The sequence below is a fragment of the Euphorbia lathyris genome, chromosome 2, assembly GCF_963576675.1.
Source record: "Euphorbia lathyris chromosome 2, ddEupLath1.1, whole genome shotgun sequence".
NCBI classification, from domain to species: Eukaryota; Viridiplantae; Streptophyta; class Magnoliopsida; order Malpighiales; family Euphorbiaceae; genus Euphorbia; species Euphorbia lathyris.
Genome location: NC_088911.1, coordinates 79,842,705 through 79,986,883, shown reverse-complemented (window position 1 = coordinate 79,986,883; position 144,179 = coordinate 79,842,705). Strand labels below are relative to the sequence as shown.

At 38.4% G+C, this 144,179-nt stretch overlaps 1 protein-coding gene, 4 long non-coding RNA genes and 1 pseudogene across 14 annotated transcripts; 3 read left to right on the top strand and 3 right to left on the bottom strand.

Annotated features, from left to right (window-relative positions):
- Positions 1-11,806: 11,806 nt before the first annotated feature.
- LOC136220604 (uncharacterized) lies at positions 11,807-13,029 on the bottom strand. The gene is made up of 3 exons (XR_010684592.1): positions 12,822-13,029; positions 12,615-12,729; positions 11,807-12,008 (listed from the first exon to the last, which is right to left on the bottom strand). It is a non-coding gene; the product is annotated as an uncharacterized lncRNA (long non-coding RNA).
- A 3,174-nt stretch (positions 13,030-16,203) lies between these two features.
- Positions 16,204-21,098, top strand: LOC136218709 (uncharacterized). 3 transcript variants are annotated; one of them, XR_010683895.1, is made up of 6 exons: positions 16,204-16,717; positions 16,807-16,865; positions 16,951-17,008; positions 18,024-18,119; positions 18,770-18,845; positions 19,072-21,098. It is a non-coding gene; the product is annotated as an uncharacterized lncRNA (long non-coding RNA). The 3 variants fall into 3 exon arrangements; XR_010683894.1 differs by having other exon boundaries at positions 18,024-18,845; XR_010683893.1 differs by having other exon boundaries at positions 18,024-21,098.
- Positions 21,099-23,231: 2,133 nt separating this feature from the next.
- Positions 23,232-24,582, bottom strand: LOC136218708 (uncharacterized). Its single transcript, XR_010683892.1, has 2 exons — positions 24,102-24,582; positions 23,232-23,495 (listed from the first exon to the last, which is right to left on the bottom strand). It is a non-coding gene; the product is annotated as an uncharacterized lncRNA (long non-coding RNA).
- A 60,606-nt stretch (positions 24,583-85,188) lies between these two features.
- On the bottom strand, positions 85,189-86,067 carry LOC136218707 (uncharacterized). The gene is made up of 2 exons (XR_010683891.1): positions 85,671-86,067; positions 85,189-85,579 (listed from the first exon to the last, which is right to left on the bottom strand). It is a non-coding gene; the product is annotated as an uncharacterized lncRNA (long non-coding RNA).
- Positions 86,068-93,240: 7,173 nt separating this feature from the next.
- Positions 93,241-134,295, top strand: LOC136217166 (uncharacterized; annotated as a pseudogene).
- A 2,733-nt stretch (positions 134,296-137,028) lies between these two features.
- LOC136220603 (uncharacterized) lies at positions 137,029-140,009 on the top strand. 8 transcript variants are annotated; one of them, XR_010684588.1, is made up of 5 exons: positions 137,029-137,370; positions 138,631-138,772; positions 139,291-139,436; positions 139,554-139,748; positions 139,841-140,009. XR_010684588.1 is itself a non-coding variant. In XM_066008414.1 (4 exons), the coding sequence occupies exons 1-4, from the start codon at positions 137,182-137,184 to the stop codon at positions 139,865-139,867; spliced, it is 435 nt and encodes a 144-aa protein (XP_065864486.1). In that variant the 5' UTR covers positions 137,029-137,181; the 3' UTR covers positions 139,868-140,009. The 8 variants fall into 8 exon arrangements, 2 of the variants coding, with proteins under 2 accessions (XP_065864486.1, XP_065864485.1); XR_010684591.1 differs by having other exon boundaries at positions 138,488-138,772; positions 139,347-139,436; XR_010684587.1 differs by having other exon boundaries at positions 138,488-138,772.
- The last annotated feature ends 4,170 nt before the right edge of the window (positions 140,010-144,179 follow it).

Below are 144,179 nucleotides of genomic sequence, written 5' to 3'. Positions count from 1 at the left end.
AATTCGCAACCTGCAAGTACACAGCCTGTGGTGCCTAGCTCATCGGGTCCTTCGGGACAATTGAGTCCCTTATTGGAAGTCCAAGTGCAAACTGAGATGGAAATGTCCAATAGTGATTTCGTGCAGATGGCAGGACAAGTCTTGGCTTCGAACATGAGCCAGGCGGCTGGAGATCGAATGATTAATTTACTAACTGCCCTCGCCGAACACAATACCGCCGTGGCGGCTGCTCCTCAAGAACCTGTGGTTATCTCAACACAATCACCGACTATCCCTGTCATATCGGCCCTTCCGCAGCCATCTCAGGCGCCAAATCAAGTGGGCCAGAGTAGTCGCACAAACCCACACAGCCACCCGAGCAACTACTCGCACCCAGATCTCATTACGACGATACATCCGACCTGGCAGCCATCCCAACCGTTGCCAGGAGTGCAAGGCACTCTTCCACTACAGCAAGTGGAACCTTTTCCTCATAGACATTCGGAGTTGATGACTCCTGGGCGAGAGCACACATGGAACTTTGATCCTATAATGGGACAGCGGTTAGTCCCCCAACAGGCACACGTCTCAACACCGATGGGCGAATGGATGCCACCCAGAATTCACCAGCAGCGGATGGAAGAAGTCCGGCGAATACCTGATATTGACTTAGAAGATCAATTACGAAGCATGATGGAGCGAATGGGGTACTCGCCTAGGCCGAGAGCAGAGGTCCAGAGCGATTCACCTTTTGCCCCTTCGTTGCGGGAATTCATTCCAGATCACAGAATCAAAGCGCCCGCGATACCTAAATACTATGGGGATCCAAATTCTGATCCTGAGGCTCATGTCAGGAACTACAGAGAACTAATGGATGTTGCAGGAGCGAGTGAAAATATCATTTGCAGGTTATTCTCGACAACTTTGGGCGGAGCCGCATCTGATTGGTTTCGATCTTTACCCGCAGAATCTATTCACAATTGGCATCAATATAGTCGGGATTTCTGTGCGAAATTTGTGGGCTGTAAATCAGCGGATGTGACGGATAGGCAGCTGAAGGAGATCAAACAGAGGAACTATAATTCCCTAAGGGAATTTGTTGTCGCATTCAACGATATTCTGGTGCGATTGCAAAACCCGGATATCGTGAGCATCCGCAACATCATGGCAGATGGAACCACAGATTGGAGTATGCGGGAGGAAATCATCCGCAACAAGCCGTGCACAGTGGCCGAACTCATGAAAATAGCAAAGGAATTCATGGAAGTGGATGATGTCAACAGGGAACATAGGGCTCAAACCCGGCGAGAAAGAGATGCCGCTAGATCCACTTCGGACAATCGGCGCCAGACCCAGTCCAAAAGTAATTTTGTTCGAAGAGGCGATCGCCCCTTTCAAAGTGGCGGATATCAGACACCATTAAACACGACTCGCCAGGAGGTGTTACTTTGGATCGAAAAGAGCCCCCTGAAGAAGGATGTGCGGTTCCCCGAGGTAAAAGGTCGAACCAGTTTGGGGCGACATCCTAACAAATATTGCAGGTTCCACAGACTGAACGGCCACGACACGAACGATTGCTATGAATTGAAGAAGGAGATTGAAAGGCTGATCGAAAGGGGCAAGCTGAATCAATTTGTGCGAAAGGAGACTAGTGACGAGAAAGCAACGTTACCACATCAAGAAGAGGCAAGGCCCGAAAAGAAGCAGAAAAAAGGAGTGATAAACGTGATAGCCGGCGGGATCTATGAGCCTCCAACAAAAAGAGCTCGCCGTGAACAGCGAAAAAGCAACACTCATAGGGGGGATGCCCTCAATTACTCATTCGCGCGAATCACGGAGCCGCATGCGGATGCTTTGGTGATTACAATGGCTGTAGAAGGATGGGACGTCAAGCGGGTCCTTATTGATACTGGCAGTTCTTGTAATGTTATTACTCGGACTGCATTCAACAAGTTGGGAATTAATGACGAGCGAGTGGAACATACATTCATGGATGTAACAGGTTTTGGGGGTCAATCCTCTCAAACAAGTGGACAGGTGGTGTTGGAGGCAGAAATGGGCGATAAAAAGCTAAAATGGCGAGGTGATTTAGAATTCGCAATTGTTGATCTCCCATTGGCCTACAACATAATTCTGGGACGCCCATTCTTGTCAGAAACGGAGTCGCTCATCTCAATGAAGCATTTAACATTACATTTACCAACACACCAAGGGCGAGTCATAGTTGAAGGTGATCAACTTGTATCTCAACAGGCCTATACATTGTCACTTGAACCAAAGCCAGACGAGGAAGATAGGGTAGAGGAGAAGTTGCCAGCGGAAGCATTGGGAGAAACGGAACTATTCGCCATCTCAAGCGACAAAAATGTGCGAATAGCGACGGGCCTCCCCGAAGAAACGAAGAAAGCCATTGCCGAGGTGCTGATCCAATGTGAGTCGGCATTTGCCGCCCCAAATGAAATACTGAAAGGAATAAGTCCAGACGTAGCAACCCATCGTTTGAATGTAGACAAAGGTGCAACCCCAGTGCGACAGAAAAAGAGAGGACATGCTCCTGAGCGGCAAAAGGCGATTGAAAAAGCAGTGGCGGATTTGCTAAAGTCAGATGCAATTCGAGAAGTCACCTATCCGGAGTGGTTAGCCAATGTGGTGCTAGTCAAAAAGCCAAATGGAACGTACAGAATGTGCGTCGACTTCAAAGATCTGAACAAGGCATGTCCGAAGGATATGTATCCGCTTCCTAACATTGATATATTGGTAGATGGAACTGCAGGATATGAAGCTTTATCATTCACCGACGTGAAATCCAGTTACCATCAGATACCCATGGAGAAGGCGGATGAAATCAAAACATCGTTCATAACTCACCAGGCGACTTATTGCTTCAAGGTGATGCCCTTTGGATTGAAAAACGCGGGAGCAACATACCAGAGGATGATGAACAAGATATTTTCAGACAAATCCGGCGAGAACTTCTCGATCTACGTTGATGACATGATCATCAAAAGCAAGAAAATGCAAGACCACCCGCAGGATATCAAAGAAATCCTGGAAGTGCTAATCAAATATGGCCTCAAATTGAACCCAGAGAAATGCACATTCGGAGCAAGAGCGGGAAAGTTCCTGGGTTTCATTGTTAGCGGCAAGGGAGTTAAGGCGAATCCCGAGAAGGTTAAAGCAGTAATGGAGATGAAAACGCCGAGGAGCATAAGAGAAGTACAGAGACTAAATGGGCGGTTGGTGGCATTAGGGCGATTCATATCATGCTCAGCTAGGAGATGTCTACCTTTCTACAATGCCATCAAAAAATCCAAGTCCTTTGAATGGACGCCGGATTGTCAAGAAGCATTCGAGGGGATAAAGCGATTACTGTGTTATCCGCCCTTAATGAGTAGGCCGGAGGATGGAGAAGATTTATTTCTCTACGTATCTGTCACCAATATGGCGATATGCACTGTGATGGTGCGAGAAGAAGAAGGGCAACAATATCCAGTGTACTACGTGAGCAAAGTCCTGAAGGATGCAGAACTCCGGTATTCGAAGTTGGACAAAATGGCCCTCGCAGTGATAACCACGGCGGCTAGATTGAAACCATACTTTCAGGCGCATACTATCATTGTGAGAACTGGCATCCCAATGCGAAAGGTATTACAGAAACCTGACGCATCCGGCCGGTTGATGGAATGGTCAATTCGCCTGGGAGAATTCGATATTTGCTATGAAGGGAGACCAGCGCTAAAGAGCCAAGTACTCGCCGATTTCGTGAACGAATTCACCTGGGATGACGATGAATGTCCGAAGGCACAAAAAGAAGAGTGGAGCATGTACACAGATGGGGCATTATCTACAGATGGAGCTGGGCTGGGAGTCGTCATCAAGGGCCCGGAGGTTATTCGCCTGTGCTATGCAGCAAAATTAACTTTCAAAACTACCAATAATGCCGCAGAGTATGAAGCAATGATATGCGGATTGAAGTTGCTCAATGAACTCACCCCAGAAAGAGTGGTAATCTACAGCGATTCCAAACTCATGATAAACCAGATCACAAAAAATTATCTGGTGAAACAGGAGGAGCTAGTAAAATACAATCAGGTAGTCGGCAGATTGACACAAGAGTTAACGCACAAGGGAGTCGTTTGGGAGATGGTGCATGTTCCGCGAGGCCAAAATGCAAAGGCTGATGAATTGGCAAAAGCAGCGGCAAGTAGAGAACCATGGAGTCAAAAGGCATGCAATTTGGAAATAAAATCGGCACCAGCATTCGAGGTCGATCAGATTATGGTCATCGAAGAACTGGAAGACGATGAAGATTCGCGGATGCCCATTCGCCAATATCTGGAGCAGGGATATTTACCGGTTGATAAGAGCTTAGCCAGAAAGCTAATTGGGCAGTCAGCTCGATACTCAATTCGGGATGGAACTTTGTATCGAAAATCGTACACATGTCCATGGTTGAAATGCATTAGTCGCAACGAAGGAGACTACGTGCTGTGAGAATTACATGAAGGAATTTGTGGCGCGCACGAAGCTTCGGCGGCGTTGGCAAGAAAGGTCAAACTGATGGGATACTACTGGCCCAAGGTGGTGGAAGATTCCCAGAAGATGGTTGCGGAATGTCACAATTGTCAAATACATGCGAATGAAAAAGCATGTTCCCGGAGCCGAACAAATCGCTATAATGACGGCGTGGCCATTCGCAACATGGGGAATCGATATAGTGGGTCCATTCCCAGAAACGACAAAGAAAAGGAAGTACTTGATAGTCGCAGTTGACCACTTCAGCAAATGGGTAGAAGCGGAGGCAGTAACCGCATAAACACCTGAGCGAATGATCAAGTTCTTACGAGAGAACATTATCATGCGATTTGGAATCCCGCAAAAGCTTATAACCGACAATGGCACCCAGTTCAACTGTGCCAAGTTCAAAGCATACTGCGAAAGCATGGGGATCAAAAATCATTTTTCTTCCGTAAACCATCCCCAATCGAATGGTATGACGGAGGTTACCAACAGGGCCATGATTCAAGGCATCAAGAAGCGGCTAGGAGATAAAAAACAGGTTGGGCGGATGAGATACCCCATATGTTGTGGGCATACAGAACCTCTGTAAAGGCAGCAACAGGAGAAACACCTTTCTCGCTAGTTTATGAAGCCGAAGCAGTCCTACCTGTTGAAATCAAGTCGCCCACAGATCGGATAATTTATTATTGCGACACACAAAATCCTATCAACATTAGAGATGCTTTGGATTCTGTGGAGGAACGAAGAGAAAAAGCTTACATGCGAATGGAAGTATACCGCAATAGAATCAAGAAATATCATGACAGAAGAATGCGAAAAGTAATAATCAACGAGAACGACTTGGTCTTGAAAAAAGCGGATAAAATACAATCCAGAGATGGCAAAGGCAAGCTGGGCGTCAACTGGATCGGACCATACAAAGTATCCAAGAAGCTGGGACCAGCCACTTTTGAAATAGAAGAAATGAGCGGAAAGAAGCTCCCGCGCACCTGGAATCTAGAGAATCTACGCCTATATAAAAAGGCCGAGTAGTTCGAGGAAATGACGAGTACTCTTTTTCCTTTTATGAGTTTTTCCCATTGGGTTTTCTGATAAAAGGTTTTAATGAGGCTTTGATCCCACACAGTTGGTGTACCTATGTAATAAACCTTTTCTCTTTATCAATAAAGGTATTCAATTATTACATTTATTCAATATGTTACGCCCGAATGCGGATTGTTCTTAAAAACACATAAATGTGTTGCCTATTAAAGAAAGGCGGATGCATGGTTACGCATCACTCGCAAAACCCTTAGGGTTAAACTCAAAAAACACATAAATGTGTTGCCTATTAAAGAAAGGTGGATGCATGATTACGCATCACTCGCAAAACCCTTAGGGTTAAACTCAAAAAACACATAAATGTGTTGCCTATTAAAGAAAGGCGGATGCATGATTACGCATCACTCGCAAAACCTTATGATTAACCTTATGATTATATTATTTTCGAAAGAAAAATAATAGAGTAAGGCATAAAATTAAGCGAATAAACGAGTACTCAAAAATTGCAAAAAGGGTTTGGCCACCCTAGCGAAAGCAAAAATTACTATGAAGAATTACAAGTATGAAGTCGGCAAAAGGCAAGGATCATACATGAAAATAAAGTGACAATAATCGCACGTATAGGCAAGGCAAAGCGGCAAGTGAAAGAAAATTAATATATACGGGCAGTTTGTTACACACAAAAAGTCCAAATATAAATTAAACTATGCTACGGCTTCCTCTCCTTCACCCCTATTGCTTTCCTCGCCTCCAGCGACTCCCTCATCTCCTCCAGTGGGCGGATCTACTTCAAGCGAATCCTCAACCCTCGAATCAATAACTGCTTCAGAGGGCGGTACCTCTTGCTCAGGCTGAGAGATGTCCTGCGGTGCCCCTTCTTCCGCATTCTGGGTAGGGATCTCGCCGATAATTGGAGATTCCTGAAAACTCTTCCAATCTAAGAGGAGTACCTCATCCATATCAGCATCCTCGGCTTCCAGCTTGTCCCACTTCTCAGTTAAATCCTTTTCAGGGATGGGAACCTTGGGGCGGTTAAGTACGAGACCCTGATGTCCATGCTCATAAGCGGCATGAATCCGCTCCCCATACCAGTAGATGCGGGCACCGTCTTCAGCCAGAATTTCCTCAGCCCTCTTCTTTTGTGTCTCCTTGGAATCAGCTAGCTCATCGAGGGCCTTTCGCAGCTCATCGGACTTAGCCTGAAGAGATTTAAGAGCCTCCTCCTTCTCGCTCACAGCCTTCTGAAGGGCGCCTTCTAGGACCTTCACCTTCCCTTGGACATCATCATAAAGCGACTTCTAAGTCGCCAATTCAGTACCAAGACCTTCCAACTCCTTGGCTCGCTCGGCATCCCTTCGGAGAATGCCCTCAGCGAAATTGATAATCTGCATATAAGACGGCTCACGAATATAAAAGGGCGAATAGAAATAAGCGGTTACAATGGACGCAAGATCCTTGAAAGAGAATGACAAGCAACAATATACCTCTACAGAACGCTTCTCGATCCCCTCCACAGCGGTAGGGAGCGGTATTTGTTCGCGCACACGGGAAGCAGAGGGAAGCCGCCCGAGGACATTGCATATGGAAGAGACAATGTCCTTGCAAGAAAAACTCACGGCCATGCCAAAGGTCCTAGTCCACCATCCGCTGATGTCGGGAATTGGCTGCAAAGGCGTAAAGAAAAATATCAAGAGAATAGCAGATAGCTCATGAGGAAAAAAGTAGCAATATAGAAAGAGGGAATAGATTAGGATACCTCATGAATTGGGGTACTGCTCTTTCCTTTGGATGAGGCGGATACGGGTGTACCACCAACAGTAAGGGACACGGAGGTGTTCTTCTTTTTGGGACGAGAAGACTCTGTATCCGCACTTATCTTCCGCTTCCTCGTCAAAGGAAGATCCTCGGAGGCAGAAGCGGGACCTTGTGAAACGGAGGCCCTTACAGGAGAAGCCGCCTCAATGGAAGGAATCGTTCCTCCAGAAGAATCCGCCCCTACAACGGAGGCGGTTCCCACCATCCGCTTCTTCCTTCTCGCTAAGGCTTTAGCCTCCCGATCTGCAGCGATTTGAGATAAAGGATCACCCCTGCAAAGGGTTAAAAGAAATCATCAACTTGGAAATAAAAAGTACCTTGTACGAAAACGCGATAAGGGATATAGACCACGCGATCCCCCTCGCGGTAGGCAATCGCTACTCGGCTCCTTAGCATATGGAAGGCCTGATCATATGTCCATACAAAAGGAGGGGTACTCTTCAGGAACTTGATGACGGCGGATTCTTCCTCGCTGGGATAACCGAAGTTCAAACTCTTCACATTGTGCCGGCCCCAATGGCGAAGGAAGTTCGGATTTCCCTCATTAAACTTGATAAAAAAGTAAGAGCGATCCCACTCGCGGATCTTGTTCAGTTTCTCGTCAAAACCATAGTATCCGCTCTGGCGGATGAAAGTGAAATACCCCGCCGAACTCTTGAAATGATGAAGCTTGGAGAAAATTTTAAGCGAGAAAGGAACCTCCAAACAATCCGCCAGAAATTTATCCAGGGTCAAGTCGGCCCATCCATTTGGATGTAACTGCCCGGGTGCGATTCTGTAACCGCCGAGGATGGAAGCAATCTCATTCGCCAGCGGATAAGTGAAGCCGCAGATAATCTGGGCGACGAAAATGGTGAAATACCCCTTTGGGTAATCGCCCGGTCCTCTATCCTCCCCGGGAATGATGGTCTCGAGACCTTGGAGCCAAGGATATTGCACCCGCAAATCCTCAATGGTCTCGCGACAAACTAGGCTTCCCGACCTATCCCTCTTTGGTAACAAACGGGGGGTTGGGACAGGTGGCGGAATCAACTTCTTAGGGTCAAAACCTAGACCCTCGTCGGTTGTATTCGCCAGGTGGAGGAAGTCAGCGGGGTGGGAATCAGACCCATGAGAACTGGTTGAAACTTCATCAACCATCTCATCAACTTCATGAGAAACCTCACGGACGTAGCTCTCATCGAACGGTGCGAAGTCAAGGTCGGGGTTCGACATGTTGAGGAAAAGAAATAAAATGAAGTAAAAAGCCGAACGAGGTACAAATTATGAAGAGGAAAACTTACATGGGAAAGACAACACAGAGAAATGACGGAAATAAGAGGTCAACGCCGGAAAAGATGACGCCGGAAAAGAAATAACGAAAGAGGAAAAGTTCACAAGTTTTTGAATTTTGAATAGACAAGCGAAAACGAAGCGTCCCCTATGAACATACCCTAAAGGGCTCTTGTATCAAACTAAAGGGGAGGCATGTGATGACCCGCGAGGCTAAACCGGGTCATACTCATTTCGCAGGCCCAGCCCATACTTAGACCTATGGTCTAAGATCGGATGAGACCCGAATAAAGGAAGCGGGCGCAGCGAGTAACCGCCCCGAATGGGACCCGAATAAGCGGAAACGGGTGAAGCGAGTAACCGTCCCGAATTCCTAAACGGAGCATCAAGACTCCCACTCAGAACCACGTTCGTTGCCATGAAAGCCACGAAAGGGACATGGCCTAAAAAGGGGGAACCGCCCTCAGAACGTGGCCCACTAAGGGGTAACCGCCCTCGGCGGTTACCTAAAAAACACCTATAAAAGGCCTTAAGAACGAGGGAAAAAGGTACGCTCACAATTTTCCCCGCAATACTATTGTCAAATTACCAACCTTCTTACAAAAACTGACTTGATCGTCGGAGAGTTTTTCCGGAGATCCTGTCTCCGGTTCTGTTTTGCAGGTAACTCTGGCAGAGAATATCAAATCGGATCCGGCAAGTTATCATAAACGCAATTGAAATTTTAGGCCAATACCTTGTTTGATAACTCATCTAATCATTTAAATTAAAAATTAAGCACTTATTTAATTTAAATGTGATTTTTTTAAGGTAATTCACGTGTGTTTGTATTATCAACTAATTGTTTATATTCGGTATTTAAAATTCAGTATTTAATTTTATATTTTTTCAGCACTTAATTTTTATTTCTATCAAACAACATATAAGTACAGATTATATAAATCATGAAATCTATATTACATATAATAACAGAAACAGAAAGAAGATTAGAAGAGAATTTTAGATGCCATTTTGATGATGTTGCATGCTCTTACAAACAGAACATTTTTTTTAAATGTAAAAATTGTTAGTGATATTATAGAACAAAAGGTATGAATTGGAAGAGTTTAATCGTAAGAAAAAAAAAGGTAATTGGATTTGATGGGATTTTGATGATGTGGCATGCTCTTAGAAAAATGATAATTCTTTTTTGGGTTAAGGTGCAAAAATATCCCTAACGTTTTGTGCTAGGAGCAATTTTACCCCTAACGTCTAAAATGGTGCAATTTTACCCCTAACGTTGATAAATTGGATCAATTTCAGACACTATTATAAAATACAGATATTTTTGTTCATTATTCTGCACCAATTGCATAATAATTCGTCTAAAAAAAGGATTTCATATTTTTTATAATTTAATAGTAGAATTTGAGATTAATATTTATAAATTCGGTGGATTTTTAGAATTTTTTTTTATCTAATCCGTACAAAAAAGACAGTATATTTTTTTATTTTTTTCACATTCCAATGAATATTTGTGATTTGTTACTGATAAAATAACACACATATGAAGTGTAGATAACAAGATTCATGAGCGAGAAGACAGTTTGATGAATTATTTCTCAAATCGACCCAATTTATTAACGTTAGGGGTAAAATTGCTCCTGACTTCCAACGTTAGGGGTAAAATTGCTCTTGACTTCCAACGTTAGGGGTAAAATTGCACCATTTTAGACGTCAGGGATAAAATGGCTCCTGGCCCAAAACGTTAGGGGTATTTTTGCATCTTAACCCTTCTTTTTTTTTATAAATTGTTAGTTATTATTTTTTTAAATGTAAAAATTGTTAGTGATATTATAGAACAAAAGACAAGATTTGGAAGGGTTTTTTTTAAGAAAAGAATTAGAAGAGTTAATAGTAAGAAAAAAATTGGAAAAATCAATTTGTTTAAGAGTGAATTGAATGTGGTTAATGACATTTTTATAAGGGAAAATTACCCAGAAAATTCATATTTTAAAAACTATTTACAACTATGACAAGTTATAATTTTGGATTATATCAAACTAGTAAAATCAGTACTTTTAATATATTTTAAGGATTAGAGTTTATAAATTAGAAGTCTAGAATATATTTTCTAAGGTTTATAATTTCTGAATTTGAGTCTATAATTTTTAAATTATGGTATAAAATCATAATATATAGAGAGAATAATGACATATTAAGAATTAAATTTAGTGATATGACTTAGTTGTAATTTTGTACTTAATTATGATATTCATATATTTGACCCTTTTTATAAAGGCAAATGACATTAGAGTTTTTTTTTTTTTTTGAAATGGTTTGGTATTAATATCACAATGAAATACTTTTTTCATCTTCTAACATTTAAGCATAACTCATAGTTTTTTTTTTCTATTTAATACGTTTATATCGAGTCATGATTACTCATCGTTTGACCATATATAATGACAAAAAGCATGACTAGATTTATAGTTATTATGTAGTCTTTGTATCAAGTTATGATTGCCCCCCGTTTGACCATATATAATGATCCTATATTAGGTGGAGAATTTATAGGAAGGTCCTGGTCCTCCAACTCACTAAAAGAACCTTCCATATACTAATTGACACATGTCCTTCACTTATAACAGCTCATCAAATAAAAAATCTCTTTCACGGCAAAACACGTTCTCCATCTCCCTCCTCCATTTTCCGTCACTCCGATTGCCTCACTCAGATTGCCGCTGCTGATGAAGTCTTGTTGCCGATCTCCACCGTTCTCTTTCAGCCTGTTTATCAGTGTAGTGAGACCTGTCACTAATTGATTTTCCCTTCGTCAAATTCTCTTCTCCGTTTGCTTCTTAACCATTCCACCTCTCTCTCTCTCTCTCTCTCTCTCTCTCTTGATATGCATATGAAGGTTAAATTGGTTAAATTCTTTTTGCAGAATCTGCTTTAACTATGTGTTTGCAGAAACATTCTTCTGCAAGGACTTCTTCTTCCCTTCTTTGGTACATCTTCAATGGCTATGGAGATAAACTACTGAGATTTCCTTGATAAAACCTTGATAATCCATAGAAAGTGTAACCAAATTAAAGGGAGACAAGAAAGGGAAAATGGGTTAAGAGACAGAAGGAGAAGAGAAATTGAAATGAAATAACATATTTTTGAAAACGATGGATGGAATGGAAGAGGGTAAGGAACTAGAAAATCTGAATCAAAACAAGACCGCATAATTTCTCTAAACATCAAATATCCAATTCAAAACAGGCTGAAAGACAACTGTGGAGATCCGCCGCAAAGACACTCCATCGGCAGTGGCAATCGGAGTGAACAGAGAGCGGAGGAGGGAGATGGAGAACGTGTTTTTGCTGTGGAAGATATTTTTTTTATTTCATGACCTTTTATAAAATAAAACAGATGTCAATTAGTGAATGGAAGGTTTTTTAATGAGTTGGAGAACCCGACTCCTCTTATAAAATCCCATATTAGGCGAGGACTTTAAACATTGAATTCGGGCAAAATGCATATTAAATTAAAAGTTTGAATAAATGAAAATAATAATGAAGCGTATAATATAATAGGGATATAACGAGATAATTGAATACATAACCGTATAGATGACTATAACATAGCCTATATACGAGTCATTATCCAATATCGAATATGATGATATTTTGTTCTATTTGTAAAGATTTATATTCGTGAATCATCAATTATTGTGTAAATGTTCAATTGTCACATTTATAACATGAACTTAACGATTTGAATCAATAATAGATGAATTGTAATTACAACATTTTCATTACATATATGCAATAATTGACTTATAAGGATTTTAATAAGATTAATGGAGGTATTAATTTGTGTCTAAAATGCATGAGAAATAATCTAATACGCCTAATATCTTTTACCTTAAAATTAGAAAATATAGGTAAACTCAAGAAAAGTTAAGAAACTGTAAAAGAATAAATGCAAGCAGGAAAAACCCAATAAACGTTATTTACCCCAGAAAAACCGCATGCAGAAGGCGGACGACGGCCGTCTGCTCTCTAGGGGGCATAAAGTCGCCTGAAAACCCCATAAACATGACGGATCGGGAGTGGTTCGGCTCCGTTTCACCTTAAAAAAAACAGAGAAAAACGGTCATTAGAACGTCGCGCTGGAAACCGGAAAGAGAAGAAAGGGAATAGGGGGAAAAGGCGAGGACTTACCATGGATTCGCCGCGGACGGACAGATCGCCAGTGGATCTGCACAAACGCGAGGGAGGAGGGAGATCCGGCGCTCCGGCTTCGAAACAGAAAACGAAGAGGAAGAGGAGAGCGCTCCGGCGCCGCTGTGACGACGATGACGTCGTGATCGGCGGAGCAAAGGGACGTCGACGGCCATGGCAGAGAGTTGCGTTCTCTCTGTGGAAAAGAGAAGAATTGCACCATTTTAGACGTTAATAGTAAGAAAAAAATTGGAAAAATCGACCCAATTTATTAACGTTAGGGGTAAAATTGCTCCTGACTTCCAACGTTAGGGGTAAAATTGCACCATTTTAGACGTCAGGGATAAAATGGCTCCTGGCCCAAAACCTTAGGGGTATTTTTGCATATTAACCCTTCTTTTTTTTTTTTATAAATTGTTAGTTATTATTTTTTTAAATGTAAAAATTGTTAGTGATATTATAGAACAAAAGACAAGATTTGGAAGGGTTTTTTTAAGAAAAGAATTGGAAGAGTTAATAGTAAGAAAAAAATTGGAAAAATCAATTTGTTTAAGAGTGAATTGAATGTGGTTAATGACATTTTTATAAGGGAAAATTACCCAGAAAATTCATATTTTAAAAACTATTTACAACTATGACAAGTTATAATTTTGGATTATATCAAACTAGTAAAATCAGTACTTTTAATATATCTTAAGGATTAGAATTTATAAATTAGAAGTCTAGAATATATTTTCTAAGGTTTATAATTTCTGAATTTGAGTCTATAATTTTTAAATTATGGTATAAAATCATAATATATAGAGAGAATAATGACATATTAAGAATTAAATTTAGTGATATGACTTAGTTGTAATTTTGTACTTAATTATGATATTCATATATTTGACCCTTTTTATAAAGGCAAATGACATTAGAGTTTTTTTTGAAGTGGTTTGGTATTAATACCACAATGAAATACTTTTTTCATCTTCTAACATTTAAGCATAACTCATAGTTTTTTTTTCTATTTAATACGTTTATATCGAGTCATGATTACCCATCGTTTGACCATATATAATGACAAAAAGCATGGCTAGATTTATAGTTATTATGTAGTCTCTGTATCAAGTTATGATTGCCCCCCGTTTGATCATATATAATGATCCTATATTAGGTGGGGAATTTATAGGAAGGTCATGGTCCTCCAACTCACTAAAAGAACCTTCCATATACTAATTGACACATGTCCTTCACTTATAACAGCTCATCAAATAAAAACTCTCTTTCACGGCAAAACACGTTCTCCATCTCCCTCCTCCATTTTCCGTCACTCCGATTGCCTCACTCAGATTGTCGATGCTGATGAAGTCTTGTTGCCGATCTCCACCATTCTCTTTCAGCCTGTTTATCAGTGTAGTGAGGCCTATCACTAATTGATTTTCCCTTCGTCAAATTCTCTTCTCCGTTTGCTTCTTAACCATTCCACCTCTCTCTCTCTCTCTTTTTTGTCAAAGTGTCTAAAATGTTTACTATGTTACTAATATAGTTAGAAATAATAACCACAAAAATGTGCAAAACTACTTCAGTTTATCGACAAATTAATATGTTTGGAAATGTCTGATATGACAGTTTAATAATTGTCAAGTTAGTTCATTCAAATTTTCTATTATATAGCAGTAGTGGCAGAACCAGGACATTAGATGAGCCGAGGTTCAACTTAATGAAACAATCGTTGTTCATCGACGAGTCATTTAAAAAAAAATTAAAACTTCATAGTTAAACCTTATTTCTATCTTTTATTCCTATATATCTTACCAATAACAACCTAGGAATGATAAATTTATACGCGATCGATTACTCGATATGTAATTATAGTGTTTGAATTTAGTTTAGCAGGTAAGGAGTAATTTTTTAGTTGAGAGAAAAGTGATACATAAATTTTAGGGTTGAATTGGTGTTGACCTGCTAACTTGAAAATGTCATGAATATTTAAAATTATTATCATATTCTCTAATGTGTTTATATTTCATTTAATTAGTAAACGTAATAAAATTACAATTACTAATTGCAAAAATGGCTTGAACCTGCCATATTTTTGCATGCGACTTATAAACACATTACACGAACTAAAATGATATATTAGCGGATTTTTGGATGGTCATAGTTAAGCTTCTAATCCAAAAACGACATAAATTATTTAGAACTATTACTATATCCTACTATATTTTTAAATGACATCATTAACATATGTACATAGTAAAATTACATATGATCCGAAAGCACAATACAAAATTACTAACCCAATTTGGTTAATATATAGTTATAACACAAATTTTTTTGAGTTGAGTTACAGTTGACTCATTTCATATCAACTCGATAATTGATATGACACGAACACGACACTAACTCAATAATAAGAAAAAAATTTAGAATACTCTAGGAGTAATACACCTAACAAATCAATTAATGTCACATGTACATTTTTTTCCTTACATAAATCATCTCCCATGAAGTGGTATGTACAATTATTTTGACTGATTGGTGTATTACTCCTGGAATACAGTAAAAAAAAATTCAATAATTGTCACATCTACAACAACCCCTCTTCATGTCTTTCACGCTTTGACAAAGTGGGCTTGAAAATTATTTTGAAACAAATTTCAAGGACTATCCCCCTATGGAGTTCTGCCCCTGGACAAGTAACATTGATTTTGCTTAAAATAGTTAGGAGTAAATATATACCATTTCATATGTTAGAGTCGAATCTATATTTTTCTGAAAATGCGCATAACAAATTTCGCTTTTATCCCAATAAATTAAATTACTTCACTAGGTAGATTTTTGAAAGAAAAAAAAAATTAAAATTGATTTTGCTTGAAAAGGTTACTAATAAATTTATACAATTTCATATGTTAGAGTCAAATATGTACTTTTCAGAAAATATTAGAGAGGAATTTAGCCTTTATGTCAATAAATTAAATTACTTCACTAGGTAGCTTTTTGAAAAAAAAAAGAAAAAAAAGGATTAAAATTGATTTTACTTGAAAAGGTTATGAGTAAATTTATAAAATTTATATACTTTTCATAAAATATTAAAGTGAAATTTAGCCTTTATATCAATAAATTAAATTACTTCATTAGGTAGATTTTTGAAAAAAAAAAAAGATTTAATTTGATAATCAAATGACAAAAATTGGTAATTAAAGGAGACAAAATAGATTGAATTCATAGCATACAAAACTGTGAACTCAGAAAGGAAAAAAAAGCAATGTTTTAAAAAAGGCTTACATATATTTTCTTTTTCTGATTATAATATTTATTGTTTCATTGAAATACACTACAAGAAAATAGTTGATCAGCAGCGGAAATCATCGGCGGAATAGTTTCCGCTGCTGATCACCAGCGGAAAAGCAGCGGAATTGAAATTCTGCTAGTGATTTGGTGTACTTGCAGCCAAACCGTTGGTATAAATATCCGCTAGTAAATTCACCGGCGGATATTATAACATACCGACGGAATTCGGTCGGTAATTAAAAAAATAATAATAAAATCTTTAACTTTTTTCTAATTAGCTGGAATCCCTAATTTTACAAAGGCGGGAATTGCCTTCTTTTCTCCCCCCTTTTTTTCTGATTTGCGCCCAAATTTCACTCTTTTTCTCTCTGGATCTGCACACAACCCACCCCTTTCTCTTTTTCACTCTATCTATCACCCCTCTCTATCCGGTCGAACTCCACCATGGCAGACAAAATCAACCTCAGTTCACCTCTTCTCATCTATCGGCATCTCTCTCTATTTCTTCTTTTAGTTATTTGGCTCTTTCTCTTCGTTTCTTCCATTTCCGGTGATATCTCACTGAATCTCACGGCCGCTCTCTAGAATATGAATTATGAAGATCGATTTCTCCCTCCACGGTTTGTATCTCACCCCCCTGACTTCTCTTTGCTTTTTTTAAGACTCTGTCCTATTATATTTTAGGTTGTTTTCATTTGCTGGATTTTAGGGTTAATAGATTCAAAGAGAGACAATAAAAGAGAAGCAAAGGTAGAAGGAGAAGCAAAGGTATGAAGATCGATTTCCCCCTCCACTGTTTGTATCTCATTGGATTTTAGGGTTTGTATCTCACCCTCCGACTTTCTCTTTGCAGTAATTGAAGTTTTTATTTGATATATTCTTCTACAGCACCAGATTTAGGTTCAATATCGGTGAGTTAACTTCTTAATTTTGAACGAGATTTTGCTTTGATTTTGAATGGGTTTACTTTGATTTGAATGAGTTTGTTTTACTTTTGAATGGTTTAAGGATTTTTTTCCTTAATTTGTGCTTTAGGAAATATTCACAGATTATATGTAGACTAACTAACAAGTGCAAGCGCATTAGGATTTTTTTCTCTTAATGGCATTTTGATGCATCATCTTAATCCTTGGCTTGAAGGAGTGCAACTCCATCTTGAAAACATATTGGAATTATTAGGACTGAAGTACCTTGACTTTGATGTGGTAGGAGATGATTGACTGATGCTAGTTATGTGGTATTGATGGTTTATTTATTGGCATTGTCATATGGCTCCCATAAGGAATGGAAAAGTTCACTTTTGTTTGATATTTGTACAAACATGCTTTCATACTCAAAATCCTAGTATTATCCTGCATGTTCTGTTATGCCATGTAACAAGCTCTTCCTTGATATTCGAGTTGCAATAAACTGATAAGTGGTAGGAAGACAAACCGTGTCTCTCTAAAACATGAAAACGAGTATTGGATGCCATAAAACTAGTCAATATTGAAGCTATTTTATTTCATGGACTGGTTCAAATGCTTATGGATAATCCTCAAATGTAGATGCATATTTGTTTGTTGATAATTCATGTACACGGGTTACAAAAGCAAGGAAGATTCACTCAGCAGAAAGGGCTCCTTTCTACCTTCAGAAACTGATGCTACATTAAACTAAAACATGGCTTAGAAAGATCTGTAAGTTAGGTCTCAACTTTCTGTTGTTTATGGTTGTTTTGTTGCTCATGTTGAGCAGTTGGAAATTCCCATTTCATAAGTTTACAGTACTAGTAAAATAATCGAATTTAGCAATGCAGTTGTAAGAATTAATGGTTTTCCTGCATCATTTATAAATATAAGAAAGTCAGACAACAATCACATTGAGTCAGAAAGTAGAAAAACTAATTTATTTTGAATGGTTAATTACATAATATTGTGTTTGCAGAATAAACTGAATAGAAGGAAGGGAGATCTAACAAAACCTGCTCAAGCCACACATTGGAGTATAGCAATCGTTATTTTATGTGCCATACCCATATAGGTAGGTCTTATATAGTTATAATGATGTTCTTATGTGTTAATTTATTGATTTACATGGTTTCCTGTGAAATTGGCACTGATTTACTTATATGTTAGTTATATATGTTTAAATTGGGAGAGTTTGTTTTTGGTTGACAACAAACTGCTATAGCATAAACTTAGGCGGTAGTGAAGAACCATAACGGTGGCAGAGCTAGTGTACGAGCCTTTTGATAATCTCGTTATTTGCCTTAGTTTCACAGTACAGAGACTTGGTAATAATTGGGCAATAAGTAATACTTTTGTTCGAATTGCATCTCTTTTTCCTTAAAACCTGAGGCAGCAATAATGTTCTTGCCAAACCAGCAAGTGCCTGAATGAGCCCTTTGTCTTTCTTACCAAACAACTGTTGATCAGTGTAGTTAAAGGCACACAAGGAGCAAACACCTCCAGCGCGCCTCTGCACTAGCAAGGGAGGGCTGCTTCAGAGAGGTGGTGGCCTATTGCACTTAGTGCCTTTTAGAGAAGGTGTGAGGCAGAAAAGGCTGTTTTAGCATGAGTTTTTTTGTTATGTTCAGTAATTTATAGTATTGTAAGAAGTTTAAAGGATTTTAGTAATTTATAGTATTATTCACTACATATGGATTACATTATCTATCTTTCTTATTGCAGTTTTATCAACCATGAAACTATTGCAGCTTTATCAACCATGAAATCATTAATGTGAAACATCTTCATCTATATCTCTGTAAGTTTCAGCTTTTGATCATTTGATCTTCTTAATAATCTTTTTTTTTTTTTTTTGAAAATTCTTAATAAAGTTTAATTAGCTATGCTTGCTCTAAAATTTGTACACCTATTTCCAATTCCAGAAGTCAATCTGATCTATAACATCAAGTTGAGACATATTCAACCTATTGAGTTGGTGAAGCAATTATGCCAATTGATTCTGATCCTCTTCCATTTTTGTACAGACAACACTCATTGGTCGTGTACTGACTGCACAAATTATTTGCATTCACCCGAAGCGGCACGACGACACTTCCTGGTCTGATCCTCGTGTATTTGCACTCATGTCCGCACCCAGCTTTATCTAGGTCGAATAGAAGATATAGTTTTATATATACTTTATCTTGGATCCAACGGGATATTATATGATTTAATCTTATGGTTTGTCTAGATAGGATAATTGGTATATGTAGTTTTATACTAATTACTTCTGAATATTATTTAATAATAATATATTTTTTTGTTTAAGAGGTTTATTGTTCATGAAAAATAATATTAATATTAATTTAGAATTTAAGCTAGCTTAGATTATAAAACATGTACGACCCATATTTAATCTGTAATAAAATTTTGATAAAATACAAAAATATAAGATTTCCGACGGAATGCGCTGGTGAATATCCGTCGGAAAGTATTTTCACCGGCAAAATTCCGCTAGAAATAATCGGTCGTGTGTAATTCACCAGCGGAATTCTCCGTCCCCATATGGGTCGGAATAAATTTTCCGACGGACAAGAAATCTGGTCGGTATGCCGGAGCAGCGGCCCTTTTACCAGCGGATTTAGTCCGCTGATAATCCGTCGGAAATATGCTTTTCCGACGGATTTCTGTCAATTACCGACGGATATTTCCGCTGGTAATTCATGATTTTCTTGTAGTGATAAAAATACATCGAACCTAACCATAGCCATAGCTAGGGTTAGGTATTGTCCTGAACAAAACCCTAATCTTTATGCTGTTCTACAGCTTCAAGTTCAAGTCTAGCACTTCAAACTCAGAATCAGAATCAGAAATAGGGATCAAGGGTTTCTCCAGCTGCTGAAGAAATGGCTGGGTGAATTTCCTCGGAGCCTGAAAAGGGATAGGGAAACTTTGTGACCCAAACCCGTAGTTGTTCCTCACAGTTGGAAAAGGAGAGTACATGTCTGGGGCTGCCCGGGGATGAATAAACTGATTAGGATTCGGATTAAACATAGTACTGTAAACATTTGGAATGGGAAAACTGAAGTTGTTTCTTTGACCGGAGAGACGGCTCAAGCCACCACCGGAAGCATTAAGAGACGGTGGTGGCTGCTGCATCCTTCTGGAGGCAGAAACAGAAGAAACATCATGATCCGTAGACATGTGAATTTCGATGTGATGAAGAAAAGCTTCAGTGCTCACAAAAACCTGGTTACAAATTCGACAGGCGATTTGTGGAGCGCCGGTGTACGTGCTTGTAGGAAGATTGTTGGAATTCCACCCATATCCAGCCATAGATTCAGGGTTTGAAAATTGAATTTGTGTCTTTTTTTGATAATTTGAAGAGAGGGCAAGAGAGAAGATGGGTGTAATTTATAGCTAATTTGGTTACCATACACAGGTCATGTGCTAAGTTGTATAAAATGGCAAATATAGTATCTTAATTATTATGTGCAGAGGATATGACTCATCAAATAAAAAGTTCAGAGTGGAGGGAAAGTTTTGGAGTATAGGGGCAACATCTGAATTTCTAAAAGTTACAAATGATCCCACGTATTGTATCTAATAACCTCATAATTCTTAATAAAATTTGTTGCATGCTGAAAATGGAAGACACGCTCCGTCATGTCTCAAAATGCTCGTCACGTATCAAAAGAATGTGATAAATAGACAACAAATTAGGAAATTTTGAAAGTTCACGGGACAGTTGAATTTTTGGGTTATCCAATGCAATTAGACGAGACTATGGAGATATTGAATGTAACTGGACAGGTTATTGAATCAATTAGATAAGAACATAGGGTTATTAAACGCAATTGAAATTTTAGGCCAATACCTTGTTTGATAACTCATCTAATCATTTAAATTAAAAATTAAGCACTTATTTAATTTAAATGTGATTTTTTTAAGGTAATTCACGTGTGTTTGTATTATCAACTAATTGTTTATATTCGGTATTTAAAATTCAGTATTTAATTTTATATTTTTTCAGCACTTAATTTTTATTTCTATCAAACAACATATAAGTACAGATTATATAAATCATGAAATCTATATTACATATAATAACAGAAACAGAAAGAAGATTAGAAGAGAATTTTAGATGCCATTTTGATGATGTTGCATGCTCTTACAAACAGAACATTTTTTTTAAATGTAAAAATTGTTAGTGATATTATAGAACAAAAGGTATGAATTGGAAGAGTTTAATCGTAAGAAAAAAAAAGGTAATTGGATTTGATGGGATTTTGATGATGTGGCATGCTCTTAGAAAAATGATAATTCTTTTTTGGGTTAAGGTGCAAAAATATCCCTAACGTTTTGGGCTAGCAGCAATTTTACCCCTAACGTCTAAAATGGTGCAATTTTACCCCTAACATTGATAAATTGGGTCAATTTCAGACTCTATTATAAAATACAGATATTTTTATTCATTATTCTGCACCAATTGCATAATAATTCGTCTAAAAAAAGGATTTCATATTTTTTTATTATTTAATAATAGAATTTGAGATTAATATTTATAAATTCGGTGGATTTTTAGAATTTTTTTTTATCTAATCCGTACAAAAAAGACAGTATAACACACATATGAATTGTAGATAACAAGATTCATGAGCGAGAAGACAGTTTGATGAATTATTTCTCAAATCGACCCAATTTATTAACGTTAGAGATAAAATTGCTCCTGACTTCCAACGTTAGGGATAAAATTGCTCTTGACTTCCAACGTTAGGGGTAAAATTGCACCATTTTAGACGTCAGGGATAAAATTGCTCCTGGCCCAAAACGTTAGGGGTATTTTAGCATCTTAACTCTTCTTTTTTTGTAAATTGTTAATTATTATTTTTTTAAATATAAAAATTGTTAGTGATATTATAGAACAAAAGACAATATTTGGAAGGGTTTTTTTTTTAAGAAAAGAATTGGAAGAGTTAATAGTAAGAAAAAAATTGGAAAAATCAATTTGTTTAAGAGTGAATTGAATGTGGTTAATAACATTTTTATAAGGGAAAATTACCCAAAAAATTCATATTTTAAAAACTATTTACAACTATGACAAGTTATAATTTTGGATTATATCAAACTAGTAAAATCAGTACTTTTAATATATCTTAAGGATTAGAGTTTATAAATTAGAAGTCTAGAATATATTTTCTAAGGTTTATAATTTCTGAATTTGAGTCTATAATTTTTAAATTATGGTATAAAATCATAATATATAGAGAGAATAATGACATATTAAGAATTAAATTTAGTGATATGACTTAGTTGTAATTTTGTACTTAATTATGATATTCATATATTTGACCCTTTTTATAAAGGCAAATGACATTAGAGTTTTTTTTTTGAAGTGGTTTGCTAATACCACAATGAAATACTTTTTTCATCTTCTAACATTTAAGCATAACTCATAGTTTTTTTTTCTATTTAATACGTTTATATCGAGTCATGATTACCCATCGTTTGACCATATATAATGACAAAAGGCATGGCTAGATTTATAGTTATTATGTAGTCTCTGTATCAAGTTATGATTGCCCCCCGTTTGATCATATATAATGATCCTATATTAGGTGGGGAATTTATAGGAAGGTCCTGGTCCTCCAACTCACTAAAAGAACCTTCCATATACTAATTGACACCTGTACTTCACTTATAACAGCTCATCAAATAAAAAATCTCTTTCACGGCAAAACACGTTCTCCATCTCCCTCCTCCATTTTCCGTCACTCCGATTGCCTCACTCAGATTGCCGCTGCTGATGAAGTCTTGTTGCCGATCTCCACCGTTCGCTTTCAGCCTGTTTATCAGTGTAGTGAGACCTATCACTAATTGATTTTCCCTTCGTCAAATTCTCTTCTCCGTTTGCTTCTTAACCATTCCACCTCTCTCTCTCTCTCTCTCTCTTGATATGCATATGAAGGTTAAATTGGTTAAATTCTTTTTGCAGAATCTACTTTAACTATGTGTTTGCAGAAACATTCTTCTGCAAGGACTTCTTCCCTTCTTTGGTACATCTTCAATGGCTATGGAGATAAACGACTGAGATTTCCTTGATAAAACCTTGATAATCCATAGAAAGTGTAACCAAATTATCAGAGACGAGAGAGAGAGGGATAAAGGGAGACAAGAAAGGGAAAATGGGTTAAGAGACAGAGGGAGAAGAGAAATTGAAATGAAATAACATATTTTTGAAAACGATGGATGAAATGGAAGAGGGTATGGAACTAGAAAATCTGAATCAAAACAAGACCGCATAATTTCTCTAAACATCAAATATCCAATTCAAAACAGGCTGAAAGACAACTGTGGAGATCCGCCGCAAAGACACTCCATCGGCAGTGGCAATCGGAGTGAACGGAGAGCGGAGGAGGGAGATGGAGAACGTGTTTTTGCTGTGGAAGATATTTTTTTATTTCATGACCTGTTATAAAATAAAACAGATGTCAATTAGTGAATGGAAGGTTTTTTAATGAGTTGGAGAACCCGACTCCTCTTATAAAATCCCATATTAGGCGAGGACTTTAAACATTGAATTCGGGCAAAATGCATATTAAATTAAAAGTTTGAATAAATGAAAATAATAATGAAGCGTGTAATATAATAGGGATATAACGAGATAATTGAATACATAACCGTATAGATGACTATAACATAGCCTATATACGAGTCATTATCCAATATCGAATATGATGATATTTTGTTCTATTTGTAAAGATTTATATTTGTGAATCATCAATTATTGCGTAAACGTTCAATTGTCACATTTATAACATGAACTTAACGATTTGAATCAATAATAGATGAATTGTAATTACAACATTTTCATTACATATATGCAATAATTGACTTATAAGGATTTTAATAAGATTAATAGAGGTATTAATTTGTGTCTAAAATGCATGAGAAATAATCTAATACGCCTAATATCTTTTACCTTAAAATTAGAAAATATAGGTAAACGCAAGAAAAGTTAAGAAACTGTAAAAGAATAAATGCAAGCAGGAAAAACCCAATAAACGTTATTTACCCCAGAAAAACCGCATGCAGAAGCCGGACGATGGCCGTCTGCTCTCTAGGGGGCGTAAAGTCGCCTGAAAACCCCATAAACCCATGGATTCGCCGCGGACGGACAGATCGCCAGTGGATCTGCACAAACGCGAGGGAGGAGGGAGATCCGGCGCTCCGGCTTCGAAACAGAAAACGAAGAGGAAGAGGAGAGCGCTCCGGCGCCGCTGTGACGATGATGACGTCGTGATCGGCGGAGCAAAGGGACGCCGACGGCCATGGCAGAGTGTTGCGTTCTCTCTGTGGAAAAGAGAAGAAAAGGAGAAAGGGGGAGAGGTGCCGCACGATAAGGATGAAAAAAAACCCTAAGATGCCGAATATATACCCCTCATTTAAGATTCCCAAATTAACCCCCGTGAAATCTCACTTTGCTCCTTTCTCTTTTTTATAATTTGTGAGTTCGGCCCCCATTATTCTAATTGTTCAGAGCGGGTCCCTTCATATTTCAATTCGACCCCTCCTAATTACATTTCGCCCCCTCCCTGTTTATTTAGTTCACCAATTTGACTCTTTTCATTCTGTTTGTTTCAATTCGACCCCTCCTAATTACATTTCGCCCCTCCCTGTTTATTTAGTTCACCAATTTGACTCTTTTTATTTTTATTTTTCAATTTAACCCCCCCCCCATATTACCTTTAATTTCCTTTATTAATCCAAATTCTAATTAAATCCCTCATGTTTTAATTAAGTCCATGATTATTTGAGTTAAGCTAGATTAGGCCCTCTTTTAATTGTCTAAAATTATAATTTGACCCTCAAATCCCTTTTAATTCATTTCTAATTTGGGCCCTTCATTACTTAATTTCATATTACTTACATAGTTCAACCAATTTATTTTCACGTAACATATGTGTTATATCATTAGTAAAAATCATTTGTTTTCATATGGTTAAATTTAATCTACATTTTTCTTTTATAAAAAATTAAACGACTTGATTTATAGCCCTATGTCATAGGGATATAAACCAAACGTGTACACTATAAAGTGAAGATGAATCGATTTATATCTTTATGTCATAGAGGTATGAAAACGATAATTAAAAAATAAAGCTTAATTAACGCGGAATGTTTCAATTTATATGTATGTGCTACAAGGGTATAAAAAATGAAAAAAAGAGTAATAAGATAGTTCGTAGTTCTACGTTATAGAAATACGAATTAAACGTTACTAAATAAACAAAAACTGAACGAGTTAATTCACAGTTCTATGTTATAGGAATATGAATTAATCGTTACCAAATTATATAAAATTAAACGTTTTAATTCGTAGTTATATGTTATAGAAATGCGAATTAAATGTTATCCAAATTATTAAAATTAAAAGGATACGATTAATGATCACGCGTTATATAAAATACTAAATACCTACGACATTAATCATGTAATTAAATTATATGTCTTTATTATATTATGAAAGTACAAATAAAATTGAGATAAATCAAGTAAATTTAACACAAAAACCACATCTTTTAGTACCAATATTTGGGCGGGGTAGGGTGATTAATCAAGTTTTTCTTCCCTACACGTAACCGACAAACGAACCTAAAATCTCAATTTCGCAGACCTCCTTACCCATTAAAATTCAATCATTTTCGGCGTCCAATCGCGCCTTAATTCTGATTGGTGGCGACTCTAAAAAATAGTTTTAATTGGGGAAAACTATTGACCGGTTTAGCGTCCGGCGTTCGTGACCGAAAAATCCGGGTAGCGACAGCTGGCGACTCTGCTAGGGACCTGTCAAGCTAATTTAATATGTGATTTGTGTTAATTTGCTTGTTTGTTTTATATGTTTTATTTGTTTTATTAATATATGTGATGTATTTTCATTATTATTATTATTATGTCATTTTTTTTTATTTCATCACATTGTTCAATACATATCATAATCCTCACTATCACACGAACACTCAAAGGCCAGGTTCTGGTCTTACCCTTTTTAGGATTTTAGGTGAGAACAAAGTAGGGGTGCCGCCATGGGAAACCTGGTTAGGCCCGTGAAACGTTCTCAACTCAAACCGCTTTCTCCCCAAGTTTTGGTGAGAAAGATTTTACTAAACCCGGTTCGGGAGTTAGTATCAAAAAGTGGTTTGAGAACCCACCCGTTAGAATTAGACCAAAGCTACCAATAGCAATTACCCTCTCAGAAAAACGTTTAGGTACTCACTCATGCATATATATTAATAGAAATGTGGTACAATAGAGTCTTGCATGATGTTTTGCCACCCATATGCCATCTTATATGTACATACATATGCATGACCCCTTATTAAAATTAAAGATATAACAAACACATTTCACCAGGAAAATGGATCACCCGATAAGGAACATTCCTATGGACAATGAGCTACCCCCTGACGTTATGATAAACATTACCCGAGCTGTTTTAGAGGATAGGGCCAGCGAGATGGTCGGGACTCATCAAGACATCCTACTTCATCATTATGGGATACACAATGCCCCGGTCAAGTTTACGGACTGGCACCCTACTTTCCCACACTTGAACTGCTTTTACACGGCAGCAGAAGATGTACTTGGCTTTCCACATGAAGCCTATTCACTGTTATGGTACCTCTCTCGAGCAGGGAAAATGGGGTTCATTTTAGACAAGGCATGGATGATACATTGTATTCACTACTGGATTGAGAACCCATGGGCTGTCTCTTACTTTAATGATTGGCTGTTGAAGTATGGGGACTACGAGGAATGGCTCGAGATCCTCCATGTTGCCCCGAATCTCCCATACGGGCTCTTTGTATTTGACATCAGGGAGGAGCTAGAAATGCGGGAGGATGGGATTCACATCCTAAACCGATACGTGGTCCATTTGGAAAGCAGCTATGCCATCAACCCCATGCAAGACCCGATTAGGAACAGGCATTCTTGGCTGGAGGTCAAGCAAAAGTTGATGATGTATAACAATTACCACATTGACGATGTGCCTCTAGCCTTGATGAATCCCATAAACTACCACTTTGATGGTAGAGTCAAACTTCTCCCCTCAGTCATCCCATTGGGGGCGATAAATACGCAAAGGCATGCAGCAACTCATTACTACACTGCCCTGCTAGCTATGGCCGGCTTAGACCTAATCCAAGATGGGAACATACCCCAACATGACCAGCCAATGAACGCAGGGGAGCCGATCCCATTTGATTATGGTAGTGGGGAAGATGATGAGGAAGGGGGGTCCCAATCAGAAGAGGATAGTGAAGAGGGGGAAGATGATGAGGAAGGAGGATCCCAGCCAGAAGAGGATAGCGAAGAAGAGGACGAAGATAGGGATATGAGAGAGCAAGAGGTGGCATCTTCAGAGTCCACTAATCAGGAGCCCATGGAAGTGGGTAACGGCAGCCAACCTTTGGGAGTTGAAATCAATCAGAATTTTGAGCCTTTGATGGCTCTGATAGGCCAAGCAGCACCAGGACAAGTCATGTAAGACCTCGACGTGGAGCGTCACGAGCAGCTACCCGACGATATTTTCGAATTCCTCAATGATGATATGGTAATCGGAGGGCTTCAAGAGGCCCTTGAGGCAGATTGGTAGTGTCCTCCCAGCATGGTGAAGATGACAAAAGGGGAATACAGCCTTGAACAATAAAAACGAGCCTTCATCCTTCTTTTTTGTTATATATATAAATTAGGAGCCTTGTAAAGTGAGATGATAGTGGATTGATCTTCATAGAGAAAATGGTGAAGATAGCTATCTATCATTTCATTCTAGTAGATGCATATATTAGTAGATATTTTGTAAAGGAAAGGTTGAAACAAGCCGATTACTTCTTAGGACCATTTCATTCTTTTGTATTTACGTTTAAGTCCCTTTCGGAGTGTAGGATTTTGTAAAAAATGAAACAATGGGTGATGAGTTCGAAAAAAAAAGGACCAATCACCCCTGTTTCATTCAGATAGACGCACATGATAGGGCAAATATTTTGTAAAAGTAACTTTTGACGGAGGCTGACACGTCTTAGTACCAGTTCTGCTCAAACGTTATCAATTAGGGCCCACTACCACAGAGGTAAAGTGTAAAAAGGATTAGTCTAGACGAAGGAGCAGTTGTCCTTCGCGTGTTTCTTCAAAAAAAATGTGATACCTTATCGTTATGAATGATATCTTTTTCCCGGGAGATCTGTTTGTTATATCTTAATCGTAATAAGGGACGCATATCATTCAACCATGCATAATCATCGCTTATACATTTTTTTTTTCATTTTTTCATATAACCCTTTATCTGAAATATGCATAACACAGGATATTCAATAAAATCCCAATGGAATTACCTGCCTATGAAATATTCGAAGAAAGGGCAGTGGAGGCATGGTCAGCAGAGAGCCAACAAAGGCTAGGAGACGTCGTGGCTGTGCAGGTGACCCCCGACCGAGTAAAAACGGATTTCAACCAAAATGATTTGGAAGAGTTAAAAAATATATTTGGGATGTTGCCAGCTGCAGTAGTGAGGGCTTTCTCCCATGAGTATGGGTGGATACGACACTTGATATACGTACCAACTCACCCCACTATGCTTAAGGCACTGGTCCAGTTCTGGAATCCTAGCCTCAGATGTTTCACGTTCGGCACGAACGATCTGACTCCTACCCTAGAAGAGTACCACTGTTTAACCCATATCTCGCTGACCAAGGAAATCAGACTCTTTTCTTATAATAACAATGAAAAGGCAAGGAAACAGCTAGCCAGATTGATAGGGCTTCAAGCCAAGGATATAGAAGGATGGGAAACAGATCGAGAATTTAGTATGCCTAAAATGATGGCATTTGTAGTAGATAACCTTTGCAATGACAATGGAACTCGGATGTTGGCCTTATTAATTTACGGTCTAGTGTTGTTTCCAAGACGTTTAGGAAGAATAGACTCAGCGGTTGTTGTCTACTTCTCAAAGGTGGTTCAGGGTGCTAAAGGTGTAAACCCTGTAATAGGGATATTGGCAGAAACCTTCCGTTCTTTAGATTATTGCAGAATTAATGGAGGTGGTAGGTTTGTGGGGTGCGCGCCACTGTTATGCATATGGGCTCTAAGTCATCTTCACTGCCTGGAGCACTTTGGCTTTCCAAAAATAAAATACAATAAGAGTTACAACCAGTACAAGAACTATGTCACAAATTTCGGGGAAGCTATATGGCCAAAGAAACGTCCATCGAAGAAAGAATGGTCTAGATTCCTTCAGAAAATAGAACCGTCCGACATCGTGTGGTTACTGGCTTGGAAGGAAAAGCTTAACACCATATACCGCTGTGGCGAATTCCTGTGGGTACCTTTGTTAGGTCCATGGGGAGGAACTGGATACGCCCCTTGCTTAGTAAGAAGACAGGCCGGATCTCGTCAGTTTGTTCCAGCTACATATGGTCTGAATCAAGCCCACTTCACTTATGACGAAGCAAACACTAGGGACAAAGTCAATGCCGTAATAAAGGCTTGGGAAAATTTGAAAGTTATCACGAATCGGGACCAAACCGGGGGCATTAGCGGAGAGTATATTTCCTGGCACCAAAGGTTTGCGACGGAACTCACTCTATGTTTGCAAGATGATGAAGTCCTTGAATCTAACGAGCTGCCTCGATCCACCAACCTAGATGAGGTTGCTGAAGCTCAGCCTATGGCAATTGATGAGTTTGAAGTGCTTGAGGAACGAGTAATGAGAATGAGGATAGAGGAGTTAGAAAGGATAATAGCTTATGTAGAGCATGAAAGAGACTCGACAATTCATGAGAGGAACTTGGTAATCCACGAGAGGAATGAAACGATTTATGAAAGGGATTTAGTGATCCATGAACGAGATGAGGCAGCTCTTAAACACCAAATTTATGTTGAGGAAGCAACCGGAAAACTTCGAGAGAATGAAGACCAGATCCGGGAACTCAGAGCTTTATATCAGTCTAGCCAGCAACAAGTAAGTAGCATGTGGGACGATGTGCAGCGGCTGTATGATCAGGATCAACTCCATCAAGAACAAGGAGACTTGACGAAAGAACAAATTAAGAGGGCCATGACCATTCTCAGGGAAACTGCGGCACGAGCTCGATGCATAGCACAGGAGTTAGCACAACTCAAAGACCAGCTAGTGATATCTGATGCTAGTGGAGTTAACTTATCATGTTATCTCGACGGACTCATCAGAGAACTAGAGTTCTATGGCAATCACGAATGAAGATTCCGATCGAGATTTTATTGAATATTATCTGTTATTTCATATTTTGGATATTGTGTGGGAAAACTTGTTTTGATGTATTGTAATCTTCATATAAGTATTTTTCTGCATGTCATTGGTTTTTCTTTCTTCTCTCCTTGCTATACATAAATCATGAAAATAAAGATTTTTATTAACAATTCCTTTTAACGCCAGAAGTTCACCAAGGACGATATAGTCACCCCTGGCTCATTCTTACGAAACCCGAGCAAGGGTAAGAATGATGAATGAAGAGGCATATGAAGAAATGAGGAAAGAAATGGAAGAGTTAAAGGAACAAATGGCTAAGTTGGCTGGGCTCGCAGATCTAAAGGATCAAATGACTCAACTAATGGATATTGTGAAAGGAAAATCAACAACCGAGACTCAAAGAATGCCTGAATCACACGGCGCTGGAACCTCTTCTTCCTCTCACGGGAAAAAGAAAGATACCATTTTTATTGAAATACCGAGGAATGAGGAAGTTCATCAAGAAACACCCGTCGTCCCGGATCTTGACGACGTAAAAATAAGGGATGAACTGAGGAAGTTTGTTACAGAAAGGAGTCTACTGGAAGAAAGGTGATGCAGACATCCTAACTGGGATCAATAATAACACGTGCCTTGGTGGATCTCCTCTCGGCGTTCCCACAAAGGTTGTAGCTAAGAGGGCGGATCCCCTGGACACACGAGCGGGGCGGATCTAGGCGTACGCCATGAGGCGTACCAACAACTACACTGGGCGGATCTCAAGTTTACTTCCTGCCGAAGGAATTCACCAACAACCTCTGACGCTCCGTACCTGCACCTCTGTACCTGTTGTCTAGGCGCATCACTTATCTTACCCTTTTATTGTTAACCATATTGTAACCCTAATAGGGGTAGTCCCTGTCCTTTACTGATCAATTAGAGGTTGTATTTAAACCCTCATTTTGTAAGGATAAGAAAACTTTTATCAATCAAATATCATTTCTCATTGAGATTAAGGTTTATACCTTTGTTTATCGGGATTCACTCCTTCTAGTCTAGCTAGAGAAGAAGATATTTGTTGGTTTACGATTAAAACCTCCATTTATCGCTTTCTATCTGTATCAGTTGGTATCAGAGCCAATCGTTTCCTGACCCGAAACTTCTTTTGGCAATGGTTCAACCCCGACAACCGCAAGATTCTATGGAAACCAGTGACCGAAGATATGAGGAGCTGAGAGAGCACCTCGCGGAACAAATCCAGGCCAGCCTTGAGCGGCAGAAACAAAACGACCAACGGTTCCAGGAGCTAACCGCTTCCCTGGAAAACCTCAGATTGGAGATCCGTGCAGTGGTCAGACCAGCCGCCAGGGAGTCCGACCAGAGGAGGGAAGGAGTCCTTGAACCACGACCCCAAAGGCAACCCACGCCACCTCGACTACCATTGGCAAATGTCCAACTTCCACGAATGGGTCTTAGGGATCCTGAGGTAAGAAGACCCAACTTTGTCCTTGTACATAACGCTGATAGTGATAGTGATGATTTTGAGGATATTGGGGATAATGGTGCCTTTAGAACTGTGAGGAATGGTGGTCCGATTGATGACAGACATGTGGGTATTGCTAGGGCAGAACCAGATCTAGGGAACTTTGATAGAGATGATGCCTTTAAGCTAAAAATAGACTTACCGTCTTTTGGAGGCGAATTGGATATAGAGGGGTTCTTAGTTTGGTTATCGGAAGTTGAACGTTTCTTTGAGTATGCTGGTATTCCTGATGAGAGGAAAGTTAGACTGGTGGCGTATCGCCTAAAGGGTGGCGCATCAGTTTGGTGGGATCAGATGAGGGAAGAGAGGAGAAGAGGGGGCAGAGATCCGATTAGATCTTGGCTACGGGTGAAGGCGATGCTGAGGGAGCGGTTCTTACCGCCAGACTACGAACAGTATATCTACAGCTCCTACAGAGGATGCTCTCAAGGGACCCGAAGTGTCCATGAGTATACCTCTGAGTTCTTAAGGCTTTCGGCGAGAGCCAACCTGTCTGAAACTGAAAGCCAAAAGACCTCTAGGTATCTAGAAAGGTTGAGATACAATATCCAGGATCGTATTGGCACACAGATGGTGGTTAGAGTACAAGATGCTAGGAATTTAGCCCTCAAGGCTGAGTCCCAACTGACTGGGAGATCCAGGAGATCCGCCACTACTGAGTATATGCCTGGGGGAAGAGATAACGTGAAGTCTTACGACAAAGGCAAGTAGGTGGCGAGTGCCAGTGGGGCCAAGGTTAACAGTGTGGGAAGGGGATCCGTTGGAGATACTAGACCATACAAAGAAGCCCCTATACCACCCAAGAGCAACAATCCGTATGCAAGGCCAGCACCTTTCAAATGTTTTCGGTGCAATGAGCCCGGACATAGATCCAACGAGTGTCCTAGAAGGAAGAGCGCCAACATGGTGGAGAGGTATGAAGATGACTATGACGAAGAGGATGAAGTATTTTGTGCACCCTTGGGAGAAGATGATGAGGTGGCGGGTGAAGAGAGGTACGCCATTCATGTGGTACGATGTTTGTTAGTCTCAAGCCGGATAGAGGGCGATCAGAGGCACCGACTATTCAGGACCCGCTGTCTTGTGAAGGGCGGGCGATGTAATGTGATAATAGATAGTGGGAGCCAAGAGAACATTGTGAGTAGCAGTGCCGTTTAGAAGTTCGGGTTGTTAGTAGAGGCGCACCCTGTCCCTACAGGGTGGGATGGATCAAGAACGTGGGCGAGTTGAGGGTGACCCAGAGATGCAAGGTACCGATTGAGATTGGTAACTATCATGATGAAGTCTGTTGTGATGTAGTCGATATGGACGCATGCCACCTATTGTTGGGCCGACCCTGGCAGTTTGATAACAACGCCACCCACGCCGGAAGAGAGAACACTTACAGATTTGTGAAGAATGGGGTGAAGTTTGTCCTTACACCAATGGTGAGAGAGCCAAAGGCCGACGAGAAGTCTACCTTGGTAGTCTGTCCTACACACAAATCGTTCATCAGTGAATGTGAGGAGAGCCAGATGGTGTGTGTGGTGATGGTTAAGGCGAATCACGAGGCCGCCCGAAGGGGCGAAAGAGAGATGCCGAATGAAGTGACCCGCCTACTTGGCGAGTATCAAGATTTGTTCCCCGAAGAACTACCGAGTGGGTTACCACCTTTGAGAGATATCCAACATCATATCGATCTGGTGCCTGGGGCTAGTTTGCCAAGCCTCCCACATTATCGAATGAGCCCAAAGGAGAATGATGTCATGAGACAAAAAGTGGAGGAACTCATCGAGATGGGATACATTAGGGAGAGTATGAGTCCTTGCGCTGTTCCAGCTTTACTTACACCGAAGAAGGATGGGTCTTGGCGGATGTGTGTTGACAGTAGGGATATTAACAAGATCACCATCAAGTATAAGTTCCCGATTCCAAGGTTGGATGACATGTTGGACCAACTTGGCGGATCTCGAGTCTTCTCTAAGATTGATCTCAGGAGTGGGTATCATCAGATACAAATCCGATCTGGGGATGAGTGGAAGACTGCCTTCAAGACAAGAGATGGATTGTATGAATGGTTAGTTATGCCCTTTGGGATGACCAACGCCCCTAGTACTTTTATGAGACTGATGAATCAGGTGCTTCGTCCAGTGATTGGGAAGTTCGTAGTTGTGTATTTTGATGACATTTTGATCCACAGCCAGACCTTGGCGGAACATGAAGAGCACTTGCAGACAGTATTTGACCTGTTAAGGAAACACCAACTATACGCCAACACCAAGAAGTGTGACTTTGTCATGGAGAGCTTAGTTTTCCTTGGATTCGTGGTTAGCGGGAGTGGAATCCAAGTTGATGGGGAGAAAGTCAGAGCCATCCGAGAATGGCCTACTCCGAGGAACGTGGGGGATATCAGGAGTTTTCATAGGCTAGCAACGTTTTATCGCCGATTCATTAAGAACTTCAGTTCCATAGTGGCCCCGTTGACGGAATGTTTGAAGAAGGGAAAGGGGTTCGAGTGGGCGGACGCCTAAGAAGAGAGCTTCGCCTTGATCAAGGAAAAGCTGAGTACAGCGCCAGTGCTGGCGTATCCCGATTTTGACAAACTGTTTGAAGTTGAGTGTGATGCCAGTGGAATTGGGATTGGTGGTGTCTTGATGCAAGAAAAGAGGCCCATTGCATACTTCAGTGAGAAGCTCTGTGAGGCACGGCAAAGGTGGGCAACGTATGATCAAGAGTTTTATGCTGTAGTGAGGGCATTGAAAGTATGGGAACATTACTTGGTGGGAAAAGAGTTCATCCTCTACACTGACCATCAAGCTCTAAAATACCTGGGAAGTCAGAAGCAACTTCGAAGCGCCATGCACGCCCGGTGGTCTGCCTTCATAGATAAGTTCCCCTATAAGCTTATCCATAAGGCGGGAAAACAGAACATAGTGGCGGATGCCTTGAGTCGGAGGGTTGCACTAATAAAAACAGTCAACCTGGAGACCGATTGTTTCGAACACATCAGAGGAGAGTACCTGGCGGATCCTGACTTTGGAAGTATCTGGGAGAAGTGCCAGCGCCAGCCTGGGGATGGGGCGTATCACTTGATGGATGAGTATCTAATGAGGGGCAACCAACTTTGTTTACCCTGCACTTCTATCCGCGAGAAGGTGGTCCGAGATCTACATGGCGGATCCCTGGGGGGACATTTTGGGCGAGACAAGACATATGCAGCAGTGAGTTCCCGTTATTTCTGGCCCAAAATGAGAAGAGATGTGGCGTACCTGGTAGAACGATGTTATATCTGCCAGACCGCCAAGGGACACGCTACAAATGCTGGCTTACAGCTACCCTTGCCTGTACCAGAAACCATATGGGAGGATCTGTCCATGGATTTTGTCCTAGGGTTACCCAGAACTCAGAGAGGCATGGATTCCATCTTTGTGGTTGTTGACCGGTTTTCGAAAATGGCACACTTCATACCATGCCGTAAGACTAACGACGCCTCAGCGACTGCCAAGCTATTCTTCAAAGAGGTTGTCAGACTACATGGTGTACCAAAGAGCATTGTCTCAGAGCGTGACACAAAGTTCCTGAGTCACTTCTGGCGGACCTTGTGGGCTCTTTTTGATACTTCTCTGAAGTTTAGTACCACCGCCCACCCTCAGACAGACGGACAGACAGAAGTGGTCAATCGGACTCTGGGAAACTTACTGCGCAACAAATGTAAGGATAAGCCCAGGATGTGGGACGTGGTTTTAGCACAAGCTGAGTTCGCCTACAATGGATCTGTACACTCGGGAACTGGGAAATCACCCTTTGAGGTGGTATACACTAAGACCCCGAATCACGTCCTTGATATAGCCCATCTTCCCAAAGGAAACGTGACTGCAAACCAGCTAGCCAAAGACTATGTCCAGATGCACCAAGAAGTGAAGGAGACTCTTGAGGAGAGAAACCGGAAACTAAAAGCTAAGGCAGATGAGCACCGCAGGGACCTACAGTTCGAAGTGGGAGATGAGGTTATGGTACACTTGGGAAAAGAGAGACTCGCCAATGCCACAAGCAGCAAGCTTCGACCGAGAAAGTACGGGCCATATAAGATCACCAAGAAGGTCAATGCCAATGCCTATCACATAGCTTTGCCAAATTGGCTTGGTAAAGTCTCATCGGCGTTCAATGTTCGTGACCTTAGCCCGTGGAAGTCAGATGGCCCTTGGGAGAACAACACAGACAAGCCAGTGCCGAATTCTTTTAAAGAAGGAGAGAATGATGCGGACATCCTAACTGGGATCAATAATAACACGCGCCTTGGCGGATCTCCTCTCGGTGTTCCCGCAGAGGTTGTAGCTAGGAGGGCGGATCCCTTGGACACGCGAGCGGGGCGGATCTAGGCGTACGCCATGAGGCGTACCAACAACTACACTGGGCGGATCTCAAGTTTACTTCATACCGAAGGAATTCACCAACAACCTCTGACGCTCCGTACCTGCACCTCTGTACCTGTTGTCTAGGCGCATCACTTATCTTACCCTTTTATTGTTAACCATATTGTAACCCTAATAGGGGTAGTCCCTGTCCTTTACTGATCAATTAGAGGTTGTATTTAAACCCTCATTTTGTAAGGATAAGAAAACTTTTATCAATCAAATATCATTTCTCATTGAGATTAAGGTTTATACCTTTGTTTATCGGGATTCACTCCTTCTAGTCTAGCTAGAGAAGAAGATCTTTGTTGGTTTACGATTAAAACCTCCATTTATCGCTTTCTATCTGTATCAAAAGGTTGAAGGCCATCGAAGGGGTCAATGGAACCACATCCGCTACGACACTTTGTCTGGTTTCAGATATCGTGATACCCTACAAATTCAAATCTCCCGAATTTGAGAAGTTTAGAGGGCCTTCTTGTCCGCAAACTCATATGACAATGTATTGTAACAAGATGGAAGCCTATGACAACAATGATAAGCTTTTAATGCATATTTTTCAAGAAAGCCTTAAGGGGCTAGCATTAAGGTGGTATACCCAACTTGATCGAGCTCATATTCGCAAATGGAAAGACTTAGCAGACGCTTTCATAAAGCAATACAAACACAACATGGATATGGCCCCTAATAGAGAGGATCTGAGGACCATGGAGAAAAAAGATTCTGAAACCTTCAAGGAGTATGCCTAGAAATGGAGAGACAAGGCGGCAGAGGTGATCCCACCTTTGTCCGATAAGGAAATGATATCTAGCTTTTTGGATACTCTTAAACCACCCTTTTACAACATGATGTTAGCCAACACAACTGGGAGCTTTTCTGATTTTGCTGTAGCGGGAGAAAGCATAGAGCAGGCCATACGAAAGGGAAAATTAGAGAGTAGTTCCCCAGACAAGAATGCTTTCCGGAAGGGTATCGTAGGGAAAAAGAAAGAGGAAGAGACACATATGATTCACGGGTACCCATCTACAGAATATTCTAACTTCTCTCAAGGACCAAGCACTTTCGCCCCAAACATACCTCAAAATGGGTTTGTTGCACACGCCGCAGGGGGTTCGCAACAAAGGAATTGGAACAATACTTCAAATCAGGGGAATAACTTTTCCCAAAACACCATGACCAGGAGACCCTAGGAGCCGATTGACCCAATTCCTATCACGTATGCTAAACTGCTTCCCCAACTACTCCAAAGCAGACAGGTGTCAATTAGTCCTATAGAACCCATGGAACCACCATATCCCAAATGGTACGATGCTAATGCCAAGTGTGAATACCATGCGGGAGTGTCAGGGCATAATATCGAAAATTGCACTGCTTTTAAGAGAAAAGTTCAGCAACTGGTTAAAGCCGGATGGTTAAAATTCAATCAACGAGATTAGAAATCAGACGTGAATAAGAATCCACTTCCTAACCATGATGCAAAGGTAGTGAACGCAGTGATGAATGATGATTGTTGCTTGGTCAAGACCAAAGTGGAGGAAATAATGATGCCAATGGAACACTTATACCGCATAATGTGCAAAATAGGACTACTCGAGGAACATCCTGAAGGGAGAACCACATGTAGCTATCACTCGGAGAAAGTGGAACACCTAATCGCGGAATGCGATCAGTTCAAGCAAAAGGTCCAAGAATGCATGGATACGAAGATGTTAATTTTTGAGGCGTCGAATCAAAGAATGGCAGGTGTGAACGTGGTGCAAAGGGAGGAATCATCATTGCCGATTCCTATAGTGATTAACTATGATAGAAGGCAACAAGATCTCGTTGGAGATCTTGAATCTACTTTCATGACAAAGTTGATCATTCAGGCTCCAACTTCTTTTCCATTTGAGAGTACACGGGCAGTACCTTGGAAATATGATAGTATGGTAGTACCACAAAATTGTAGCACCAGTCACGTGGAGAATTTGGCTGACATTTCTGGAACGACGGGAATGACTAGGAGTGGCCGGTGTTTCACATCAGAGGAAGTAGAAAAGAGACGTCGAGAAAGTACAGAAAGGCGTAGAAAAGGAAAAGCAAAAGAGGGTGAGACAATAGAGGACTCTTTGGAAAAAGAATTCGATACCTCAAATAAGTCCTCCACTAAGGAAATCGTTACGGAGGATGAAGCTTGTGAATTCCTAAAGTTGGTAAAGCAAAGCGAGTACAAAGTGATTGAACAATTGAACCAAATACCAGCTCGCATATCCTTGTTGTCATTGATAATGTCGTCAACATCCCATAGAGCAGCTTTACTCAAGATTTTGGACCAGACATATGTATGCCATGATATATCGGTGGAGAATCTGAATAATATAGTAGGTAATGTGGTAGCATCCAACTATCTCACCTTTACAGATGATGAAATACCGATGGAGGGTACGGGGCACACCAAAGCACTGCATATCTCCGTTAAATGCAAGGATCACGCTGTTGCAAGGGTGTTGATTGATAATGGGTCATCCCTCAATATCATGCCCAGATCGACTTTAGCTCGACTGCTCGTGGATAGTTCATACATAAAGCCTAGCAACGTTCTAGTCAGGGCTTTTGATGGAACTAAAAGAGAGGTGATAGGTGATGTGGAGTTGCCAATTCAAATTGGACCAGTGACGTTCAACATCGCCTTTCAAACCCTAATCTTTATGCTGCTCTACAGCTTCAAGTTCAAGTCTAGCACTTCAAACTCAGAATCAGAATCAGAAATAGGGATCAAGGGTTTCTCCAGCTGCTGAAGAAATGGCTGGGTGAATTTCCTCGGAGCCTGAAAAGGGATAGGGAAACTTTGTGACCCAAACCCGTACTTGTTCCTCACAGTTGGAAAAGGAGAGTACATGTCGATGAATAAACTGATTAGGATTCAGATTAAACATAGTACTGTAAACATTTGGAAAGAAAACTGAAGTTGTTTCTTTGACCGGAGAGACGGCTCAAGCCACCACCGGAAGCATTAAGAGACGGTGGTGGCTGCTGCATCCTTCTGGAGGCAGAAACAGAAGAACCATCATGATCCGTAGACATGTGATGAAGAAAAGCTTCAGTGCTCACAAAAACCTGGTTACAAATTCGACAGGCGATTTGTGGAGCGCCGGCGTACGTGCTTGTAGGAAGATTGTTGGAATTCCACCCATATCCAGCCATAGATTCAGGGTTTGAAAATTGAATTTGTGTCTTTTTTTGATAATCTGAAGAGAGGGCAAGAGAGAAGAGGTGTGTAATTTATAGCTAATTTGGTTACCATACACAGGTCATGTGCTAAGTTGTATAAAATGGCAAATATAGTATCTTAATTATTATGTGCAGAGGATATGACTCATCAAATAAAAAGTTCAGAGTGGAGTGAAAGTTTTGGAGTATAGGGGCAACATCTGAATTTCTAAAAGTTACAAATGATCCCACGTATTGTATCTAGTAACCTCATAATTCTTAATAAAATTTGTTGCATGCTGAAAATGGAAGACACGCTCCGTCATGTCTCAAAATGCTCATCACGTATCAAAAGAATGTGATAAATAGACAACAAATTAGGAAAATTTTGAAAGTTCACGGGACAGTTGAATTTTTGGGTTATCTAATGCAATTAGACGAGATTGTGGAGATATTGAATGTAACTGGACAGGTTATTGAATCAATTAGATAAGAACATAGGGTTATTAAACGCAATTGAAATTTTAGGCCAATACCTTGTTTGATAACTCATCTAATCATTTAAATTAAAAATTAAGCACTTATTTAATTTAAGTGTGATTTTTTTAAGGTAATTCACGTGTGTTTGTATTATCAACTAATTGTTTATATTCGGTATTTAAAATTCAGTATTTAATTTTATATTTTTTCAGCACTTAATTTTTATTTCTATCAAACAACATATAAGTACAGATTATATAAATCATGAAATCTATATTACATATAATAACTGAAACAGAAAGAAGATTAGAAGAGAATTTTAGATGCCATTTTGATGATGTTGCATGCTCTTACAAACAGAACATTTTTTTTAAATGTAAAAATTGTTAGTGATATTATAGAACAAAAGGTATGAATTGGAAGAGTTTAATCGTAAGAAAAAAAAAGGTAATTGGATTTGATGGGATTTTGATGATGTGGCATGCTCTTAGAAAAATGATAATTCTTTTTTGGGTTAAGGTGCAAAAATATCCCTAACGTTTTGGGCTAGGAGCAATTTTACCCCTAACGTCAAAAATTGTGCAATTTTACCCCTAACGTTGATAAATTGGGTCAATTTCAGACACTATTATAAAATACAGATATTTTTGTTCATTATTCTGCACCAATTGCATAATAATTCGTCTAAAAAAATATTTCATATTTTTTATAATTTAATAATAGAATTTGAGATTAATATTTATAAATTCGGTGGATTTTTAGAATTTTTTTTATCTAATCCGAACAAAAAAGACAGTATATTTTTTTATTTTTTTCACATTCCAATGAATGTTTGTGATTTGTCACTGATAAAATAACACACATATGAAGTGTAGATAACAAGATTCATGAGCGAGAAGACAGTTTGATGAATTATTTCTCAAATCGACCCAATTTATTAACGTTAGGGGTAAAATTGCTCCTAACTTCCAACGTTCGGGGTAAAATTGCTCTTGACTTCCAACGTTAGGGGTAAAATTGCACCATTTTAGACGTCATGGATAAAATGGCTCCTGGCCCAAAACGTTAGGGGTATTTTTGCATCTTAACCCTTCTTTTTTTTATAAATTGTTAGTTATTATTTTTTTAAATGTAAAAATTGTTAGTGATATTATAGAACAAAAGACAAGATTTGGAAGGGTTTTTTTTTAAGAAAAGAATTGGAAGAGTTAATAGTAAGAAAAAAATTGGAAAAATCAATTTGTTTAAGAGTGAATTGAATGTGGTTAATGACATTTTTATAAGGGAAAATTACCCAGAAAATTCATATTTTAAAAACTATTTACAACTATGACAAGTTATAATTTTGGATTATATCAAACTAGTAAAATCAGTACTTTTAATATATTTTAAGGATTAGAGTTTATAAATTAGAAGTCTGGAATATATTTTCTAAAGTTTATAATTTTTGAATTTGAGTCTATAATTTTTAAATTATGGTATAAAATCATAATATATAGAGAGAATAATGACATATTAAGAATTCAATTTAGTGATATGACTTAGTTGTAATTTTGTACTTAATTATGATATTCATATATTTGACCCTTTTTATAAAGGCAAATGACATTAGAGTTTTTTTTTGAAGTGGTTTGGTATTAATACCACAATGAAATACTTTTTTCATCTTCTAACATTTAAGCATAACTCATAGTTTTTTTTCTATTTAATACGTTTATATCGAGTCATGATTACCCATCGTTTGACCATATATAATGACAAAAAGCATGGCTAGATTTATAGTTATTATGTAGTCTCTGTATCAAGTTATGATTGCCCCCCGTTTAATCATATATAATGATCCTATATTAGGTGGGGAATTTATAGGAAGGTCTTGGTCCTCCAACTCACTAAAAGAACCTTCCATATACTAATTGACACCTGTCCTTCACTTATAACAGCTCATCAAATAAAAACTCTCTTTCACGGCAAAACACGTTCTCCATCTCCCTCCTCCATTTTCCGTCACTCCGATTGCCTCACTCAGATTGCCGCTGCTGATGAAGTCTTGTTGCGGATCTTCATAGTTAAACCTTATTTCTATCTTTTATTCCTATATATCTTACCAATAACAACCTAGGAATGATAAATTTATACGCGATCGATTACTCGATATGTAATTATAGTGTTTGAATTTAGTTTAGTAGGTAAGGAGTAATTTTTTAGTTGAGAGAAAAGTGATACATAAATTTTAGGGTTGAATTGGTGTTGACCTGCTAACTCGAAAATGTCATGAATATTTAAAATTATTATCATATTCTCTAATGTGTTTATATTTCATTTAATTAGTAAATGTAATAAAATTACAATTACTAATTGCAAAAATGGCTTGAACCTTCCATATTTTTGCATGCGACTTATAAACACATTACACGAACTAAAATGATATATTAGCGGATTTTTGGATGGTCATAGTTAAGCTGCTAATCCAAAAACGACATAAATGATTTAGAACTATTACTATATCCTACTATATTTTTAAATGACATCATTAACATATGTACATAGTAAAATTACATATGATCCGAAAGCACAATACAAAATTACTAACCCAATTTGGTTAATATATAGTTATAACACAAATTTTTTTGAGTTGAGTTAGAGTTGACTCATTTCATATCAACTCGATAATTGATATGACACGAACACGACACTAACTCAATAATAAGAAAAAAAATTAGAATACTCTAGGAGTAATACACCTAACAAATCAATTAATGTCACATGTACATTTTTTTCCTTACACAAATCATCTCCCATGAAGTGGTATGTACAATTATTTTGACTGATTGGTGTATTACTCCTGGAATACAGTAAAAAAAAATTCAATAATTGTCACATCTACAACAACCCCTCTTCATATCTTTCACTCTTTGACAAAGTGGGCTTGAAAATTATTTTGAAACAAATTTCAAGGACTATCCCCCTATGGAGTTCTGCCCCTGGACAAGTAACATTGATTTTGCTTAAAATAGTTAGGAGTAAATATATACCATTTCATATGTTAGAGTCGAATCTATATTTTTCTGAAAATGCGCGTAACAAATTTCGCTTTTATCCCAATAAATTAAATTACTTCACTAGGTAGATTTTTGAAAGAAAAAAAGAATTAAAATTGATTTTGCTTGAAAAGGTTACTAATAAATTTATACAATTTCATATGTTAGAGTTAAATATGTACTGTTCAGAAAATATTAGAGAGGAATTTAGCCTTTATGTCAATAAATTAAATTACTTCACTAGGTAACTTTTTGAAAAAAAAAAAGAAAAAAAAGGATTAAAATTGATTTTACTTGAAAAGGTTAGGAGTAAATTTATAAAATTTATATACTTTTCATAAAATATTAAAGTGAAATTTAGCCTTTATGTCAATAAATTAAATTACTTCACTAGGTAGATTTTTGAAAAAAAAAGATTTAATTTGATAATCAAATGACAAAAATTGGTAATTAAAGGAGACAAAATAGATTGAATTCATAGCATACAAAACTGTGAACTCAGAAAGGAAAAAAAGCAATGTTTTAAAAAAGGCTTACATATATTTTCTTTTTCTGATTATAATATTTATTGTTTCATTGAAATAAAAATACATCGAACCTAACCATAGCCATAGCTAGGGTTAGGTATTGTCCTGAACAAAACCCTAATCTTTATGCTGCTCTACAGCTTCAAGTTCAAGTCTAGCACTTCAAACTCAGAATCAGAATCAGAAATAGGGATCAAGGGTTTCTCCAGCTGCTGAAGAAATGGCTCGGTGAATTTCCTCGGAGCCTGAAAAGGGATAGGGAAACTTTGTGACCCAAACCCGTAGTTGTTCCTCACAGTTGGAAAAGGAGAGTACATGTCTGGGGCTGCCCGGGGATGAATAAACTGATTAGGATTCAGATTAAACATAGTACTGTAAACATTTGGAATGGGAAAACTGAAGGTGTTTCTTTGACCGGAGAGACGGCTCAAGCCACCACCGGAAGCATTAAGAGACGGTGGTGGCTGCTGCATCCTTCTAGAGGCAGAAACAGAAGAACCATCATGATCCGTAGACATGTGAATTTCGATGTGATGAAGAAAAGCTTCAGTGCTCACAAAAACCTGGTTACAAATTCGACAGGCGATTTGTGGAGCGCGGGCGTACGTGCTTGTAGGAAGATTGTTGGAATTCCACCCATATCTAGCCATAGATTCAGGGTTTGAAAATTGAATTTGTGTCTTTTTTTGATAATCTGAAGAGACGGCAATAGAGAAGAGGGGTGTAATTTATAGCTCATTTGGTTACCATACACAGGTCATGTGCTAAGTTGTATAAAATGGCAAATATAGTATCTTAATTATTATGTGCAGAGGATATGACTCATCAAATAAAAAGTTCTGGGTGGAGGGAAAGTTTTGGAGTATAGGGGCAACATCTGAATTTCTAAAAGTTACAAATGATCCCACGTATTGTATCTAATAACCTCATAATTCTTAATAAAATTTGTTGCATGCTAAAAATGGAAGACACGCTCCGTCATGTCTCAAAATGCTCGTCACGTATCAAAAGAATGTGATAAATAGACAATAAATTAGGAAATTTTGAAAGTTCACGGGACAGTTGAATTTTTGGGTTATCTAATGCAATTAGACGAGATTGTGGAGATATTGAATGTAACTAGACAGGTTATTGAATCAATTAGATAAGAACATAGGGTTATTAAACGCAATTGAAATTTTAGGCCAATACCTTGTTTGATAACTCATCTAATCATTTAAATTAAAAATTAAGCACTTATTTAATTTAAATGTGATTTTTTTAAGGTAATTCACGTGTGTTTGTATTATTAACTAATTGTTTATATTCGGTATTTAAAATTCAGTATTTAATTTTATATTTTTTCCGCACTTAATTTTTATTTCTATCAAACAACATATAAGTACATATTATATAAATCATGAAATCTATATTACATATAATAACAGAAACAGAAAGAAGATTAGAAGAGAATTTTAGATGCCATTTTGATGATGTTGCATGCTCTTACAAACAGAACATTTTTTTTAAATGTAAAAATTGTTAGTGATATTATAGAACAAAAGGTATGAATTGGAAGAGTTTAATCGTAAGAAAAAAAAAGGTAATTGGATTTGATGGGATTTTGATGATGTGGCATGCTCTTAGAAAAATGATAATTCTTTTTTGGGTTAAGGTGCAAAAATATCCCTAACGTTTTGGGCTAGGAGCAATTTTACCCCTAACGTCTAAAATTGTGCAATTTTACCCCTAACGTTGATAAATTGGGTCAATTTCAAACACTATTATAAAATACATATATTTTTGTTCATTATTCTGCACCAATTGCATAATAATTCGTCTAAAAAAAGGATTTCATATTTTTTATAATTTAATAATAGAATTTGAGATTAATATTTATAAATTCGGTGGATTTTTAGAATTTTTTTTATCTAATCCGTACAAAAAAGACAGTATATTTTTTTATTTTTTTCACATTCCAATGAATGTTTGTGATTTGTTATTGATAAAATAACACACATATGAAGTGTAGATAACAAGATTCATGAGCGAGAAGACAGTTTGATGAATTATTTCTCAAATCGACCCAATTTATTAACGTTAGGGGTAAAATTGCTCTTGACTTCCAACGTTAGGGGTAAAATTGCTCTTGACTTCCAACGTTAGGGGTAAAATTGCACCATTTTAGACGTCAGTGATAAAATGGCTCCTGGCCCAAAACGTTAGGGGTATTTTTGCATCTTAACCCTTCTTTTTTTTTATAAATTGTTAGTTATTATTTTTTTAAATGTAAAAATTGTTAGTGATATTATAGAACAAAAGACAAGATTTGGAAGGGTTTTTTTTAAGAAAAGAATTGGAAGAGTTAATAGTAAGAAAAAAATTGGAAAAATCAATTTGTTTAAGAGTGAATTGAATGTGGTTAATGACATTTTTATAAGGGAAAATTACCTAGAAAATTCATATTTTAAAAACTATTTACAACTATGACAAGTTATAATTTTGGATTATATCAAACTAGTAAAATCAGTACTTTTAATATATTTTAAGGATTAGAGTTTATAAATTAGAAGTCTAGAATATATTTTCTAAAGTTTATAATTTTTGAATTTGAGTCTATAATTTTTAAATTATGGTATAAAATCATAATATATAGAGAGAATAATGACATATTAAGAATTCAATTTAGTGATATGACTTAGTTGTAATTTTGTACTTAATTATGATATTCATATATTTGACCCTTTTTATAAAGGCAAATGACATTAGAGTTTTTTTTTGAAGTGGTTTGGTATTAATACCACAATGAAATACTTTTTTCATCTTCTAACATTTAAGCATAACTCATAGTTTTTTTTTCTATTTAATACGTTTATATCGAGTCATGATTACCCATCGTTTGACCATATATAATGACAAAAAGCATGGCTAGATTTATAGTTATTATGTAGTCTTTGTATCAAGTTATGATTGCCCCCCGTTTAATCATATATAATGATCCTATATTAGGTGGGGAATTTATAGGAAGGTCTTGGTCCTCCAACTCACTAAAAGAACCTTCCATATACTAATTGACACATGTCCTTCACTTATAACAGCTCATCAAATAAAAACTCTCTTTCACGGCAAAACACGTTCTCCATCTCCCTCCTCCATTTTCCGTCACTCCGATTGCCTCACTCAGATTGCCGCTGCTGATGAAGTCTTGTTGCCGATCTCCACCGTTCTCTTTCAGCCTGTTTATCAGTGTAGTGAGACCTGTCACTGATTGATTTTCCCTTCGTCAAATTCTCTTCTCCGTTTGCTTCTTAACCATTCCACCTCTCTCTCTCTCTCACTTTTTTTTGTCAAAGTGTCTAAAATGTTTACTATGTTACTAATATAGTTAAAAATAATAACCACAAAAATGTGCAAAACTACTTCAGTTTATCGACAAATTAATATGTTTGGAAATGTCTGATATGACAGTTTAATAATTGTCAAGTTAGTTCATTCAAATTTTCTATTATATAGCAGTAGTGGCAGAACCAGGACATTAGATGAGCCGAGGTTCAACTTAATGAAACAATCGTTGTTCATCGACGAGTCATTTAAAAAAAATTAAAACTTCATAGTTAAACCTTATTTCTATCTTTTATTCCTATATATCTTACCAATAACAACCTAGGAATGATAAATTTATACGCGATCGATTACTCGATATGTAATTATAGTGTTTGAATTTAGTTTAGTAGGTAAGGAGTAATTTTTTAGTTGAGAGAAAAGTGATACATAAATTTTAGGGTTGAATTGGTGTTGACCTGCTAACTCGAAAATGTCATGAATATTTAAAATTATTATCATATTCTCTAATGTGTTTATATTTCATTTAATTAGTAAATGTAATAAAATTACAATTACTAATTGCAAAAATGGCTTGAACCTTCCATATTTTTGCATGCGACTTATAAACACATTACACGAACTAAAATGATATATTAGCAGATTTTTGGATGGTCATAGTTAAGCTGCTAATCCAAAAACGACATAAATTATTTAGAACTATTACTATATCCTACTATATTTTTAAATGACATCATTAACATATTGTTAGCGATATTTTCGAAATATGCTAATTTCAACCTTGTCACGTGTGGTTAGGGTGCGGGCGTGCCAGAGAAGATTACTTCTCAATTGAAATGGTTAAGTTTATGGAATTTGCTCGCCAAAACTTGAAATCTAATCGAAGCGATTGGCGAGGGACGCAAGGATTGAAAAAGTCCCTCTTGGGTCTCTCGCGCCGTTATAGAAACTTTGCGAGATAAATTATTCTTTAAAGCTAAGCGTGTAAATTGAAGACGAGAAAATAAAAGAAATTAAAGTGAGAAATTGACACGAGATTTGGTGAAAAATCGGTGTTTTATTGATGTAAATCAAGGTTTGAATACATGTGTTTGAGGTAAGCATAAAATTAAAAATGAATTTCAATTGAAGAACTTCTATACTAAATATATAGCTAATTCAATTGAAATGGAAGAACAAATCAAATACAAGGAATTGAAATGTAATTAAAATAAATTGGAATTCAACAACAAACTCGGAGCCACAATAGCTATCTCGGATTGATGTCGAATTTTGGTGTCGGCTGGAAGTTCTTTGAGAGCTGCAACCGGTCGGGCCCGTACGGTATGTGCCTTGTGCAATGACTAAACGTTGATAGGCAAATGGGGTAGATTTAATCTTGACTTTGGGGAGCTTGGTTGGAGTGCTTTAGAAAACGGAATTGGGCAAATAAATAGTGTAAATTGAACTTCAGGACGTCAGGAATAACTTTGTATGAGGGATCGAAGGCCAAAACGAATGGTAAACAGACGAAATTGAAGATTGAAAATGACTAGTTGAATCTGGAAAAATCTGGGCAGAATAGCTAAAAGAATTTGGGGTATAAAGATCAGCTTGTAAACGGAGTTTCTGCACACGGAATTGAATGAATCAAAAGGCTAAATCGAAATTCAGGACGTTAGGAACAACTTTGTCGAAGGGATCGAAGGCAAAAAATAAATTTAAATGGACAGAATTGAGCTTTGAAAAATGATGGACAAATCTGGAAAATTACTTTAGGAAGGAAACTCTAATTGAAAACTTGAGCAGAGTAACGACTTAAAAACACTAATTTGATTTGAGAAACTCAAAAAAAGGGGCTTTAGAACTTGAATTGAAGCTAAAGGAAGCTAAATGAGGGATTAAAACCAAGAAAAACGAAGAACGAAAGAAAGAACTTTGAAGAACTTTAAGAACTAGGAACTTAAAACTAAGAACTAGAACATTGAAAGGGACCTTTAGAGAGGGGTTTTGTGTTGTGATTGAGTGTGATTTTAATGAAGGGGAGGGGGTCTACTTATAGTATTTTGGAGTGGCATTTTGGTAATTATTCAGTGGCATTTTGGTAATTATTCACCAACTAACACAACTACCTCCATGCCACATCACCCCACTACCTCAACTTCTACTAACTACCATCAACTTCCATTGACTGCTTCCAACTGTTGCCGAAAGAGGCGATACGCCCCGCGTATCGTTGGTTACGCCCTGCGTATTGGAGGTCCTGAAGCTTGTGTATTTCGTTGATGGTATCTGCGCGTGGCGCCTCTGGTGTTACGTCCCGCGTAGGAAAGTACGCGCTGCGTATAGGAGGACGCCTCGCGTGTTTGTGCTCCTGTACTTGGAGCGCTTTGTTGATGCGCTTTACGCGTGGCGTATAGGAAGACACGCCCCGCGTAAAGCAGTCTCTGAAGTGGAACGTCTTCGGGTGTGTGGAATACGCCCCGCGTGTGAAAATACACGCCCCGCGTATTTGAGGTGAGCTTACGAATTGTTTTTTGATTTTTATTTATTATTATTATTCCCTAGAAAAAATATAAACTATATCCTAAATTTAACAACAAGCATTATATATATATATAAAATAAATTTTATTTATTTTTGGCCAACAATTGCCCCCCTCTTTTGTGCATAAATGAAGTAGCGAAAATAAAATTTATGTACAAAAGAAGTTTTATTAAATATTTTCTCTTTTTAAGATAATAGAGAAAAGAATCCTGCAGGATTTTTGGAATTTGAATTCCTTATAACTCTCCATCTTAATCTGTCTACAACTCTTCTTCCTCTTTTGTTATTCTTTTTTTTTCTGGCATTTTCTTTCCTGAAGCTCAGCAAGCATTCAGAATCAAGCTTTCAATCTTCCAAATATGGGTATGCGAACTATTTTTCTTTTCTATTTTCTTTCTTTTTCTTTTGCTTTTGTGTATGTAGAATCATATTCATTGAAAAAGCTGATAAATTGAATTGGAATTAAACATAAGAATTTTAGAGCTACCATGTGTGAATGTGATTGTGTTGCTGAAATTTTGTGTCTGTCTGTCTCAGCTGCGTGTTCATATTCTGACACCATTCACGCTGATTCTCGCTTAGGTAATTTTCAATGAACTTTGCAATTTTCTGATCATGTATTTGAAGGTAGCATCCATAGGCTTAATTGATCATGTTCATACTTCAATTTCAGGATAGTGTCTTTACTATTAGCCCTGTTGCTGCGAGTAATTCCCCTTTACCCCCATATCCCATGAGCAGTTCTACCGAATTGGCCCTCCATAGAAAAACTCATCAATTCCCTGTAAGTAAGAAAGGACTGATATTTCCTCGCTGTTACATTGGAGGGAATGACCTTGTAGATCGCCTAGAGCTGAGATATGCGAGTGTTTGGAACCAAGTTGGCATTCGGGATTTTATTCGTCTGACCCGTCATGAAATTACTCCTTGTGTGAATGTACTGGAGGGGGTACTGAATTATTGGTCGCCGGTGTGTAATTCGTTGATCCTTCCGCTGGGTCACATGTCTATCACCTTACGTGATGTAGTGGCTTTGACGGGGTTGCCTATTATCGGAGAGGAGGTCCCGAGTTGTGTTGAGACGAATGCGTTTCCTGAAGTGAAGGTTATCTTATCCAAAGAGGCCGGGACTTATGTCCAAATGATCAGAAGGAAATTGGACAAGAGGGAATTGGATGATGAGGATCATGTGCATTTTCTGTGGATGATGCTTAGCAATTATATTTTTGAGCCGTTAGGCCTCAGACCTACTGCAGAAATATTGGTCATTGCTAAGGCTCTGGCTTCGGGCCGTCGTTTAGCTCTTGGCACCATGTTGTTGGCCTCAACATTCCACCGTCTAGCTCTTACTGTTGAGGATAGACCATTCATAAAACCTAGAGGTGGTTTGTGGCTGCTGCAGCTGTGGCTTTTTATTTATTTCCCTCATCTGGCCACCGCCTCGTCAATGGAGACTTCGGGACATCTTGGCGTGGACCTTTTCTACAGCTCTTCGAGTTTGGCTGTTAGTGTAGTTGTAAGATTTCTTCGTACTTTGGTGCCAACTACTCGTAACAAGCTGTTTCTTTTTTGGGAAAAAGATAACTCGTGTCTACCATCTTGGGCTCTCTCTTACTTGTCCGCTGCCCCCCATGAAGGTGCTGAATGGTGGATGACGGTATGTGCGACACATCGGTTACACCATGGAGTGAACCGAACTAGAATCTCTCGCTCATCAAACCCTGGTTTGACCTTATATGCACCCTGTCTTTGGGCACGTCAGTTAGGCTTTTTCCAATCTATCTCGGGGCAACTCCCATTTCCTACCCCTTCACAGTGGTGTGGGGCTAGTGATGAAGATATAGCGGCTGCGGTTCTGGATGCGGGATATGATCAGGGGCCAATTCTACTTGGATCGGATCAACCTTCGTTTGATGCTTGGTGGGAGACTGTTTTTCAGCATTGTATCCCTCCTGTTGGTAAGCTCTTTTATTTATTGTTTTTTTATATATATATATTTTTTTTATTTTTTTTGTAGACTCAAGCGGTAGCTCAGGGAAAGACAACAATCCGAATTTCCTAGCTCCGAATGAGCTTGACGCCAACGACAAGGGGAAAGGAAAGGCAATCATGATGGATGAAGGAGAGCGGGTGGCTATTATACGGGGCCTTCCGCGAAACAAATGGAAGAAGAAGACGACTCCGACGAGGGCCTATACTTCGGTTTTGAGGATGAGATGCTGGATCAACTGGGGGCACGTTGGAACTTGACGTCTTCGCTCGGCACTTTGTCTCTTGACGAGGATTCGACTGAGGTGGCTATGACTCCATTGCAACTTCCGGCACGAACCCATCTTCCTTCCGCGTCTTCTCTAAACCGACTGGTCCTTGTGCCATTGTCTCAGGTTTGTGTGATCTTGCTAATCTGTTACTTATGAGTCCTGCTTGAGATAAATTGTTTAGATTGATTGAATTGCTGAAATCTGGCAGGAATCAGCTCTTGTGCGTCCTTTGTTGGTCCCTGTCGGTCTTACAGCTGATAATCCTTTTGCTGGTTTGGATTTTTCGTTTTTGAAAGGACCGTCTACTGCTGCAGCTGACTCATCCTTGCCTAGTGATGACTCGTTGAGTGACGCTCGTGCCAATCTTAGCAAGCTCGTTGTTTCTCCTCTTGATTCCTGGACTCCTACCCGTATTGCAAGGGCAATGACTGATTTTGATCTAATGATGGGTGCGTGTGCTCATCCTTTCAAGACTGAGCCGTTGAAATCCGCCAAGAACCATGTGTTGTTTTGCTATCAGTCCTATGTTACTGAGAAAAACGTGGCAGCGGGTCTTGCAGCTCGGGTTAGATCAAACATGGCGGAGCTCGAGTCCTATAGCAAGAAATTTAATGCTTTGGTTGACGCTGAAGAAGAGGATAGGCAACGGTTAGCCAAAATTGCAGCTGTAAAGGAGCATCTTTTGGTGTTGGAGAAGGAGGTGGCTGAAGCTCGAGCGTCTAAAGCGGAAATAGTTAGAGCCAGTTCCGGTTTTAGAGCTTGTTTCCCGCGGATGGAGGAAGAGCTGGCCCGTGAGAAAGATCGATTCGCCAATCATTATGATGAGATGCTGGCATGGCACCGACAGAGCGAGCAACACAAAGAGGCTGCCTCCAAACTTTGTGAATCTTGGGCAAAATACCCAAAGCCTGATTTTTGTTTGTTTCCGTGAGGTATGTTCATGGGTTGCCCGTACTTTCCCTCTTTGTTTTGAGTTTGTACGCTCATTCTTTCATTTATTTATTTGTGTAGCACAAATGGACATTATTTTGTGAGTTGATTGCCGCTTGAACGTTTGCTAGGTCATCTATATTTTTTTTTATTTATTTGAGGCCATGGCATACTTATTCTTTTATTGATGAACATTTATAGTACTTGCAAAGACAATATACAAATGCTTTGAAAAATTGTAAATGCCCAGAGAAAGAGCGCATACGCCCTGCGTGTACCTGGATACGCCCCGCGTATTTGTGCTCCTGACCCTGAAGCGCTTTCTCGATGATGAATACGCGTGGCATATTTGGTTTTACGCCCCGCGTATTCTCGCTCCTGGAGAGCATCTTCTATGCACGTCTGGTATACGTCCTGCGTCTTTGGGGTACGCCCCGCGTATGAGAACGCACGCCCCGCGTATTCGTGCTCCTGGAGCTGTCTTTCACACACGTCTGGTTTACGCCCCGCGTATTGTCAAACACGCCCTGCGTATTTGAGCTTCTGATCTTGGACCATCTAAAGAAGAAATTTACGCGTGGCATCTTTGGCATTACGCCACACATAAATGAGCCTCTGGTGTGTGACTTTCGTGCGTGCCTGAGTCACGCCCTGCGTGAAATAAAGACGCCCCGCGTATTTGGCTTTTTGAGCTGTCCTTCGGGATGTGCTTCCTCTACGCCTTGTTGGCTGGTTACTTCGCACGTTATACATCACGTGTTGTGCGTGACGCTCCCATCGGTTCCTGTGTTAATTACGTCCCACATACTTTGGAAATATTTCTTCAAGTATTTGCCGTTAATGTATCTCTTGTGTGGTTCTCCGCCCAGGCTCTTCAACCAATACGCGTTCCCGGGAAGCACTTTGTGGATTTGAAATGGTCCTTCCCAGTTGGGCGACCATTTCCCAAGCTCACGATCCTTCGTCCCGATTGGTAGAATTAGCTTCCACACTAGCTCGCCTTCTTTGAAGCTTTTCTTTTTTACTTTCTTGTTGTACACGTCTTCCACTTTCTTCTTTTGGATCATCATACAATCGAGCGCTTTCTGCCTTTCGTAGTCCAGATCTTCTAGCTCCATGGTCATGGCTTGTACATAATTGTCCGGCTCCAAGTCATTCTGACGCATTACTCATAATGAAGGCACAATGACTTCCAATGGTATTACTGCATCATGACCAAACGTTAGGAAAAATGGACTCACTCCGGTCGCTCGTGTCTTAGACGTTCGCATAGCCCAGAGCGTTTCTGAGAGAACTTTATGCCACTCCCTGGGATTGTCTTCTAGCATCTTCTCCAAGATTTGGATCAGGATCTTGTTGGACGCCTCAGCTTGACCATTCGCTTGTGCATAAAATGGGGTGGAATGAATCAACTTAATCCTGTACTCTTCTACGAACTCGTTCATATCTTCGCCTGTGAACATGGTTCCTTGATCCGTGGTGATGGATTCTGGGATTCCGAATCTATGAATCAAGTTCTCTTTGATGAATTGGATCACTTGTGTTTGGCCGACTTGTTTCATTGGTGCTGCTTCCACCCATTTGGAAAAGTAATCTGTGGCAACTATGATGAAACAATGACCTTTTGATGAAGCTGGGAATATTTTCCCTATTAGATCAATAGCCCATCCTCTAAAAGGCCACGGCTTCACCACTGAGTGTAATTCTTCTGAAGGGACTCATTGGATTTGGCCATACAGTTGACACTTCTTACAACCCTTCGCATATGTGATGCAATCGCGTAGGATCGTTGGCCAGAAGTATCCATGGCGATTGATAAGCCACCGCATTCTCCTTCCGGATTGGTGAGCTCCGCATATGCCTTCATGGACTTGCTTCATGACTTCCATTGCTTTTGGGAAGCCGAGACATTTGAGTAGCATTCCGTCGTAGCTCTTACGGTACAAATCACCTGCCATCAACATGTAATTTCGAGATTGAATGCCCAATGAATATTTTACTTTTTTGGAAGGATCATTGAGGTAATCGATGAATGGTTTCCTCCAATCTTGAGCTAAGTTAATATCGATGTCGAATGATTCAAACTGGATGCCTCTATCCGCCATGGAAGGATGGCCCTGTCTTCTGATGATAACAACTTTGTATGCTGTTTCTTTGGAGATCTTCATTCCAGAAGCGATTTGGGCTAACTCAGCAGCTTCCCAGTTGTCATTTCTTGGATATGCTCCAAACTGACCTCATCAAACATTTCCAAAAGTTGAATTGCAAACGCGAAATAAGGTAGCAAAGATAAACTTGAGCATTTATATTCTCCTGTTAGGTGCCGGATAACCAATTGTGAATCACCGAAAAATCTTGACCTCTTTAGCTCCTAGGTCGATTAAGATCTCCAAGTCAATGATCAGAGCTTCACACTCAGCTTGATTGTTCGTGCATTCGAAATCCAAATTTACAGCTAGTATCGTCTTAGTCCCGGATGGGGCTGTGACGATCACTCCTGCTCTGTTGGAACTGTCCGTGCTCGAACCATCGAACTTTAACTGCCACGGCTCTTTATGTGTCAGATAGATTGGAAGTTCCGCCTCTTCGGGATATTGGAAACTGGTTGGGTGATCGGCTACAAAATCTGCAATTGCTTTCCCCTTTACCGAGGATTGTGGGAGATATGTCAAGGTGAACTCGGCCAGTGCTAGTGACCATTTCCCTATTCTTCCTGAGAGGATAGGCTGGTTTAGCATGTACTTGATCAAGTTTGTGCTGGCGATCACGTAAACTCTTGCTTTGAGCAAGTAATGCCTCAACTTTGTGCAAGCGAAGTAGAGAGCTAAGCACGTCTTCTCGATTGGACTATATCTTGTCTCTGCTGATAGTAATGTTCGGCTCAGGTAGTAGATGGCTTGTTCATGGCGGTTTGCATTATCTTGGGTGAGTAGACACCCAATTGACTCGTCGGTTGCTGATATGTAGAGTTTGAGTGGAGTGCCCTCTCTTGGTCGCATCAAAACAGGTGGGTTACTCAAGTAAATCTTGATCTCCTCAAACGCCGCTTGATGCTTGTCGTCCCACTTGAAGATTTCTTCGTCTTTGAGTCTCAGCAGATTTGAGAATGCTCTGGACTTCCCAGCCAAGTTGGATATGAACCGTCTCAAATAGTTTACTTGACCCAAGAATCGTTGTAACTCTTTTTTATTCTTCGGAGGTTATGCTTCTTTGATTGCTTTCGCCTTATGGACGTCGATCTCGATCCCTCTTTGATGGACCAAGAATCCGAGGAAGTTTCCTGCTTTGACTCCGAAGGCGCATTTTAGAGGATTGAGCTTCAAGTTATACTTCCGTATTCGTTCGAAGCTTTTCCTCAAATGACCGACATGTTCTGCTTCTCGCTTGGACTTGATAACGATGTCGTCTACGTATACTTCCATAGAGGCGCCAAGCAAATCGTGAAAAATGGCATTCATTGCTCTTTGATATGTGGCGCCGGCATTTTTTAAACCGAATGGCATGACGACCCATTCGAACGTGCCGATTGACCCTAGGCATCGAAATGCCGTTTTTGCAATGTCTTCTTCGGCGATGGGGATTTGGTTATATCCCGCATAGCAATCACACAGAGATATTAATTCATTCTTAGACACAGCATCTACTAACATGTCGGCTATAGGCATCACATAGATGTCTTTTGGCGTGGCTAAATTTAGATCGCGGAAATCTACGCATACGCGTAGTTTACCGTTCTTTTTCACTACAGGCACGACGTTAGATAGCCATACAGCGTACTTTGCTGGTCTGATGAATTTAGCTTTGAAAAGTTTTTCTATCTCCTCCTTCACCTTGCCTTCTACTTCCTTGCTCATTCTCCTTGTTGGTTGCTTGAAGGGTTTGAATTCCGGTTTGATTGGCAATCTATGTTCCACAACGTCTTTGCTCAACCCGGGCATTTCATCATAATTCCAAGCGAAACAGTCTTTGAACTCCTGAAGCAAAGTGATAATGGCTTCTTTCAATGTTGGGCGTAGTAAGCTACTGACGAATGTAACCCGAGGTTCCTCTTCTGTCCCTAGGTTTACTTCGTCTAGAGGGTCGACTGCCATGGAACCTTCATCTTCTAACTTCGGGTTCACCCTTTTCAGATCTTGTAATTGGATTTCTTCTCCTTGAGGATCTAGTTCTGTTATTCCTTTGGGTGTTTCGATTTCTGAGACCCTCATGTCGTTTTCTCGATACAGTTTCTCCACTAGTTGTTGCGCATTCAGTTTTGATATAGCGGCTGAAGCTACCGCTTCTTTTCCAGATGTTGTCTTAATCATGGAATTTCTTCGATTATCGGCTCATCACGGAATGGCCTTCGACGAGGCACGATTGCCGTTGGCCTTAGGATATTCTTAATCTCTTCGCCGCATGATTGCTCTTTGTGATTGGACCCAACTCGGATTGGGCCAACAGATTCCTCGTAGAGTCTGGCTTCGACCACATCGGAGTAAGCTTCGAATGGCTTCTCGTTTGCCCGAACAACTTCCACCTCGTCTCCTTTCCAAAATAGAAGGAATTGGTGTAATGACGAGGGGATGCATGAGTTGGAATGAATCCAATCCCTCCCTAAAAGTGCCTGATAGCTCGCAGTTGAATTAACCACGAAGAAAGCAGCCATGGCGGTGTGAGAGCCAACGGTGAGCTCCAAAGGCAGGACACCATATGTCTTTGCAATTTCTCCCGTGAAGGCTGAAACTGACACCTCTGACGAGATTATATCTTCCTCCGATTTTCCTAAAGCTAGGACCATCTTCATAGGCATGATGTTAACGGCTGATCCATTGCCGATGAGCACTCTGGAGATCGGTTTGCCATCTACATGAGCCTTGACGTATAGAGGTTTGATATGGCGGGTCATCCTTGGGGTGGGCTTGTCAAAGTAAACCCTCTTCATGCCCTCTTCACCCGATGTCTTCGGGACTGTGTCTTCTTGCTCCTTGTGCTCGGATTTGGGGCATTCCTTCTTGATGTCTTCGCTTCTAAAATCCGAAGGTAAGATTAAAGAGGTAGCTGCACACTCTACCCGTATGATGAAATCTCCAACCCGGATTTGGAGGTTTTTCTCTTGGTTTTTTCCTCCTCTTTTCGCATCGTTGGAGTTGACGCTGGGTGACTCCTTTTGACTATTTCTCTTTTCTGCCTCTCTTTTCCTTAATCTTCTCTTTGCATTCCTGGAGAGAGGCCTTGGGAATTTCTTGTGGCTATTCAATTGCCATTGATTGAGGGGTGACGTGCTCGAGGGTGTCACGAAACGTGGCCGTTGTTATTGCACGTCTCTTATCTTTGTATTCTGTGATTGCCTTGAGCTTTCCTCCAACTTTGGTGGCGTCGCTTTTGGTACCCATATCTATCGGGTTCTCACGTCACCCTGTTGCTTTCCTTTGCCCCCCCACGCTAGTGAAGTGGCATTGATCATATTGGCTACTGGGAATGGGTCCTCGTCGATCAGCATGCTTTCCTTTTTTTCTGGGAATTGGAGTATCCCGCGGTTAATCCTATCATGCACGGCGTTTCTAAAACCAAAACATGCTTGAGTGTTGTGGCTCCAGTTGTCGTGATACTTACAGTAGTTTCGTCCGTGTACTTCTTCTTTGGATGGGATCACATGTCTAGGAGGCAATGTGATGAACTGCTCCTTTAGCAGGTAGTCGAAGATCTCTTCCGTCTTCGAGACGTCAAACGTATATTGAGTGGTTGGGATCCTTTTAACTACCTCGGGTGCTTTGGGGTTCTTTACCAACACGGGACATGTTCGAGATCCGGTGTTCGTTAAGTCGGCAATGGCTACCTCATGCGTTTGTACATCCCCTTGGTAGCTTCCTACAGAGTTCTTCTTGCGTCGATGATCTTCCCTCATCAACTCCTCGTACTCTGAAACCTTGGCCACCAGCTCGTAGTAGTCGTGGAAATCTATCCCCTAAAATTTCTTTCGGTTTCGAATTCCAACCCACGTTGGGCAATCTTCATGAACTCGACCTCGGGGATGTTGATTCGACAACGATGTCGCATCTTTTTGAATCGGTTGATAAAATTTTCAACCGGTTCTCCATGTCGTTGCGTCATTCGGGACAGCTCCGCAACACAGATCTCGGGCTCCGTTCGATAGAACTGGTTATGGAACAGTCTTTCCATTTGTTCCCATCCATGAAGGGATCCGTATGGTAAGGTGGTGTACCAAGAGAAAGCTGGTCCCGTTAGTGAACCTGGGAATAGCCGCAAGGGTAACATGTCGAAGTTCGTGTCCATGCTCAAACCGCTGCACTGAAAGGTGAAGCGTGCCACGTGCTCCACAGTGGATTGCCCTTCTTCTCCTGAAAATAAAGCGAAATCGGGTACTCTAAAATTGTGGGGTAAAGGGTATAGCTGATCATAGTGCCGTGGATATGGTTTCTGGAACTCGGGTCGGTATACTTCCCTCACGGCTGGCCCATAGATCTCTTGGACGATGTTTCTTATGCGTTGGGCCTCTCCCAAGTTGTTGGTGGGCTCCATGCGTGTATGCGTCGTCCGTTGTGGGTGAAAGTTGGCTTGTTTCACATTGCCCCCCACATTACGAGCATAGCTTTCCTCGTAATGTTCGACATGGTTACTAGGTCCTGTATGAGATCTAAACTATTGTTGAGGTGGCGGGACCTGAATAGGTTCTGGGCTGATCCTGTCACCGCGCTCATTGAACCTGAGATTCTCTTCTCGAGCTGGTGGCGGGGTATACCTTTCCCCAGTTCCTGATGTCGGTGCTTTCTTCCCACCGTCTACCGGTCCTTGAGATGTCGACCTTTGTGTGAACAGCTCGGTGCACTTTTTTGGGATTTTGCTGATCTCTCCGGTTAAATCAACGATCCTTTCCTCGAGAGCCGATCCCTTGTTGGAATTGTTCACCGCCTCGTTGTTGGTTTGCATTGCCTTTCGCACATCCTCATAACTTTCTCTTATGGATTGCGAAAATCCATGTAGAAATTGGTCGATCTGCTTCTCTAGTTTTGCTAAAAATGGTGCCATGTCGAATATGGGTGGGCCTTGTTGGTTTGCACCTCCGCTATTGTTCATGGTCTCAGCCGCACAACCTTCAGGCATGCCGGGTTCGTTGCTCTGATCCCGGTTCTTATTTTGACTCTCCTCGGAGTCCGATGGGATGGGATCTTTCCCCGTGTTCTTCCTAGGAGGCATTCTTCGTGAGTACTTATGGGTGAAAATTATGAAATTATGTTAGTAATCTAGTGCTGAAAAAGAAAGAACAAGGAAATAAATAAATGCTTATTAACGGAACAAAAGCAAGGCATGAAAAACAAGTGGGTTAAAAAATGAGCGTGAAGAATATATACGTGGTATGAAAAAAAAAAACAAGTCTTACAAATTTTTTGGCTAAGCCAAAACAAAAAATAAAAGGTCCCACTGGGCGTGCCAAAAATTGCTAGCGTTAGCTAATAAATTTTGGTAAAGTGGAAGTGGGATAATGAGTGTGGAAAAATTGTATGTGATGGGTATTGAAATTTTGGCAAAGCCTAAGAAAAAAGGTCACACTGGGCGTGCCAAAAATTGTTAGCGTTAGCTAATAAATTTTGGTAAGGTAAAGTGGGGCGAGAAAAAAAAAATTGAGTCGTGTTTATATGCAAAAGGGTATTGGAATTTTTGGCAGAGCTTAAATAAAGGTCCCACTGGGCGTGCCAAAAATTGTTAGCGATATTTTCGAAATATGCTAATTTCAACCTTGTCACGTGTGGTTAGGGTGCGGGCATGCCAGAGAAGATTACTTCTCAATTGAAATGGTTATGTTTATGGAATTTGCGCGCCAAAACTTGAAATCTAATCGAAGCGATTGGCGAGGGACGCAAGGATTGAAAAAGTCCCTCTTGGGTCTCTCGCGCCGTTATAGAAACTTTGCGAGATAAATTATTCTTTAAAGCTAAGCGTGTAAATTGAAGACGAGAAAATAAAAGAAATTAAAGTGAGAAATTGACACGAGATTTGGTGAAAAATCGGTGTTTTATTGATGTAAATCAAGGTTTGAATACATGTGTTTGAGGTAAGCATAAAATTAAAAATGAATTACAATTGAAGAACTTCTATACTAAACATATAGCTAATTCAATTGAAATGGAAGAACAAATCAAATACAAGGAATTGAAATGCAATTAAAATAAATTGGAATTCAACAACAAACTCGGAGCCACAATAGCTATCTCGGATTGATGTCGAATTTTGGTGTCGGCTGGAAGTTCTTAGAGGGCTGCAACCGGTCGGGCCCGTACGGTATGTGCCTTGTGCAATGACTAAACGTTGATAGGCAAATGGGGTAGATTTAATCTTGACTTTGGGGAGCTTAGTTGGAGTGCTTTAGAACACGGAATTGGGCAAATAAATAGTGTAAATTGAACTTCGGGACGTCAGGAATAACTTTGTATAAGGGATCGAAGGCCAAAACGAATGGTAAACAGACGAAATTGAAGATTGAAAATGACTAGTTGAATCTGGAAAAATCTGGGCAGAATAGCTAAAAGAATTTGGGGTATAAAGATCAGCTTGTAAACGGAGTTTCTGCACACGGAATTGAATGAATCAAAAGGCTAAATCGAAATTCAGGACGTTAGGAACAACTTTGTCGAAGGGATCGAAGGCAAAAAATAAATTTAAATGGACAGAATTGAGCTTTGAAAAGGGATGGACAAATCTGGAAAATTACTTTAGGAAGGAAACTCTAATTGAAAACTTGAGCAGAGTAACGACTTAAAAACACTAATTTGATTTGAGAAACTCGAAAAAAGGGCTTTAGAACTTGAATTGAAGCTAAAGGAAGCTAGATGAGGGATTAAAACCAAGAAAAACGAAGAACGAAAGAAAGAACTTTGAAGAACTTTAAGAACTAGGAACTTAAAACTAAGAACTAGAACATTGAAAGGGACCTTTAGAGAGGGGTTTTGTGTTGTGATTGAGTGTGATTTTAATGAAGGGGAGGGGGTCTATTTATAGTATTTTGGAGTGGTATTTTGGTAATTATTCAGTGGCGTTTTGGTAATTATTCACCAACTAACACAACTACCTCCATGCCACATCACCCCACTACCTCAACTTCTACTAACTACCATCAACTTCCATTGACTGCTTCCAACTGTTGCCGGAGGAGGCGATACGCCCCGCGTATCGTTGGTTACGCCTTGCGTATTGGAGGTCCTGAAGCTTGTGCGTTTCGTTGATGGTATCTGCGCGTGGCGCCTCTGGTGTTACGTCCCGCGTAGGAAAGTACACGTTGCGTATAGGAGGACGCCCCACGTGTTTGTGCTCCTGTACTTGGAGCGCTTTGTTGATGCGCTTTACGCGTGGCATATAGGAAGACACGCCCCGCGTAAAGCAGTCTATGAAGCGGAACGTCTTCGGGTGTGTGGAATACGTCCCACGTGTGAAAATACACGCCCCGCGTATTTGAGGTGAGCTTACGAATTGTTTTCTGATTTTTATTTATTATTATTATTCCCTAGAAAAAATATAAACTATATCCTAAATTTAACAACAAGCATTATATATATATATATATATAAAATAAATTTTGTTTATTTTGGGCCAACACATATGTACATAGTAAAATTACATATGATCCGAAAGCACAATACAAAATTACTAACCCAATTTGGTTAATATATAGTTATAACAGTGGTGAAGCTCTTAGCCTAGTGGTTGAGAGCTTACCTATGCCTTGGGAGGTCATGGGTTCGAATCACATCCGGGTCTGGTGGGAATTTTTCTTTCTTCTTTAATGTAAGCGCATTGCGCAAATTTAAAAAAAATATATATAGTTATAACACAAATTTTTTTGAGTTGAGTTAGAGTTGACTCATTTCATATCAACTCGATAATTGATATGACATGAACACGACACTAACTCAATAATAAGAAAAAAAATTAGAATACTCTAGGAGTAATACACCTAACAAATCAATTAATGTCACATGTACATTTTTTTTCTTACACAAATCATCTCCCATGAAGTGGTATGTACAATTATTTTGACTGATTGGTGTATTACTCCTGGAATACAGTAAAAAAAATTCAATAATTGTCACATCTACAACAACCCCTCTTCATGTCTTTCACTCTTTGACAAAGTGGGCTTGAAAATTATTTTGAAACAAATTTCAAGGACTATCCCCCTATGGAGTTCTGCCCCTGGACAAGTAACATTGATTTTGCTTAAAATAGTTAGGAGTAAATATATACCATTTCATATGTTAGAGTCGAATCTATATTTTTCTGAAAATGCGCGTAACAAATTTCGCTTTTATCCCAATAAATTAAATTACTTCACTAGGTAGATTTTTGAAAGAAAAAAAAAATTAAAATTGATTTTGCTTGAAAAGGTTACTAATAAATTTATACAATTTCATATGTTAGAGTCAAATATGTACTTTTCAGAAAATATTAGAGAGGAATTTAGCCTTTATGTCAATAAATTAAATTACTTCACTAGGTAGCTTTTTGAAAAAAAAAAGAAAAAAAATGATTAAAATTGATTTTACTTGAAAAGGTTAGGAGTAAATTTATAAAATTTATATACTTTTCATAAAATATTAAAGTGAAATTTAGCCTTTATGTCAATAAATTAAATTACTTCACTAGATAGATTTTTGAAAAAAAAAAGATTTAATTTGATAATCAAATGACAAAAATTGGTAATTAAAGGAGACAAAATAGATTGAATTCATAACATACAAAACTGTGAACTCAGAAAGGAAAAAAAAGCAATGTTTTAAAAAAGGCTTACATATATTTTCTTTTTCTGATTATAATATTTATTGTTTCATTGAAATAAAAATACATGGAACCTAAACATAGCCATAGCTAGGGTTAGGTATTGTCCTCAACAAAACCCTAATCTTTATGCTGCTCTACAGCTTCAAGTTCAAGTCTAGCACTTCAAACTCAGAATCAGAATCAGAAATAGGGATCAAGGGTTTCTCCAGCTGCTGAAGAAATGGCTGGGTGAATTTCCTCGGAGCCTGAAAAGGGATAGGGAAACTTTGTGACCCAAACCCGTAGTTGTTCCTCACAGTTGGAAAAGGAGAGTACATGTCTGGGGCTGCCCGGGGATGAATAAACTTATTAGGATTCGGATTAAACATAGTACTGTAAACATTTGGAATGGGAAAACTGAAGTTGTTTCTTTGACCGGAGAGACGGCTCAAGCCACCACCGGAAGCATTAAGAGACGGTGGTGGCTGCTGCATCCTTCTGGAGGCAGAAACAGAAGAACCATCATGATCCGTAGACATGTGAATTTCGATGTGATGAAGAAAAGCTTCAGTGCTCACAAAAACCTGGTTACAAATTCGACAGGCGATTTGTGGAGCGCCGGCGTACGTGCTTGTAGGAAGATTGTTGGAATTCCACCCATATCCAGCCATAGATTCAGGGTTTGAAAATTGAATTTGTGTCTTTTTTTGATAATCTGAAGAGAGGGCAAGAGAGAAGAGTGGTGTAATTTATAGCTAATTTGGTTACCATACACAGGTCATGTGCTAAGTTGTATAAAATGGCAAATATAGTATCTTAATTATTATGTGCAGAGGATATGACTCATCAAATAAAAAGTTCAGAGTGGAGGGAAAGTTTTGGAGTATAGGGGCAACATCTGAATTTCTAAAAGTTACAAATGATCCCACGTATTGTATCTAATAACCTCATAATTCTTAATAAAATTTGTTGCATGCTGGAAATGGAAGACACGCTCCGTCATGTCTCAAAATGCTCGTCACGTATCAAAAGAATGTGATAAATAGACAACAAATTAGGAAATTTTGAAAGTTCACGGGACAGTTGAATTTTTGGGTTATCTAATGCAATTAGACGAGATTGTGGAGATGTTGAATGTAACTGGACAGGTTATTGAATCAATTAGATAAGAACATAGGGTTATTAAACGCAATTGAAATTTTAGGCCAATACCTTGTTTGATAACTCATCTAATCATTTAAATTAAAAATTAAGCACTTATTTAATTTAAATGTGATTTTTTTAAGGTAATTCACGTGTGTTTGTATTATCAACTAATTGTTTATATTCGGTATTTAAAATTCAGTATTTAATTTTATATTTTTTCAGCACTTAATTTTTATTTCTATCAAACAACATATAAGTACAGATTATATAAATCATGAAATCTATATTACATATAATAACAGAAACAGAAAGAAGATTAGAAGAGAATTTTAGATGCCATTTTGATGATGTTGCATGCTCTTACAAACAGAACATTTTTTTTAAATGTAAAAATTGTTAGTGATATTATAGAACAAAAGGTATGAATTGGAAGAGTTTAATCGTAAGAAAAAAAAAAAGGTAATTGGATTTGATGGGATTTTGATGATGTGGCATGCTATTAGAAAAATGATAATTCTTTTTTGGGTTAAGGTGCAAAAATATCCCTAACCTTTTGGGCTAGGAGCAATTTTACCCCTAACGTCTAAAATGGTGCAATTTTACCCCTAACGTTGATAAATTGGGTCAATTTCAGACACTATTATAAAATACAGATATTTTTGTTCATTATTCTGCACCAATTGCATAATAATTCGTCTAAAAAAAGGATTTCATATTTTTTATAATTTAATAATAGAATTTGAGATTAATATTTATAAATTCGGTGGATTTTTAGAATTTTTTTTTATCTAATCCGTACAAAAAAGACAGTATATTTTTTTTATTTTTTTCACATTCCAATGAATATTTGGGATTTGTTACTGATAAAATAACACACATATGAAGTGTAGATAACAAGATTCATGAGCGAGAAGACAGTTTGATGAATTATTTCTCAAATCGACCCAATTTATTAACGTTAGGGGTAAAATTGCTCCTGACTTCCAACGTTAGGGGTAAAATTGCTCTTGACTTCCAACGTTAGGGGTAAAATTGCACCATTTTAGACGTCAGGGATAAAATGGCTCCTGGCCCAAAACGTTAGGGGTATTTTTGCATCTTAACCCTTCTTTTTTTTTATAAATTGTTAGTTATTATTTTTTTAAATGTAAAAATTGTTAGTGATATTATAGAACAAAAGACAAGATTTGGAAGGGTTTTTTTTAAGAAAAGAATTGGAAGAGTTAATAGTAAGAAAAAAATTGGAAAAATCAATTTGTTTAAGAGTGAATTGAATGTGGTTAATGACATTTTTATAAGGGAAAATTACCCAGAAAATTCATATTTTAAAAACTATTTACAACTATGACAAGTTATAATTTTGGATTATATCAAACTAGTAAAATCAGTACTTTTAATATATTTTAAGGATTAGAGTTTATAAATTAGAAGTCTAGAATATATTTTCTAAGGTTTATAATTTCTGAATTTGAGTCTATAATTTTTAAATTATGGTATAAAATCATAATATATAGAGAGAATAATGACATATTAAGAATTAAATTTAGTGATATGACTTAGTTGTAATTTTGTACTTAATTATGATATTCATATATTTGACCCTTTTTATAAAGGCAAATGACATTAGAGTTTTTTTTGAAGTGGTTTGGTATTAATACCACAATGAAATACTTTTTTCATCTTCTAACATTTAAGCATAACTCATAGTTTTTTTTTCTATTTAATATGTTTATATCGAGTCATGATTACCCATCGTTTGACCATATATAATGACAAAAAGCATGGCTAGATTTATAGTTATTATGTAGTCTCTGTATCAAGTTATTATTGCCCCCCGTTTGATCATATATAATGATCCTATATTAGGTGGGGAATTTATAGGAAGGTCCTGGTCCTCCAACTCACTAAAAGAACCTTCCATATACTAATTGACACATGTCCTTCACTTATAACAGCTCATCAAATAAAAACTCTCTTTCACGGCAAAACACGTTCTCCATCTCCCTCCTCCATTTTCCGTCACTCCGATTGCCTCACTCAGATTGCCGCTGCTGATGAAGTCTTGTTGCCGATCTCCACCGTTCTCTTTCAGCCTGTTTATCAGTGTAGTGAGACCTGTCACTGATTGATTTTCCCTTCGTCAAATTCTCCTCTCCGTTTGCTTCTTAACCATTCCACCTCTCTCTCTCTCTCTCTCACTTTTATTTTGTCAAAGTGTCTAAAATGTTTACTATGTTACTAATATAGTTAGAAATAATAACCACAAAAATGTGCAAAACTACTTCAGTTTATCGACAAATTAATATGTTTGGAAATGTCTGATATGACAGTTTAATAATTGTCAAGTTAGTTCATTCAAATTTTCTATTATATAGCAGTAGTGGCAGAACCAGGACATTAGATGAGCCGAGGTTCAACTTAATGAAACAATCGTTGTTCATCGACGAGTCATTTAAAAAAAATTAAAACTTCATAGTTAAACCTTATTTCTATCTTTTATTCCTATATATCTTACCAATAACAACCTAGGAATGATAAATTTATACGCGATCGATTACTCGATATGTAATTATAGTGTTTGAATTTAGTTTAGTAGGTAAGGAGTAATTTTTTAGTTGAGAGAAAAGTGATACATAAATTTTAGGGTTGAATTGGTGTTGACATGCTAACTCGAAAATGTCATGAATATTTAAAATTATTATCATATTCTCTAATGTGTTTATATTTCATTTAATTAGTAAACGTAATAAAATTACAATTACTAATTGCAAAAATGGCTTGAACCTGCCATATTTTTGCATGCGACTTATAAACACATTACACGAACTAAAATGATATATTAGCGGATTTTTGGATGGTCATAGTTAAGCTGCTAATCCAAAAACGACATAAATTATTTAGAACTATTACTATATCCTACTATATTTTTAAATGACATCATTAACATATGTACATAGTAAAATTACATATGATCCGAAAGCACAATACAAAATTACTAACCCAATTTGGTTAATATATAGTTATAACACAAATTTTTTTGAGTTGAGTTACAGTTGACTCATTTCATATCAACTCGATAATTGATATGACACGAACACGACACTAACTCAATAATAAGAAAAAAATTTAGAATACTCTAGGAGTAATACACCTAACAAATCAATTAATGTCACATGTACATTTTTTTCCTTACACAAATCATCTCCCATGAAGTGGTATGTACAATTATTTTGACTGATTGGTGTATTACTCCTGGAATACAGTAAAAAAAATTCAATAATTGTCACATCTACAACAACCCCTCTTCATGTCTTTCACTCTTTGACAAAGTGGGCTTGAAAATTATTTTGAAACAAATTTCAAGGACTATCCCCCTATGGAGTTCTGCCCCTGGACAAGTAACATTGATTTTGCTTAAAATAGTTAGGAGTAAATATATACCATTTCATATGTTAGAGTCGAATCTATATTTTTCTGAAAATGCGCGTAACAAATTTCTCTTTTATCCCAGTAAATTAAATTACTTCACTAGGTAGATTTTTGAAAGAAAAAAAAAATTAAAATTGATTTTGCTTGAAAAGGTTACTAATAAATTTATACAATTTCATATGTTAGAGTCAAATATGTACTTTTCAGAAAATATTAGAGAGGAATTTAGCCTTGATGTCAATAAATTAAATTACTTCACTAGGTAGCTTTTTGAAAAAAAAAAGAAAAAAAAGGATTAAAATTGATTTAACTTGAAAAGGTTAGGAGTAAATTTATAAAATTTATATACTTTTCATAAAATATTAAAGTGAAATTTAGCCTTTATGTCAATAAATTAAATTACTTCACTAGGTAGATTTTTGAAAAAAAAGATTTAATTTGATAATCAAATGACAAAAATTGGTAATTAAAGGAGACAAAATAGATTGAATTCATAGCATACAAAACTGTGAACTCAGAAAGGAAAAAAAAAAGCAATGTTTTAAAAAAGGCTTACATATATTTTCTTTTTCTGATTATAATATTTATTGTTTCATTGAAATAAAAATACATCGAACCTAACCATAGCCATAGCTAGGGTTAGGTATTGTCCTGAACAAAACCCTAATCTTTATGCTGCTCTACAGCTTCAAGTTCAAGTCTAGCACTTCAAACTCAGAATCAGAATCAGAAATAGGGATCAAGGGTTTCTCCAGCTGCTGAAGAAATGGCTGGGTGAATTTCCTCGGAGCCTGAAAAGGGATAGGGAAACTTTGTGACCCAAACCCGTAGTTGTTCCTCACAGTTGGAAAAGGAGAGTACATGTCTGGGGCTGCCCGGGGATGAATAAACTGATTAGGATTCGGATTAAACATAGTACTGTAAACATTTGGAATGGGAAAACTGAAGTTGTTTCTTTGACCGGAGAGACGGCTCAAGCCACCACCGGAAGCATTAAGAGACGGTGGTGGCTGCTGCATCCTTCTCGAGGCAGAAACGGAAGAACCATCATGATCCGTAGACATGTGAATTTCGATGTGATGAAGAAAAGCTTCAGTGCTCACAAAAACCTGGTTAAAAATTCGACAGGCGATTTGTGGAGCGCCGGCGTACGTGCTTGTAGGAAGATTGTTGGAATTCCACCCATATCCAGCCATAGATTCAGGGTTTGAAAATTAAATTTGTGTCTTTTTTTGATAATCTGAAGAGAGGGCAAGAGAGAAGAGGGGTGTAATTTATAGCTAATTTGGTTACCATACACAGGTCATGTGCTAAGTTGTATAAAATGGCAAATATAGTATCTTAATTATTATGTGCAGAGGATATGACTCATCAAATAAAAAGTTCAGAGTGGAGGGAAAGTTTTGGAGTATAGGGGCAACATCTGAATTTCTAAAAGTTACAAATGATCCCACATATTGTATCTAATAACCTCATAATTCTTAATAAAATTTGTTGCATGCTGAAAATGGAAGACACGCTCCGTCATGTCTCAAAATGCTCGTCACGTATCAAAAGAATGTGATAAATAGACAACAAATTAGGAAATTTTGAAAGTTCACGGGACAGTTGAATTTTTGGGTTATCCAATGCAATTAGACGAGACTATGGAGATATTGAATGTAACTGGACAGGTTATTGAATCAATTAGATAAGAACATAGGGTTATTAAACGCAATTGAAATTTTAAACCAATACCTTGTTTGATAACTCATCTAATCATTTAAATTAAAAATTAAGCACTTATTTAATTTAAATGTGATTTTTTTAAGGTAATTCACGTGTGTTTGTATTATCAACTAATTGTTTATATTCGGTATTTAAAATTCAGTATTTAATTTTATATTTTTTCAGCACTTAATTTTTATTTCTATCAAACAACATATAAGTACAGATTATATAAATCATGAAATCTATATTACATATAATAACAGAAACAGAAAGAAGATTAGAAGAGAATTTTAGATGCCATTTTGATGATGTTGCATGCTCTTACAAACAGAACATTTTTTTTAAATGTAAAAATTGTTAGTGATATTATAGAACAAAAGGTATGAATTGGAAGAGTTTAATCGTAAGAAAAAAAAAGGTAATTGGATTTGATGGGATTTTGATGATGTGGCATGCTCTTAGAAAAATGATAATTCTTTTTTGGGTTAAGGTGCAAAAATATCCCTAACGTTTTGGGCTAGGAGCAATTTTACCCCTAACGTCTAAAATGGTGCAATTTTACCCCTAACGTTGATAAATTGGGTCAATTTCAGACACTATTATAAAATACAGATATTGTTATTCATTATTCTGCACCAATTGCATAATAATTCGTCTAAAAAAAGGATTTCATATTTTTTATTATTTAATAATAGAATTTGATATTAATATTTATAAATTCGGTGGATTTTTAGAATTTTTTTTATCTAATCCGTACAAAAAAGACAGTATATTTTTTTATTTTTTTCACATTCCAATGAATGTTTGTGATTTGTTACTGATAAAATAACACACATATGAAGTGTAGATAACAAGATTCATGAGCGAGAAGACAGTTTGATGAATTATTTCTCAAATCGACCCAATTTATTAACGTTAGGGGTAAAATTGCTCCCGACTTCCAACGTTAGGGGTAAAATTGCTCTTGACTTCCAACGTTAGGGGTAAAATTGCACCATTTTAGACGTCAGGGATAAAATTGCTCCTGGCCCAAAACGTTAGGGGTATTTTTGCATCTTAACTCTTCTTTTTTTATAAATTGTTAGTTATTATTTTTTTAAATGTAAAAATTGTTAGTGATATTATAGAACAAAAGACAAGATTTGGAACGGTTTTTTTTTAAGAAAAGAATTGGAAGAGTTAATAGTAAGAAAAAAATTGGAAAAATCAATTTGTTTAAGAGTGAATTGAATGTGGTTAATGACATTTTTATAAGGGAAAATTACCCAGAAAATTCATATTTTAAAAACTATTTACAACTATGACAAGTTATAATTTTGGATTATATCAAACTAGTAAAATCAGTACTTTTAATATATCTTAAGGATTAGAGTTTATAAATTAGAAGTCTAGAATATATTTTCTAAGGTTTATAATTTCTGAATTTGAGTCTATAATTTTTAAATTATGGTATAAAATCATAATATATAGAGAGAATAATGACATATTAAGAATTAAATTTAGTGATATGACTTAGTTGTAATTTTGTACTTAATTATGATATTCATATATTTGACCCTTTTTATAAAGGCAAATGACATTTGAGTTTTTTTTTTTTTTTGAAGTGGTTTGGTATTAATACCACAATGAAATACTTTTTTCATCTTCTAACATTTAAGCATAACTAATAGTTTTTTTTTTCTATTTAATAAGTTTATATCGAGTCATGATTACCCATCGTTTGACCATATATAATGACAAAAAGCATGGCTAGATTTATAGTTATTATGTAGTCTCTGTATCAAGTTATGATTGCCCCCCGTTTGATCATATATAATGATCCTATATTAGGTGGGGAATTTATAGGAAGGTCCTGGTCCTCCAACTCACTAAAAGAACCTTCCATATACTAATTGACACCTGTCCTTCACTTATAACAGCTCATCAAATAAAAACTCTCTTTCACGGCAAAACACGTTCTCCATCTCCCTCCTCCATTTTCCGTCACTCCGATTGCCTCACTCAGATTGCCGCTGCTGATGAAGTCTTGTTGCCGATCTCCACCGTTCTCTTTCAGCCTGTTTATCAGTGTAGTGAGACCTGTCACTGATTGATTTTCCCTTCGTCAAATTCTCCTCTCCGTTTGCTTCTTAACCATTCCACCTCTCTCTCTCTCTCTCACTTTTATTTTGTCAAAGTGTCTAAAATGTTTACTATGTTACTAATATAGTTAGAAATAATAACCACAAAAATGTGCAAAACTACTTCAGTTTATCGACAAATTAATATGTTTGGAAATGTCTGATATGACAGTTTAATAATTGTCAAGTTAGTTCATTCAAATTTTCTATTATATAGCAGTAGTGGCAGAACCAGGACATTAGATGAGCTGAGGTTCAACTTAATGAAACAATCGTTGTTCATCGACGAGTCATTTAAAAAAAATTAAAACTTCATAGTTAAACCTTATTTCTATCTTTTATTCCTATATATCTTACCAATAACAACCTAGGAATGATAAATTTATACGCGATCGATTACTCGATATGTAATTATAGTGTTTGAATTTAGTTTAGTAGGTAAGGAGTAATTTTTTAGTTGAGAGAAAAGTGATACATAAATTTTAGAGTTGAATTGGTGTTGACCTGCTAACTCGAAAATGTCATGAACATTTAAAATTATTATCATATTCTCTAATGTGTTTATATTTCATTTAATTAGTAAACATAATAAAATTACAATTACTAATTGCAAAAATGGCTTGAACCTTCCATATTTTTGCATGCGACTTATAAACACATTACATGAACTAAAATGATATATTAGCGGATTTTTGGATGGTCATAGTTAAGCTGCTAATCCAAAAACGACATAAATTATTTAGAACTATTACTATATCCTACTATATTTTTAAATGACATCATTAACATATGTACATAGTAAAATTACATATGATCCGAAAGCACAATACAAAATTACTAACCCAATTTGGTTAATATATAGTTATAACAGTGGTGAAGCTCTTAGCCTAGTGGTTGAGAGCTTACCTATGCCTTGGGAGGTCATGGGTTCGAATCATATCCGGGTCTGGTGGGGATTTTTCTTTCTTCTTTAATATAAGCGCATTGCGCAAATTTTAAAAAATATATATATATATAGTTATAACACAAATTTTTTTGAGTTGAGTTAGAGTTGACTCATTTCATATCAACTCGATAATTGATATGACACGAACACGACACTAACTCAATAATAAGAAAAAAAAATAGAATACTCTAGAAGTAATACACCTAACAAATCAATTAATGTCACATGTACATTTTTTTCCTTACACAAATCATCTCCCATGAAGTGGTATGTACAATTATTTTGACTGATTGGTGTATTACTCCTGGAATACAGTAAAAAAAATTCAATAATTGTCACATCTACAACAACCCCTCTTCATGTCTTTCACTCTTTGACAAAGTGGGCTTGAAAATTATGTTGAAACAAATTTCAAGGACTATCCCTCTATGGAGTTCTACCCTTGGACAAGTAACATTGATTTTGCTTAAAATAGTTAGGAGTAAATATATACCATTTCATATGTTAGAGTCGAATCTATATTTTTCTGAAAATGCGTGTAACAAATTTCGCTTTTATCCCAATAAATTAAATTACTTCACTAGGTAGATTTTTGAAAGAAAAAAAAATTAAAATTGATTTTGCTTGAAAAGGTTACTAATAAATTTATACAATTTCATATGTTAGAGTCAAATATGTACTTTTCAGAAAATATTAGAGAGGAATTTAGCCTTTATGTCAATAAATTAAATTACTTCACTAGGTAGCTTTTTGAAAAAAAAAAAGAAAAAAAAGGATTAAAATTGATTTTACTTGAAAAGGTTAGGAGTAAATTTATAAAATTTATATACTTTTCATAAAATATTAAAGTGAAATTTAGCCTTTATGTCAATAAATTAAATTACTTCACTAGGTAGATTTTTGAAAAAAAAAAAGATTTAATTTGATAATCAAATGACAAAAATTGGTAATTAAAGGAGACAAAATAGATTGAATTCATAGCATACAAAACTGTGAACTCAGAAAGGAAAAAAAAAAGCAATGTTTTAAAAAAGGCTTACATATATTTTCTTTTTCTGATTATAATATTTATTGTTTCATTGAAATAAAAATACATCGAACCTAACCATAGCCATAGCTAGGGTTAGGTATTGTCCTGAACAAAACCCTAATCTTTATGCTGCTCTACAGCTTCAAGTTCAAGTCTAGCACTTCAAACTCAGAATCAGAATCAGAAATAGGGATCAAGGGTTTCTCCAGCTGCTGAAGAAATGGCTGGGTGAATTTCCTCGGAGCCTGAAAAGGGATAGGGAAACTTTGTGACCCAAACCCGTAGTTGTTCCTCATAGTTGCAAAAGGAGAGTACATGTCTGGGGCTGCCCGGGGATGAATAAACTGATTAGGATTCGGATTAAACATAGTACTGTAAACATTTGGAATGGGAAAACTGAAGTTGTTTCTTTGACCGGAGAGACGGCTCAAGCCACCACCGGAAGCATTAAGAGACGGTGGTGGCTGTTGCATCCTTCTGGAGGCAGAAACAGAAGAACCATCATGATCCGTAGACATGTGAATTTCGATGTGATGAAGAAAAGCTTCAGTGCTCACAAAAACCTGGTTACAAATTCGACAGGCGATTTGTGGAGCGCCGGCGTACGTGCTTGTAGGAAGATTGTTGGAATTCCACCCATATCCAGCCATAGATTCAGGGTTTGAAAATTAAATTTGTGTCTTTTTTTGATAATTTGAAGAGAGGGCAAGAGAGAAGAGGGGTGTAATTTATAGCTAATTTGGTTACCATACACAGGTCATGTGCTAAGTTGTATAAATGGCAAATATAGTATCTTAATTATTATGTGCAGAGGATATGACTCATCAAATAAAAAGTTCAGAGTGGAGGGAAAGTTTTGGAGTATAGGGGCAACATCTGAATTTCTAAAAGTTACAAATGATCCCACGTATTGTGTCTAATAACCTCATAATTCTTAATAAAATTTGTTGCATGCTGAAAATGGAAGACACACTCCGTCATGTCTCAAAATGCTCGTCACGTATCAAAAGAATGTGATAAATAGACAAAAAATTAGGAAATTTTGAAAGTTCACGGGAAAGTTGAATTTTTGGGTTATCTAATGCAATTAGACGAGATTGTGGAGATATTGAATGTAACTGGACAGGTTATTGAATCAATTAGATAAGAACATAGGGTTATTAAACGCAATTGAAATTTTAGGCCAATACCTTGTTTGATAACTCATCTAATCATTTAAATTAAAAATTAAGCACTTATTTAATTTAAATGTGATTTTTTTAAGGTAATTCACGTGTGTTTGTATTATCAACTAATTGTTTATATTCGGTATTTAAAATTCAGTATTTAATTTTATATTTTTTCAGCACTTAATTTTTATTTCTATCAAACAACATATAAGTACAGATTATATAAATCATGAAATCTATATTACATATAATAACAGAAACAGAAAGAAGATTAGAAGAGAATTTTAGATGCCATTTTGATGATGTTGCATGCTCTTACAAACAGAACATTTTTTTTAAATGTAAAAATTGTTAGTGATATTATAGAACAAAAGGTATGAATTGGAAGAGTTTAATCGTAAGAAAAAAAAAAGGTAATTGGATTTGATAGGATTTTGATGATGTGGCATGCTCTTAGAAAAATGATAATTCTTTTTTGGGTTAAGGTGTAAAAATATCCCTAACGTTTTGGGCTATGAGCAATTTTACCCCTAACGTCTAAAATGGTGCAATTTTACCCCCAACGTTGATAAATTGGGTCAATTTCAGACACTATTATAAAATACAGATATTTTTGTTCATTATTCTGCACCAATTGCATAATAATTCGTCTAAAAAAAGGATTTCATATTTTTTATAATTTAATAATAGAATTTGAGATTAATATTTATAAATTCGGTGGATTTTTAGAATTTTTTTTTATCTAATCCGTACAAAAAAGACAGTATATTTTTTTATTTTTTTCACATTCCAATGAATGTTTGTGATTTGTTACTGATAAAATAACACACATATGAAGTGTAGATAACAAGATTCATGAGCGAGAAGACAGTTTGATGAATTATTTCTCAAATCGACCCAATTTATTAACGTTAGGGGTAAAATTGCTCCTGACTTCCAACGTTAGGGTAAAATTGCTCTTGACTTCCAACGTTAGGGGTAAAATTGCACCATTTTAGACGTCAGGGATAAAATGGCTCCTGGCCCAAAACGTTAGGGGTATTTTTGCATCTTAACCCTTCTTTTTTTTTAGGGATAAGGAGCAAATTTGCCCCTATGGTTTTAGTAGAGGAGCGAATTTACCCCTAACGTATAAAATAGACAAAATATACCCTTAACGTTTACATAAAGGATCAAATATGCCCTTGTCTAACGGAAAAAGATAACGGAATAATTTACCGTTAGTTGACTTGTTTATTGACCGCCACATCAAATATTTTTAATCCTGATCGTACATGTCAGATATGACGTGTATGTATCTGGACCGTTAAAAAGATATAATAAACATGTGCCACTTAAAACCTCCAATTTTTCTTTTCCCGTTCTTCTCTGCGTTCCCAGTCCTCGTGGATTTTTTATATTTCACCGTCTCTTCCATTGGATCAAAGCTGATCTTCATCTCTGGTACTTTTTATTCTTCTTTTCCTATTTCCTATTGGTGCGCTTCTGGCCCCGTGTGTTTTTCCTTGTTATTTCTTTTGGCCTACTTTCTTCTTCCTTCGTGATCCTGACTTTTTCATTTTCATGATTGCTTTTCCTCTCCGCTTTCTATTTTCAATTTTCTTGACAGCATTCTTATTTCTTTGGCGATCAAGAATTTCTCCCCTTATTTCTTGGATCGTCGTTCTTCTTTCCATCGTTCATTAGTTTTAATTGTCTAAATAAAGTTAATTTTTCTCTGTGGAAAGCATCACAAAAGGTAAGAATATTTTTCAGATTTTTGCTTTAAGACTGTATGTTTTTGGGATATCTCTGAATCTTTTAGCAGTCGTGGAAACCCATGATTTTTGTACAATTAACCTACAGTTCCATTACTTCAATTGGAAAAGTTTAAAGACAATGTGTATTTTAAGAAATATATGGTCTAGAGCCACTTTATTCCTCAATAATAAACTATAGTATATGCATAGATGCTTTGAATTTTTAAATTTGTTAGTAAACATGTGATCCAAATGTTATTGATATCAATTTGGGTGTATTCCATAGATAATTAACTACATTATTGATATGAGTTTGGTCCTAACGGTTAACGCATGCTAAAACATTTTTATGCATAATTGCATTGTTGGGTTTCTACAATGACTAATGTGTTATGATTTCTTTATTGATTATAATGTTAGGTTTATACAGTGATCTAAGTCATCTGATTTCTTTATATCATATACAGCATGACCACACTTTGTGATTTGCATTTTCATTACGGTGGGAAATGGATATTAGTACCTAAAAAGGATTATGTGGGAGGCAAGGTTGAAATTGAAAAAAGGATCGATATTGATTATTTGTCTGTCAAAGATATAAGAGACAAGTATAAAACAGAATTCTCTTACAAAGATGATCATAAGTTGCTGTATTTAGAGAGAGCCAAGTCTCTAGATGATGGATTAATTCCATTAGAGTTTGATAAGGACATATGCATGTTGATGTCCAATTTAATAGAATCTAGAGGTGGTGAAGTGCATATATATGCACTAGACGAAGATGACCTGCCATTATATTTTTCACCTAAATGTGCCGAAATTGTTGGGAATGAAGAGTTACCAGAAGAAGTAGTTCAAAAAACTCCAAGGTCTAGGATTAGAGAAAGTCGGGTTGGAGAGAACTTGGAAGAAGCAGTTCAAACAACTCAACCAAGGGAAGTTGGGGGCAGAGTCATACGACTAACAGGGGTTAATGAGGAAACCTCAAGGGAACAAATACATGAAGGTCCATGTAGTTATGCACATGTAGTCCAAGAAGAAGAAAATGACAACGAAGATGATAGTGGGGAAGATTATGAAGTAAGAGAAGAGGATTATGAAAGTGAAAGTGAAGAAATATCAAATTTAGACATGGAAGAGGAATGTTCTGAATCTGATGAACTAGGAGATGAAGAAGAAATGTTGAATTCAATAGATGAAAATGTAGAAGAATTCAGAAAAGAAAGGACAAACAGACATAAAAGCTATGTGGAATTATATGTTGGGCAAAGCTTTGCAAATTCTGCTGAATTTAGAATGGCAGTTTCTCATTATGCAGTTAGGGAAGGTGTTGCACTGAAGCTTATGAAAAGTGACAAGAAAAGGGTGAGATATAGATGCAAGGCTACTTGCAATTTTATGGTCTTGGCATCTAAGGATGGTCAAAGTGATGGATTAAGAATAAAGACTTTAATACCTAATCATACTTGTGACAGACAATATATAAACCCTAGGGCTACAACTGACTTTTTGGCTAACTATTTTAAGGAAACTATTAGAGGATCACCTGAGTGTAGTGTATCAGATATGATTGATCATGCTAAACAATACCTTAGTCTTGATGTGAAGTCATCAATGTGCAAAAGAGCAAAGAGGCTAATCATTGAAGAAATAAGTGGCGGCTATAAGGATGAATACTCCTGTCTTGAGGCCTATCTGAATGAGCTCAGGATTAGTAATCCTGGTAGTTTTTTTGATCTTCAATTGTATCCCGAGGACCTAAGACAAGAAAAAAGAATATTTTGGAGGGTGTTTGTATGCTTTCATGCATGCAAAACAGGTTGGTTAGAAGGTTGCAGACCTATTATTGGCCTTGATGGTTCTTTTCTTAAAGACATAGCAAAAGGTCAGTTGCTTGTAGCTATTGGTCATGATGCAATGGACCATTTTTTCCCAATTGCATGGGCTGTAGTAGACAAAGAGACAAAAAATAGTTGGGATTGGTTTATTGGGCACCTAAAACAACAACTTAATCTTGGAAATGGGTCAAATTTAACATTGATGTCAGATATGCAAAAGGTATGTACTTTTCTCTGATTAATGAAGCTTATATGTTTATATGTTCTCATATTTGTAGGCCAAATTTTATATTGTCAAGTTTGCTTTAGAATTATACTAAATATATATTTTGTGCTAAGGTTTATTTGAAAAATACTCTATGTAAGTAATTTCTGATATAAGGTTAAGTTATTGTATATAAAGGTTTATTAGTCAAATGTAGTTTCAATTGATTACCATTTAAATAAATTTGTATATAGAACTAGCAATATTTGATTAGCTTATTAGAGCTTCAACCATACTGAAACTTGAGACTTGAGAGGATATTGACAAATGTGATAATGGTATTTTGGTTTAATTGATGTTTAAATTGTGAAGGGCCTGCTCCCCGCTGCTAGTGAACAATTGCCAATGTCAGAACATAAATGGTGTGCAAGGCATGTTCTTGCCAATTGGTCAACGAAGTTTCGAGGGAAAGAGATACAAAAGCATTTTTGGTCATGTGCTTGGAGTACGTTTGAAGAGGAGTTCAAAGATAATTTGAAGAAAATGGGATCGGTAAATAAAAAAGTAGCTGAACATCTATTAAAGTATCCTCCTCAACACTGGTGCAGGGCATTTTTTAGTACAAGATGCAAGGATCATATGGTGGATAACAACATGACAGAGAGTTTTAATAGTTGGATCCTTCTTCAACGGTCAAGACCAATACTGAGAATGTTGGAGGAACTTAGGGTGAAAGTAATGAAAAGGCTAATGACTTACGAGAAGATGATAGATTCTTGGACCACTGAATACTCCTCGAAAAGTTTGGATGCATATCATGCTAATAATGAGATATCTAGATTTTGTAGAATAGAATTCAATGGGGAGAAGGGGTATGAGGTGACAGAAGGGGTTGACAGACATTGTGTGGTCTTGGATGAAAAAAGATGCACTTGTAGAGAATGGCAATTGAGCGGTATACCATGCCCACATGCAGTTTGTGCTTTATATCATGCGAAAATTGATCCTATAACGGTAATAGACAAATTCTATCACAAGTCAATGTACCAGAGTACTTATAAGCACAAATTGCAACCTGTTCGAGGCAGAAGATTTTGGAGGTGTGATGATTTTGAGCCAATAGAACCCCCGAAAATTCAACGTATGCCAGGAAGGCCTAAGAAAAAAAGAACAAGAGAGCCAAATGAAGGAAGACAGTCTGGATCGCGTGGCAGCAGCATATCTAGAAAGGGTCAAATGCAAAGATGTCGAAATTGTGGAGGCTGTGGGCATAAAAGAATGAAGTGTCAGGTAAACTTTTATTGTATTGTGTGGGATTCATTGATGGATACATGAATTTGGTTTGACATTCCTAAATAAGTATGCTTTTGAAATCCATTATTAAAGTTTACAACTGCCCTTGAACTTATTTCTTTGTTTTTTCCCAAAGATATTAGACATGTAAGGTTTAAAGTCTAAAGAGTTGATATATTAGATTAGTTTTTGTTACCAATATTAGTTTCATTTACTTAGTTGTTTTAATTGAAATTTTCATGATTAAATTATCACAGGGCAAGTCAATTTCTGAACAAAGTGCTGAGTTATTTGATGCAAACTCTGAAGCAATAACCAAGACATCAAATGCAACACAGCCATCAGTAAACAAAGGTAAAAGTGTTTCAAGTGGATCAAGCAATCAACCAGATTGGATCAAACATAGGCAACGCCTTAGAGAAGTTGGATATGGATATTTGCATGATGACAATGATTGTAGTGTTATCTATAATGTAAGTAATTTAATCCTTTAATTTTTGGCCAGTTACATGTGTATTTCAGATTATTAGTTGACGAGTATTTCTTCTTAATTGATAGCCTGGTAATGTTGGTGAAACCGTTATCATTGAAGGCAATGTTGAACCATTTGATGAAGCACAAGATGTGATTTCCCATAATCCTGATCCTGTTGTTACATTTCCTATCCCAAGTGAAAGAGAAGCAAGGCAGAATAGGTTGAAACCCTTGTTTGATTCAGCATGTGGAACTAGACATATTCATTTCTCACAAAATGAACATGAAGTTGCTATGCCAACTGACTTACCATTTGAGCCTCCGAAGCTTCAGTGGAAAGGAAAGAAAGCTATGACAACTCGTCAAATTGAAGCTGAAAGAGATAATGTAATTAGGAAAAGGCAAGAAAAAAGTTTATCCATAAATTAGTGCAATTGGTAGGTTGGTTGTAAATGTGTTAGTAAAAAATTTGACAGTTTGGTAGTAAATATGTTGGTAAACTAATTTTCTGTTGACAGAAAAATTTTATCTTTTTAAAACTTAAGGTGCTCTGAATTTGAAAAATTTAATCTTGTGAATATTTATAAAGCAAGCATGTCAATTTTCCATCAACGAAATTGTTTGTGCATCCGGTACGAGTGTTTCCAATTCAAGTTGTAAGCCGTACAAAATAAACATTCATAGATAATAGCCATGAAACCACTTTTCTTTCTTCTCTGCTTTCATTTCCTTATTCTTGCTTATTCTTCTTCTTCTTTAGTTATTAATGAGGAGGCCAAATGAGATGGAAATCTACTCTTCAATTTCATAATAATTACGTCTTATCTTCATGGTCTCTATCTACTCCTCTTTGCAACTGGTCTGGAATTTCCTGCCATCATAAGACTGAATCTGATACCAATATCAGTCTTTCTGGTTATGGTTTAACAACTAAAGAAGAAGAAGCAAGAAAAAGGAAATGAAAGGAAAAAAGAAAGTAAAGTAGCTTGTGTAAAAAGAGAGACAACATGGCTATAGTTATTAAGTTTGTGTGGTGATGAATGTATGCATTGAAAGATATTTATACACGAATGGATGGTATTAATTGATCACTTCTTTATGACTTAAGAGGCTTCTGTTAAGATGACGTTGCTGCTGATGTTTTTTGGTCCACTTTTCTTTTCATATTTAGCCAATTTGCTGTCCATATTATGGAATGCGAGGTTGAATTGCTATAGATTTAGTAATGTGATAGTGTATATGCACACTGCATTTCCAAGGCCTATCGTGCATACAAATATTAAAGCTTCAAACGTTTTCCTGGATGGAAATTCTGCAGCCAAACTGTCTGATTTTTCACTGTGTGTGTCTATTCCTGAAGGCGAGACGTTTGTCGAGGATATTATGGCAGGGATTATATGAGTTATTGCGCCAAAATCATTGGCTACAGGATACTTTAACGAGAAGAACGATGTTTATAGCTTCGGAGTGGTGTTACTTGTGCTTTTAACCGGGCAAAGATCATTCGATAACTCACACATTGAAACTGGAGATGGGTTTTTTCTTATGAACCGTGTGAAGAAGTATCTTCGAATGAATAGATTCAAGGAAATGTTTGATCCTTTTATTTTGGCAAGGCTGTCATAGAACAACAATTAGCTTTCTGTTCATTGATGTTTCTCTTTTCAATGTCACACTATATATGATTGGTATAAACCATATTAGTGGCAACAAATCAATCAATTGAATAAGAGATAATATTTTCCTAGAATTCACTCTTAAAGACTATGAGTGATGATGGATGTGGAAAAACAATAAAATATAAGCAAAGTTCATAATGAATAAGTGAAACTTGAGAATGGCCACTTATATTAATACATCACAAACAATATAAAAGTCAATAGAAAACTTTTAGTTTCATGGTAGTTGGTTAAAACACAAAAAAGAAAATTGTATTAATAAGATTTGAAGTGCACACCATCCATGATATTGAATTGCAATTTGCAAAGACATGAATATCGGTAAAGTAAGATACTAAACTTTCCAATTCTTATTCTCAACAGAAATTGCAAATTCAATGTTTGGGTTACAAGGTTCTCATTGTAAAATATGTCTGCAAATAAAATCCATATCACCGCAAGCTTAGCTGGTTAGATTTATTGAAGGCAATTCAATCGATGAAGGCTCCTATCTAAGAGTTTTCAATTTTCCTGGGGGAATTTGGTTTTTATGGAATTCGATGCAGGTAAAGGTTGCTGTTAAGGTTCGAAGAAGCTCGACTGCAAGGTAGGTAGTTACTCGACCAGAGGGGGTTTGGGGAACTTACTTTCCCAGAGGTTCGAAGATGCACAAAATCTTCCAAAATCGCAATTTCCAGCAATAGTGAGTTAAGGGGAGCCCATCCCTTTATCTCGACCATTAAAACCAATGAATCGATAATTAAACCCAACGAACTAACCATGTAAAGAAGAATGAAGATTGGAAGAACCAATGGCAGAAAAGTCAAGATCGTAGGAAGGAAGAAGAAAGCAGGCCAAAAGAAATAACGAGGAAAAACACACGGTCAGAAGCGCACCAATAGGAAATAGGAAAAGAAGAACAAAAAGTACCAGAGATGAAGATCAGCTTTGATCCCAATGGAAGAGACGGTGAAATATAAAAAATCCAAGAGGACTGGGAACGCAGAGAAGAACGGGAAAAGAAAAATTGGGGGTTTTAAGTGGCACATGTTTATTATATCTTTTTAACGGTCCAGATACATACACATCATATCTGACATGGATTAAAAATATTTGATGTGGCGGTCAATAAACAAGTCAACTAACGGTAAATTATTTCGTTATCTTTTTCCGTTAGACAAGGGCATATTTGATCCTTTATGTAAACGTTAAGGGTATATTTTGTCTATTTTATACGTTAGGAGTAAATTCGCTCCTCTACTAAAACCATAGGGGCAAATTTGCTCCTTATCCCTTTTTTTATAAGTTGTTAGTTATTATTTTTTTAAATGTAAAAATTGTTAGTGATATTATAGAACAAAAGACAAGATTTGGAAGGGTTTTTTTAAGAAAAGAATTGGAAGAGTTAATAGTAAGAAAAAAATTGGAAAAATCGATTTGTTTAAGAATGAATTGAATAACTCAGTACTTTGACAAGTTATAATTTTGGATTATATCAAACTAGTAAAATCAGTACTTTTAATATATTTTAAGGATTAGAGTTTATAAATTAAAAGTCTAGAATATATTTTCTAAGGTTTATAATTTCTGAATTTGAGTCTATAATTTTTAAATTATGGTATAAAATCATATTATATAGAGAGAATAATGACATATTAAGAATTAAATTTAGTGATATGACTTAGTTGTAATTTTGTACTTAATTATGATATTCATATATTTGACCCTTTTTATAAAGGCAAATGACATTAGAGTTTTTTTTTGAAGTGGTTTGGTATTAATACCACAATGAAATACTTTTTTCATCTTCTAATATTTAAGCATAACTCATAGTTTTTTTTTCTATTTAATACGATTATATCGAGTCATGATTACCCATCGTTTGACCATATATAATGACAAAAGGCATGGCTAGATTTATAGTTATTATGTAGTCTCTGTATCAAGTTATGATTGCCCCCCGTTTGACCATATATAATGATCCTATATTAGGTGGAGAATTTATAGGAAAGTCCTGGTCCTCCAACTCACTAAAAGAATCTTCCATATACTAATTGACACATGTCCTTCACTTATAACAGCTCATCAAATAAAAAATCTCTTTCACGGCAAAACACGTTCTCCATCTCCCTCCTCCATTTTCCGTCACTCCGATTGCCTCACTCAGATTGCCGCTGCTGATGAAGTCTTGTTGCCGATCTCCACCGTTCTCTTTCAGCCTGTTTATCAGTGTAGTGAGACCTGTCACTAATTGATTTTCCCTTCGTCAAATTCTCTTCTCCGTTTGCTTCTTAACCATTCCACCTCTCTCTCTCTCTCTCTCTCGATATGCATATGAAGGTTAAATTGGTTAAATTCTTTTTGCAGAATCTGCTTTAACTATGTGTTTGCAGAAACATTCTTCTGCAAAGACTTCTTCCCTTCTTTGGTACATCTTCAATGGCTATGGAGATAAACGACTGAGATTTCCTTGATAAAACCTTGATAATCCATAGAAAGTGTAACCAAATTATCAGAGACGAGAGAGAGAGAGAGAGGGAGAAAGGGAGACAAGAAAGGGAAAATGGGTTAAGAGACAGAGGGAGAAGAGAGATTGAAATGAAATAACATATTTTTGAAAACGATGGATGGGATGGAAGAGGGTAAGGAACTAGAAAATCTGAATCAAAACAAGACCGCATAATTTCTCTAAACATCAAATATCCAATTCAAAACAGGCTGAAAGACAACTGTGGAGATCCGCCGCAAAGACACTCCATCGGCAGTGGCAATCGGAGTGAACGGAGAGCGGAGGAGGGAGATGGAGAACGTGTTTTTGCTGTGGAAGATATTTTTTTATTTCATGACCTGTTATAAAATAAAACAGATGTCAATTAGTGAATGGAAGGTTTTTTAATGAGTTGGAGAACCCGACTCCTCTTATAAAATCCCATATTAGGCGAGGACTTTAAACATTGAATTCGGGCAAAATGCATATTAAATTAAAAGTTTGAATAAATGAAAATAATAATGAAGCGTATAATATAATAGGGATATAACGAGATAATTGAATACATAACCGTATAGATGACTATAACATAGCCTATATACGAGTCATTATCCAATATCGAATATGATGATATTTTGTTCTATTTGTAAAGATTTATATTCGTGAATCATCAATTATTGTGTTCAATTGTCACATTTATAACATGAACTTAACGATTTGAATCAATAATAGATGAATTGTAATTACAACATTTTCATTACATATATGCAATAATTGACTTATAAGGATTTTAATAAGATTAATGGAGGTATTAATTTGTGTCTAAAATGCATGAGAAATAATCTAATACTCCTAATATCTTTTACCTTAAAATTAGAAAATATAGGTAAACGCAAGAAAAGTTAAGAAACTGTAAAAGAAACTGTAAAAGAATAAATGCAAGCAGGAAAAACCCAATAAACGTTATTTACCCCAGAAAAACCACATGCAGAAGCCGGACGACGACCGTCTGCTCTCTAGGGGGCGTAAAGTCGCCTGAAAACCCCATAAACGTGACGGATCGGGAGTGGTTCGGCTCCGTTTCACCTTAAAAACACAGAGAAAAACGGTCATTAGAACGTCGCGCTGGAAACCGGAAAGAGAAGAAAGGGAATAGGAGGAAAAGGCGAGGACTTACCATGGATTCGCCGCGGACGGACAGATCGCCAGTGGATCTGCACAAACGCGAGGGAGGAGGGAGATCCGGCGCTCCGGCTTCGAAACAGAAAACGAAGAGGAAGAGGAGAGCGCTCCGGCGCCGCTGTGACGATGATGACGTCGTGATCGGCGGAGCAAAGGGACGTCGACGGCCATGGCAGAGAGTTGCGTTCTCTCTGTGGAAAAGAGAAGAAAAGGAGAAAGGGGGAGAGGTGCCGCACGATAAGGATGAAAAAAAACCCTAAGATGCCGAATATATACCCCTCATTTCAGATTCCCAAATTACCCCCGTGAAATCTCACTTTGCTCCTTTCTCTTTTTTATAATTTGTGAGTTCGGCCCCCATTATTCTAATTGTTCAGAGCGGGTCTCTTCATATTTCAATTCGACCCCTCCTAATTACATTTCGTCCCCTCCCTGTTTATTTAGTTCACCAATTTGACTCTTTTCATTCTGTTTGTTTCAATTCGACCCCTCATAATTACATTTCGCCCCTCCCTGTTTATTTAGTTCACCAATTTGACTCTTTTTATTTTTATTTTTCAATTTAACCCCCCCCCCCCATATTACCTTTAATTTCCTTTATTAATCCAAATTCTAATTAAATCCCTCATGTTTTAATTAAGTCCATGATTATTTGAGTTAAGCTAGATTAGGCCCTCTTTTAATTGTCTAAAATTATAATTTGACCCTCAAATCCCTTTTAATTCATTTCTAATTTGGGCCCTTCATTACTTAATTTCATATTACTTACATAGTTCAACCAATTTATTTTCACGTAACATATGTGTTATATCATTAGTAAAAATCATTTGTTTTCATATGGTTAAATTTAATCTACATTTTTCTTTTATAAAAAATTAAACGACTTGATTTATAGCCCTATGTCATAGGGATATAAACCAAACGTGTACACTATAAAGTGAAGATGAATCGATTTATATCTTTATGTCATAGAGGTATGAAAACGATAATTAAAAAATAAAGCTTAATTAACGCGGAATGTTTCAATTTATATGTATGTGCTACAAGGGTATAAAAAATGAAAAAAAAAGAGTAATAAGATAGTTCGTAGTTCTACGTTATAGAAATACGAATTAAACGTTACTAAATAAACAAAAACTGAACGAGTTAATTCACAGTTCTATGTTACAGGAATATGAATTAATCGTTACCAAATTATATAAAATTAAACGTTTTAATTCGTAGTTATATGTTATAGAAATGCGAATTAAATGTTATCCAAATTATTAAAATTAAAAGGATACGATTAATGATCACGCGTTATATAAAATACTAAATACCTACGACATTAATCATGTAATTAAATTATATGTCTTTATTATATTATGAAAGTACAAATAAAATTGAGATAAATCAAGTAAATTTAACACAAAAACCACATCTTTTAGTACCAATATTTGGGTGGGGTAGGGTGATTAATCAAGTTTTTCTTCCCTACACGTAACCGACAAACGAACCTAAAATCTCAATTTCGCAGACCTCCTTACCCATTAAAATTCAATCATTTTCGGCGTCCAATCGCGCCTTAATTCTGATTGGTGGCGACTCTAAAAAATAGTTTTAATTGGGGAAAACTATTGACCGGTTTAGCGTCCGGCGTTCGTGACCGAAAAATCCGGTAGCGACAGCTGGCGACTCTGCTAGGGACCTGTCAAGCTAATTTAATATGTGATTTGTGTTAATTTGCTTGTTTGTTTTATATGTTTTATTTGTTTTATTAATATGTGTGATGTATTTTCATTATTATTATTATTATGTCATTTTTTTATTTTATCACATTGTTCAATACATATCATAATCCTCACTATCACACGAACACTCAAAGGCCAGGTTCTAGTCTTACCCTTTTTAGGATTTTAGGTGAGAACAAAGTAGGGGTGCCGCCATGGGAAACCTGGTTAGGCCCGTGAAACGTTCTCAACTCAAACCGCTTTCTCCCCAAGTTTTGGTGAGAAAGATTTTACTAAACCCGGTTCGGGAGTTAGTATCAAAAAGTGGTTTGAGAACCCACCCGTTAGAATTAGACCAAAGCTACCAATAGCAATTACCCTCTCAGAAAAACGTTTAGGTACTCACTCATGCATATATATTAATAGAAATGTGGTACAATAGAGTCTTGCATGATGTTTTGCCACCCATATGCCATCTCATATGTACATACATATGCATGACCCCTTATTAAAATTAAAGATATAACAAACACATTTCACCAGGAAAATGGATCACCCGATAAGGAACATTCCTATGGACAATGAGCTACCCCCTGACGTTATGATAAACATTACCCGAGCTGTTTTAGAGGATAGGGCCAGCGAGATGGTCGGGACTCATCAAGACATCCTACTTCATCATTATGGGATACACAATGCCCCGGTCAAGTTTACGGACTGGCACCCTACTTTCCCACACTTGAACTGCTTTTACACGGCAGCAGAAGATGTACTTGGCTTTCCACATGAAGCCTATTCACTGTTATGGTACCTCTCTCGAGCAGGGAAAATGGGGTTCATTTTAGACAAGGCATGGATGATACATTGTATTCACTACTGGATTGAGAACCCATGGGCTGTCTCTTACTTTAATGATTGGCTGTTGAAGTATGGGGACTACGAGGAATGGCTCGAGATCCTCCATGTTGCCCCGAATCTCCCATACGGGCTCTTTGTATTTGACATCAGGGAGGAGCTAGAAATGCGGGAGGATGGGATTCACATCCTAAACCGATACGTGGTCCATTTGGAAAGCAGCTATGCCATCAACCCCATGCAAGACCCGATTAGGAACAGGCATTCTTGGCTGGAGGTCAAGCAAAAGTTGATGATGTATAACAATTACCACATTGACGATGTGCCTCTAGCCTTGATGAATCCCATAAACTACCACTTTGATGGTAGAGTCAAACTTCTCCCCTCAGTCATCCCATTGGGGGCGATAAATGCGCAAAGGCATGCAGCAACTCATTACTACACTGCCCTGCTAGCTATGGCCGGCTTAGACCTAATCCAAGATGGGAACATACCCCAACATGACCAGCCAATGAACGCAGGGGAGCCGATCCCATTTGATTATGGTAGTGGGGAAGATGATGAGGAAGGGGGGTCCCAATCAGAAGAGGATAGTGAAGAGGGGGAAGATGATGAGGAAGGAGGATCCCAGCCAGAAGAGGATAGCGAAGAAGAGGACGAAGATAGGGATATGAGGGAGCAAGAGGTGGCATCTTCAGAGTCCACTAATCAGGAGCCCATGGAAGTGGGTAACGGCAGCCAACCTTTGGGAGTTGAAATCATTCAGAATTTTGAGCCTTTGATGGCTCCGATAGGCCAAGCAGCACCAGGACAAGTCATGTAAGACCTCGACGTGGAGCGTCATGAGCAGCTACCCGAGGATATTTTCGATTCCTCAATGATGATATGGTAATCGGAGGGCTTCAAAAGGCCCTTGAGGCAGATTGGTAGTGTCCTCCCAGCAGGGTGAAGATGACAAAAGGGGAATACAGCCTTGAACAATAAAAACGAGCCTTCATCCTTCTTTTTTGTTATATATATAAATTAGGAGCCTTGTAAAGTGAGATGATAGTGGATTGATCTTCATAGAGAAAATGGTGAAGATAGCTATCTATCATTTCATTCTAGTAGATGCATATATTAGTAGATATTTTGTAAAGGAAAGGTTGAAACAAGCCGATTACTTCTTAAGACCATTTCATTTTTTTGTATTTACGTTTAAGTCCCTTTCGGAGTGTAGGATTTTGTAAAAAATGAAACAATGGGTGATGAGTTCGAAAAAAAAGGACCAATCACCCCTGTTTCATTCAGATAGACGCACATGATAGGGCAAATATTTTGTAAAAGTAACTTTTGATGGAGGCTGACACGTCTTAGCACCAGTTCTGCTCAAACGTTATCAATTAGGGCCCACTACCACAGCGGTAAAGTGTAAAAAGGATTAGTCTAGACGAAGGAGCAGTTGTCCTTCGCCTGTTTCTTCAAAAAAAAATGTGATACCTTATCGTTATGAATGATATCTTTTTCCCGGGAGATCTGTTTGTTATATCTTAATCGTAATAAGGGACGCATATCATTCAACCATGCATAATCATCGCTTATACATTTTTTTTTCATTTTTTCATATAACCCTTTATCTGAAATATGCATAACACAGGATATTCAATAAAATCCCAATGGAATTACCTGCCTATGAAATATTCGAAGAAAGGGCAGTGGAGGCATGGTCAGCAGAGAGCCAACAAAGGCTAGGAGACGTCGCGGCTGTGCAGGTGACCCCCGACCGAGTAAAAACGGATTTCAACCAAAATGATTTGGAAGAGTTAAAAAATATATTTGGGATGTTGCCAGCTGCAGTAGTGAGGGCTTTCTCCCATGAGTATGGGTGGACACGACACTTGATATACGTACCAACTCACCCCACTATGCTTAAGGCACTGGTCCAGTTCTGGAATCCTAGCCTCAGATGTTTCACGTTCGGCACGAACGATCTGACTCCTACCCTAGAAGAGTACCACTGTTTAACCCATATCCCGCTGACCAAGGAAATCAGACTCTTTTCTTATAATAACAATGAAAAGGCAAGGAAACAGCTAGCCAGATTGATAGGGCTTCAAGCCAAGGATATAGAAGGATGGGAAACAGATCGAGAATTTAGTGTGCCTAAAATGATGGCATTTGTAGTAGATAACCTTTGCAATGACAATGGAACTTGGATGTTGGCCTTATTAATTTACGGTCTAGTGCTGTTTCCAAGACGTTTAGGAAGAATAGACTCAGCGGTTGTTGTCTACTTCTCAAAGGTGGTTCAGGGTGCTAAAGGTGTAAACCATGTAATAGGGATATTGGCAGAAACCTTCCGTTCTTTAGATTATTGCAGAATTAATGGAGGTGGTAGGTTTGTGGGGTGCGCGCCACTGTTATGCATATGGGCTCTAAGTCATCTTCACTGCCTGGAGCACTTTGGCTTTCCAAAAATAAAATACAATAAGAGTTACAACCAGTACAAGAACTATGTCACAAATTTCGGGGAAGCTATATGGCCAAAGAAACGTCCATCGAAGAAAGAATGGTCTAGATTCCTTCAGAAAATAGAACCGTCCGACATCGTGTGGTTACTGGCTTGGAAGGAAAAGCTTAACACCATATACCGCTGTGGTGAATTCCTGTGGGTACCTTTGTTAGGTCCATGGGGAGGAACTGGATACGCCCCTTGCTTAGTAAGAAGACAGGACGGATCTCGTCAGTTTGTTCCAGCTACATATGGTCTGAATCTAGCCCACTTCACTTATGACGAAGCAAACACTAGGGACAAAGTCAATGCCGTAATAAAGGCTTGGGAAAATTTGAAAGTTATCACGAATCGGGACCAAACCGGGGGCATTAGCGGAGAGTATATTTCCTGACACCAAAGGTTTGCGACGGAACTCACTCTATGTTTGCAAGATGATGAAGTCCTTGAATCTAACGAGCTGCCTCGATCCACCAACCTAGATGAGGTTGCTGAAGCTCAGCCTATGGCAATTGATGAGTTTGAAGTGCTTGAGGAACGAGTAATGAGAATGAGGATAGAGGAGTTAGAAAGGAGAATAGCTTATGTAGAGCATGAAAGAGACTCGGCAATTCATGAGAGGAACTTGGTAATCCACGAGAGGAATGAAACGATTTATGAGAGGGATTTAGTGATCCATGAACGAGATGAGGCAGCTCTTAAACACCAAATTTGTGTCGAGAAAGCAACCGGAAAACTTCGAGAGAATGAAGACCAGATCCGGGAACTCAGAGCTTTATATCAGTCTAGCCAGCAACAAGTAAGTAGCATGTGGGATGATGTGCAGCGGCTGTATGATCAGGATCAACTCCATCAAGAACAAGGAGACTTGACGAAAGAACAAATTAAGAGGGCCATGACCATTCTCAGGGAAACTGCGGCACGAGCTCGATGCATAGCACAGGAGTTAGCACAACTCAAAGACCAGCTAGTGATATCTGATGCTAGTGGAGTTAACTTATCATGTTATCTCGACGGACTCATCAGAGAACTAGAGTTCTATGGCAATCACGAATGAAGATTCCGATCGAGATTTTATTGAATATTATCTATTATTTCATATTTTGGATATTGTGTGGGAAAACTTGTTTTGATGTATTGTAATCTTCATATAAGTATTTTTCTGCATGTCATTGGTTTTTCTTTCTTCTCTCCTTGCTATACATAAATCATGAAAATAAAGATTTTTATTAACAATTCCTTTTAACGCCAGAAGTTCACCAAGGACGATATAGTCACCCCTGGCTCATTCTTACGAAACCCGAGCAAGGGTAAGAATGATGAATGAAGAGGCATATGAAGAAATGAGGAAAGAAATGGAAGAGTTAAAGGAACAAATGGCTAAGTTGGCTGGGCTCGCAGATCTAAAGGATCAAATGACTCAACTAATGGATATTGTGAAAGGAAAATCAACAACCGAGACTCAGAGAATGCCTGAATCACACGGCGCTGGAACCTCTTCTTCCTCTCACGGGAAAAAGAAAGATACCATTTTTATTGAAATACCGAGGAATGAGGAAGTTCATCAAGAAACACCCGTCGTCCCGGATCTTGACGACGTAAAAATAAGGGATGAACTGAGGAAGTTTGTTACAGAAAGGAGTCTGCTAGAAGAAAGGTGATGCGGACATCCTAACTGGGATCAATAATAACATGCGCCTTGGCGGATCTCCTCTCGGCGTTCCCACAGAGGTTGTAGCTAAGAGGGCGGATCCCCTGGACACGCGAGCGGGGCGGATCTAGGCGTACGCCATGAGGCGTACCAACAACTACACTGGGCGGATCTCAAGTTTACTTCCTGCCGAAGGAATTCACCAACAACCTCTGACGCTCCGTACCTGCACCTCTGTACCTGTTGTCTAGGCGCATCACCTATCTTACCCTTTTATTGTTAACCATATTGTAACCCTAATAGGGGTAGTCCCTGTCCTTTACTGATCAATTAGAGGTTGTATTTAAACCCTCATTTTGTAAGGATAAGAAAACTTTTATCAATCAAATATCATTTCTCATTGAGATTAAGGTTTATACCTTTGTTTATCGGGATTCACTCCTTCTAGTCTAGCTAGAGAAGAAGATCTTTGTTGGTTTACGATTAAAACCTCCATTTATCGCTTTCTATCTGTATCAGTTGGTATCAGAGCCAATCGTTTCCTGACCCGAAACTTTTTTTGGCAATGGTTCAACCCCGACAACCGCAAGATTCCATGGAAACCAGTGACCGAAGATATGAGGAGCTGAGAGAGCACCTCGTGGAACAAATCCAGGCCAGCCTTGAGCGGCAGAAATAAAACGACCAACGGTTCCAGGAGCTAACCGCTTCCCTGGAAAACCTCAGATTGGAGATCCGTGCAGTGGTCAGACCAGCCGCCGGGGAGTCCGACCAGAGGAGGGAAGGAGTCCTTGAACCACGACCCCAAAGGCAACCCACGCCACCTCGACTACCATTGGTAAATGTCCAACTTCCACGAATGGGTCTTAGGGATCCTGAGGTAAGAAGATCCAACTTTGTCCTTGTACATAACGCTGATAGTGATAGTGATGATTTTGAGGATATTGGGGATAATGGTGCCTTTAGAACTGTGAGGAATGGTGGTCCGATTGACGACAGACATGTGGGTATTGCTAGGGCAGAACCAGATCTAGGGAACTTTGATAGAGATGATGCCTTTAAGATAAAAATAGACTTACCGTCTTTTGGAGGCGAATTGGATATAGAGGGGTTCTTAGATTGGTTATCGGAAGTTGAACGTTTCTTTGAGTATGCTGGTATTCCTGATGAGAGGAAAGTTAGACTGGTGGCGTATCGCCTAAAGGGTGGCACATCAGTTTGGTGGGATCAGATGAGGGAAGAGAGGAGAAGAGGGGGCAGAGATCCGATTAGATCTTGGCCACGGATGAAGGCGATGCTGAGGGAGCGGTTCTTACCGCCAGACTACGAACAGTATATCTACAGCTCCTACAGAGGATGCTCTCAAGGGACCCGAAGTGTCCATGAGTATACCTCTGAGTTCTTAAGGCTTTCGGCGAGAGCCAACCTGTCTGAAACTGAAAGCCAAAAGACCTCTAGGTATCTAGAAGGGTTGAGATACAATATCCAGGATCGTATTGGCACACAGATGGTGGTTAGAGTACAAGATGCTAGGAATTTAGCCCTCAAGGCTGAGTCCCAACTGACTGGGAGATCCAGGAGATCCGCCACTACTGAGTATACGCCTGGGGGAAGAGATAACGTGAAGTCTTACGACAAAGGCAAGCAGGTGGCGAGTGCCAGTGGGGCCAAGGTTAACAGTGTGGGAAGGGGATCCGTTGGAGATACTAGACCATACAAAGAAGCCCCTATACCACCCAAGAGCAACAATCTGTATGCAAGGCCAGCACCTTTCAAATGTTTTCGGTGCAATGAGCCCGGACATAGATCCAACGAGTGTCCTAGAAGGAAGAGCGCCAACATGGTGGAGAGGTATGAAGATGACTATGACGAAGAGGATGAAGTATTTTATGAACCCTTGGGAGAAGATGATGAGGTGGCGGGTGAAGAGAGGTACGCCATTCATGTGGTACGACGTTTGTTAGTCTCAAGCCGGATAGAGGGCGATCAGAGGCACCGACTATTCAGGACCCGCTGTCTTGTGAAGGGCGGGCGATGTAATGTGATAATAGATAGTGGGAGCCAAGAGAACATTGTGAGTAGCAGCGCCGTTCAGAAGTCCGGGTTGTTGGTAGAGGCGCACCCTGATCCCTACAGGGTGGGATGGATCAAGAACGTGGGCGAGTTGAGGGTGACCCAGAGATGCAAGGTACCGATTGAGATTGGTAACTATCATGATGAAGTCTGTTGTGATGTAGTCGATATGGACGCATGCCACCTATTGTTGGGCCGACCCTGGCAGTTTGATAACAACGCCACCCACGCCGGAAGAGAGAACACTTACAGATTTGTGAAGAATGGGGTGAAGTTTGTCCTTACACCAATGGTGAGAGAGCCAAAGGCCGACGAAAAGTCTACCTTGGTAGTCTGTCCTACACACAAATCGTTCATCAGTGAATGTGAGGAGAGCCAGATGGTGTATGTGGTGATGGTTAAGGCGAATCACGAGGCTGCCCGAAGGGGCGAAAGAGAGATGCCGAATGAAGTGACCCGCCTACTTGGCGAGTATCAAGATCTGTTCCCCGACGAACTACCGAGTGGGTTACCACCTTTGAGAGATATCCAACATCATATCGATCTGGTGTCTGGGGCTAGTTTGCCAAGCCTCCCACATTATCGAATGAGCCCAAAGGAGAATGATGTCATGAGACAAAAAGTGGAGGAACTCATCGAGATGGGATACGTTAGGGAGAGTATGAGTCCTTGCGCTGTTCCAGCTTTACTTACACCGAAGAAGGATGGGTCTTGGCGGATGTGTGTTGACAGTAGGGCTATTAACAAGATCACCATCAAGTATAAGTTCCCGATTCCAAAGTTGGATGACATGTTGGACCAACTTGGCGGATCTCGAGTCTTCTCCAAGATTGATCTCAGGAGTGGGTATCATCAGATACAAATCCGATCTGGGGATGAGTGGAAGACTGCCTTCAAGACAATAGATGGATTGTATGAATGGTTAGTTATGCCCTTTGGGATGACCAACGCCCTTAGTACTTTTATGAGACTGATGAATCAGGTGCTTCATCCAGTGATTGGGAAGTTCGTAGTTGTGTATTTTGATGACATTTTGATCCACAGCCAGACCTTGGCGGAACATGAAGAGCACTTGCAGACAGTGTTTGACCTGTTAAGGAAACACCAACTATACGCCAACACCAAGAAGTGTGACTTTGTCATGGAGAGCTTAGTTTTCCTTGGATTCGTGGTTAGCGGGAGTGGAATCCAAGTTGATGGGGAGAAAGTCAGAGCCATCCGAGAATGGCCTACTCCGAGGAACGTGGGGGATATCAGGAGTTTTCATGGGCTAGCAACGTTTTATCGCCGATTCATTAAGAACTTCAGTTCCATAGTGGCCCCGTTGACGGAATGTTTGAAGAAGGGAAAGGGTTCGAGTGGGCGGACGCCCAAGAAGAGAGCTTTGCCTTGATCAAGGAAAAGCTGAGTACAGCGCCAGTGCTGGCGTATCCCGATTTTGACAAACTGTTTGAAGTTGAGTGTGATGCCAGTGGAATTGGGATTGGTGGTGTCTTGATGCAAGAAAAGAGGCCCATTGCATACTTCAGTGAGAAGCTCTGTGAGGCACGGTAAAGGTGGGCAACGTATGATCAAGAGTTTTATGCTGTAGTGAGGGCATTGAAAGTATAGGAACATTACTTGGTGGGAAAAGAGTTCATCCTCTACACTGACCATCAAGCTCTAAAATACCTGGGAAGTCAGAAGCAACTTCGAAGCGCCATGCACGCCCGGTGGTCTGCCTTCATAGATAAGTTCCCCTATAAGCTTATCCATAAGGCGGGAAAACAGAACATAGTGGCGGACGCCTTGAGTCGGAGGGTTGCACTAATAAAAACAGTCAACCTGGAGACCGATTGTTTCGAACACATCAGAGGAGAGTACCTGGCGGATCCTGACTTTGGAAGTATCTGGGAGAAGTGCCAACGCCAGCCTGGGGATGGGGCGTATCACTTGATGGATGAGTATCTAATGAGGGGCAACCAACTTTGTTTACCCTGCACTTCTATCCGCGAGAAGGTGGTCCGATATCTACATGGCGGATCCCTGGGGGGACATTTTGGGCGAGACAATACATATGCAGCAGTGAGTTCCCGTTATTTCTGGCCCAAAATGAGAAGAGATGTGGCGTACCTGGTAGAACGATGCTATATCTGCCAGACCGCCAAGGGACACGCTACAAATGCTGGCTTACAGCTACCCTTGCCTGTACTAGAAACCATATGGGAGGATCTGTCCATGGATTTTGTCCTAGGGTTACCCAGAACTCAGAGAGGCATGGATTCCATCTTTGTGGTTGTTGACCGGTTTTCGAAAATGACACACTTCATACCATGCCGTAAGACTAACGACGCCTCAGCGACTGCCAAGCTATTCTTCAAAGAGGTTGTCAGACTACATGGTGTACCAAAGAGCATTGTCTCAGACCGTGACACAAAGTTCCTGAGTCACTTCTGGCGGACCTTGTGGGCTCTTTTTGATACTTCTCTGAAGTTTAGTACCACCGCCCACCCTCAGACAGACGGACAGACAGAAGTGGTCAATCGGACTCTGGGAAACTTACTGCGCAGCAAATGTAAGGATAAGCCCAGGATGTGGGACATGGTTTTAGCACAAACTGAGTTCGCCTACAATGGATCTGTACACTCGGGAACTGGGAAATCACCCTTTGAGGTGGTATACACTAAGACCCCGAATCACGTCCTTGATATAGCCCATCTTCCCAAAGGAAACGTGACTGCAAACCAGCTAGCCAAAGACTATGTCCAGATGCACCAAGAGGTGAAGGAGACTCTTGAGGAGAGAAACCAGAAACTAAAAGCTAAGGCAGATGAGCACCGCAGGGACCTACAGTTCGAAGTGGGAGATGAGGTTATGGTACACTTGGGAAAAGAGAGACTCGCCAACGCCACAAGCAGCAAGCTTCGACCGAGAAAGTACGGGCCATATAAGATCACCAAGAAGGTCAATGCCAATGCCTATCACATAGCTTTGCCAAATTGGCTTGGTAAAGTCTCACCGGCGTTCAATGTTCGTGACCTTAGCCCGTGGAAGTCAGATGGCCCTTTGGAGAACAACACATACAAGCCAGTGCCAAATTCTTTTAAAGAAGGAAAGAATGATGCGGACATCCTAACTGGGATCAATAATAACACGCGCCTTGGCGGATCTCCTCTCGAGGTTCCCACAGAGGTTGTAGCTAAGAGGGCGGATCCCCTGGACACGCGAGCGGGGCGGATCTAGGCGTACGCCATGAGGCATACCAACAACTACACTGGGCGGATCTCAAGTTTACTTCCTGCCGAAGGAATTCACCAACAACCTCTGACGCTCCGTACCTGCACCTCTATACCTGTTGTCTAGGCGCATCACATATCTTACCCTTTTATTGTTAACCATATTGTAACCCTAATAGGGGTAGTCCCTGTCCTTTACTGATCAATTAGAGGTTGTATTTAAACCCTCATTTTGTAAGGATAAGAAAACTTTTATCAATCAAATATCATTTCTCATTGAGATTAAGGTTTATACCTTTGTTTATCGGGATTCACTCCTTCTAGTCTAGCTAGAGAAGAAGATCTTTGTTGGTTTACGATTAAAACCTCCATTTATCGCTTTCTATCTGTATCAAAAGGTTGAAGGCCATCGAAGGGGTCAATGGAACCACAGACGCTACGACACTTTGTCTGGTTTCAGATATCGTGATACCCTACAAATTCAAATCTCCCGAATTTGAGAAGTTTAGAGGGCCTTCTTGTCCGCAAACTCATATGACAATGTATTGTAACAAGATGGCAGCCTATGCCAACAATGATAAGCTTTTAATGCATATTTTTCAAGAAAGCCTTAAGGGGCCAGCATTAAGGTGGTATACCCAACTTGATCGAGCTCATATTCGCAAATGGAAAGACTTAGCAGACGCTTTCATGAAGCAATACAAACACAACATGGATATGGCCCCTAATAGAGAGGATCTGAGGACCATGGAGAAAAAAGATTCTGAAACCTTCAAGGAGTATGCCTAGAAATGGAGAGACAAGGCGGCAGAGGTGATCCCACCTTTGTCCGATAAGGAAATGATATCTAGCTTTTTGGATACTCTTAAACCACCCTTTTACAACATGATGTTAGCCAACACAACTGGGAGCTTTTCTGATTTTGCTGTAGCGGGAGAAAGAATAGAGCAGGCCATACGAAAGGGAAAATTAGAGAGTAGTTCCCCAGACAAGAATGCTTTCCGGAAGGGTATCGTAGGGAAAAAGAAAGAGGAAGAGACACATATGATTCACGGGTACCCATCTACAGAATATTCTAACTTCTCTCAAGGACCAAGCACTTTCGCCCCAAACATACCTCAAAATGGGTTTGTTGCACACGCCGCAGGGGGTTCGCAACAAAGGAATTGGAACAATACTTCAAATCAGGGGAATAACTTTTCCTAAAACACCATGACCAGGAGACCCCAGGAGCCGATTGACCCAATTCCTATCACGTATGCTAAACTGCTTCCCCAACTACTCCAAAGCAGACAGGTGTCAATTAGTCCTATAGAACCTATGGCACCACCATATCCCAAATGGTACGATGCTAATGCCAAGTGTGAATACCATGCGGGAGTGTCAGGGCATAATATCGAAAATTGCACTACTTTTAAGAGAAAAGTTCAGCAACTGGTTAAAGCCGGATGGTTAAAATTCAATCAACGAGATCAGAAATCAGACGTGAATAAGAATCCACTTCCTAACCATGATGCAAAGGTAGTGAACGCAGTGACGAATGATGATTGTTGCTTGGTCAAGACCAAAGTGGAGGAAATAATGATGACAATGGAACACTTATACCGCATAATGTGCAAAATAGGACTACTCGAGGAACATCCTGAAGGGAGAACCACATGTAGCTATCACTCGGAGAAAGTGGAACACCTAATCGCGGAATGCGATCAGTTCAAGCAAAAGGTCCAAGAATGCATGGATGCGAAGATGTTAATTTTTAAGGCGTCGAATCAAAGAATGGCAGGTGTGAACGTGGTGCAAAGGGAGGAATCATCATTGCCGATTCCTATAGTGATTAACTATGATAGAAGGCAACAAGATCTCGTTGGAGATCTTGAATCTACTTTCATGACAAAGTTGATCATTCAGGCTCCAACTTCTTTTCCATTTGAGAGTACACGGGCAGTACCTTGGAAATATGATAGTATGGTAGTACCACAAAATTGTAGCACCAGTCACGTGGAGAATTTGGCTGACATTTCTGGAACGACGGGAATGACTAGGAGTGGCCGGTGTTTCACATCAGAGGAAGTAGAAAAGAGACGTCGAGAAAGTACAGAAAGGCGTAGAAAAGGAAAAGCAAAAGAGGGTGAGACAATAGAGGACTCTTTGGAAAAAGAATTCGATAACTCAGATAAGTCCTCCACTAAGGAAATCGTTACGGAGGATGAAGCTTGTGAATTCCTAAAGTTGGTAAAGCAAAGCGAGTACAAAGTGATTGAACAATTGAACCAAATACCAGCTCGCATATCCTTGTTGTCATTGATAATGTCGTCAACATCCCATAGAGCAGCTTTACTCAAGATTTTGGACCAGGCATATGTATGCCATGATATATCGGTGGAGAATCTGAATAATATAGTAGGTAATGTGGTAGCATCCAACTATCTCACCTTTACAGATGATGAAATACCGATGGAGGGTACGGGGCACACCAAAGCACTGCATATCTCCGTTAAATGCAAGGATCACGCTGTTGCAAGGGTGTTGATTGATAATGGGTCATCCCTCAATATCATGCCCAGATCGACTTTAGCTCGACTGCTCGTGGATAGTTCATACATAAAGCCTAGCAACGTTCTAGTTAGGGCTTTTGATGGAACTAAAAGAGAGGTGATAGGTGATGTGGAGTTGCCAATTCAAATTGGACCAGTGACGTTCAACATCGCCTTTCAAGTCATGGACATCACTCCTACATATAGTTTGTTGCTCGGAAGACCCTGGATCCATTCTGCAGGAGCAATCCCGTCTTCGTTACATCAAAAGATCAAGTTCATAGTGAATGGGAAGCTAATAGAGGTATCTAGAGGAGGAGGATATCTTGATAAGCAAATGCCCTTCGACACCCTACATCGACGTCGCCGAAGAGTCAATCGAAAGCTCATTTCAAACCTTCGAGGTTGCAAGTGCAGCCTATACTACTAAAGGGCTGCAAATTTTTATACCCCGACACTCTAAGGCAGTAATGGTGGTGGCCAGGGAAATGATAAGAAGCCATTATTAGGCGCAAAGAGGTTTAGGAAAGAATAATCAAGGAATGGCTGATTGTTTGGAACCTTTGGCAAACTACTTTCGAGTAGGATTGGGGTACCATGCTACTAGGCACGAAAGGTGGAAGATACAGCAACAAAAAAGAGAAGCTCGCCTTGCCAGTTTGGAAAATAGGGAGGTCAATGAAGATAAAAGGGAGTTGCCTCCCATAAGCAGTGCTTTCATAAGGGAATGTTCTCGCTAAATGACGGGACGATGGTCATTTCAGTGATAGGGAAGGACGAGGGTGATCCAGGACCAAGTGACTGGGTGTCTGTTCGTGAAGGAGAGCTCCAGAATTGGAAAACTTATGATCTTCCTGTAAAAAAGTAATAATAAGCGTTAATTTCTTTAAATTATTCCTAAGGTTTAAAGAATGAAATGTTATATGGCGCCCCTTTTCTTTTTCAATAAAAAGTTATTCAATAAAGTGCAAGTTTTCACACCTACGACCATCTTTCTTGTCTTTTCATATATCTATACCAATATTTATTATTTCTTTTTTTCTTTCTCCTTCCTTTTATGATGTGTGCATTCAGGAGCATTGATGAGGTATTTGACAATCATGATAATTATGAACCAATTTGCAATTTTGATAATTCGGTCTATGAAATAGACTCTGAAGGAGAAATCGAGGAAGAAATCCCTACAGAAATTGAAAGGATGTTAGAATCGGAAAAGAAAACCATGGAACCACAAGATGAGGCCCTAGAAGTAGTAAACTTGGGAACGGAAAAGGAGCCCAGAGAAGTTAAGATAAATGGAACTTTAGACCAAGACATCAAAGAAAGGCTAGCAAGCTTATTAAAGGAATATAAGGATGTGTTCGCATGGTCATATGAAGATATGCCCGGCCTAAATATAGACATTGTGGTGCATAAGTTACCGCTAAAACCTAAATCCAAACCGCTGAAACAAAAATTGAGAAAAATGAAGCCGGAAACATTGTTAAAAATAAAGGAGGAGGTGAAAAAGCAATTTGATGCTGGCTTTTTAGCGGTATCTAATTATTCAGAATGGGTTGCAAATGTGGTACCGGTTCCAAAAAAGGATGGAAAGGTAAGGATGTGCGTAGATTACAGGGATTTGAATCGAGCCAGTCCGAAAGATAACTTTCCGTTACCCCACATTGATGTATTGGTGGATTACACCCCCGGGTACTATATGTTATCCTTGATGGATGGATTTTCAGGCTATTGCCAGATCTTGATGGATATGCTAGATATAGAAAAAACGACTTTTGTAACCCTGTGGGGGAACCTTCTGTTACAAGGTGATGCCGTTTGGGTTAAAGAATGCGGGGGCAACGTACCAAAGGGCAATGGTCACTATATTCCATGACATGATGCATAAGGAAATGGAGGTATACGTGGACGATATGGTAGCAAAATCGCGAGCAAATGAAGATCACGTGGTCGTACTAAGGAAAGTCTTCGAGCGGCTCCGAAAATTTCAAATTCGGCTAAACCCTTCGAAGTGTGTGTTCGGCATTATGATGCTAGTTTCGTCTAGTGGTCGTATTTCCTTACGACGAAATGTATATTACGATAAGTGCGTTATGACTATGGATGTGATCTTTCTAAATGCTCTAGCTTTACTAGACGTCACTACTTAGGGGCAAGTGTACCCCGTCATATCAAGTAATAATCCGGTTAAGACCGGGTATCGAATCCACGGGATTTATAGCTGCAAGTATTAAACGACTCGGTTTTATACGTTATTTAAGCGGTGAATACTTTGGGGTTGATGTGGTAACCAACTACAAACTATTCCTAACTACGTGTGAGGCGAATTTATGTAATGAAACTCTATGAAGCGAGATGGATGCGATAAGTTATAATTATGATAAATAATGACTTCTAATGTTTATACAGTTAACGGTTTGCTCTTGCAAAGACGACTACGTGTAGAGTAACCGACCCGTGAAGTACTTAGACTACGTGGTTCCTAGTCAAGGCGTGTCTAATGCTTGGGACCAGAAATTAGGGCCCGTAAGTTCCGTGGCTTGTCAATTCCTATGGTTTCCGGTTTGTCACTCCCGGTAAGGCAACACCTATATGAATCCCTAAAAATAGCCCAAATGGCGTCGGTAGTCGCGTTCTCCTACGCAACAATCAATTATAAATATCAAAACAAGTAACAAACATCAACACATATATAGAAAAGAAGATTATGAATCATAAATTATAAATATGGAAAGTGTAAATATGGATTACAAACAAGGCTAGTACATAGGATGAGATCAAGCTAATTAGCAAGTATAAAGGGAAGAATCCACCCTCGGAACTAGCTAACCGGACTCAAAAGCCGTCTCTAAGGACTTGAATGGTGGAGCTCTCGAGCTTGGTGTGCGGAGATGGAGCGGGACTTTGATGAAATGTCGGGAGCAACGGACAAGCTCTCGAGATGGAAGAGTTTGGTTACACAAAGCCTAAACACAAATCTAAACTACAACACTCAAAACAAGTATAGTTTTTGCTCTCTCTACAATATCGTATATGTTGTGGATCAAGAGCTGCCTATTTATACACATCAAGCTAGGGCAAAATTGTAATTTTGCAAGGTACAAGCATGGAGCAACATTATTTGTGCAGAAACCCCATAATACGCCATGCGTATGGTGTGGTACGCCTCGCGTAAATGCCCATTCCGTCAAAAATCTTCTCCATATGGACCAATTTCATGTCTTGTTGTGTCAAACACGTCCCGCGTAGGCTGGGATGCGCGTGGCGTGTTTAAGGCTCTGATCTTTTATTGCTTCATTTGGTCTCTATACGCCGTGCGTAGCTTGAAGTATGCCCCGCGTAAATGAGTCTCTGGACTTTTTTCATTGAAGAACTCCCTTACACGCCTCGCGTGTAAGGTGGTACGCCCTGCGTATAGACCGTTGACTCAGGGAGACCATGCAGTCTGACTTTTTAGGATTAGGCCAATCATTTCCAACATGTGTCATACGCCTTGCATGAGATGGCATACGCCTCGCGCATGCTGAGTCAATTCTACGTGGTGTCCGCGGATAAGACAATTATATCTGACACCATGTTTCACGCCCCGCGTATGGGATGAAACGCCCTGCGTATAGGTATGGATTTTGCTTCTTCCTTGTACCTGAAATACAATTCTTGAGGGCCGAGTTAGCTTGACGTTTTTATTTCTTAAACTAATCAAAAACAAGGAAATTAACCGAAAGTACGTGGTTTATTATTATTTCGTTATTTTATTCAAAACACTCTATTTTTGTAATTAAACTTATTTATTTCTTCTAAAACTAACCCGTAAATCACGCTAAAAGATAGGGGTAAAATACCCCTATCAAACCTCCTCGGACTTTAAAGTTTTACTTGTCCTCAAGTAAAAGAAATCGAAAGACAAGGGATTGAGATTATTAAGAAACAAACCGACGGTTGGTTTTACCAAGTGCGTGATTTCAAAGTTAAAGTTTTATGCAAAGTTTTCGGCGAGTACCTACGCAAACAATCGAGCGACCAAAACTTTTTTGAAACCTTCATAATTAAAATTAATAGGCAATAATAACGGGGGTTGATTATCTTTTGAGAACCCGATAGTACCTCACCAAGGGATTTCACTCTTACGCTCAAACTTTGGTGGGTCGGTGTTTTAGCACTCTTCTTTGCACTTACTCGAGATCACGTTGAGTTTGCATTTTCATCCGGGTTTTTCCTCCTATGTTATGGTCTTGGCAATATTAAAAACGAACCCGGAGGGGGGTTGTAATGTGGGTGGCTTTTTGGTGGTTAGTTTTTGGAAACTCAAGTTTAAATACCGTTTTAATGATCGCACCGTATTCTTATTTTGGGCCTTAGCGAGTTTATAAAATATACCCGAAATTGCTCGGGTGGAGCTTGAAAATGCCTTTTTTCTCTTTATTATTTTTCTTTTTCTTTTTGCTTTGAGAGCGGCACAAAAACGACTTCGGGGACTTTTGGTGCTTATTTGTCAAGGCCTTGGCTTGTTTCGGGTGCGAATTGATTTTATTGGTATTTAATCTAGAGGAAAAAGGGTTAAATGTTAAAAGGGGTGTTAACAACAAAAAGTCGGTTAATAGGCTCAAAAAGGGTTTCCTATAGGTTGATAAAAACGAGAAAAATAAATTAGGAAAAGAATTAGACTAAGTGGATCCGTTTTATCATCTATTGCCATTTTAACCAAGATAGGTGTACTAAACCCGGTATTAGGTGCAAACTCTATGAGTCGAGTGAAGTCAAAGCTCTCGAAAATTGTGAAAGAAATAGAGTTCTCGTACGAACTCTTTTAGGCTCAAAAATATCTCACAAAGATTCGGGTTTAAATTGTGTACTATCGAGTCTTTGCTAGACTCTCGAACATCCCGTCTTTATTGCCTTTTTAAGTTTCATTATGGAGATGACATGTGGGTTAGGACTCAATGCTTTTGTTTAGTATCACCTAGTCTTTACATAAATTCTACAACTTCAAAATTAAGACTAAAATTTCTTATTAAAACCGATCCTTTGTGCTCCGACGGTATTTACATTTAAGGACAAATAACTGAACATTTAGATTAGTTCCAAAGGAGGTTAGTGTGTCGGGAAAAATTTAAGAATCGATAAATTAGTTTAATTATTTGTTTGTTTATTTGATTTTTGTTTTTGTTTTTGTTAGTGAAAAACAAACTAAAAGTGCGGGGTTGCACGGCCCTCCGCGTTATTAAAATGACGTTTATTCTGTTAGAAATTAAGGCTAAGGTATAGCAGCGGAAATATAAAAATTTTAGCCTACTTCCTTTTAACCATAGGATCCGTTAATCGTTATTTCATATAAAGAGGGATAAGAAGGAATACCTTTTGAAGAACAATCTACCGTTGTTAAAGAAGTGCCCACAATTCTTCTCCGAGTTCCCAAGCACGAAGTATAACACGGTGAGGTTAAGTTAGAATCAACCCTTATGAGATGCAACCAAAATAGATTGCCTCTAATTAACCAACACAAGATCAAAGAGAAAAGGAGATGAATGAAATTAATCAATCGACGGAAGCCGTATGAATTCTTGTCCACGAACTAGGGATGCGAATTCTTTTTCTCTCTCTAGATGTAGGTTTCGAAAATCACATAGAGGGGAGGGTTAGGGCTTAGTCGAAATTCACATATTAGGGGGTATATATAATAACTTATATCTAAACCCTAGTTACTTAATAGGAATTCAATTCGGAATAGGATTCCTAATTATTATCTTATAATATATCTAATATATTTAGGATAATAATAAATAACCTAATTGGATAATAATAGGAGTATATTAATCTAATTAAAACTCCTAACTTAATTATCTCTTAATTAATTTAATTCACAAACCTAATCAAATTAGGATTAATGGAATTAAAATAATTCCTAACTTATTATATATAAATTTCGGCCCCCCTAATTAAATGGGCCTTACTGGTCTCATTTGGGCTTCCATCTATTAATGACATCCATCTCTCTTTTGGTTCCAAGTCTTATGTGTGATCCATTAGGTTCTTACTACTTCTGGCCGTATGCAACTATTAAATTAATTTCTTCAAGAATTATATTTAATCCTTGCATAACGGAATGATGTACTGAGTATGTTATTGGCAAGTCTGTAATCATTCCCCCAGAGTCCGTTAAGAAGACAGGTTGATTCTGTCGTTAACCTTTCCGTATTAGTTACAGTATAATTCGATCCTTTATCAACTACATCCTTGAACTGAATCTTATGACTATGGGTGATGTCAAGTCACATATAGCGAGACGTTCGTTTTACTTGTATAGGCCGAGTCAACTCAAATAGATAGGTTAAGTGAAATCTGTATTTCTTACTCTTAAGCTATCACCTTGCAAGGATTTAGAGTCGAGTCTTCCACAAGCGATCCTTGGATGTATCTCCCATTAATCGGGAGTGATAAATGCTCAATCCAATGTATAACTACCCTGACATTACCTCCTGTGACACCCAACCTTTGCAGTTCACACCCCAGAGTCATCTTTGTTAAGGATCGTGGGAGCACAGGATCAAAGTCTCACATTCAGTAATTCAGGATGACCAATTAACATTCCTTTGAGTCTGAGGATTAGTTATACCTATTAATACCAATGAGATTAACAGGTGACAAGGATGAATCTACCCATCCTGTTATCTCAAATCGGATCCCGAATCCTAATGAACGACATTTCATCGGATCTATGTAACTGTCCAGATATCTATATATATGAAGCTTGTGAGATCAGCTTTCTGTCGGACAGAAGACATTGTTACATACAAGTCTCAACAGTGATATATCAATCCTAAACATATCACTTGACTTGGGGTGGTTTTAAGTTTATTAGTTTATTATAAAGTTTTGTCTCACTTCATGCTTGTATGAACACTTTATAATCACTTTAAACAAACTTACAGATTTCCTTTTATTAGACTTTATTTAGTGCTTAAAAGGGATTGCCTTTATATAGTTATAAAACATATATCTTATTAAAACAAATGATATAAAGAACAATTCATTTACATTAAGTTTGTATCCTAGAACAATTGTCTATAGGACACCAAACCCCAACATACTCCCACTTGGACTAAAGCCAATTGTTTCTAAAAACTTATCCCAGTAGAAGTTAAATGACGATCATGTACTTTCTGGGTTAAAGGCTTTGTCAACGGATCTGCAACGTTGTCCTCTGTAGGTACTCTTTCTATTCTCACATCTCCTCTAGCCACAATCTCTCTTATGATGTGGTATCGCTTAAGGTAGTGCTTGGATGCATTATGAGACCGTGGTTCCTTTGCTTGCGCAATGGCTCCATTGTTATCACAGTACAGAGTAATGGGATTGACAATGTCAGGCACCACACCTAGTTTTGTAATGAACTTTCTAATCCAAACTACTTCCTTTGCTGCTTCCGCAGCAGCGATGTACTCTGACTCGGTCGTAGAGAAAGCTACGCTTCCCTGCTTGGAACCTTTCCAACTGACCGCGCCCCCATTCAAGATAAACAGGTATCCTGATTGGGATTTAAAATCATTCTCATCTGTGAGATGACTAGCGTCTGAAAATCCTTCAATTTTCATATCTCCTTCTCCGTACACTAGGAACATATCTTTAGTCCTTCTCAAGTACTTAAGAATGTTCTTGACGGCAATCCAATGCTCGTCTCCCGGATTCCCTTGGTAACGACTCGTTACAGATAACGTGAACGCTACGTCAGGTCTAGTGCATAGCATAGCATACATAATCGAACCGATCACGCTGGTGTACGGGACTACAGCCATGCGTCGTTTGTCATCATCAGTTTTAGGACATTGATGATTATTTAAGCATGCTAAACCGATTTAGCACCTTTTCAATGTATGTAGCCTGTGAAAGACCAAGCAGTCTTCTCGATCTATCTCTATAGATCTTTATACTAAGTATATAAGCTGCTTCACCAAAGTCTTTCATTGAGAAGTTACCGGATAACCATACTTTTACCGACTGTAATATAGCAATGTCATTTCCCATTAACAGTATATCGTCCACATATAGTATGAGAAATGATATAGAGCTCCCACTTGCTTTCTTGTAAATGCAAGCTTCTTCGCAATTTTGTTCGAAACCAAATTGTTTTATGGTTTCGTCAAAACGCTTGTTCCAGCTTCTAGATGCTTGCTTGAGTCCATAAATGGATCTCTGAAGTTTGCAAACTTTATTTGCATCCTTTGATATGAAACCTTCAGGCTGCATCATGTACATCCTCAAGCAGGTTTCCATTTAGGAAAGCTGTTTTCACATCCATTTGCCAAATCTCATCATCGTAGTGAGCGGCAATAGCAAGCATGATTCTGATCGATTTGGACATAGCAACAGGAGAGAAGGTTTCGTCATAATCAACACCTTGTTTCTGACGATATCCTTTCGCTACCAGCCTAGCCTTGTAGGTGCTAACCTTTCCATCCATGTCAGTCTTCTTTTTGAAGATCCACCTGCACCCAATGGGAATTATCCCTTCGGGTGGATCAACCAAAGTCCACACTTGGTTAGTATACATGGAATCCATTTCAGAATCCATGGCCTCAAGCCATGCTTTAGAATCTGGACTAGTAAGAGCCTCTTCGTAGTTTTCGGGTTCGTCGTCTAACACGGGAACCTCGTTATCATCTCCCACTAGAAAACCATATCTAATTGGGAGTTCACGAACTCTTCGTGATCTACAAATAGGTGCCACTGGAGTCTCATCTAATGGGACTTCTTCAGGTACCTCAACCGCTTCTGTTGTTTCAGTCGGTGTTTCTTCCTCTTGAACTTCGTCGAGTTCAATCATGCTTCCCTTTTGTGTTTCTTCGAGAAACTCTTTCTCTAAGAAGGTTGCGTGCTTAGATACGATTACTTTCTGATCATCTGGATGATAGAAGTAATATCCCATAGTTTCCTTAGGGTATCCAATGAAGAAACATTTATCAGATTTCGAATCTAGTTTGTCGGACGCAATGCGTTTGACAAACGCTGAACAACCCCATATTCTCATGAATGAGAACACGGGTTTCCTACCAACGAACAATTCATATGGTGTGGAACTAGCGGATTTAGTTGGCACTCGATTTAGGGTGAAAAGGGAAGTTTCTAAGGCATAGCCCCAGAACTATTTTGGAAGTAAGGCCATGCTCATCATGGATCGTACCATATCTAATAGGGTACGGTTTCTCCTCTCGGATACACCATTGTGTTGTGGTGTATAGGGAGGTGTCCATTGTGAGCATATCCCACATTCAGTTAGATAATTCAGGAAATCATCTGAAAGATATTCGCCACCTCGATCAGATCGAAGCGTCTTTATTTTCTTTTCTAATTGATTTTCCACTTCATTCTTGAAGCATTTGAATTTCTCAAAAGCTTCTGATTTGTGCTTCATCAAATAGACGTAACCATATCGGGTATGGTCATCTATGAAGCTTATGAAGTATCTGAATCCTCCTCTTGCTTGGACTGACATAGGACCGCATACATCTGAATGAATAAGTCCTAGAGTGTCTGATACACGCTCACCTTTATTGCTAAAGGGTGTCTTTGTCATTTTACCTTTTAAACATGATTCGCATGTTTCCAATGATTCATGATCGATTGGATCTATAAGCCCATCTGAATGTAGCTTTAGCATGCGTCTCTTGTTTATATGGCCTAAACGACAATGCCACAAGTAAGTTGAATTATCTATCTTATGTCTTTTGGTATCAATTGCAAAAACAGGAGTTTTATCATCTAACACATAAATCCCATTTTGTGATATTCCTGAAAAATAAAAGATCGAATCTTTATAAAAATTGCAATTATTGTTCTTTATTGAAATATGAAAACCGTCGTCAACAAGACGGCTAATAGAAATAATGTTACGAGACATCTCAGGAACGTATAAACAATTCCTTAATTCTATTACAAGCCCAGAGGGCAAAGGTAAAACATAATCTCCAATTGCGAGGGCGGCAACTCTTGCTCCATTTCCTACTCGCAAGTTTATGCTTCCTTTCTTTAGTTCCTTAGTCTGATTTAGCTCCTGCATATTTGTACAAATATGAGATCCACATCCGATATCAAGTACCCAAGATTCATACTGTGAAACTGTATTTATTTCAATATAAAACATACCAGATGTAGATGCACCGCCTTTTCCCTTCTTGAGGGTGGCTAGATACTCCTTGCAGTTTCTCTTCCAATGCCCGTCTTTACCACAGAAGTGGCACTCTCCTTTGGGCTTCTTCACTTCCTTTCCCTTGGACACAGCTTTCTTACCTTTCTTGGGATGTTTAGGATTGGGAAAATTCCCTTTCCTTTTCTTCGATCCCTCAATTACAATAGCCGATATGGTCTTGTCTTTCTTCATATTGGGCTCAACTGACTTGAGCATGTTTGCAAGCTCTTCAAGAGAGGTTTGCAAGTCATTCATCTGATAGTTCATAATGAACTGTGAATAACTTTCTGGGAGGGATTGAAGAATTAAGTCAACACTTAATTCGTTATCCATCGCAAATCCAATACTAGAAAGTTTGGTAATGTAGCCAATCATCTTGACACAATGTGTCATGACTGATGTGCCCTCTTGCATCCTACAACGATATAACAGCTTGGATATCTCGTAGCGTTCGCACCTGGTTTGTTTCCCAAACAATTCCTTTAGGTGCATGATGATGGAATAGGCATTCATCTCCTTATGTTGCCTTTGTAATTCCAATGTCATCGATGCAAGTATGATGCATCCGGCATGATCGTCATCAGCCTTGTGCTTCTGATAAGCATCAATTTCCTCGATGGGAGCATCATCTTCAGGGACATGGGGTATCGATGTATCAAGTACATACCCAATTTTCTCGAACTTCAAAACAATTTTGAGGTTGCGAAACCAGTCGGTGAAGTTTGAACCATTCAGTTTGTTATCGGTAAGAATGTTTTACAGATTGGTTTTAGTCATGATTTTAAGAGTGTGTGTTTAAATAAAACCTGAGAGTGAGAAAGAGTAAACGTATGTCATTCATTTGCTTTAAAGTATAACAATCCAAAATTATAGGCCTTTTAATTTATTTCAGATTGCTCCCACTATTTTGCCAAATTAATAGCCCTCCATATTAATTCGAAGAATTTCACAAATCCTTTAGTGAGCTAGGATCCTAACTCCTGAGATTTCGCCTTGAGTTTACTCAACAAGCTAGTCTCATGGGTTCAAATCTTGAAGCAAGTACTGAGCAGAGGCAATGATTCGTCGTCCTGACTCAGTAGCATTCAAGTAGGTGAATTTAGTCGCATTTGTCTCAGAGGCTGGAATTGAGCTTGATGGTGGAGGAGTTGGCTGTTTGCCAGATTGATCACCTTGATTGGTGACTAGATTTTGATGCAGATTAGCTTCAGGAGCTTAGTTGTCATCATGCTGAGTTGGAGGTGGAGTTTGGTTAATCATGTGGACCTGCTCATCCTGAGTGGGTGAAGTTGAATCAGGATTTGTTCCATCTTGAGCAGTTGGATTTGGATTCTCCGGAGTCTTAGCTTGTTCCTCATTATGAGTAACAGAGGCTTGTTTTTGCACAAGATCCGTTGGAGGAGACTCAGGCTCAGTATCATGGGAGAAGTATTTGAACTGAATTTTGGAGAGTTCGGCATCAATATCTTAAGGAGGGGAATCATCCAGAAGATCAATTTGCTTTTGTGCCTTCTTCTTGAGTCTCTTGAACCTTGTTTCTTTAGGAGGAGATAGGTCAGCATGAATATCCTCCTCGTCAGTATCAACTGTCTCTTCTTCCTCAGTTTGATTCATATGTTGCTCAACATGATCCTTAACAGCAACATTTTCTCCTTCCTCAACACTCTGCTCAGCATCATTCTGAGGTTGCTCAACATCAGTAGGTTCTTCCTACTTAGTATGGACTTCTTTCTCTACAAGAGTTTCTTTCTCATTAGGTAGATTCATATGATCAATCACATCTCTAATGTGATTCCTAGGTTATTGGGTTACTAACCACATTAGTAACTAATATGTTATTCATATTAATCCCAACCATCTTGCCCATTAGTTTATGACAACATGAGTTTACTCATCCAATTATCATAATCTAATTTAAGTATTACCCCATATTCATGAAAGAACGATTTTCGATAATTCAGGTGTTACTATAAGACCCCGAGCTTGAGTTTACTCAACAACCCAAAGGCCCCCAGTACTGCCGGCTGAATTATAATATTAGGGAGGGGCAACCGATTTTAATAACTTGCTTATTTACTTAACTTTTTAATGAGGGATTTTATTTTAGGTCTCATAATCTAACTTAGTCTTGATTTGCTTTAGCATACATCAGACACATACATTCACATACATTGGCGTTATGGACATATCATCTAAATTATTCCGTCGAGCCAGAGACGGAATAAAAGGGCAAACCTAAGGAAATACTAACTATTACATATTTCTCTTTAGGTCCTCCGTCTTCTCCATGGCGCCTTGAAATTACATATTAATTTCTATACTACTATAAGAAAACTTCAATTGAATTGAAGGGAATCGGATGAGAGGAGAAATTACAATAGATAGTAGAAAGGCAGGACGCGCATGCCCTATTTCAAAAATACCAAAAGACTAAAAGAGGGTCCAAATATGTCCATAACTCCAAACATGCATAGACTCAATTAAATAAATTTAATTGGTTGATTACATAACCGTCTTATGTAATATTTAGGTTAATCACATTAACTCGTCAAATTAACTTTCATCCAATTTTACTTCTAATCGTTTTGTATCTTTATATTAATTCTTAGATTAATATAACCATGTAAAACGTTGATTATGCATGTCCCAATTATTTTGATTTCAATTCATTTAACACTTTGATTTACAACTTGGTAAAAACAAACTTTTAAACGAATTTTCATTCGATAATCAAAACAGAAAACTATTAATTTCTGAAACATATATATATATATATATATACAAAATGTTTTCAAGCCGATTTTAACAATTAAAATCAAGTGGGATTCGGGCCGGGGCCCGAAACTGGGCTGCTGCCGTTTGGCAGTAGCCCCGCGGCTGCGCACGTGGCTGCTGCCGCGAGGCAGCAGCCGCGCGACCCGAGCCGCTGTCGTATATTTTTATTTTTTTATTTTTTTTTTAAATTTATAAAACATATATATATATATATATGTATATATATCAGATTTTAAAACGGTTTTAAAAAAGATTTTCAGAAATAGGAAAAACTACAATAGATTCCCGTTTTATCTTTTAGAATTAATAAAACTAATTTTATTAACCTAACTATAAAACTAATAGATTTTGTTATAATGATTATCAACCGAAATAATTAGGAACATACGCATAATCTATTTTAATTAACAATTAACTAAAATTTATTTATCTTTAGAATTAATTAATCAAACTATTTGTTAATTAATCCTAACCATAAATATTTATTCAATCCTATTGAAAAACTTCTAAATTTTCATATATGAAATAACGGATTTAACGATGGCTCTGATACCAATGTTGGAAATTAAGGCTAAGGTATAGCAGCGGAAATATAAAAAATTTAGCCTACTTCCTTTTAACCATAGAATCCGTTAATCGTTATTTCATATAAAGAGGGATAAGAAGGAATACCTTTTGAAGAACAATCTACCGTTGTTAAAGAAGTGCCCACAATTCTTCTCCGAGTTCCCAAGCACGAAGTATAACACGGTGAGGTTAAGTTAAAATCAACCCTTATGAGATGCAACCAAAATAGATTGCCTCTAATTAACCAACACAAGATCAAAGAGAAAAGGAGATGAATGAAATTAATCAATCGACGGAAGCCGTATGAATTCTTGTCCACGAACTAGGGTATGCGAATTCTTTTTCTCTCTCTAGATGTAGGTTTCGAAAATCACATAGAGGGGAGGGTTAGGGCTTAGTCGAAATTCACATATTAGGGGGGTATGTTGGTCCCTTGTAAGGTTGCAAATATAGTTCCAAGGGGGGGTTAGGAACTATTTGACCCTTTTTAATTGATTAGGGCAAATTTTTTTTTCTTAAGAAAAGATTATATGACAGCGGCGCTGATCAATCGACAAGACACTGGCTTAGTCAACTAGTGACTAGGTCAGTTTCGTTGCTTAGGTCAGGAAATAGCGCTTGGAGTCTATTCCTAAACTAATTCGTTGACAGCGCACAACTCAGCTTGACCTCTTTTACTCGGTCAGTTTTAATTTGTTTTAAGCAAGCAATATAAATAAGGAGTTAAGGTTTAGAAATACTTCACTCAGCAGATTTATCCAGGTTCGGCTTCTTCCAAGCCTACGTCCTGTCCCCGGAACACTTCCGAGATTTCAAATCCTCTACTGAGCTCTTTAAAGGTAGAGCCTCAAACCTTTTACAATATCAGCAATTGAGTATGACAAGAGTACCTTCCTCTATACTTCTACTCAATCCTAATCTCACCGCTGAGTACTTAAAACCGAGTACTCAGCCTCTCATTTCTATTCCTAGAAATGATTAAGATTTGTCCTAAACAACAATTGCTAGAACACCTTAGATGATTGAGGATCAATCACTCTAGACTTTTACACAAATGAATAAGCTTGTGGTGTAAGAATTTGCTTTGCTTTTGATGGAGAACTTTTTGTACACGTTTGGTCAGCGTAACGGCTTTTGCTCAAGGTTCTCTTATAGAATGTGGATTCTGAATGCTCTATTTATAGAGAGCTGTGAGAGCTTCTGGTTATTTCGAATTTTGAAATAACCGTTGGAGGGAAACGGCTTCATGTCGCTTTCACTCAGTCTGTTCAGCAGTTCTCTTAGCCAATCAGATTCCAGCATCTTCTGTTCTTCGGTCAGTGTGGCAGTATGTTCCTCCAAATCGGGTAATGTCAAACAGACAGCTTCCTGCGTCTTCTGTTCTTTACCAATAGAGGAAATACTTGGTCTAGAAGTTGCTTTGTAGTCAGCGGCTGTCTTGTACGTTTTGTCGAGACAGCTCAGCAGCTTCATACCGAAGTTGTCTACGTGGATCTTCTCGATCCTTCATTGGTGAGCTCCGTTTCAATACTTAACGGCAGCGTTTTGAAATACGTGGGCTGAGTGATCTTGGGCTTGTTTGACTTGGGCCTTGACTTCCATATAGGGCTTGAGCCTTATGATCTTTATGTCTTATAATAGATTATAAACTCAACATTGAACAAACACATTAGTAACAATAAATCAAAGCATTTAAACTTAGTGTGTTGTAGAATATTTAATTTCACTTAATTAATTTTGTCAAATCAAAATCCAGTGGAAAGGTGTTTCAACAAACTCCCCCATTTTGATGTTGGCAAAATTAATCAGCAAGGAACTCAGCGTTGAGCTCCCCCATGATAGTTGACCTTTTTGATTAAGTGAACTCCCCCGTCAGGGCTGAGCTACTGACTTAGTTTTATTCTAAACATTCTAAGGTTTAATTGAATAAGTCTAAGGTCAGTTTTCAGGTATAGGTCAGCTTATGGGAAATATTCTATTTTACTCAGTATTCAGCGGAAGTAATGTATAGTGACAGAGCGCTGAGTAAATTATTTGTTCAATGGTTTATTTTAGACAAGTTCAAACATTAATTTTTATACGCAGCATGCATTCAGATAATAATTTTTATACGCAGCATGCATTCAGATAATACTTAGCATTTGAAGGATAAATAACCAGGATAAGTAACCAAAAGAAGTTAGGCATATTGAATTGTTTTTTTTTAAAAAAAAAGAACAGACAACAAACAGACATAAGGAATTTTTAACTTCTAAATTCCTTCCTAACTTCTAACGTTGAGTTCCTTCTCCGCCACTTTTCTCCCCCGTTTTGCCAGCAGCAGTAAGCAAATTGACGGATGGGGCAGTGGACTTGTTGAGTTCTTGCAGCAGACGAATTTGACCCTCCAAAGAATTCATGTGATTGACCATAGTCAACATGAGTTCGATCATTTTGGTCATTTGAGCTTTGGTTGGTTGCTGCGTCTGAACCGAAGAGAAGTGGTTGATCAAGTCATGGATTTCACGCAGAATTTGGTGAGTTACAGATGGATGAGAGGACTGATCTTGAGTGGACTGGTTATGGTTTGGTGGAGAATGAACTTGTTCTTGAAGCAGAGTGTTAACTGAGGCAATAACACGCCGTCCTGATTCAGTAGCACCTAGATGTGCAAATTTGGTAGGAGTGGGCTCGCACTGAGTGCCTTGAGTAGCATCAGGACTTTGGGGTGTGTTGACTTCAGGTGCTGAGTTGCTCTGGTATTGAGTTGGAGGTGGGATTTGAGCTTCTTTTGGACTAGCAGGGGTTTTGGCTTGTTTCTCACTTTGAGGAACAGAGGCTTGTTTTTGTGGAGAACCCTCTTGGGTAATGTGGGGCTCAAGAACAGTTTCTTCTTCTGTTCTCATTTTCTTCTGAGCTAACTCAGCTAGGTCCTGATCAGCTTTCTTTTTGTTTCTTTCCATTAGCCTTACCTTTCTTGGGATAGTACGAATATCCTTCGAGCAAGTTCCCTTTTTCTTCTTCTTCTCAGTTTGAGCAATCTCAGATGGCACAGTAGAAGTATACTCAGTTTGAGGTTCATGTGTTGGTTCTGTACCCTCATCAGATTGAGCAGTTTCAGCCATAACATTAGCTATAGCATCATCCAGATCTGTTAGATTTTCCATTTCTCCAATGGGTTGCTCAATCTCAGCCATAATATCCTCCTTCTCAGTGCTTCCATTTCCGTCATATCCTTTCAGGGGTTGACTATGTGATAGTCCATTCAGCAGACCTGTAGTGATAACATTTCCTGATGAACTTATTTTACCTACAGTCTCTATATTCTTGTCCTGTATTATCTTTGTGATGAGAGAACCCAAACGGAGCTTCCGTCCACTTCGTTGAAAAGCTCCGACCAAAAAGACAGGAAGATTGAATGGAGTGCTGGTCAGCATATGCCAGATGAAGCATTGTTCAAAGTTGGAGGCGGATGAGGGTGAGCTGAGTTTAGGAAAGATGAAGTTGGTCAGCATGAAGTGGACCATCTTCTGATTTTTGCCCATGCAGGTGCTGGGTACTTCTCCTTTGTGGTCTCTGGGTTTACAGAACCCCTTCATCTTTTCTGCGATGGCTTTTGGTATTGGCTCCTTTGTTGTCCTGAACTGGATCCCTGTATTTGGTATATCTAGCAGTGTTGCTAGATATTCAGGAGTTATCACTATCTTTTGACCTTTAACTGTGGTCTCTAAGTAGTCAGAGTCATCTGCATCAACGTGCAGGTTGGAGTAGAACTCTCTCACTATCGTGGGATAGGTTTGTCCGGAAAGAGAGAAGAGACCTTTCCATTTGTTCTTTTTGATCCATTCACAGAATGGTTTCTCAGAAGAGACGAAACCAGAGTGAAAGTATCGACTTCTTAGTACTTCTTGATTCTTGGCCCAAGAGTGTACCTTGATCATCCTTCTTACCATGCTAGTTGAAGGACCAGCCTGATCAGTGGATTTGAGGGTTGGAGAGAAGGTACTTTTGTTTAAGGACATTTTTTGAAGTTCTGAAGCTCTTAAGTGCTTAAGGAAAATTCTGAAGCTTTCTAAAGTTCAGTGCGCATGAAGAGAATGTAGTGGGTTAATATCCACTATTTATAGATTTTTAACTTGGATTTCCATTTGAATTTTGGTCGGTTTTGCCCTTGGGTTGTCCAATCGGCAGAAAATCTGACATTTATGACACTTTAAGACTTATTCGGCGCATGCGCAATACAGGTGTCATTACGCGTGTGGTGGCATTAAATGCTAATAGTTACTTTTACTCAGCGTTTGTTGAGATAAACGTTTCATATTCTGAGTAGTCAGTTTTGTTCAATGGATAGTTATAGAGGTTAGTTACTCGGCATGAGATAACTCACTCAGTGTGCATTTATTTCTGGGCATGTGATTTTGACAGATACTCTTTAAAACACTCAGCATGTTAACATTCATTCAGCATGCATCATATCACATTTTTACTTAGGAATTTAAGACAGTGGATTAAACATACCAATGGCTTCTCTCAGTATGCTGAATTGCTCTCGTGCTAGAGGCTTTGTAAAGATATCAGCGAGCTGCTCATCGGTTGGTACATAAGTCAGCTTGATTTCTTCCTTGAGTACATGATCTCTGATGAAGTGATGTCTTATGCTGACATGCTTCATCCTGCTGTGCTGGATTGGGTTCTTTGAGAGGTCAATTGCACTTTTGTTGTCGCATTTAACTTCAATTGTCTTTGTTTGAACACCATAATCTTCAAGCTGTTGCTTAATCCATAGGACTTGAGCAACACAGCTTCCAGCAGTAATGTACTCAGCTTCAGTTGTGGACAGGGCTACTGACGCCTGCTTCTTGCTGAACCAAGATACAAGACAGCTTCCTAGGAAATGGCATCCTCCAAAGGTGCTTTTTCTTTCCAGCTTGTCTCGGCCATAGTCAGCGTCAGTGTATCCAATGAGTGTAAAGTCATGAGTATTTGGATACCACAAACCTGCATTAACTGAGCTTTGCAAATATCTAAGGATCCTTTTTACAGCTATGTAATGGGATTCCTTAGGGTTAGCCTGATATCTAGCACAATAACATACTGAGAACTGAATGTCCGGTCTACTTGCTGTTAAGTAAAGTAAAGAGCCAATCATACCTCGGTACAACTTGCTGTCTACTGACTTACCATTTTCATCAGCACAGAGGACAGTGTCAGTGCCCATAGGAGTGGATATTGGCTTACAATGTTCTAGTTCATATTTCTTCAATATCTCCTTGGCATATTTAGCTTGACTGATGAATATGCCATTCTTTCCTTGTTTAATTTGAAGTCCAAGGAAGAAGTTGAGTTCTCCCATCATTGACATTTCGAATTCAGTCTGCATTTGCTTGCTAAATTCCTTGCACATAGATTCATTAGTAGCACCAAATATGATGTCATCTACATATATTTGTGCCAGCAGGGTATCTTTACCCTTTCTCTTAATGAATAAGGTTGTATCAGCTTGACCCCTGACATAATTTCTAGTCAGTAAGAAGTTGGTCAGCCTCTCATACCAAGCACGTGGTGCTTGCTTGAGGCCATACAGAGCCTTTTTGAGTTTGTAAACGTGGTTTGGGAACTTAGGATCCTCAAACCCTGGAGGTTGATTGACATAGACCTCCTCGTTTATTACTCCATTAAGAAATGCACTTTTAACATCCATTTGAAACAGTTTAAAATTCATGTAAGATGCATATGCACACAAAATCCTAATTGCTTCTAGCCTTGCCACTGGGGCAAAGGTCTCACCATAGTCAATACCTTCTTGCTGACTGTAGCCCTGAGCTACAAGTCTTGCATTGTTTCAGACTACGTTTCCTTGTTCATCCAGCTTGTTCCTGAAGACCCATCTCGTTCCAATGGTCTTTTGGCTCCTTGGATGTGGCACTAGCTCCCATACATTATTCCTCCTGAATTGGTCGAGTTCCTCTTGCATGGCATTCATCCAGAATTCGTCATGCTCAGCTTCGGCAAAGTTCTTCGGCTCCTGAACTGAGACGAAAGCTACATTACCGAGATACTTCCTTAGTTGATTCCTTGTCATCAGCGTATTTCCAGCTGAGTCAATAATTGCATTTTCTGAATGCCCTCTTGGGACTCTTATCTCCTTGGGTAGATTCATGTCTTGTTCTACTCGTGTTTCAACATTCTCTGCAGAAGTAGATTGGTCAGTGAAAGTAATTTTAGGTTCACTCTTACTCTTGGTCAGCCGTTTTGTGAAGGACTCAGTAGCTGGTTCTTGATCAGCAGGTGCTGAGTTTGGTTCATCTTCTATCAGCGGCTGGTATCTTCCTGCAGGGTCAGTTTCATCAAATTGCACATGTATAGATTCTTCTAATACTTGGGTTCTCTTATTAAAAACTTTGTATGCTTTGCTGTTTGTTGAGTAGCCTAGAAAGATAGCCTCATCAGCTTTTGAATCAAATTTGGCTAAGCTATCTTTGGTATTTAAAATAAAACATCTACAGCCAAAGGCACAAAAGTATCCAATGTTGGGCTTTCGTCCTTTCCAAAGTTCATAAGGGGTTTTCTTAAGTATAGGTCTGACTAGAGCCCTATTTAGAATATAGCATGCTGTGTTAACAGCTTCTCCCCAAAAATACTTTGGAAGCCTATGCTCATCCAGCATTGTCCTGGCTATTTCAACCAGAGTCCCGTTCTTCCTTTCAACAACCCCATTTTGTTGAGGCGTTCTAGGAGCAGAGAAATTATGGTCAATGCCGCTGGCTTCACAGAATTCAACAAACTTTTGGTTTTTGAATTCTCCACCGTTATCACTACGGATATGAGCTAATTTTAGGTCTTTCTCATTTTCAATTTTTCTAACCAAGTTTGAAAATGTCTCAAAGGTCTCATCCTTGCTGGTCAGCAAGATAACCCACGTATACCGAGAGAAGTCATCTACAATGACCAAGGAAAATCTTCTTCCACCCAGACTCAGCGGCTGGACTGGACCAAAGAGATCCAAGTGTAGTAACTCTAACGGACGTTTAGTTGAGACAATGTTTTTACTATGAAACGATTGTTTGGTTTGTTTTCCAGCTTGGCAAGCGTGGCATAGTTGATCTTTTTGAAATTTAAGTTCAGGCAGTCCCTCAACCAATTGCTTTCTTGCTAGTTTGGCCAGGAGGTCCATGCTTACATGACCAAGTCTCCTGTGCCATAGCCAGGAATTTTCTTCCTTTGTTACTAAGCATACAGTTTTTGAAAACTTTTTCTCTAAGTCTAGTATAAAGACATTATCTATCCGAGGGGCAGTTAAAATTAACTCATTAGTTTTACCGTCGTATATTTTACATCCAGTAGCATCAAATATAACTTTTCTCCCATTGTCACATAGCTGAGCTACGCTGAGTAAGTTATATTTGAGTCCGCTGACTAGGGAGACAGATTCTATAGTAGGGTTACCTCCGATGATTCCTGAGCCTACTATCTTACCCTTCTTGTTGTCTCCAAAACTTACACTCCCTCCTCGTTTACGTTCAAACGTGATGAACTGAGTTTCATCACCCGTCATATGCCTTGAGCATGCGCTGTCAATATACCACATCTTTGACTTCTCGGCACATCTCAGGCTTACCTACATTGTAACTAGTTACTTTTAGGTACCCAATTCTTTTTGGGTCCTGACTTGTTAGGTGCAACAGGTATAGCATCATATTTTATTTTATGGCGACATACATGGACAGTATGGCCATTCTTTCCACAGAAGTCACAACTGACCTTCTGTTTAGGATTTTTTACTGACTTGTCAGCACCCCAGTGCTGAGCGTGCCAGCACACTTTAATAGTGTGTCCTAACTTCCCACAAAAGTCACATTGGACTCTTCGCTGGGGATTTCGTCTCTGCTGAGTACCTTGGTACTGTGTACCTTGATACTGAGTTCTCAGCGGAAAATTGTTTTTGTTTGGAACCTTTAATTGGTTCTGAATGGTTGTGACATCCTTCCTCAGTTTCTTTGAAACTGACTGGACTTCAGAGACAGACTCATGAATGATTTTCATATTTTCATGCAAAACTGAGTTGTCTTGAAGAAGGTATCTGAGGTCACTCAGTTTGACCTCTTCTACTTCATCACAGCGCCGGCTGAGTGCTTTAATCTTCCTGTTACACTTTTTAACAAGTGTATAGAGATCACTCAGGGCATTACCCATTTCATTTCTGAGTTGAGAGAGTGAGATTACCTCATTCGATTGCTCTTCATTATCTGACACATCAGATTGGTCAGCATGCTCAGAAATGCATGGCTCAGCAAGTTCGTCAGCCATGAAACATATCTTCGCTGACTCTGTGGCCTCAGCTTCAGTTGATGAAGATTCATCACTGTCACTCCAAGTAGCCACCATTGCCTTCTTCCCACTTTTCTTGTCTTTCCTCAGCGTGGGGCAGTTTGACTTAATATGGCCATCTTGATGGCACTCAAAGCATGTAATGGGCTTTGAGCTGTCCTTTCTATATTTGCTGTCGCTTGAGTCAGCCTTATACTTATCAAAAATTTTGTAAGGCTTTTTAGAATATTTGTCGTTCTGCCTGAACAACCTCTTCATCTTTCTTGTGAACATGGCCATCTCCTCATCATCAGTTGAACTCCCGTCAGTGGAGTCAGCCTTCATGACAAGTGACTTCTGCTTCTTGTCATCAGATTTTTCCTTCACCTCAAAGTTTTTCATGGATATCTCATGGGTCAGCAATGAACCGATGAGTTCGTCATATTTGTAGGTGGTTAAATCCTGAGCTTCCTCAACTGCTGTCTTCTTTGCTTGCCAGTCTTTTGGAAGACTCCTGAGTATCTTTTTGACTTGTTCTTCCTCAGTGAAGATTTTCCCAAGTCTCTTGAGCTCGTTAATGATGTTGGTGAACCTTGCGTTCATGTCTGAAATGCCCTCATCATTGTTCATCTCGAACAGCTCGTACAGTCTCATCTGCTGATTCACCTTGGATTCTTTTACTTTGTTTGTTCCCTCATAGGTGACTTCCAGCTTCTTCTAGATCTTTTGTGCCGACTCACAACCTGAGATTTTGTTATATTCTGCAGCATCGAGCGCACAGTGAAGCATATTGATAGCCGAAGCATGGTTTTGAAGCTTCTTGAGATCATCCTCTGTCCATTCAACCTCAGCTTTAACAACTGACTGGCCAGCAACAACTTTCACAGGTACAAACGGGCCTTGGACTATAGATAGCCAGGCACTCATGTTTGTAGCTTGAATGAAGTTCTTCATCCTATTCTTCCAAAAGGTATAGTTTGACCCGAAGAATAAGGGAGGCCTGGTAATGGACAGCCCCTCAGGTAATATCTGAGTTGTCTGGTTTCTAGGGAGAAACCGAGTGCTGTTTTCGCCCATGGTATGGATCAACTCAAGGTTGTTAGACCTTTAGTAATGAGCTTTTAGGCTCTGATACCACTTGTTGGTCCCTTGTAAGGTTGCAAATATAGTTCCAAGGGGGGGTTAGGAACTATTTGACCCTTTTTAATTGATTAGGGCAAATTTTTTTTTCTTAAGAAAAGATTATATGACAGCGGCGCTGATCAATCGACAAGACACTGGCTTAGTCAACTAGTGACTAGGTCAGTTTCGTTGCTTAGGTCAGGAAATAGCGCTTGGAGTCTATTCCTGAACTAATTCGTTGACAGCGCACAACTCAGCTTGACCTCTTTTACTCGGTCAGTTTTAATTTGTTTTAAGCAAGCAATATAAATAAGGAGTTAAGGTTTAGAAATACTTCACTCAGCAGATTTATCCAGGTTCGGCTTCTTCCAAGCCTACGTCCTGTCCCCGGAACACTTCTGAGATTTCAAATCCTCTACTGAGCTCTTTAAAGGTAGAGCCTCAAACCTTTTACAATATCAGCAATTGAGTATGACAAGAGTACCTTCCTCTATACTTCTACTCAATCCTAATCTCACCGCTGAGTACTTAAAACCGAGTACTCAGCCTCTCCTTTCTATTCCTAGAAATGATTAAGATTTGTCCTAAACAACAATTGCTAGAACACCTTAGATGATTGAGGATCAATCACTCTAGACTTTTACACAAATGAATAAGCTTGTGGTGTAAGAATTTGCTTTGCTTTTGATGGAGAACTTTTTGTACACGTTTGGTCAGCGTAACGGCTTTTGCTCAAGGTTCTCTTATAGAATGTGGATTCTGAATGCTCTATTTATAGAGAGCTGTGAGAGCTTCTGGTTATTTCGAATTTTGAAATAACCGTTGGAGGGAAACGGCTTCATGTCGCTTTCACTCAGTCTGTTCAGCAGTTCTCTTAGCCAATCAGATTCCAGCATCTTCTGTTCTTCGGTCAGTGTGGCAGTATGTTCCTCCAAATCGGGTAATGTCAAACAGACAGCTTCCTGCGTCTTCTGTTCTTTACCAATAGAGGAAATACTTGGTCTAGAAGTTGCTTTGTAGTCAGCGGCTGTCTTGTACGTTTTGTCGAGACAGCTCAGCAGCTTCATACCGAAGTTGTCTACGTGGATCTTCTCGATCCTTCATTGGTGAGCTCCGTTTCAATACTTAACGGCAGCGTTTTGAAATACGCGGGCTGAGTGATCTTGGGCTTGTTTGACTTGGGCCTTGACTTCCATATAGGGCTTGAGCCTTATGATCTTTATGTCTTATAATAGATTATAAACTCAACATTGAACAAACACATTAGTAACAATAAATCAAAGCATTTAAACTTAGTGTGTTGTAGAATATTTAATTTCACTTAATTAATTTTGTTAAATCAAAATCCTGTGGAAAGGTGTTTCAACAGGGTATATATAATAACTTGTATCTAAACCCTAGTTAGATAGGAATAGGTTACTTAATAGGAATTCAATTCGGAATAGGATTCCTAATTATTATCTTATAATATATCTAATATATTTAGGATAATAATAAATAACCTAATTGGATAATAATAGGAGTATATTAATCTAATTAAAACTCCTAACTTAATTATCTCTTAATTAATTTAATTCACAAACCTAATCAAATTAGGATTAATGGAATTAAAATAATTCCTAACTTATTATATATAAATTTCGGCCCCCCTAATTAAATGGGCCTTACTGGGCTCATTTGGGCTTCCATCTATTAATGACATCCATCTCTCTTTTGGTTCCAAGTCTTATGTGTGATCCATTAGGTTCTTACTACTTCTGGCCATATGCAACTATTAAATTAATTTCTTCAAGAATTATATTTAATCCTTACATAACGGAATGATGTACTGAGTATGTTATTGGCAAGTCTGTAATCATTCCCCCAGAGTCCGTTAAGAAGACAGGTTGATTCTGTCGTTAACCTTTCCTTATTAGTTACAGTATAATTCGATCCTTTATCAACTACATCCTTAAACTGAATCTTATGACTATGGGTGATGTCAAGTCACATATAGCGAGACGTTCGTTTTACTTGTATAGGCTGAGTCAACTCAAATAGATAGGTTAAGTGAAATCTGTATTTCTTACTCTTAAGCTATCACCTTGCAAGGATTTAGAGTCGAGTCTTCCACAAGAGATCCTTGGATGTATCTCCCATTAATCGGGAGTGATAAATGCTCAATCCAATGTATAACTACCCTGACATTACCTCCTGTGACACCCAACCTTTGCAGTTCACACCCCAGAGTCATCTCTGTTAAGGATCGTGGGACCACAGGATCAAAGTCTCACATTCAGTAATTCAGGATGACCAATTAACATTCCTTTGAGTCTGAGGATTAGTTATACCTATTAATACCAATGAGATTAACAGGTGACAAGGATGAATCTACCCATCCTGTTATCTCAAATCGGATCCCCAATCATAATGAACGACGTTTCATCGGATCTATGTAACTGTCCAGATATCTATATATATGAAGCTTGTGAGATCAGCTTTCTGTCGGACAGAAGACATTGTTAGATACAAGTCTCAATAGTGATATATCAATCCTAAACATATCATTTGACTTGGGGTGGTTTTAAGTTTATTAGTTTATTATAAAGTTTTGTCTCACTTCATGCTTGTATGAACACTTTATAATCACTTTAAACAAACTTACGGATTTCCTTTTATTAGACTTTATTTAGTGCTTAAAAGGGATTGCCTTTATATAGTTATAAAACATATATCTTATTAAAACAAATGATATAAAGAACAATTCATTTACATTAAGTTTGTATCCTAGAACAATTATCTATAGGACACCAAACCCCAACATATTCCAAGGACGTCGCAAAAAGAAAAACAAAAACAAAAAACAAAAACAAATGGTGAATTAAAAGTGAGACCCTTGGGGGTCAGCTGCTACGCGAGGCGTGCCCAAAGGGGCGCCTTGCGTAGACGGTGCGTTTTATGTTATTTTTGGGCAGAGGCTCAAATACGCGGGGCGCAGGATGAGGGATGCCCTGCGTATTGGAGTTTCTGAGTATTTTGTGCAAGAAAATAAAAGGCACGCGGGGCGTACCAGGGGGTACGCCCTGCGTGAGTGTTATTAAATGTGCAAAAATAAACAACCATGAAAATAAACCGACGAAACACGAATCATAAGGAAAGTGAAAAATATATTAAAGGAAAAGGGAATTACAAGAAAACAAGAAACAACTAACGACACAAACTAAAATAAACACAAAGAAGAAAATACAAAATAAAGAAGAAGGGGACTATGGTTGTGGTGGAGGCGGATTGCCATGGATGTTGAAGTGGGTGTAGAAGGCGTTGGTGAATGCGTCAAAGTTAGCCCTATCCACTTGCCTTTGAGCCTCGGAGGCATCGAGGCGAGCATCTAGGGCGTCGAAGCGGGAGTCGAAATGGGCCCGATCACGACGTTGGTTATCCTCTAAAATATCCAACCGAGCATAAAGAGTGTTGAAGTCGTGGAGGGGTGGAGGACTGAAATTGAGACCCATATCCGAGTCCGAACCTCCCTCATTGGAGTGGGCCGCCCCCAAAGTCTCACCCGGATCGGAGGTAGAACGGTTTAAAGATTGAAAGGCGTTCTTATCCAATGGCCGAGGCATAAGACGTGGGAGGTGCTCAATGGCGCATGTGCCGAAAGTGGCGAGGGCGAAGATGGTGATGAGGTGGCCAAACCTGAGCTTAGCCCGTTTTCGGATGGGTGTGGCGTGGAGGTGGACGGCCACATGGTAGGCGAGGTCATAAGTGAGCCCGTTGACACAACAGTAGAGAGCCAACAGTTCATGCTTGTTAACCTTGGTGGACTTGGATTTCCCCGTGAAGTAGAAGGAGATGAATCGGTGAAGGAGCTGGAGAATGGGGTCACGAATACAAGCTGGGCGGAGGTTGGATATGTGGTAGTCATCGGACCCGGTGATGGAGGTCCAAAACGTGTGAGCGGAGACACCCTCGGGCCAATGGGCAACACTAGGCTCCGTTTAGTGAGTGAAGTGGGTGCGAAGCCATTGGGTGTCAATGGTGAAAGGGCGGTTTAGGAGGCGGAAGTTGAAAAGTGCGGCACCGGGCACCCCGTTGGAGGTGAGGGTGGTGAAGAATTCAATTACCAAGGACAGGTACACATGGTATTGCTTATTATAGATGTCGTGCCACCCGAGGGCACGGAGGCGAGCTTCAAAGGGAGTGCCGAGATCATGTTGATCAAGCACGCTATCCGGGATGAATGGAAGCTCTTGGACCGTGGCCGCACTAAGGTCTTCGTACCTTTTGGCCTCCTCCTCGGTTAGGAGATGAAAAGGGGACCGGTATTGCCGTGTGAGTGGGGGTGTTCCCTCCCGTTCGGGAGGTGGAGATGATCGGTTTTAGGTGCGGCCGGTACGGGCACGAGTAGCCCGAGGGGGACGCATATCGGCGGTGTTCTTTCGCCTAACCATGGTGTGGTGTGAGGGATTGAGAGAGGGTGGAAGAAGGTTGTGAGAAAGTTGAGATAGTTGTGAGGAAGAAGGAGAAGAGAAGGGTGATTATATATAGGAAATGAGGGGGGATCCAAGCGAAACTCGGATCCCCATGGGGAGTACGCGCGGCGTGAAGGGGCCACGCCACGCGTATCCCCTCTCCTGAACTTTATTTAGCGCAAAATTGGCACGATACGCAGGGCGTGTGGGGAAGTACGCCTCGCGTAATGCTCCTCCTGCCCGTTTTTTATGAAGAAAAGGGTAGAGACGCGGGGCGTACGGTGGGGTACGCCGCGCGTAAAAAAAGTGGAGTTTGACACATCTTTTTCGGTTTTATGAGGGTATTTAATTTTTTTTTAGTTTTAATGTATGATGTTATTAATGAGGTATTAATGTTTTTATGGTTTTTATGTTTAATTAATATTTTTATGTGTTTTAAATTGGAATTAAGATGGTAGTTAATGCAAAATTTATTATGGAGGGAGGTTGAAAATTTGAATTTGAAAAGATGGAAGTTGATTGGAGGGAATAAGAGGTGGAGTGGAGAAGTGGAAGAGATTTTTGGGGAAGAGGAGTGATGGGGAGTTGGAAGAAAAAGCTGCTATGGGGAGTTGTGATTCACAACTCCCCGAGGGTACGCGAGGCGTGTCCTAGGGTATGTCCCGCGTATCCCCACGTGGCGTTATTTAGACGAAGGGGGAGGGGTACGCGGGGCGTGCACGTGGGTACGCCCTGCGTAGTGTGTCTTTTATTGCGAAAAATGGACAGATATACGAGTGCGCGGGGCGTAAAGGTGTGTGCGCCCCGCGTGTCCTCAAATTTTTGGATAAAAATAGGATTTGGTTTTCTTTTTATTTATGCAAAAGGATAAAAAGTAGGGACAAACAAAGATGAAAATAAGTTGAAAAACATTTATAGTACATATAAACAAGTGGTTCGAGAAATTCAAACCGATGCTACGTTTAGAGTCGAAGTAGCTCGACTTTCTCGTGTGGCGGCTCAATGTAAGTTGCCCGAGTCGGAACTTGACGGGTCCGAACCTCCATTATTCATGAGCGTTATCGCCTGTCCGGATTCCCAATTTTTGCCCCGTGGATTTTGTTCGGTGTTCGCCGGTAGGGTTCCTAGTGGCCTTTCTTGTTGTTGACGGTTCAGATGGGCTACTTGGCGGCTAAGATCCCTGCAAAACACCTCGCTTGGATTTTCTCCTACGTAACTTACACTCTCGATGTCGCCGGCGAAAGGGCTACCGACTTGGCAGTTGAATCCATCATGGTCTCCACCACAGTGATTGCACATCAGGACCTGTGCACTTTTGTTGAGGCTTAGCTGGGCAATTAATGAGTCAAGTTTCTTATGCATTTCTGCTATGGAGCTTTTCGGAGCCTCTTTCTCCACAATGAACATTTGGTGTCGCGACGGGCCGGCAAGCCGATCCTCTTGTCATTGCACGCTTTTCCTCGCGAGCTCATGAATGAGCTCGTAGGCCTCACTAGCTGACTTCCGAAATAGATCCCCACCTGCAGCGGAATCAACAGTCACACGGTTAGTGGGGGTTAACCCGTGGTAAAAAGTGCTTACCAAGTCGTGCTTCGGGATGTCATGGTGGGGGCAGTTTCGGAGCAACTTCCGGAACCTAGCCCAAGCTGCATGAAGGCCTCGCATTCCAACTGCCTAAAGGACGTGATATCGGTCCGTAACTTGACTGTTTTGGATGGCAGAAATAGTAGGAAAGGAACTCCTTCTCGAGATCCTCCCATGACGTGATGGATCCCGCCTCCAAAGACTGTAGCCATTCCAACGCTTGCCCTGTCAAAGAAAAAGGAAACAACTTTAGTCTAACAGCCTCAACGGGAACACCATTTTACCGAGAGGTGTCGGCACACATAAGGAATTTATCAAGATGTTCGTTAGGGTTCTTGTGGAGTTCCCCTCCGAATTGACCGCATTGTTGGATCAGCTGGATCATGCCGGTCTTTATCTCGTACGTGTTGGCCGGTATTATGGGGGCAATAATTCCGTTACGGTTTTGGGGACGGTGCGGAGCAAGGATCTCCATCATCGAACGTGTGTCGTTGCCCCCACGAATGTTGTTCACGTGTGGCCTTTGGTTTCCTTCGGGTTGGTTGACCTCAACGTTGGGGTTTGCCATTTTCTCTTTTCGAATCCTACAAAGAGTACGTTCAATTTCGAGATCAATAGGAATAAGAGAGTCACTCCGAGATCGGATATGCATAAAATAAGTGAAATAAAATATAATATCAACAAGAAAGAATGATGTTAGTAAAAGTATATATAAACAATTTATACAAAAAAATGCTTAAACTAACAATAAAACGTTTTTGTCTAATATTGCAAGATGTTATAAATCCCCGACAACGGCACCAAAAACTTGATGCTAGTTTCGTCTAGTGGTCGTATTTCCTTACGACGAAATGTATATTACGATAAGTGCGTTATGACTATGGATGTGATCTTTCTAAATGCTCTATCTTTACTAGACGTCACTACTTAGGGGCAAGTGTACCCCGTCGTATCAAGTAATAATCCGGTTAAGACCGGGTATCGAATCCACGGGATTTATAGCTGCAAGTATTAAACGACTCGGTTTTATACGTTATTTAAGCGGTGAATACTTTGGGGTTGATGTGGTAACCAACTACAAACTATTCCTAACTACGTGTGAGGCGAATTTATGTAACGAAACTCTATGAAGCGAGATGGATGCGATAAGTTATAATTATGATAAATAATGACTTCTAATGTTTACACGGTTAATGGTTTGCTCTTGCAAAGACGACTACGTGTAGAGTAACCGACCCGTGAAGTACTTAGACTACGTGGTTCCTAGTCAAGGCGTGTCTAATGCGTGGGACCATAAATTAGGGCCCGTAAGTTCCGTGGCTTGTCAATTCCTACGGTTTCTGGTTTTTCACTCCCGGTAAGGCAATACCTATATGAATCCCTAAAAATAGCCCAAATGGCATCGGTAGTCGCGTTCTCCTACACAACAATCAATTATAAATATCAAAACAAGTAACAAACATCAACACATATATAGAAAAGAAGATTATGAATCATAAATTATAAATATGGAAAGTGTAAATATGGATTACAAACAAGCCTAGTACATAGGATGAGATCAAGCTAATTAGCAAGTATAAAGGGAAGAATCCACCCTCGGAACTAGCTAACCGGACTCAAAAGCCGTCTCTAAGGACTTGAATGGTGGAGCTCTCGAGCTTGGTGTGCGGAGATGGAGCGGGACTTTGATGAAATGTCGGGAGCAACGGACAAGCTCTCGAGATGGAAGAGTTTGGTTACACAAAGCCTAAACACAAATCTAAACTACAACACTCAAAACAAGTATAGTTTTTGCTCTCTCTACAATATCGTATATGTTGTGGATCAAGAGCTGCCTATTTATACACATCAAGCTAGGGCAAAATTGTAATTTTTCAAGGTACAAGCATGGAGCAACATTATTTGTGCAGAAACCCCATAATACGCCTTGCGTATGGTGTGGTACGCCTCGCGTAAATGCCCATTCCGTCAAAAATCTTCTGCATGTGGACCAATTTCATGTCTTGTTGTCTCAAACACGTCCCGCGTAGGCTGGGATGCGTGTGGCGTGTTTGAGGCTCTGATCTTTTATTGCTTCATTTGGTCTCTATACGCCGTGCGTAGCTTGAAGTATGCCCCACGTAAATGAGTCTCTGGATTTTTTTCATTGAAGAACTCCCTTACACGCCTCGCGTGTGAGGTGGTACGCCCTGCGTATAGACCGTTGACTCAGGGAGACCATGCAGTCTGACTTTTCAGGATTAGGCCAATCATTTCCGACATGTGTCATACGCCTTGCGTGAGATGGCATACGCCTCGCGCATGCTGAGTCAATTCTACGTGGTGTCCGCGGATAAGGCAATTATGTCTGACACCATGTTTCACGCCCCGCGTATGGGATGATACGCCCCGCGTATAGGTATGGATTTTGCTTCTTCCTTGTACCTGAAATACAATTCTTGAGGGCCGAGTTAGCTTGATGTTTTTATTTCTTAAACTAATCAAAAACAAGGAAATTAACCGAAAGTATGGGGTTTATTATTATTTCGTTATTTTATTCAAAACACTCTATTTTTATAATTAAACTTATTTATTTCTTCTCAAACTAACCCGTAAATCACGCTAAAAGATAGGGGTAAAATACCCCTATCACATTACTTCTAGAAAGCTCATAGGATTCATTGTGAGTAGAAGAGGGATTGAAGTTGACCCATACAAAATTAAGGCGATACTTGAGATGCCTCCCCCAAAATCAGAAAAAGAAGTGAGAGGTTTCCTAGGGAAGTTGAACTATATAGCTCGTTTCATAGCTCAATTAACCTCAACCTGCGAGCCGATCTTCAAGTTACTAAGGAAGTGCAATCCTTGCAAGTGGAATCCAGATTGTCAAAAAGCCCTTGACAAGATAAAAGAATACTTGCAAAATCCACCGATATTGCAGCCCGTTAATCTGGATAAGCCGTTGTTGCTCTACTTAACGGTACACGATAATTCCATGGGTGCACTCTTGGCACAACATGACGAAACAAAGAAAAAGGAGCATGCCATTTACTATGTCAGTAAAAAATTCACCGACTGCGAATGCAGATATTCCCCTTTAGAAAAAACTTGTGCAGCATTAGCTTGGGCATCTCAGAGATTAAGACATTACATGCTAAATAATACTACGTGTTTGATCTCCAGGATGGACCCGGTTAAGTTCATCTTCGAAAAACCTGCATTAATGGGAAGGTTGGCTAGGTGGCAAGTCTTATTGTCTGAATATGACATTGTATATGTGACTCAAAAGGCAATAAAGGGCTCGGTGATCGCGAATTTTCTTGCTGATTACCCCATGGAACATGACCACCCGATGGAAGTGTCCTTCCCAGATGAAGACATTGTGGCTGTCGAGGTAGATGAAAATCCCCCTAACGTGTGGACTATGAGATTCGATGGAGCTTCCAACGCCATGGGTCATGGGATAGGGGTAGTTTTGGTATCACCAGAAGGTCAACACTTCCCTATCACAGCAAGACTATGTTTTCAGAATACCAACAATACAGCTGAGTATGAAGCGTGCGCTTTAGGAGTCCGAGCTGCGTTAGAAATGGGAATAAAATTTTTGAAAGTTTATGGAGATTCGGCTTTAGTCATCAACCAGCTTAATGGGGAGTGGGAAACTCGAGATAGTAAACTCATCCCATACCAAGAGCATATACAAGAAATGATCAAAAGTTTCCATTTCATCAAATTTGAACATGTATCCCGATTGGAAAACCAAATGGCAGATGCGTTAGCAACCTTAGCCTCAGCATTCGAACTGGAGAAATGTCAAAAACTACCGGCCATCGAGATTGAGTTGCATGAAGACAATGCCTATTGTGGGAATATAGAGCAGGAGGCCGATGGGAAACCGTGGTATCATGATATCAAGAATTACATACAATAGCAGATCTACCCCCAGGGGGCGACTAGTAACGATAAGAGAGCGATAAGAAGATTGGCTACAAGTTTCTTCCTAAGCGGAGACATTTTATATAAAAGGAACCACGATACCACTTTAATCCGATGTGTATTCTATCCTTACAATCAGAAGCTAGTAGAAGAGGTACACGAAGGGTTCTGCGGAACCCACCTCGGAGGACATGCTTTGGCTAGGAAAATCTTGAGGATGGGGTACTATTGGATCAAGATGGAATCTGATTGCATCAAGTATGTCCGAAAGTGCCACAAATGCCAAATTTACGCAGATGACATGAACGCGCCATCCGAACAGCTTCATGTAATGGTGGCACCTTGGCCCTTTTCAATGTGGGGTTTGGATGTTATTGGGCCTATCGAACCAAAGGCTTCGAATGGCCATCGTTTCATCCTCGTTGCCATTGACTATTTCACCAAATAGGTTGAAGCGGCATCTTATGCTAGCGTAACCAAAATAGTGGTAACAAAGTTCATGAAAAACAACATCGTCTACAGATACGGGTTACCCGAGCGCATCATTACGGATAACGCAAGGAACTTCAACAACAAAACCATGGAAGAGATGTGTATGCATTTCAAAATTAAGCATCACAATTCCACGCCTTACATACCAAAAATGAATGGCGCTGTTGAAGCCGCTAACAAAAACATCAAAAAGATCGTACAGAAGATGTCCTTGACTTACAAAGATTGGCATGGGATGTTACCGTTCACGTTGCACGGGTACAGAACCACGACTAGGACTTCCACTGGTGCAACTCCCTTCTCTCTAGTTTATGGTATGGAAGCTGTCTTACCCATAGAGGTCGAGATTCCATCATTAAGGATTATGATGGAAGCAGGAATAGATGATTCAGAATGGGCTCAAAAAAGATATGACCAGCTAAATTTCATTGAAGAAAAAGGTTGACAGCAATATGCCACGGGCAACTGTACCAAAGAAGACTGATAAAGTCGTATGGTAAAAAGGTGAGACCCAGGCAGTTTCAAGAGGGGGAATTGGAGCTTAAGAAGATTATTTTAAAGAGCTTAGATCCTCGGGGGAAATGGACCCCAAAATATGAAGGTCCTTATGTGGTGAAGAGGGCGTTCATGGGAGGGGCGTTAACTTTGACAAACATGGATGGCAACGAGCTGCCAAACCCCGCGAATTCTGATTCTGTCAAGAAATATTTTGCATAATTGTGCTTAGGATTGTCAAACGATTGTCAAACATCTTATTCTGGTATTTTGAATAACACATGATTCTATATAAAAAAAATCTCTGATCCTCTGTCAATCACGAACACGCCCTATATACGTATATACTTTTAATATATAATTACGCTCACATAAAAGAAGTCTTTTCGTTATATTCTTGTTTTCTTTTCTCTCACATAATATTGATGAATTTTTATGAAAAAAGAGGGGAACATGATGCTAACAAATGTTATTACACAAAAAGGGGAGATTGTAAGATATTTCGCTTTTGCCTTAAGAACCCGAAATGATGAAGTTTGAATAATGAATTAGCAGCGATCGAGTCTCGAAAATTGTATTGCGCCATAATGAAGGAAAGAGCATTCGTAAGGGACCAGATTCCTACGATAGCCCCAACTCTAGAAGGATGATGAAGGGGAGAAGATGAGGGTCAATAGGGACCGCTTTGTGCAGCACAAGCAAACACTTACCAATAATAGGGGGGAATCAGACTTACTTCTTGGACAACCGGGGTTCGGATAAATGAGTCTAGGGCGAATAATCCCTACTAGGGACGTTCCTTCGGGCGTTTGAAGAAACTGAAAAAAGGAGATAAACAAAAATGAAGTAAATTTGCTTGCCATGCATCATACCGCACAGAATAAAACATATGTACGCCTTTTTCCTCAGAGCCACTGCATGCACTAGTTGCCTCTTTTAGAGTGTCTAGAATGCATGATAAGTATAGAATTTAAAGAAATGTCGAGTCCATATGTATCCACCACGCCATACTTTCACGAATGGGTAAGATCCTTATGAAAAAATCATCCTCGATCAGAGTCATCTTCGCTCGACGGTGTCACCCATTGGTCCAAAAGGACTATTTAGTTTTTACAAGGTGATGGACGCTGGCAGTTTAGTCACGAAATGGAAGTTTCAGCATCCCATCTAAACCTCCTTCCATAGAATCCTCTGAGATCAAGCCTCACGATTCGATTCTCTTATTTTCAATCTTGTTATTCCTTTGAGATCTAGTCTCGCAATCCGTTTCTATTCAAGATAGAAATGTTTTGTTCCGTAGAATCCTCTGAGATCAAGCCTCACGATTCGATTCGGTTATATTCAATCTCGTTATCCCTGTGGGATCTAGTCTTGCGATTCCTTTTCTATTCAAGATAGAAATGTTTGTTCCTTTCGGATCCCCTAAAATTAAGCCTCAGGATTCGATTCTGTTATTTTCGATCATGATATTCTTTCGAGATCTCGCATCGCAGTTTTATCTCTATTCAAGATAGAAATGTCTATTCCCCTCCGAATCTCCTGAGATCAAATCTTCGGGATTCGAACCCTAATCACATGGATCCCCCGAGATCAAGTCTTGGAATCAACATCTATTTAAGATAAACAACATATTAAAAGCGTGCAAAATGTATATCTAGAGATAATTTGTATACCTTTATTGCATAAAGCTATACAAAGGGGGGCAACTGTAGATACCCATTTTGTCCGGGATAAATTATCATGTTTTTTCTGATTTCACCAGTTTAAGCCAATTTATTTCGTGGATATTTGTATTGCGGATAGTTACTTAATAAATCAATATTTTGCAAAAAGAAACTGAAATTATGTATATAATCCCTATAATCGGTTAAATGTTCATGTTATAAAGATTAAACCGATTAATTAGGATGTTCATGTATATAATCCCTATAATCGGTTATTCTTCCATTAGGTGTTCATCACATAAACATTTAGTATATAGATTTTATTCCGTCTTTAATTATTTAACCAAGAATTCACAACTAAAAATTAATTACTATTTTATAACTTGATTATTTTATATTTTTTGCTATAACTCTATTAATACAATTAAACATTATTTCATTCATATTTAATTAAAGAAATAACATTCTTTTAATTAATAATGAACATCCTAATTAATCGGTTTAATCTTTATAACATGAACATTTAACCGATTATAGAGATTATATACATAATTTCAGTTTCTTTTTGCAAAATATTGATTTATTAAGTAACTATCCACAATAAAAATATCTACGAAATAAATTGGCTTAAACCGGTGAAATCAGAAAAAAAAATATGATAATTTACCCGGGACAAAATGGGTATCTATAAATTTGTGTCTAAAATGCATGAGAAATAATCTAATACGCCTAATATCTTTTACCTTAAAATTAGAAAATATAGGTAAACTTCTATATTTGACTTTAAGAAGAATGGATCCAAAACTAAATCTATTTTCGTAAACTGAATCTAGAGAAATAAATAAAGGATTGGTATAGTGATTTAAATTATTACAAATGTTCAATATGTAGAAAAATAATTCTAATTGTGTCAAATTCAATTATTCTTGATCTTAGTATACCATGTAAGGATGCTATGTTAAAAAAGGAAATTAATTGGTTTTGAATTAATAATTGTAATTATAACAAAAGCAGGACAATTTTCATCTAATTGACAGTACAAAAAGATGGTGAATTTATTGTAAATACTTCTTGAATCTTGTAATTTTTGTGTAATTTTCTCAAAAATAAAGGAAAAAAAAAATACAAATTTAGCACATACCCCTAGCCCACCCCAGTTCGAACTTCCTAATTTTTTGGGCCCAAAATACAATTTTTCTCAAAGCTCTAGGAGAATCTAATTGTAAACCCTAAAATGCCATATAAAAGGCATCCTAATTAGTATCTAGGTCATTCTTTTAGACTCTTTTTTCTGTACAATAAAATAGGTTAGATCCAGCTTCCAATCTCCCTTTCATCTCCTTCTCAGTCTACTCCGACAAACGGTGCTCGCTCAACAACGGTTCTCTCATAGTGGTAGTCTGTTGTCTCTCGATGGCGGTTCGTGTACTCTCACCTCGTCTCGATGTCGATATGCCCCTATTCTGACGACCTCTCTATCATCAAGACTAATGTTTCTACTATATTTACAACCTATAAACAAAGATCAGTGGCTAAGAAAAAGTTCATCGGGGAAAATAAGTCAGAAGAGGGAACAAATGAGAAGACGATTCACCGGAGTTTAGTCAGAACTGAAACGAATACGGGATTTCCTGTATGTATATCTCAATCCATTTATATTTTTTCTCTTTTTCTTTTGTTATTTTTTTCCTTTTTACTCTTATAAGAAAAAAGAAATCTTTTTCCCCATCTCCTTCTTACAGACCTGTCCAGATCTAAAAAAGGATTTTTGTTTGTTTATTATGTTCTTATTTTATCTTTGAGGTTTTGGAATGTTGAAGAGGAGAAAATTCTGATTATACCTTACTCTTATCTATGTGTTGATGTTTAGACTAAACTCCAGTGAACTGTCACCCTGTTTGTTCCTTCACTATACCATAAAACCCCCTAATGCAACCAAATTTGAATTTGTTGCTTGAAAATTGATGCATTAAATGAGTTTATTTTGTTGTATTTCAATAATGTTGCATTTTTATTGCAATAATCTTCAAATTAGCAAAATGATAAAAAATTATGCAACAAAAATATTAATTGTTGCTTGTCTTGTTGCTTTTAAGCAAGCTAATCCAACAATTTGTTTAAATTGTTACAAAAAAATAAGGTTAAACCGAAAAAACAACAAAATTATAATTGTTGCATTGACATTTAAGTGATCCAATGCAACAAAAATAAAGAAAAACTAACAAATATATATTGTTGCAATTAAAATAATTTATTATTTTATTAATATATATATATAAATATTAATTTTTGAGAACAATTATTTAATATTAATTTTTGGAAACAATTATACAATATTAAATATTAATTTTTTTATTAATATATAAACTTGTAAATAAATTTTCTAATTTTTATACGAATTTTTTTTTACTTTTTTTATAGTGTTTTGCACAAATTAATTTGAATTCATTTACAAAAATTAATTTTTCTAAAAATAAATAAATACTTTCTAATTCTATTTAGATTAAACATATATCAAGGATGCAATTTTAATTTAGAAAAAAATATTGCAAAAAATATTAAGCTAAGTTGGGTATAAAAAACAATAATAATAGCTAGGTTGGGTTGTTTTTAACCCTTGGATGAAAAATATCAATCATATAGGACCCTATTTCACAAAACATAGATAATAAAAAAAATGTTTTGAAGGTTAAATTGAAGTTTCAATGATCTACTTTGCATAGGGGTTTAATCGAACCATGTTCAAACAGTTAGGTCTAAATTGATATATGGAAGAGCATGATTGAAGGGATTAAAGAAAGTTGGGATCAAATTTAAGGATTGAAAAAACAGGAGGGAGGGACTATGTAATTTGTAAGGATAAATTCGGAATACTCATAACCCTATTTCGCAGCCGTCAAACTCATTCTTCCTTCGGTTTAGAAAACACGACTGCTCTCATGGCTTCCTCCCTCTTCTCGACCTCTCCTTAAGAATCGCAGTTGCTGTGGTGCTTCATAAACGACCTCTCTTCCATTTTTAATTGCTTTCACTAGGTAAGTGTTATATTCATAGAATGTTTGGTCTTACTGACATCGTGTTTGTTGAAATGCTTGTGAGAGATGTGGTCTCTTAGACCATCGTATTATGCTATGTGAGGACAAGGTTGTTTTTACAAGGTTGTAGCTATGTTATTCCATAAAATACACTCATGCACCCACCCACCCACCATATTATAATATGCTTACATGTGCAAAATATATTACTTTATGTATTTAACAATCTAATATTGTTTCCGGAATAAATTTATGGGGCCCTTAAGCCTTTTAATTTAATTCCATTCATGTTCACGTGGAATAAGACTCTGTTTGGAATTTCTAACCAATCTTTATGTCATGTTTGTCATATATGCTCAAATTCTGAATATATTATCCACTATTCTGTTATTATTATTATTATTATTATTATTATTATTATTATTATTATTATTATAACTGTTAATATTATTATCCACTCCTCTTCCATTAATTAATTACACTCAACCATTAATTAACTTTTTCTAATCTCTAATTAGGAAGGAAAGGCCTCAAATTACACTCAACTTAATTAACTTCTTTCTGCTATAATTAGTGTTGCAACTTTCTGCTAAATCAGCAACAAGCATTGCGCCTCTTGCACTTTCTTGCCTCTTTTTTTTATCTCTTTTATCAGTTATCCAAGGTTAATACTTTTTCACTTCAATCAATCCCTCTTGTCTTGCTGCATATGTTATCTTTACTTCATTACAACTCTGTAATTCTATTAACCTCTTACTCTGCTACCAAACCCTCTAATCAGAGGATGCTCTTGTATTTTTCAACAACAAATCTGTTATTTTTCAACAACAAAAATTTGGACACGAAGATGGCTTTGATGATGAAACAATTGGCACGACAAAATCCAAGCTTAAATATTGATGTTGACTCGATCACAGCTTTGTTAGCTGATTCTACGCCTCCTTCAAATAACGTATCGAATGAGCCAAGCAATGAGGTAAATATATAATATAACTTATACATTATTATAATATAATTTCATAATGAGAATTTGCAATTGATATGTGTTATACGTCAATTCTTGTACAGGATGATGATGGGGAAGATAACGAGTGATATCAATGAAAGATTGTCGTTTCGTAGAATTTGAAAACTATGTATTGAACATATATTATGATACTCTATCTTATTTTGTAAAAGATTCTGTATGTATGTTTTGGATCATTGTTTACAAGTATATTTATTATATTTCAGATTACGCTTTCCGAAATTAGTCAAAATTTGCATTTATTACAGGTTTAATATTCAAAAGAAATGTAACAAAAAAATACAGATTGCAATCGTTGCAAAATTCAATTATAAATGTTGCAAAAAAACTACCAAATATGTTGCAGAATCCAGTTAAAATTGTTGCAAAAGCTAATAAATATGTTGCAGAAGCCAATTAAAATTGTTGCAATATCAACCAATTATGTTGCAAATTCGAACTAAAATTGTTGCAAATTCATCAAAATTGTTGCATTAGAAGCAATATTCGTGTTGCAAAAACTATTAAAATTGTTGCAAAAATTAAATAAATTAGTTGCATTTGATTTAATGCAACAATAATAACAAGTTGCATTATTTTGTAAATTTGTTGCTTTTATCAAAAATTTATTACAACTAATTAAAAAATATCCAACAATTGTTAATTGTTGATATTCTTTACAAATTATTGCATTAGCAAATAATGCTACAGGAGCGTCCGCAACAATTGGAATTTTGTTGCGTTTGGCCTATTTTTGGCCTACTGCAACTCAAAAAGGGGTCTAAGCCAACAATTTCACTTGGTTGCATTAGGGTTTTATGGTGTAGTGCTTCTTCTGACTTATTTTCCTTGATTAACTTTTCCTTACCACTGATGTTTGTTTATAGGTTGTAAATATAGTAGAAACACTAGTCTAGAGATGAGAGAGCTCGTCGAAATAAGGACATTCCCACATCGAGACGACGAGAGAGAGTGAACGAACCGTCATCGATAAAGAACAGACTGTCGCCATGAGAGAACCGTAGTTGAGGGAGCATCGTTCGTCGGAGCAGATTGAGAATGAGATAAAAGGGGATTAGAAGCTAGGTCTAACCTATTCTCTATAGAAAAAGAAGTCTAAAAGAATGACCTAGAAACTAATTACGATGGCTTTTATATATATAACATTTTAGGGTTTAGAAGTAGGGCATCCTTGATCTTTGAGAAAAATTGTATTTTGGGCCCAGAAAATAGGAAATCTAAATGGTGGTGGGGGTTAGGGGTATGTGCTAAATTTATATTTATTTTTCCTTTATTATTGAGAAAATTACACAAAAATTACAAGATTCAAGAAGTATATACAATAAATTCAGTTTTGTGTTGTCAATTAGATGAAAATTCTTCTACTTTTGTTACAATTATATTATTAATTAAAAAACAATTAAATTCTTTTTTTTAACATAGCATCTATACATGGTATACTAAGATCAAGAATATTTGAATTTGACACAATTAGAATTATTTTTCGACATATGGGACATTTATAAAAATTTAAATCGCTATACAACTAACACTTTATTTATTTCCCCATATTCAGTTGGCTAGGATTTATGAAGATAGATTTAGTTTTGGATCCATTCTTTTTAAAGTCAAATATAGAAGGTTGCCTATGTTTTCTAATTTAAGGTATAAGATATTAGGCGTATTAGATTATTTCTCATGCATCTATGCACAAATTAATACCTCCACTGATCCAATTAAAGTCCTTATATAAGTCAATTATTGCATATATGTGTAATGAAAATGTTGTAATTATAATTCATCTATTATTCATTCAATAATAAACCAAAATTGTTAAGTTTATGTTATAAACGTGACGATTGAACGTTTATAAGATAATTGATGACTCATGAATATAAATCTTTCTGAATAGGTCAAAAAATCATCATATTCGATACTGGATAATGACTCTGATATATATGCTATGTTATAGTTGTGTATACGATTATGTATTTAATTATCGGGTAAATTACATACGTGGTGTACAACATTTACTCATTTTCACACTTTGGTGTACAACTTGCACACTAAAATGTACAACCTTCTGCTAACCTCCCATTAAAGTGTACAATGTTATTTATGACCGGTCAATGTAAGTCAACGTTGACATATCAACAATTTGACTATTCTAAAAGTAAAAAATTGACACACCTATTATGAAATTATTAAAATGCCCTCATCCCCATCATTGCAACTCCTCTCACTTTTTTCCTTTCTCTCTCTAAATCCTCTCTCCTAGTAATCTTATTATCACTTTCTCTCTCTCTAATTCTCCATTTCTCTCTCTAACTAATGACATTGGCAATAAAAAGGGAATTAAACTTGCGAGAAAACTCATAACTCACTGGACCAGCGTTTGTATTTGTACCAGTTGAGGATGGCTGCCCAAGGCTCACACTTCAAACCTTGTACCCTACCACCTCAAGTTCGAATTCAGTAAATAACATGGCTGGTATTGTTTAGAATGATAGATAAATGAAATACTTTCTCAAGATTTTTATTCATCCACTGAAATTTTGAGAACAGGTTGGTTGAACTTGAGAATTTCTTCATTGAAATTCCATATCCATAAATAAACAATTGAATTATATTCGGTTGGAGGATACCAACGAAATCGAGCGCAACTTTTCAGGTGGTGGAGCAGCAACCTTTTTCACGGATTTTTCAGGCGGGTCTATTCCGGTTTGGAATTCCATAGATGCTGTTACAGTTGCTGCTACGAGGTGGACAATATAGATGCTGCTATTGTGTTCCAACTTTTTTCTTGCGGAATGCTTTCCACCATTCCTATAAATTTATAGGAAGACTAAGACAATGAAATTTAATTGAAACCATAGTCTATAGCAGATTGTATCTCTTTCAATTTTGAGAGTTTTCTGGCAAATGTATTTCTCTTTTTTGTCAATGCTTGTGAGTTAGAGAGAGAAAAGGGGAATTAGAGAGAGAGAGAGATGAGAGTTAGAGGGAGAAAGTGAAAATTGTTAGCAACTATGCTACATCATATACAACCTAGCTCACACCAGATTATTTCCTTTTTCTGTTATGCTGTAACAACTTGTAACAACTTTAGTTTCTCATTTTTCTGTATAAATAGCTCCTCATGGAGTCATTCTCTGTATCTTTTCTGTGATACTAGTTCAAATCAATAAGATTCATTCCACATTTCTAAATGTATCAGAGCTACACTAGATCTATTGAAAATCGATTGTTACAATGCAGCGAAGAAGACGAGCAAATGAAATCAACGCTGGAGATCCATTTGCAGAGGAAGTCGAGATGACGAACGATAATGTGAATCCTTTTGGGATTCAGACAATTCCATCCTTTTCTTCATCAGAGAATCCAGGTCTTGTGCTAATCAATATTCAACTTACCAGTACAAATTACTTGTCATGGAGCAGTGCTATGATCCGAGTATTAACCGCCAAAGAAATGCTCAGATTCATCCTCGACGATGAAGAAATACCAACTGTAGGAACTCCAGCATTCCGAAAATGGAAGAAATACGACTGTCTTGTCTCTTCTTGGATCGTAAATACAGTTTCAAAAGAAGTCGCTGAAGGCTTCCTAACTATCGCTTCCGCTAGGGATCTGTGGAAAGAACTAGGGAAAAGATTCGGTGCCAGTAATGGTCCGATGCTGTACAAATTGAAGAGAGAAATCAGCCTATTTCAACAAGGTAACCTCTCAATCATGATCTATTTCAACAAATTGAATCGATATTGGGATGAATTGTCTATGTTGCGTCCAATCCCTAAATGTTATTGTGATGCTATGTGCACTTGTACTTGTCAAGCTTTTAAAAGAATGGCTGATATGACAGAGGAAGATCAATTATTACAATTTCTTATGGGCTTAAACGATCAATACGATCATGTTAGAGGCCAGATTTTGTTGATGGATCCTTTACCAGATATTAGTAAAGTTTTTTCTATGATACTCAGAATTGAGAAGCAAAATGAAGTTTCATGTGATCAAAATATTGAGATTGCCAGTTTTAGCAAGGCTCCACCATTGAAGCAGTTTGATAATAAAGATAGGTCTAAAGTTAAAAAGGACAATGAAGATAAATTTTGTGATCATTGCGATTGTTCTGGACACACTAAAGCTACTTGTTTCAAGCTCATAGGTTATCCGGAATGGTGGAAAGATCCAAAGGGAAAAAACAAAAAAGCTTCAGGAAAAGGAGCTAAGGCAAATGCAGTTTCCACAGGATATAATCCTAGTGAAAATACTGATTCGGATGATGACTTCAATCCTCGAGATATGAAGAAAATGGTTCATGAAATGTATAAAATGATAAAAGGAAAGAATGCCTCTAGCAGTTTAGAATCTCCTTTACAGGACTTCAATACTTTTGCA

Excerpts from the sequence above, each read along its gene's own strand:
- LOC136220603 (XM_066008413.1), top strand. The coding sequence starts at position 137,182 with ATGTCGATATGCCCCTATTCTGACGACCTCTCTATCATCAAGACTAAT. Across the intron at positions 137,371-139,346 it reads AAACGAATACGGGATTTCCT|TGTTGCAACTTTCTGCTAAA; the intron begins GTATGTATATCT and ends TGCTATAATTAG. Across the intron at positions 139,749-139,840 it reads CGAATGAGCCAAGCAATGAG|GATGATGATGGGGAAGATAA; the intron begins GTAAATATATAA and ends ATTCTTGTACAG.